Genomic DNA, 144,179 nt, shown 5'->3' with positions numbered 1-144,179 from the left:
AAATTTTTACCCCACCCGGTTACAATGGACCATACGTTGTTCCCTTCCACATTTTAGAGGTCTTTGCATCACATCAATACCTGGTGGTGTAGGTGGCACTTTTTTTTTTGTACACCTTTCCATTTGTTTGATTTAAAAAAAATTGGGTTGATATATTTTATCCTAAGCATATTATTATAAGCTAAGTTTTACGTAATGCAAATCCTCAATACTTGCTTGTGCACACTAACACTTTTACAAAAGAGACCGTTTTCTTCTGCCTACCTGTCTCAGCTACTATTCTGATCCTGCCACCTGCCTGATGCCACACATCTAATTCCAAGTTCTCCTTTTTTCACCCACCTTCGTCACCAGGTACTGGTATTGCCACCCACCGTACCACTCTGTCACCGAGTCACTTTCAGCACTCCTGATGCTGCTGCTGCCACCACCAGGCTGTCTCATTCTGCCACCATATCTTCTCTTCATGCTGATGCCACCTCCAGGCTGTCTTATTCTGCCACCATATTTTCTCCTCATGCTGCCGCCAACTCGAGGCTGTGTCATTCAGCCACTATGTCAAACTAACCTGATCAGCTTTTATGAGGAGGTGAGCTCCAAACTGTGCTGGGGGGACTCGTGGGATGTCGTATATCTGGATTTTTCCAAAGCATTTGATACGGTGCCACATAAAAGATTGGTGCACAAAATGAGAAGGATGTGGCTGGAGGAGAATGTGTGTAAGTGGGTAAGTAACTGGCTCAGTGATAGGAAACAGAGGGTGGTTATTAATGGTACTTATTCTGATTGGGTGACTGTTACTAGTGAGGTACCACAGGCGTCAATCTTGGGTCCTGTTCTATTTAATATATTCATTTCACCTTGTAGAGGGGTTGAATAGTAAAGAAGCAATCTTTGCAGATGATACTAAACTCTGTAAAGCGGTAAACACTATAGAGGACAGTGAACTGTTACAAATGGATCTGGATAGGTTGGAGGTTTGGGCTGAGAAGGGGCAGATGAGGTTCAACAAGGACAAATGTAAGGTAATGCACATGGGGAAGAAATATCCGGGCTGGGATTACGTATTAAATGGGAGAACACTTGGAACGACTGACATGGAAAATGACTTAGAAGTCTAAGTTAACAGTAAATTTGGCTGTAGTGACCAGTGTCAAGCAGCTGCTGCCAAGGCAAATAAAATCATGGGGTGCATCAATACGGGCTATAGATGCCCACAACAAGGAAATAATTCTACCGCTGTACAAATCACTAGTCAGAACACACATAGAATACTGTGTACAGTACTGGGCACAAGTGTCCAAAAAAGATATAGTTGATCTGGAGAGTGTTCAAAGACAGGCAACCAAGATAATACGGGGAATGGGAAGACTACAGTACCCAGAAAGATTATCAGAATTGGGGTTATTTAGTTTAGAAAAAAGAAGGCTTAGGGGCTACCTAATAACTATGTATAACTATATCAGGGGACCGTACAGAGATCTCTCCTATGATCTATTTATACCCAGGACTGTATCTATAACAAGGGGGCATCCTCTACGTCTTGAGGGACGAAGGTTTGTACACCAGCACAGACGGGGGTTCTTCACTGTAAGAGCAGTGAGACTATGGAACTCTCTGCCAGAGGAGGTGGTCATGGGGAACTCTGTAAAATAATTCAAAAGGGGTCTGGATGCATTTTTGGAGATTAATAACATTGCTGGTTGTGTCTACTAGATATATAGGGACAGAACGTTGATCCAGGGATTTATTCTGACTGCCATATTTGGAGGCGGGAAATAATTTTTACCTCAAGTATGAGGGTTTTTTGCCTTCCTCTGGATCAACTCAGTAGGGACTCATTAGGGATATAGGTTGAACTTGATGGACTCTGGTCTTTTTTCAACCTTATTAACTATGTTACTATATGGTCTTCTCATGCTGCTGGGACATTACCTAAAAAATTTTATGGTAGCACTAGCTACCATGAATTTTTTATTAAAATTTGAAAATGTATCTTTTAATCTTAGGGATTGAGAGGCCATATGGTCTCATCATGCTGATGGGACATTACCTAAAAAATGCTATGGTAGCACTAGCTACCAAAAATCTTCAATTAAAATTGAAAATGTATCTTTTAATCTTTGGAATTGTGAGGCACTATGGTCTCCCCATGCTGCTGCCACCTCCAGGCTGTGTCATTGTGCCACCATATGGTCTCCTTATCCTGTTGACACCTTAGAATAAACTTTAAAAATGTTCATGTATCTAAAATCTTCAATTAAAATTTTACAAAATATCTTTCATCTTTTATATTGTGAGGCCCCATGGTCTCGTCAGGCTGCTACCACCTCTAGGCTCTGTTATTGTGCCACCATGTGACTACTTGTTAAATTGGGGTTGGTGGTCATACAGTATTAGTTCAAAGTAAACACTGGGACATTAAACTTGGGAATCTAATATAAATCTTAAATTTAAATTAAAAAAAATTGATGTAATCTTTTCAAGACTTAGACCATATGGTCGTCGACGTCAAATATTACCTGTGGAATTACCACAAGAATCCAATTAAACAGCTTGGAGCAATAATAATGAACTATCACTGATTAAATTAAACATTCACATTTTCACAGTCAGGGGGGCACTGAGAGGCAGGGGCTGGAACAGGTGGTATCTCGCCTGGCGGAGGACCACCAGCTCGATGCTCACCAGAATGGGTACTCAAAACATTTAAATAAATTCAAATTAAATAAAATAAAAATTACATAAAAGATCCCTTTATTCTCTTCAATTTAGAGGCCATATGGTCTCCCTGCTGCCACATCCAGACGCTCTGTGGCAGTGATTCTAATAGTGATTCGTGCAATCTGCATGTCATACTTAATAACAGTATTATTTCACTAACACAGCACATTCCCTATGCGTGTTAGGACATGGCAAAATGTTCTACACCCCTATTGAAGTTACATGGTCTCCTCATGCTTCTGCCACCTTCAGGCTGTCATTCAGCCACTATATGGTCTCCTCATGCTCCTGCCATCTCCACGCTGTGTCATTCAGCCACTATATGTTCTCCTCATGTTGCCGCCACCACCATGCTGTGTCATTCAGCCACTATATTGTCTCCTCATACTGCCGCCACCTCCACGCAGTGTCATTCAGCCACTATATGTTCTCCTCATGCTGCCGCCGCCTCCATGCTGTGTGAATCTGCCACTATATGTTCTCCTCATGCTGCTGCAAACTCCAGGCTCTGTCATTCAGCCACTATATGCTGCTGCCAACTGCAAGTTGTGTCATTCAGCCACTATGTGGTCTCCCCATGCTGCCATCAACTTCAGGCTGTGAAATTCAGACACTATATTTTCTCCTCATGCTGCCGCCACCTCCACGCTGTGTCATTCAGCCACTATATAATCTCCTCATACTGATTCCACCTCCAGGCTCTGTCATTGTGCAGCTCTGCAACAGTGATTCTAATAGCGACGCCAATGATCTGCATGTCATACTGAATAACAGTATTATTTCACTAATCCAGCACACACCTTATGCGTTTTACAGCAAGGCAAAGTGTTCTACACCCCTATTGAAGCTCTCTGTAGGCCAGAAATAGCTGTTTTAATAGCGATTTGCTGCAAATGAATTCGGACCAAACCAGATTTTTGGGAAAATTTGGCGAATCGGCCAAATCAAATTTTTCTAAGATTCGCTAATCTTTAGATGTCATGCATCAGGTCAGTGCTGGAGATAAGCCAGGTGAGTGTATCTCTGTATGTCCCATGTGTGAGTCCCATGCGAGACTAGGGCGGACCGGCCAGTAGGCTCACTGATTTAAAGTGGCCGCAGCGCTATTGTGCCGCGGCCACTTTAAAGCGGTAAGCAGCGGCAGGGCCGGCCTAGATGGCCCAAGAAAAAAAAGAATCGGCCCATGAGAGACCCCAGGGTTTTAGCATTACACCCAGGTCTATAGTGCCATTAGCACACCCCCCCCCTCCCCTTTGGCGACACCCCTGAGACTAGGTGTATGTCTGTAATCAGGAGCAGAGCTAGGAGACATGTTGCTCTGGCTTTTTCCAGACTTCAATAGTTTTTTTGGGTGGTTTAGCCCTCTGAAGAGAGGGTATTGGACTGAGAACTCTTTCTACAGCCCTTCTGAAAACTTCTGACTAGAAGATTTGATGGGGAATGTGTCATGTGACCAATGAATCACCCATTTGATACAAGGATATGCAAATATTTAACCCTTACTCTCTCAGAATACCTCACTGTATGTTGTTATGGCAATGTCATTCATAGAATTGATATGCAGGTCAACACACAGTACACATACTGTACACAGATTTGAGCAAATAGGAGTAGGTTTGCCACATGGCAACTTTTTATATTTTGTAACCAGAACACTGCATTATAGCTCTTTATAGGGGGCTTTCCATTAAAATAAGTTTAAATGTAACTTGAGGTTAAACCAAATGATCATCTTGTTAGTTACATATAAGCATAATTGAAATCTAATCAGCACCCTGGTACATGTGGAAAGGCTTCTGCCCATGTTGCAAAATTTACAAATTTGTTATGCTTTGCTTCTCTAATAAAGCATACGAATGAAGAGATAGAGAGGTGGGACTTGGGGGTGGAGTGGAGGGACGGGTTAGAATAGTTAATAGACATAGGCTTCATAGGAAGAAAAAACATACACCTCTGAATTGCATGTTGACTAATGCCAGAAGTCTGACCAATAAAACAGACAAACTGGAGTGGTTGATGTCTGAGGAGGATTATTATATAGCGGGTATAACAGAGACTTGGTTGGACAATACCTGTGACTGGGCGATCAACATACAGGGTTATAGTCTATTCAGGAAGGATCGGACAAAACGGAGAGGGGGAGGAGTTTGTCTTTATGTGAAATCGAGTCTGAAGGCCGCACTGCGGGAGGATATATGGGAGGGAAACCATAATGTGGAGTCATTATGGGTAGAAATATTTGGAGATAAAAACTTAAAAAAAATTCTGATAGGGGTTTGTTATAATCCACTAAACATAATGGAAGAAGCAGAAGATCAATTACTGAGGCAAATAAACAAGGCAGAAAATCTGAATGAGGTGATAATAATGGGGGACTTTAACTATCCTGATATAAACTGGGACGTGTGAATCTAATAAAGGAAACAGTTTTCTGACTAAAGCTAAAGACAATTATCTGTCCCAAATGGTGCAGGGCCCAATCAGAGAAGGCGTCCTACTGGACTTAATATTAACCAACAGACCTGAGTAACTAATGTGCAAGTAGAAGGACACCTAGGAAATAGTGATTATAATATAATACATTATAACTCGTTCTTCAATAAGGGAATCTCTCGAGCGGTCACAAAAACAATGAACTTTAGGAAAGCAAAGTTTGATTAACTTAGAGAAGCCCTTAACAATATAAATTGGGATAATGTCCTCAAAAGCAAGAATACTGACAGTAAATGGGAGACTTTTAAAAATATCTTAAACGGGTACTCGGGTGGAAACGTATTTTTTTTTTTTTGTAAATCAACTGGTGCCAGAAAGTTAAACAGATTTGTAAATTACTTCTATTAAAAAAAAAAATCTTAATCCTTCCAGTACTTATTAGCATTTGTATACTACATTCTTTTCTTTTTGGATTTCTTTTCTGTCACAAACACAGTACTCTCTGCTGACACCTCTGACCATTTTAGCAACTGTCCAGAGCAGGATAGGTTTGCTATGGGGATTTTATCCTGCTCTGGACAGTTCCAGACATGGACAGAGGTGTCAGCAAAGAGCACTGTGTTCGTGACAGAAAAGAAATCCAAAAAGAAAATAATTTCCTCTGTAGTATACAGACACTAATTAGTAGGATTAAGATTTTTTTAATAGAAGTAACTTACAAATCTGTTTAACTTTCTGGCATCAGTTGATAAAAAAAAAATAAAAAAAAAAGTATATACCTTATGGGAATAAAATGGTCAGAAATAAAAGAAAATCAATATGGATGAATAACAATTTTAAGGGGGCAACAAACTACAAAAATAAAGCATTTAACACCTTAACGACCATGGATGTGTATACACGTCCAGGCAGGATGCTTGTTCCCGCACCAGGACGAGTATACATGTCCATGGTTCTCGTGGGTGCTGCCCAGTGCACCCACAAGATTGCAGCAGGACCCTGCCGCACTGTCAGGACCAGAGTAAACTTTTTAACTCTTACAGCTGCGGTCGGAAGTGACCTCGGGCTGTAAGTGTTTTGACAAAGGGAAGGAGCTCCCTCTGTCACCCCTGCAGCACCCTGAAGCGTGATCGTGGGGTGCTGTGTGTGATCCCCGGCGGGCAGGGGCCTACCGCACATCCGGAACCGAAGTAAACTTTGGTCCCGGCAGTTTAACCCTTACAGCCGCGGTCGAAACGACCGCGAGCTGTAAGGAGTTTTGACTGAGGGAGGGGGCTCCCTCTGTCTCTCTCCTGTAGCACCATGCAAAGATCGCGGGGCGCTGCTAGCTACCTGGGCAGTCGGGGGGGGGGTCTTTACAAGGACCCCCAAGTCTGCCCCGGTGCCAGAGGCATGTCCTGATATGCTGCCTGCTAGTGTAAAACTAGCAGGCAGCATAGATCTGCAATGCTTTGGAATACTAAGTATAGTACTCCGGTGAAAAACTTTGTTTTTAAATCAACTGGTGCCAGAAAGTTAAACAGATTTGTAAATTACTTCTATTAAAAAATCTTAATCCTTAATGTACATATTAGCTGCTGAATACTACAGTAGAAACTCTTTTCCGTTTGAAACACAGAGCTGTCTGCTGACATCTCTGTCCATTTTAGGAACTGTCCAGGGTAAAAGGAAATTACCATAGCAAACATATGCTGTTCACGACAGTTCATAAAATGGACAGAGATGTCAGCAGAGAGCACTGTGCTCGTGTTGTCAGCAGACAGTTCTGTGCTTCAAAAAGAAAAGAATTTCCGCTGTAGTATTTAGCAGCTAATAAGTACAGGAAGGATTAAGATTTTTTAATAGAAGTAATTTACAAATCTGTTTAACTTTCTGGCACCAGTTGATTTAAAAAAAAAAAAAAGTACCACTTTAAAAAAAAGTGTTAAGAAAAAATATAAAATAAGTAAAAAGTGTAAAAACAATAAGCTAAAAAGTGTAACAATTTTTTTAAAGGGTACAAAAAAATTAAATAAAAAAACATTTATTAAATAAATATAATGAAAAATCTAAATGCATAATGTGTAGGATCACCTGGCGCACATCCGCAGCATATTACATGCTGCAATGCCCGCCAGCAGTCACAATAATGACCTCCCTGCTGCGGCTTGGTAGCTTTGTGTGTTCTCTCATAGCGGCCGATTTCCTGCCAGCAGTCATGAGCGGACACATTGAGCTACCCAGCCGCAGCAGTGATCTCGCCGTTGTGACAGCCAGGGGCATCCGCGGTGTGAAATATGTTGCGAATGTGCTCTATGTGACCCTACACTGCATCCGGTTCATATTGCGTTTCAGCAGTATGTTAGAGGTATCCGTTAGCATCACGTCAAAAACAGTGATTCTGATGTGGCCATGCAACCAAATATGGCCTAAGCGGGAGTATTACAGAACAAGTGACAAACAACATAATAAAATATGGGGTGCATTTTCTACTTCTCAGATGCAATGTACAAAAAATATGTCCAACAAATGATGCATTTGTGGGGAAAAAAAGAAAATGTTAATTTTTCCACTGATTTTGTAACCATTCCAGCCTTACAAAAAGGACTCAAAGTACTCACTTGTGGTCTAGGTGAATACTTTAGGGGGAGTAGTTTCCAAAATGAGGTCACTTGTGGGGGTTCTATATGGTTCTGGCAGCTAAAACCCTTTGCAGGCATGAAGTGCGGCCAATAACCCATTCGGCCTAAAATGATGCCCTGAAAGCCAAATGGCGCTCCTCTCCTTCTGGGTCGTAAGAAATTATAAACGTCGATCAGAAAAAAGCAAATATATTAAACAAATTCTTCTCCACTGTATTCATAGAGGAAAATGAAAAGCCAGGTGAAATACAGCGAGATAAGGTAAACTCCCTAAAACAGGTCACCTGTCTAACCCAGGAAGACGTACAATGCGCCTACAAAAAATCAAAATACACAAATAGCCAGGTCCAGATGGCATTCACCCTTGTGTTCTAAAGGAATTAAGTAATGTAATAGACAGACCCCTTTTTTTAACGCAGGGCGTAACGGGTCGGTCCCTGGGCTAATAGCGCGCAGCACAGATTGTTGTGCCGCGCGCTATTAACCCATCAAAAACTAAAGTAAAGGCTTCCTGGCAGCTCAGTCGGGTTGATCGGGACTATCGCGATAAAATCGCGATGTCCCGATCAGCTAGGACGCAAGCGGAGGTCCCCTCACCTGTCTCCGTCACGTCCGATTGGTGTTTGATTGCTCCAAGCCTGAGCTACAGGCTTGAGCAATCGAGCCTCTATTACGCTGATCCATTCAAAGCTATATAGTCCCCTATGGGAGCTATAACACTGCAAAAAAAAAGGTAAAACTATTTTTAATAAAGGTCATTTAACCCCTTCCCTAATAAAAGTTTGAATCACCCCCCATTCATTTCCCATAAAAAACTGTGTAAATAAAAATAAACATATGTGGTATCCCCGCGTGCATAAATGTCCAAACTTTAAATATATATAATTAATTAAACCGCAAGGTCAGTGGCATACACGCAAAAAAAAAATCCAAAGTCCAAAATAGTGTATTTTTGGTCACTTTTTGTATCATAAAAAAATGAATAAAAAGCAATCAAAAAGTCTGATCAATGCAAATATAGTACCCATAAAAACCTCAGAACACGGTGCAAAAAAGGAGCCCTCATACCGGCCTGTACACAGAAAAATATAAAGGTTATAGGTTTCAGAAAATGACAATTTTAAACGTATACTATATTTTCCTGCATGTAGTTATGATTTTTTTCAGAAGTACAACAAAATCAAACCTATAGAAGTAGGGTATCATTTAAACGTATGGACCTACATAATAAAGATAAGGTGTCATTTTTACCAAAAAATTCACTGCGTAGAAACGGAAGCCCCCAAAAGATACAAATTTTTTCTTCAATTTTGTCGCACAATTTATTTTTTTTCCGTTTCGCCGTGGATTTTTTGGTAAAATGACTAATGTCACTGCAAAGTCTAATTGGTGGTGCAAAAAATAAGCCATCATATGGAATTTTATGTGCAAAATTGAAAGCGTTATGATTTTTTGAAGATGATAAGGACTCAGCTTTTTTCAGTTTTTGCATTTTCATTTTTTTCCTTAAGGGGTTAATATTCAGGGACTCTATAGTAACAGGGACTGTCCCCCAGGACTGGCACATGGCAAATGTGGTGCCAATATTTAAAAATGGGTCAAAAGGTGACCTCGGGAATCATAGGCCTGTAAGTTTAACCTACGTTGTATGTAAATTGTTTGAGGGTTTTCTAACCCCTTGGGGACGGAGCCCATTATAACCCTAAGGACGGGAGCATTTTTTGCAACTCTGACCACTGTCACTTTAAGCATTAATAAGCATTATTTTACTTATAAATTTGATTCCGAGATTGTTTTTTTGTGACATATTCTACTTTATGGTAGTGGTAAATTTTTGTCGATATTTGCATCATTTCTTGGTGAAAAATTCCAAATTTGAAGCTCTCTGCTTGTAAGGAAAATAGACATTCCAAATAAATGATATATTTATTCACAAATACAATATGTCTACTTTATATTTGATTCATAAAGTTGACATGTTTTTACTTTTGGAAGACATTCGAGGGCTTCAAAGTTCAGCAGCAATTTTCAAATTTTTCACAAAATTTTCAAAATCAGAATTTTTCAGGGACCAGTTCAGTTTTGAAGTGGATTTGAAGGGTCTTCAAATGAGAAATACCCCACAAATGACACAATTATAAAAACTGCACCCCTCAAAGTATCCAAAATGACATTTTTGTTAACCCTTTAGGTGTTTCACAGGAATTGCAGCAAAGTGAAGGAGAAAATTCCAAATCTTCATTTTTTACACTCGCATGCTCTTGTAGACCCAGTTTTTAAATTTTTACTTGTAGTAATAGGAGAAAAAGTCCCCCAAAATTTGTAACCCAATTTCTCTCGAGTAAGAAAATACCTCATATGTGTATGTCAAGTGTTCGGCGGGCGCAGTAGAGGGCTCAGAAGGGAAGGAGCAACAATAGGATTTTGGAGAGTGAATTTTGGAGAGTGAATTTTGCTGAAATGGTTTTTGGGGGGCATGTAACATTTAGAAAGCCCCCATGGTGCCAGAACAGCAGAAAACCCCACATGGCATACCATTTTGGAAACTAAACCCCTCAAGGCATGTAACAAGGGGTCCAGTGATCCTTAACACCCCGCAGGTGTTTGACGACTTTTTGTTAAAATCGTATGTGTAAATGAAAAAAAAAATTTCACTAAAATGGCGTTTTTTCACCAAATTTTCAATTTTTACAAAGGGTTATGGGAGAAAATGCCCCGCAAAATTTGTAACCCCATCTCTTCTGAATATGGAAATACCCCATGATAGGACGTAAAATGCTCTGCGGGCGAACTACAATGCTCAGAAGAGAAGGAGCGCCATTGAGTTTTTTGAAAGAGAATTCGTTTGGAATGGTAGTCAGGGGCCATGTGCGTTTACAAAGCCCCCTGTGGTGCCAGAACAGTGGACCCCCCACATGTGACCCCAGTTTGGAAACTACACCCCTCACAGAATTTAATAAGGGGTGCAGTGAGTATTTACACCCCACTGGCGTTTGACAGATCTTTGGAACAGTGGACTGTGCAAATGAAAAATAAAATTTTTCATTTTCACGGACCACTGTTCCAAAAATCTGTCAGACACTTGTGGGGCGTAAATGTTCACTGTACCCCTTAATACACTACATGAGGAGTGTTGTTTCCAAAATGGGGTCACATGTGGGGGGGTCCATTGTTCTAGCACTATGGGGGCTTTGTAAACACACGTGGCCTTCAATTGCGGACAAATTTTCTCTTCAAAATCCCAATGGCGCTCCTTCTCTTCTGAGCATTGTAGTGCACCCATAGAGCACTTTACATCCACATATGGGGTATGTTCTTACTCAGCGGAAATGGGGTTACAAATTTTGGGGGGCTTTTTTCCTATTTTCCCTTGTGAAAATGAAAAGGGTAACACCAGCATTTTAGTGAAAACATTTGTTTTTTTCATTTTCCCATCCAAATTTAATGAAAATTCGTCAAACACCTGTGGGGTGTTCAGGCTCACTATACCCCTTGTTACGTTCCGTGGGGGGTGAAGTTTCAAAAATGGGGTCATGTGGGTATTTATGTTTTTGCGTTTATGTCAGAACCACTGTAAAATCAGCCACCCCTGTGCAAATCACCAATTTAGGCCTCAAATGTACATGGTGCGCTCTCACTCCTTAGCCTTGTTGTGCGCCCGCAGAGAATTTTACGCCCACATATGGGGTATTTCCGTACTCAGGAGAAATTGCGTTACAAATTTTGGGGATCTTTTTTTCCTTTTACTGCTTGTGAAAATAAAAAGTATGGGGCAACACCAGCATGTTAGTGTAAACATTTTTATTTTTTTACACTAACAGGCTGGTGTAGCCCCGACTTTTCCTTTTCATAACGGGTGAAAGGAGAAAAAGCCCCCTAAAATTTGTAGTGCAATTTCTCCCTATTACAGAAATACCCCATATGTGGCCCTAAACTGTTTCCTTGAAATACGACAGGGCTCCCAAATGAGAGAGCGCCATGCGCATTTGAGGACTATATTAGGGATTGCATATGGGTGGACATAGGGGTATTCTACGCCAGTGATTCCCAAACAGGGTGCCTTCAGCTGTTGCTAAACTCCCAGCATGCCTGGACAGTCAGTGGCTGTCCAGAAATGCTGGGAGTTGTTGTTTTGCAACAGCTGGAGGCTCCGTTATGGAAACACTGCCGTACAATACGTTTTTCATTTTTATTGGAGGGACAGTGTAAGGGGGTGTATATGTAGTGTTTTACCCTTTATTTTGTGTTAGTGTAGTGTAGTGTTTTTAGGGTACATTCACACTGGTGTGTTACGGTGAGTTTCCCGCTAGGAGTTTGAGTTGCGGTGAAAAATTTGCTGCAGCCCAAACTTGAAGCAGGAAACTTACTGTAAACCTGCCTGTGTGAATGTACCCTGTACGTTCACATGGGGGGGAGGGCAAACCTCCAGCTGTTTCAAAACCACAACTCCCAGCATGTACTGACAGACCATGCATGCTGGGAGTTGTACATTTGCAAAAACTGGAGGCACAATGGTTGGAAAACCTTCAGTAAGGTTCTGTTACCTAACTCAGTATTTTCCAACCAGTGTGCCTCCAGCTGTTGCAAAACTACAACTCCCAGCATGTACTAATCGCCGAAGGGCATGCTGGGAGATGTAGTTATGCAACAGCTGGAGGTTACACAACTACAACTCCCAGCATGCCGAGACAGCTGTTTGCTGTTTGGGCATGCTGAGATTTGCAGTTTTGCAACATCTGGAGGGCTACAAGTTTAGAGACCACTGCACAGTGATCTCCAAACTGTGACCCTCCAGATGTTGCAAAACTACAAATCCCAGCATGCCCAGACAGCAAAGAGCTGTTTGGGCATGCTAGGAGTTGGAGTTTTGCAAGATCTGGAGGGATACAGTTTAGAGACCACTGTATAGTGGTCTCAAACTGCAGCCCTCCAGCTGTTGCACAACTACATATTCCAGCATGCACAAACAGCTGTCTGGACATGCTGGGAGTTGTAGTTTTGCAACATCTGGAAGGCTACAGTCTAAGACTGTCGCCCTCCAGATGTTGCTAGGCAACTTACCGGCTTCCGTAGGATCTCCGTCGCTCGCAGCCTCCAGACGGGTAAGTGGATCTTCGGCGCCCGGTCCCCTTCGGTTCCCTATTCTGCCTATTGTGGGTGGGCAGGACGGGGAAAACAAAAGTTAACCCCCCCCCCCCGTCCCCGATCTGCTATTGGTGGTCGCGTCTAGACCTCGCTCCTATCCCTTCATGGGGATCGTAGGTGTCAGACAATCGCGATCCCCCTTATATTCCGGGTCACCATAGACCCGTATGACTCAGAATCAGCGCAAATCGCAAGTGTGAATTCACTTGCGATTTGCGCAGATCGCCGACATGGGGGGGGGGGGGGGGTTTCTAATGATCCCCCTGGGCATTTGCACGGGGTGCCTGCTGATAGATATCAGCAGTCACCCCGGTCTGGTCCCCGCCCGGCACGCGGTGGGGAACGAAATTCCCGCGGGCGTATGGATACGCCCTTCGTCCTTAAGTACCAGGACGCAAGGGCGTATGCATACGCCCTTCGTCCCCAACAGGTTAAGAGATGCTTTTTTGAAATATCTTGATAAAAATAAATGTATGACCACACATCAGCATGGCTTTATGAGGGATCGGTCCTGTCAAACTAACCTGATCAGCTTTTATGAGGAGGCGAGCTCCAGACTGGACCAGGGGCAATCGCTGGATGTCGTATATCTGGATTTTTCCAAAGCATTTGATACGGTGCCACATAAAAGATTGGTACATAAAATGAGAAGGATGGGGCTGGGGGAGAATGTGTGCAAGTGGGTAAGTAACTGGCTCAGTGATAGGAAACGGAGGGTGGTTATTAATGGTACTTATTCTAATTGGGTGACTGTTACTAGTGGGGTACCACAGGGGTCAGTCTTGGGTCCTGTTCTATTTAATATATTCATTAATGACCTTGTAGAGGAGTTGAATGGTAAAGTAGCAATCTTTGCAGATGATACGGAACTCTGTAAAGCGGTAAACACTATAGAGGATAGTGAACTGTTACAAATGGATCTGGATAGGTTGGAGGTTTGGGCTGAGAAGTGGCATATGAGGTTCAACACTGATAAATGTAAGGTAATGCACATGGGGAAGAAAAATCCGGCCTGGGATTATGTATTAATTAGGAGAACACTTGGGACAACTGAAGTGGAAAAGGACTTAGGAGTCTTAGTTAATAGCAAATTTAGTGGTAGTGACCAGTGTCGGGCAGCTGTTGCCAAGGCAAATAAAATCATGGGGTGCATCAATAGGGGCATAGATGCCCATGACAAGGAAATAATTTACCGCTATACAAATCACTAGTCAGACCAAACATGGAATATTGCGCACAGTACTGGGCACCAGTGTACAAGAAAGATATAGTGGAGCTGGAGAGGGTTCAAAGACAGGCAACCAGAGTAATACGGGGAATGGGAGGACTACAGTACCCAGAAAGATTATCAGTAGAGATGAGCGAATCGAAGCTGACGAGACAGAATTGGTTACGAATTTAATGAAAAATACGATTTGCAGCGAATGCGAATATCACCGCGATTCTATCGCGTGAATCGCTTCATTAAACTCCGTTTACTGCAGTCCAGGCTCCAGGGCATCTAAAATGGAGGATTCACATGGGGCAAGGAATGTTGGGAAGGCTGGTAAGCGGGATGACTTTGATTCACATGCAGGATGCAGTCTATCAGTAGCCAGTAACCCCTGTGATGTCACAGCCCTATATATTCGGCAGCCATTTTCTGGCTTGTCTTTTCATCCAATACACTGCAGAGACATAGGACAGACATCCCTGTGTGTGTGTGTTACACAGGAAAGCTTGTTGCAGCACTGTTTCACCGTGTCACCTCACCTCTGTAGGACAGAGAGCACCGCGTTTTTGCACAGAAATTAATTCTTACTGCAGCGATTAACCCCTCAGTCACTGTGAACAGTATTGTATTACAGAGAGGGGCAGAGACCTGTGTGTTGCCTCAGCTGCAGAAATGTTTCCACAGGAGGGAAAAATTATTTTTTGGGGCAAATCTGTGTCTTTGTTCCACAACAACTGGTCTGCTGCTTATACTAGTCGGTAGACGGTATACTCAATACTCAGCAGTCCATTCCTAATAGTATTTGAGAGAGAGTCTTTTTTCTATTCTTTAGCATACAGCAGCGCATTTTTCTGCCCTCATAAGTGCATACCACATGCCTTCATCTAAGTGGTGTACTATTTTGTACCTATTAATCTGTCAAAGGCCTACATACTGTGAAAGGACAGTCAAAAGTAATCAACAGCTGGTGTTTTACTCCAATACATTTTTTTTTAAGCGTACTGTAGCGCATTTTTCTGCTCTGTTTGTTCCACCACAAATGGTCTGCTGGTTACACTAGTCTGTAGACGGTATAATACATACCCAAGAGTCCATTCCTAATAGTCTGTGAAAGAGTGCAATTTTGTGTTTAGTACACAGTGACTGTGTGCTGAAGCACTGTTGTGTACTGCTGGTGTTTTTTTTTTTTTTTAAGGTAGAACATTTACCTGCCCTCATAAGTGCATACTAAATACCTACATCTAAGTTGTGTATTATTTTGTACCTGTTAATCTGTTACGGGCCTAGATACTTTGAAAGGCCAGGCAAAAGTACTCACCGGCTGGTGTTTTTACTCAATACTTTTCTAAGTATACTGTAGTGGGTTTTTCTGCCCTCATAAGTGCATACCACATACGTACATCTAAGTAGTGTACTATTTTGTACCTGTTAATCTGTCAAGGGCCTAGATACTGTGAAAGGACAGTCAAAAGTACACACCTCCTGCTGTTCTAGACAAATACTGTTTTAAACGTAGTGAAGCGTATTGTACGTCCCTCATATAGGCACTAAGTATGTTAGGCAGAGAAGTGCAAGGACATGCACAGAGGAGTGGCAGAGGCCTAAATTCATCAGGCAGAGGTCGCAGCAGACTAGGGGCGAGTGGCAGCAGGAGTCGCAGAGAGAGGCCTGAGCTCCTGGTATCAGCTAGCGGTCATGTCTCGACCAGCAACCCATCATCGATGGGTTAACACTGTCATCCACTTCATTACAAGTGACATCTGATACCTCCAGTCAACAGTTGGTGGGTTCCTCAGACACAACCCTCAGTTGGCATGGCCCGGGAGCAGTCCCTATCCTCCCATTGCCTCTGTCCTATGCTGTTCCCACCCCTAAAGAAGTATCTTATGCTGTGGGTTCAGCTCAACTATTCAGTGAAGATGATCTACTAGAGGACAGTCAGCAGCTACTGCCAAGCCAAGAAGTGTAGGAGACATCTGCCGCTTCCCTCGCTAAGCGGGCAAGTAGTGATGAGGAGAGTGACGTGGGAGGCGGTGTTGCCAGGGTTCAGAGTCCTGAAGCAGACACTGTTGAGGAACCTAAGGAGGACATCAGTGACGTGCAGACACTTGTTGATGATGATGAAGCCGATCACAATTGGAAGCCGGATGCAGAAGTGGCTTCATCATCATCAGGAGAAGACATGTTACCCGTGAGGCAGCAGCAGAGCAAGCAAGTTGGTAGCATGGTTGGCAGTCAGCATGGTGGCAGAAGTAGAAATTCTGGAGCCAAAGGTGCCAAGGGGAGACCACATGCTTCGCGGCAGCCTACCTTTCCGGGAGGTAGTGGAACAGGAGTTCCTGAAGACGGCGGCAGTAGCATTCAATTAGTGCGGACTGTTGGTGGGAAAATCAGCTCCTCGGCGGTGTGACAGTTTTTCATCAAGCATCCGGAGGACATCCACATAGCCACATGCAAGATATGTCGGCAGAAGGTGAGGCATGGCCAGGGTCCCAATGTTGGCACCATGGCCCTGCGTCAACATATGCTTCGCCGCCATAAAGCGTCCTGGGAGAAACGTGGCTCCGATGTAGTGGTCCAGCCTGCTGCATCACCCAGTGGCCAGCCGCACCTTCTTTCAGCCAGCCACAGCTCCACCACATCAGCCGAAGGGAGCTGTGTGTCATACCCTCCTTCTGTCGCTCCAGATGCTCCTGCTCCTACTACTTTTAATCAGTCATTCTGCCAACAATCCATCGGCGAAGCCATGTCCAAGAGACTACAGTATGCGCCCACTCATCCAATGGCACAGAAGCTGAATGTGCTCCTGTCTAAGTTGCTGGTGCTGCAGTCCCTCCCTTTTCAAGTGGACTCTGAACCTATCAGAGAACTGATGGCTTGTGCCGAGCCGAGGTGTAGAGTGCCAAGCCGTCATTTCTTTGCGAAGAAGGCAGTACCAGCCCTGCACAATTTTGTTGAAGAGAAAGTGGGCCAGTCCTTGAGCCTGTCGGTGTGTACCAAAGTGCATGGCAGCGCCGACGTCTGGAGCTGTAACTATGGTCAGGGACAATACATGTCCTTTACGGCTCACTGGATGAATGTGGTTCCTGCACAGCCACAACACCAACTTGGACAGGTCACGCTGCTTCCTTTGCCATGCTTTCAGGCCGTTGGTCCTGTGACCGTGTGCAACTCCGCCTCCTCATCCTCCACCGTGTCCTCAGCTTTCACTGCCCAGACAAGTCTCAGTGCCCCTTCAGCATATCATGTGTGCAGGGCACGGCGGTGTCACGCTGTTCTTCACATGGTTTGCCTTGGCGAAAGGAGTCACCCAGGGGAGGAACTGCTAAAAGTAATTTGTAAAGAAATCGGAGCATGGCTTACTCCACGAAAACTAGAAATGAGAACCATGGTGACTGACAACGGGAAGAACATCTTGCGTGCGTTGTGACTGGGAAGGCTGAGCCATGCGCCCTGCATGGCACACGTGTTCAATCTGGTAGTGAAGCAGTTCCTGAAGTGTTCCCCCCATTTGCAAGACATACTAACAATGGAAAGGAAACTTTGCATGCACTTCAGCCACTCATACACCGCAAAGAACACCTTCCTTGAGCTGCAGCGTCAGAACAGTATCCCCCTACATAGTCTGATTTTTGACGTTGCCACAAGTTGGAATTCCACCCTCCATATGTTGGACCGACTGTACGAACAGAGAAAAGCCATCACCGATTTCTTGATGATTCAAGCGGATAGGTGTACTTCCCTGTGTAACTTCAATGTGAACCAGTGTTGGAAACAATGGCTGGTCAGGGCACTGGAGATGTGGCGTCTACATCTCACGCCCACATGAGTGGGGGCTGATCTGGAAGAGGAGGGAGAGGGGTACAGTGGAGCACAGATTAGGTTTCGCCAAATGGGCAGTTTTTCGAGTAATCTGACAGGAAAGGAGGAGCAGGGGCAGCCAGAGGAGCTAGAGGGTTATGAGGAAGGTGAGACAGAGGACCCATACACACTGTGTCAGTATGTAGTGTAGATGAAGGCAGGGAGTCCCTCCGAGTCCCTCGCACAAATGGCACAATGCATGCTCATGTGCTTACGTAGTGACAGCCGAATTGTCACCATTCGGCAGCGGGATGACTTCTTGATCTCTAGCTTATTGGACCCTCGCTACCGCCACAAAATAGGGGCCTTATTTACACCCACTGAGAGAGAGGCATCCTATGTAGTCAGTCGGCCGATGCCAAATGGCGCCATCGTCCATCCTCTTACAGGTCTGAATCGGGGGGCCCCCTGTGCTCACCTTCCACTGCCATGGCAGCTGGGGAAGGGAGGGGTGGCAGGAGCAGTACTAGCTCCATTAGCAGCAACCTGAGTCTACAGTCGCAGATGAGTAGCTTTCTTCACCCGCATAGTGAAGCAACTCATCAGAAGCAGATAGACCCGGAGCAGGACCTGAACCAGCAGGTGGTGGCATACCTTGACATGCCCATGCCAACACACCTTAAAGATCCACTGGACTTCTGGGTAGCAAAACTTGATTTGTGGCCTCAACTAGCAGAGCCCTGGAAAAGCTGTCCTGCTGGCCAAAAGTGTGCCATCAAAGTGGGTTTTTAGTGCAGAGAACTCGTCTGTCCACGAAAAATGTGGAGAGACTGACCTTTGCGAAGATGAATCAGGCATGGATCAGCTAGGATTTCCAACCACCAATGCCTGATGTATCAGAGTAGATTGACCATGGTGCCACACCAACACTTCACAAATATGGATAGTACCAAACAGATTTAAGGCGCTGCTCCCCAGTTAGAAACATTCCTCCGCATCAGACCTTCCTTCACCCACCTTCGTCACCGGGTACTGATATTGCCACCCACCACACCACTCTATCGCCGGGTCACTGAGGACTCCTGATGCTGCTGCTGCTGCCACCTCCAGGCTGTGCCATTCAGCCACTATATGGTCACCTCATGCTTTAGCAAACTCCAGGCTGTGCCATTCAGCCACTATATGGTCTCTGTATGCTTCAGCCACTTCCAGGCTGTGCCATTCAGACACTTTATGGTCTCCTCATGCTGCCACAAACTCAAGGCTGTGCCATTCAGCCACTATTTGGTCTCCTCATGCTTCAGCCTACTCCCAGCTGTGCCATTTAGCCACTATATGGCCACCTCATTCTTCAGCAAACTCCAGGCTGTACCATTCAGCCAGTATATGGTCTCCCCATACTGCCACAAACTCCAGGCAGTCATTAAGCCACTATATGGTCTCCGCATACTGATGCCACCTCCAGGCTCGGTCATTGTGCTCCCATGTGACTCCTTGTTATATTTGGTCCTTTGTACCCACACGCCCGGGCCCGGGCCACTAAAACTTGGGAGTTAAAACTTCAATTTCAAAATCCACAATTTCAATATCTTAAATTTCAATGGCCTCCTCATGCTTCTGCCAACTCCAGGCTGTGCCATTCAGACACTATACGGTCTCCTCATGCTTTAGCCAACTCCAGGCTGTGCCATTCAGACACTATATGGTCTCCTCATGCTTCAGCTACCTCCAGGCTGTGCCATTCAGACACTATATGGTCTCCTCATGCTTCAGCTACCTCCAGGCTGTGCCATTCAGACACTATATGTTCTCCCCATGCTGCCACAACCTCCAGGCAGTCATTAAGCCAATATATGGTTTACTGGTGCTGCTGGGCCTAGGCCTAAACATTTTTATGTTTTTTTTCTCATTATTGCTAAACATTTTTATGGTAGCACTAGCTCCCATAAATCTTCAATTTAAATTTCAAAATTCATCTTTTAATCTTAGTGATTGTGAAGCCCTAGTGTCTACTCTTGCTGCTGCCAGCTCCAGGCTGTGTAATTCAGCAACTATATGATCTCCTCATGCTGCCAACACCTCCACGATATGTCATTTAGCCATTATATGGTCCTCCTCATGCTGCCAACACCTCCATGCTGTGTCATTCAGCCACTATATGGTCTCTCATGCTGCCAACACCTCCACATTGTGTCATTCAGCCACTATATGGTCTCCTCATGTTGCCAAAACCTCCACACTGTGTCATTCAGCCACTATATGGTCTCCTCATGTTGCCAACACCTCCACACTGTCATTCAGCCACTATATGGTCTCCTCATACTAATGGACACCTCCGGGCTCTGTCATTGTGCCTTTCTGCAGCAGTGTTTCTAATAGCCCTGCCTGTAATCTGCATGTCATACTGAATAAAAGTATTATTTCATTACCCCAGCACACTCCATATGCATGTTAGAACAATGCAAAGTGTTCTACACCCCTATTGAGGCTCTCTGTAGGCCAGAAATAGCCGTTTTTTTATCCCCTTAAGGACCCATGACGTACCGGTATGTCATGACTCCGCTCCCGTTCTATAACTCGGGGCCCAGCCTCCAACAACGGCCGGGACCAGTTGCTAATAGAGTGCAGCACTGATCACGGTGCTGTGCGCTACTAACCCTTTTGAACTTTGAACGCCGCGTCTAAAGTGAAAGTAAACTAATGCCGGTTAGCTCAGGGAGCTGTTCGGCATCGCTGCAATGAAATTGCGGCATCCTGAACAGCTTACAGGACACCCGGAGGGTCCCTACCTTCCCCCATGCTGTTGGATTGCCTAACTGCTCAGTGCCAGAGATTAAAGGGGTATTCCAGGCAAAACCTTTTTTATATATATATCAACTGGCTCCGGAAAGTTAAACAGATTTGTAAATTACTTCTGTTAAAAATCTTAATCCTTCCAATAGTTATTAGCTTCTGAAGTTTTCCCTATGGGAGCTATAACACTGCAAAAAAAAGTGAATAAAGATCATTTAACAGCTTCCCTAATAAAAAATTGAATCACCCCCCTTTTCCCATTTAAAAAAAAAAAAAGTATAAATAAAAATAAACATATGTGGTATCGCCGCGTGCGGAAATGTCCGAATTATAGATTTACATATCTTACTGTATTTTGAGAACAAGAGCTCCATAGGGTAAAAACCAATCACACCTGGTGTGAAAGAATAATAAAATAACTGCTCACCCTGGGGGGTTGTGTAAGCTCATACCCAACAATGGTTCAAGCACAAAGCAATAGGTGGTCGTCTTCTGCCCTCCAGGTAGTGTGATGAGATTAACCCCTTAAGGACCAGGGGTTTTTCCGTTTTTGCATTTTCGTTTTTTGCTCCTTGCCTTTAAAAAATCATAACTCTTTCAAATTTGCACCTAAAAATCCTTATGATGGCTTATTTTTTGCGCCACCAATTCTACTTTGTAATGACGTCAGTCATTTTGGCCAAAAATCTACGGTGAAGCGGGAAAAAAAATCATTGTGCGACAAAATTGAAAAAAAAAAACGCTGTTTTGTAACTTTTGGGGGCTTCCGTTTCTACGTAGTACATTTTTCGGTAAAAATGACACCTGATATGTATTCTGTAGGTCCATACGATTAAAATGATACCCTAATTATATAGGTTTGATTTTGTCGGACTTCTGGAAAAAATCATAACTACATGCAGGAAAATTAATACGTTTAAAATTGTCATCTTCTGACCCCTATAACTTTTTTATTTTTCCGTGTATGGGGCGGTATGAGGGCTCATTTTTTTGCGCCGTGATCTGAAGTTTTTAACGGTACCATTTTTGCATTGATGGGACTTATTGATCGCTTTTTATTCATTTTTAAATAATATAAAAAGTGACCAAAAATGCACTATTTTGGACTTTGGAATTTTTTTGCGCGCACGCCATTGACCGAGCTTTTTAATTAATGATATATTTTGATAAGTCGGACATTTCCGCACGCGGTGATACCATATATGTTTATTTTTATTTACACTGTTTTTTTTTTTTATTGGAAAAGGGGGGTGATTCAAACTTTTAATAGGGGAGGAGTTAAATGATCTTTATTCACTTTTTTTTTATAGTGTTATAGGTCCCATAGGGACCTATAACACTGCACACACTGATCTTCTATGTTGATCACTGGTTTCTCATAAGAAACCAGTGATCAACGATTCTGCCGCATGACTGCTCAGGCCTGGATCTCAGGCACTGAGCAGTCATTCGGCGATCGGACAGCGAGGAGGCAGGAAGGGGCCCTCCCGCTGTCCTGTCAGCTGTTCGGGATGCCGCGATTAGCCGCGGCTATCCCGAACAGCCCGACTGAGCTAGCCGGGAACTTTCACTTTCACTTTTAGCCGCGCGGCTCAGCTCTGAGCGCGCGACTAAAGGGTTAATAGCGCGCGGCGCCGCGATCGGCGCTGCGCGCTATTAGAGGCGGGTCCCGGCTTCACTATGACGCCGGGCCCGCCGTGATATGACGCGGGGTTACTGTGTAACCCCGCGTTATATCAGAAGAGCAGGGCCAAGGACGTACCGGTACATCCTTGGTCCTTAAGGGGGTTAAAGGGGTACTCCGGTGGAAAACTTTTTATTTTATTTTATTTATTTTAATGAACTGGTGCCAGAAAGTTAAACAGATTTGTAAATTACTTCTATTAAAAAATATTAATCCTTTTAGTACTTTTTAGCAGCTGTTTGCTACAGAGGAAAAGCTTTATTTATTTATTTATTTATTTATTTTGTGTTGTCCAAAGTGCTCTCTGTATCAGGAACTGTCCAGAGCAGGAGAAAATCACCATAGCAAACCTATGCTACTCTGGACAGTTCCTGACACGGACAGAGGTGTCAGCACAGAGAACTGTGGACAATACAAAAAAGAAATTAAAAAAGTAAAGAATTTCCTCTGTAACATACAGCTGCTAAAAAGTAATTAAAAAATCTGTTTAACTTTCTGGCACCAGTTCATTAAAAAAAAAAAAAAAAAAATAATAATAATAATAATTTCCACCGGAGTACCCCTGTAACGATGAGCGCCGTAAATGTACGGCACTGCTAAGTGTCACTTTGCGCACAGCGCCGTACATTTACGGCGCTGCATTTCTTGATCACTACGTCTCCGGATGCGGTGATCGGAACGGGATGTCTGCTGATATCTATTAGCAGCCATCCAGGCATATCGCCCAGGACCCCCCCTTGTCGTCGATCGCCGTGATTTGCCGGTCAATTCTGACCAGCGAATCACGGCTTTTCCGGTCTGATCGGGTCTCTGGTTACCTGATACCACGGAAAATAGGGATTATCGGCGCTGTCAGAGACAGCGCCGATCATCCTAAAGGATAGGAGCAAGGTGGCAGGGGTGCCACCTCCTTCTATCCCCTGTGATTGGCCGATAGCGGCGAATCAATCGCAGGGCAGGGGTGTGGGGGTCAAAGTTGGGATCCCCGCTCTACCTACTCTGGAAGTCTGGGCAGAGTGGGGAAAAGATGGTGGGGGTGGTTACCGGGGGGACCGCGGCAGACAGCGGGGGACCAGCGGTGGGGAGGACCGGCAGCAGACAGAGGGAGACCAACGGCTGGGAGGACCGGCGGCAGCAGAATGCAGCAGTGAAAATCTGGTAAGTGATCTGCATTGCTGCATAGTTTCACAACTACAACTCCCAGCATGCCCAGATAGCCAAAGGCTGTCTGGGCATGCTGGGAGTTGTAGTTTTGCAACAACTGGAGACACACTGGTTGGGAAACACTGTCTGTTTCTTAACTCAGTATTTCCCAACCTGTGTGCCTCCAGCTGTTGCAAAACTACAACTCCCAGCTTGCATTGACAGACCATGCATGCTGGGAGTTATAGTTTTGCAACAGCTGGAGGTACACTGGTGCGGAAACACTGCAGTAGTCGGTTACCTAACAGTGTTTCCTAACCAGTGTGTTTCCAGCTGTTGCATAACTACAACTCTCAGCATGCATGGTCTGTCAGTGCATGCTTGGAGTTGTAGTTTTGCAACAGTTGAAGGTTAGCCCCCCACCCCATGTGAATGTACAGGGTACATTCTCACGGGCAGAGGTTTACAGCGAGTTTCCCTTTCATTTTGAGCTGGAGCAAATTTTCCGCTGCAGCTCAAACTCCCAGCGGGAAACTCGCTGTGAACCCTTGCCCGTGTAAATTTACCTTATAAACACTACACTATACTAACACAAAATAAAGGGTAAAACACTACATATACACCCCCTTACACTGCCCCCCCCCCCCAATAAAAATTAAAAATGTCAGTGTTTCCAAAACGGAGCCTCCAGCTGTTGCAAAATAACTCCCAGTATTGCAGGACAGCCATTGACTGTTAAGGCATGGTGAGTAGTTTTGCAACAGCTGGAGGCACCCTGTTTGGAGGAACACTGCCGTGTCCATCCCTATGCAAATCCCTAATTTAGGCTTCAAATGCGCATGGCACTCTCTCACTTCGGAGCCCTGTTGTATTTCAAGGCAACAGTTTAGGGCCACATATGGGGTATTTCCGTACTTTTGGAGGGCTTTTTCTCCTTTTACCCCTTATGAAAAGGTAAAGTTGGGGTCTACACCAGTATGTTAGTGTAAAAAAATTAATTACACTAACATGCTGGTGTTGCCCCATACTTTTCATTTTTACAAGAGGTAAAAGGGAAAAAAAGACCCCCAAAATTTGTAGCGTAATTTCTCCTGAATACGGAAATACCCCATATGTGGGTGTAAAGTGATCTACGGGTGCACAACATGGCTCAGGAGTACATTTGAGGCTATGGCTATGTACATTTGAGGTCTAAATTGGTGATTTGCATAGAGGTGGCCAATTTTACAGCGGTTCTGACATAAACGCAAAAAAAAAATCACACACGTGACCCCATTTTGGAAACTTCACCCCTCACGGAATGTAACAAGGGGTATAGTGAGCCTTAACACCCCTCAGGTGTTTGACAAATTTTAGTAAAATTTAGACATGAAAATGAAAAATCTGATTTTTTTCACTAAAATGCTTGTGTTGCCCCAAAGTTATTTTCACAAGGGGTAATAAGAGAAAAAGCCCCCCAAAATTTGTAACACCATTCTGAGTATATAAATACCTCATATGTGGATGTAAAGTGCTCTGCGGGCTAACTACAATGCTCAGAAGAGAAGGAGCACCATTGGGCTTTTTGATAGAGAATTAGGCTGGAATTGAAAGCCATGTGTGTTTAAAAAGCCTCCATAGTGCCAGCGGAATGTAATAAGGGGTACAGTGCGCATTTACACCCCACAGGTGTCTGATAGATTTTTGGAACAGTGGTCCGTGAAAATGAAAAATAAAATTTTTCATTTGCACAGCCCACTGTTCAAAAAATCTGTCAAATGCCAGTGGTGTGTAAATGCTAACTGCACCCCTTATTAAATTCTGTGAGGGGTGTAGTTTCCAAAATGGGGTCACATGTGGGGGATTCCGCTGTTCTGGTAGCACGGGGGCTTTGTAAACGCACATGGCCCCCGACTTCTATTCCAAACAAATTCTCTTTCCAAGAGCCCAATGGTGCTCCTTCTCTTCTGAGCATTGTAGTTCGCCCACAGAGCACTTTACATCCACATATGGGGTATTTCCATACTCAGAAGAAATTGTGTTAAAAACATTTTTTTTTTTTTTTTTTTTTTTTTGGGGGGGGGGGGGGGGCTTTTTCTCCTATTACCCATTGTAAAAATAAAAAATTTGGGTTAACACCAGCATTTTAGTGAAAAAAAAAATTATTTGCCATGATTTTAATTTTATTGTATTAACCATTGAACAACCATTTTGTGTTTCTGTTGATTCACAGTTCACAAGTATACTAACTTTATACATTATATACTGAAATAAACATACCTCATCCAAATATTCTGAGCCCCAATTTCTGTATTCTATTTCACATTTTTTGGTACCGTGAGTATAGGTGTTATTTGGGCAGCTTGAGTCTAAGGTTGCCAGGTCAATAGGAGCCTCTCTACCACTCTTTTTTCTTTTTATTTTCTATTATATCCATATAGCCATACAAAGGCTGTTGGGGAAGGGTGTTGTTGGCCTATTGTCCTCCACCTTGTTTCTATGCGTTTTTTTTATTGTTTTTGTGGCCTATAGTGGGAAATATTATTTGTGTATACTGATAAAAAATATTGGTTTTTAACTCCTTAAGGACACGACGTACCGGTACGTCATGAGTCCGCTCCCGATCTATAACGCGGGGCCACGGCGGGTCGGGCCCGGCCCGGCCTCTAACAACGCCTGGGACCCGTGGCTAATAGCGCGCTGCATTGATCACGACGACGCAAGCTATTAACCCTTTAGACGCGGCGTTCAAAGTTGAACGCCGCGTCTTAAGTGAAAGTGAAAGCATGCCGGTTAGCTCAGGGAGCTGTTCGGGATGGCCGTGGCGAAATCGCGGCATCCCGAACAGCTTACAGGACAGCTGGAGGATCCCTACCTGCCTCCTCGCTGTCCGATCGCCGAATGACTGCTCAGTGCCTGAGATCCAGGCATGAGCAGTTACATAGTTACATAGTTAGTATGGTTGAAAAAAGACATACGTCCATCAAGTCCAACCAGGGGATTGAAGGGAAGGGTGTAAGGGGATAAGGGATGTAGTTTTATAATTCTGCATAAGCATTAATGTTATTTTGTTCCAGGAATGTATCTAACCCTGTTTTAAAGCTGTTAATTGTTCCTGCTGTGACCAGTTCCTGAGGTAGACCGTTCCATAAATTCACAGTCCTCACGGTAAAGAAGGCGTGTCGCCCCTTTAGACTAAACCTTTTCTTCTCCAGACGGAGGGAGTGCCCCCTCGTCGCAGTCAAGCGGCAGAATCATCGATCACTGGTTTCCTATGAGAAACCAGTGATCTATGTAAAAGATCAGTGTGTGCAGTGTTATAGGTCCCTATGTGAGCTATAACACTGCAAAAAAAAGTTTAAAAAAAAGTGAATAAAGATCATTTAACCCTTTCCCTATTAAAAGTTTGAATCACTCCCCTTTTCCCATAAAAAAAAACACAGTGTAAATAAAAATAAGCATATATGGTATCGCCACATGCGGAAATGTCCGAATTATAAAAATATATTGTTAATTAAACCGCACGGTCAATGACGTACGTGCGAAAAAAATTCCAAAGTCCAAAATAGTGCATTTTTGGTCACTTTTTATATAATGAAAAAATGAATAAAAAACGATCAATAAGTCCTATCAATGCAAAAACTTCAGATCACGGCACAAAAAATGAGCCCTCATACCGACCCATACGCGGAAAAATAAAAAAGTTATAGGGGTCAGAAATTGACAATTTTAAACATATTCATTTTCCTGTATGTAGTTATGATTTTTTCCAGAAGTACGACAAAATCAAACCTATATAAGTAGGATTTCATTTTAATCGTATGGACCTTCAGAATAAAGATAAGGTGTCATTTTTACAGAAAAATGTACTACGTAGAAACGGAAGCCCCCCAACATTTACAAAACAGCGTTTTTTTTTTATTTTGTCTCACAATGATTTTATTTTCCGTTTCGCCGTAGATTTTTGGGCAAAATGACTGACGTCATTACAAAGTAGAATTGGTGGCACAAAAAATAAGCCATCATATGGATTTTTAGGTGCAAAATTGAAAGAGATATGATTTTTTAAAGGCAAGGAGGAAAAAACGAAAATGCAAAAACAGAAAAACCCTCGGTCCTTAAGGGGTTAATTTATTGTGTGTATATTTTTTATTTGCCTGTCTTTCAATTATTTTCTTGAATTATAATGTGACCATAGTTTAGCTACACTATGTACAGGTAGTCTGAGACACGCCTCCTGCCTCATCATTGGTCCAGCCTGCTGCCCCTCCCACTTCAAACTGGCTGTGATGTATAAAGTACAGGCTCCAGGAAGTCAGTACCAATAGAGCTGTTTTTTTTTTTAATTAAAGCATGCACAGGATTATTATAAAATATAGATCACTAAACCAGCAATGAGAGTAAGATGAATATGCCAAGGCTTAGTAAGAGTGAGCCCGGAGGGTTGCATTAAGATGATATGCATATTTTACATATTCTTTATTTAATAAGGCAATTTGGTTTTAGATTTATTGCTTCCATAACACCTTCAATAGTGAGTGCCATTTGTTTGCATCGGCTTAACATGCTGTGAATAGCCTCATACTTAAAGCCCAGCTGTCAATGTTTTTATATTCCGCCTCTGGACAAATACTTTCTATAGCTGACAGTGTATGTGTTGGCAGTCTGAAAACATCCATGAGTAATCCTTTGAGGTTCTGCGTGCTAGCTCCCTTTCTCCCTTTTTGTTTTTCCTGTAAACAAATATCTAAGAAGAAACAAATGTACTTAAAGGGAATCTGTCACAAAGAACAAGGTGTCTTATCTACAAGAAAAGATGTTTTAGAGCAGGAGCTGCTAAGAAGATTGATACATAGTTTATGGGAAAATAATATCAATATACAGTGCATTTAGGAAGTCAACCCTTTCACTTTTTTCATATATATTTTTTTTTATATTGCGAAAATCAAGTCCCATTTCCCCCCATCATTCTGCACTTAATACCCCATTATGACATAAGGGAAAGCAGAATTTAAAGGGGTTATCCCGAAATCGAAAAACAGAGCTTTTTTTTCTTTCAAAAACAGCTCCGTCTGTCTCCAGGATGGGTGTGGCATTACAACTTCACTCCATTCACTTCAATGAAATGGAGCTGCAGAACCACACCCAAACTGGAGACGGATAGGGAGTGGTTTTTGAACGGAAAAAAAAAATCTGTTTTTTGATTCCTGGATAACCCTTTTAAAAAAAATTAAAAATAGCAAATGTATCTAAATGTAAAAATTAAAATTTTGCATTGACTTACTTAGTCAGACCCTTGACAGAGATTACAGCCTCCAGTCCTCTGGGTATGATACTACAAGGTTTGCACACCTGGATTTTGGGTATTTTTGTCCTTCTTCTCAAGCTCTTAAAGGTTGGATAAGGACCATTGGCAGAATCCATTTTCAGGTCCCTCCAGAGATGTTTGATTGGTTTAGAGTCAGTGGCTGGGCCACTTAAGGACTTTCATAGAGTTATTCCTAAGCCACCCCTGTGTGGTCTTTGCTGTATTTAGGGTTACTGTCTACTTTGAAGGATAAGGTTTTTAATAAAAATTTGCTGTATATTTACCTTTTCGTCAACCCTGACCAGTCTGTCTGTGCCAGCCACTGAAAAACACCTCTATCAGCATGACACTGTCCTGCCACACTTCAGAACATTTGAGCAACAGAACTTCCGAGCAGAAATCCACTCTTAAATCCCATTCAGAAATTCTGATGCATCAACTTTCTATTGGATTCTGTTGCACCGTACACACTGCTGAATTTCTGCAGTATTTCCGAGAATTCCACGGCAGAAATAAAAATTATGGACTCGTTCATTCTTTTGGGGGATGCACTCAGAAATGCATTGCTTAGACAGAAATTTTCAGGCTAGAAATTCTGTTGTGTAAACTCAGCCATAGACTGTGAGAAACTAGATTCTCAGGTCTGATGAAAGCAAAATTGACCTTTCTGGCCTCAATTCTGAGTTGTTTCTGTGCAAACACAAGGTAGGCTTTTATTTGTTTTTTTGTTTACAGAGAAGAAGCTTTGTTCTGGCCACTCTGCTGCAGTGATGGCTGACCTTCTGGAGGTTTCTCCCATGTACACACAGGGTCTTTGGAGCTTATCCAGAGTGACCAATGTTTTTTGGTCACCTCTTATCGGTGCCCTTCCCTCTCAATTATTTAGGGTGGTTCGGCCAGGGACATGAAGAGTCTGTTTGTTTTAAACGTCTTTGAATTAAGAATTTTGGGAGTCACTATTTTCTAAAAAAAAATATATATATAAAATTCTGTCTTTGTATGGGATATTCAATGCAGAATTATGTGAAGAGTGCTTTTTTTTATTTTAGCAGAATGCTGTATCATAACAAAACCTGAAAAAGTTAAAGGGCCCCTAAACATCTTATCCTCTATCCTAAGGAAAGGGGATAAGATGTCTGATCTTGGGGGTCCGGTCGCTGGGACCCCCGACCCCCCAGCACAGCACCCCAATCATCTGATGCACGGAGCGAACATTGCTCCGTTCCGGATGACGGGCGACCACAGCTGCCACGCCCCCTTCCATTCATGTCGGTGGGAGGTGGTGAGACAGCTTTCCCCATAGTCCCAACAGCAGCACAGAAGGGATATTCTAGTTTGCCATCCCAAATCAGGACCATCCCCCTAGAACAGACAAATAATAAATAAACAAATAAAAAATAATTTTTAAGTCCTCCTCCAGATGTGGATCATTCTATCCTGAGGATTCAGCCTTGCAGGGTCCTGGCTGCTACATCTGGACGGTGCGGGGGTCTCGGGCCTTCTACTTCCTACCAGTGCCGGGTCCTAGTAAGGATTATTTCGGGACTAGCAAGTATGTGCTGGTGCGGGGTCCCGGCGGAATTCTGACTTGCCCATTCTTTAATATACAGGGGTTGTAAGTTGTCATTACTTATTGCTAGTACCGTCATTTTGTCAGTGCGGGGTCCCAGTTACCTCTGCTTTTCTTATCTTGCCAACAGGGTCTGTTATGTTGTGGGCTCCTTTTATCCCTATTGATGCTGCCCTTATCGGGCTGCAAAGAGATTCTGCTTGTGTGTTATGCAGAGTTAAAGTTTCTTACTTGTTCTCTGGTACCTAGCTGGAGTTTTCCCTCTTGTTCCGTCCCTGTTGTCTGACAGCAGCGCTGGCTTGAACAGCTTTTTTCTGTCTGGCTAAATTCCCTAGTCGGAGCTCTGTGCACATCCCTTCTCTGCTTGTCTGTGCGTGCCTGAGCACGGTCCCAGCTTTTTCCTCCTAGTCGGCTGGCGGGGCGCGCGCTGGTGACGTCAGAGTGGTCCAGCGCTGTGGGGAGTCGTCGAGAAAGCTTATCAGACCAGTTCCTGGCGGCTTCGGTCTCTCTGAGCTGGGCAGCCGGGTTCTTGGTTTGATAAGGTATTGTAAAGTGTATGTAAAGTGAAAGTAAAAAGCATACTTTCCTGTTAATATACTTGCGTAGGAAGGCTTTTATGTGCTCTCTCTCAGATATCTTCTGAGGCTGGGTCCAGGAAAAGGAGGTCTAAGACTAAACAGATGTTGCATATCTTGCGAGCAGCCCTTACCGGATGATTGTCCCTCTGATGACTGTGAAAATTGCGCATCTAAGAGTAAAGTGTCTTCCTGATTAAAGTCAAAAGATGCATCAGCTGTTTGCAGAAACTAAGAGGGTTAGCCATCTGAATTATGTGGTCACTGTTCTCCCCCGGAAAAGTCGCCAGATTTGGCTACGGAAGCCAAATCTTTTTTCAGCTGGTTCCGTGAACATTTTTCAAAAGGCAAAGCTATTTCCTCCAAGAGAAAGAAACATTCTAGGAAGAAGTCATCTTCCTCGGATTCTTCCTCTGCTTTGGCCCAAGCCCAAGCGCTCTGCCCATAAAGGGAAAAACAGGTAGAAAAATACTAAAAGTTTTGTCGGTGTCTTCATCTGATTCTTCTACCTCTGTTGCAGGTCCTTCTAGCAAAAGAATGAGAAAGAGGAGTTCTTCCTCTTTGGATTCGACCTCTGAATCTGAGTTGATTTCTGAACATATCTCTTCAGAACAGAAAATGTGGAAGGGCTGATAAAGAAGGTTAAGCATTGCATTGAATCAGGTAGACACGAGAGGTCTAGCCAGGATAAGGAAGCACTTTTTTACTTTCCTAAGAAGAAGTCGAGTGTCCTTCCTGGTCATCATGTCCTTAAATTATTATGGACAAGGAGTGGAGAAGGCCAGATAAACTGTAAGATCTCGGATCTAGATTTAAAAGTATGTACAGGCTGGATCCGGCTATGTCTTTAGATTGGGATCAACCTGGGGGAGTTGATCTAGCCATTGCTAAGGTCTCAAGAAGTCATTCTTTCCAGTGGAGTCCATACTGTTAAAGGACCCTATGGATAGAAAAGCTGATACGTTGCTGAAGAGATCTCACATTAACCTGGCTTCTCTTAGTAAGGCTGCTCGCTCTTCTGTGCCAGTGTCCAGAGTTCTGAGATTGTGGTTAAGTCAGTTATCCCACGATATTCAGGACGGTGCTTCCAGACAAGATATGGGTCAGCAGCTTACATCCTTGAAATCTGCAGTGGAGTATTTGTGAGACTTCTTGATGTCTTAAAAATTGCAGCCAAGACCCTGGCAGTGACTAACTCCACACATAGAGCTATCTGGCTGAAACCATGGACTGGTGACACGTCCTCCAAGTTTTACTTTTATGCCTTGATCTTTGAACCAGGAAGACTCATTGGCAGGCAATTGGATAAAGTGCTGCAGCAAAATAAGGACAAACTGTTTGCTCTACTGCAGTCCTGTCGGAAGCCCTTCAGAAAGTTTCAAGAACAAGGTTCTAGGCCTGGGTTCTGTAGAAGACAGTACCAGAGCAGGGGAAAAAAGTTCCAGTCCAGGTATCAGGAGAAAAATAAGAAGCAGCAGCTCCTCAGATCTAGTGGGAGCATGACTACTAAGATTTTCCAGAGAATGGGAAGCTGTAACATCAGACTCTTAGGGTTATTCAAATAATTCACCAAGGTTATGCTCTGGGATTTCTGCATTTACCAAGGAAAAGGTTTCTCATAAATCAAGATTTAGTCTTTTCTCTCCTGTCAGAGTTTATGCAAAAAGACACGCTTGAGCCTGTAACCAACCCCCCCCCCCCCCCCTCCAGAGAAGAATTCTTGGGAGTGTATTCTCATGTGTTCCCTGTTCCCAAACCAGATCACAAATGGTGGCTGATAATCGATCTTCGATTCCTCAACAAGCATTTGGTAAAAAACAAATTCAAGATGGACAATCTCAGGTCTCTTTACAAAATTGTCCAGAAAGGGGATGTGATGGTGTTTCTCGATTTACAGGACGCATATCTACATGTCCCAATTAAGAGGGAAGACAAAGTATCAGAGTGTCAAAACATATGTAGAAGTATCAGAGTGGCTCTCCGTGTACAGCAGCAAATTCTCCATTACCGATTCCAGGCACTCCCCTTTGGGTCGTCTTCAGCCCCGAGAATCTTCACAAAATTAGTGGTTGTTCTGGTGGCAGCACTCAGTCTTCAAAAATTAAGTAGTATACCTTACTTAGACGATTGGCTAATCATAGCCAACAGCCCGGAAACCTTGAAGCTTCATCTTCATATTTGTCTACAGTTACTACAAAATGTGGGGTTTCTGGTAAATTTGCAGAAATCAAAACTGACTCCTACCTCTCGCATTCAGTTTGTAGGTCTGACTGTGGATCTTCAAGAAATGAAGATTCATGCCAGAGGACAAGATTCATCAGATAAGATTTGAGGTCCTGAAGCTTTTCCGTTTTCCAAAGATTTTTTTATCAAGAAAGCCATGAATGTTCTGGGGATGCTGACTGCCATCATACTGTAGAGGCTGTACCATGGGCCAAAGCTCATTTTACAGAGTTTCAACTCGAGATTCTCAGAACTTGGAACAAGAAGGGGGCTTCTCTAGGATCCTTCATCAGGGTGTCTTCCAAGGTCCACCGAAACTTCCGGTGGTGGACTATCCGTTCCAACCTACTAAATGGAAAGAATTTTCTCTGCAATGACGAGGTGATCATTACTGTAGATGGCTCTGCCACCAGTTGGGGTGCCCACTTAGGAGGACAAGTGGACCCAAGGTTCCTGGGCAAAAATAATGAGGTTGAAAACTCCCAATTTCCGAGAATTGAAGGCCATTCAGCTAGAAAATCCGTGTTATTGCCAACCGACAACGCCACTGCGGCATTTTACATAAACAAACAAGTGGGCACCCATTGTCTAGCATTACAAAATCTGTGTGCACAGCTCATGGCCTGGGCAGAGCCAGTAGAGAGGGATCTCAGATATACACATATCAAAGGAATCCTGAATCATCAGGCAGAGTTGCTGAGCCAAGAGACGCTAATAACAACCGAATGGTCTCTGAATCCAGTTTATTTTAACAGTCTAACAGACAAGTGTGGTTATCCGGACCTCAACCTGATGGCTACTCAAGAGAATCGGAAGTTGGAGAAATTCAGATCCCTGAGGGTTTGGGATCATTCAGATGTCCTGGACGCCTTTTCAATACCTTGGAACAAGAAATATCTCTACATTTTTCCTCCACTTCCAGTTCTGCCCAAGGTTCTCAGCAAAATCATGAAGGAACATCCAACTGTGATCCTGGTGACATCATTCTGGCCATGCAGAGCCTGGCTTCCATTCGTCCTGCAGCTTGCGGAAGGGAAATACCGTATTTATCGGGGTATACCATGCGCCGGCCTATAACACGCACCGTCATTTTACCAAGGATATTTGGGTAAAAAAAGTTTTTTACCCAAATATCCATGGTAAAATGAGGGTGCATGTGTGCGCGTGTATACCCCGATACACCCCCAGGAAAGGAAGGGGGGGAGAGGCCGTCGCTGCCAGCTTCTCTCCCCCTGCCTTTCCTGGGGTCTAGAACCCTGCTGCCGGCCCTTCTCTCCCCCTGGCTATCGTCGCCGCTGCCCGTTCTGTCCCCTTGACTATCGGTGTCGGCGCCCCATTGCCGGCGCCGATAGCCAGGGGGAGAGAAGCAGCGCCGACAGCCAGGGGGAGAGAAGGGGCAGCGGCACCCATTGCCGGCACCACTGCCCCCCCCCCCATCCCCGGTTGCATAATTACCTGTTGCCAGGGTCGGGTCCGCGTTGCTTCAGGTCTCCGGTGTGCGTCTCCTGCGTCGTTGCTATGCACTGCACGGCACGGCGCACGGACGTCATGCGCCGTGCTGTGCAGCGCATAGCAACGACGCAGGGGACGCACACCGGAGGCCTGAAGCAGCGCGGACCCGACCCCGGCAACAGGTAATTATGCAACCGGGGATGGGGGAGGCAACGGGGCAGTGGGTGCAGCTGCCCCTTCTCTCCCCCTGGCTATCGGCAACGGCAATGGGGCGCCGGCACCGATAGTCAGGGGGACAGAATGGGCACGGCGCCGATAGCCAGGGGGAGAGAATGGCCGGCAGCAGGGCTCTAGACCCCAGGAAAGGCAGGGGGAGAGAAGCCGGCAGCAACGGCCTCTCTCCCCCTGCCTTTCCTGGGGGTGTATCGGTGTATAACACGCACATAGACTTTAGGCTAAAAATGTAAGCCTAAAAAGTGCGTGTTATACGCCGATAAATACGGTACTTCAAGTTTCCGGTTGTTCCAGATTTATTGCTTCAGAAGGGATTTCTCCATTCTCATCCAGAGAGTTTACACCTAACAGCTTAGTTCCTGAAAGGGAGAGATTAATTAAGCAAGGTTTTTCTAGTGAAGTCATGGAATCTCTAATGGCTTCTAGAAGGTCTTCCACATTAGCTCTGTTTAATCTCCATATTTCCATCAAGGAAGGTTACAATAAGGGATTGAAACCCAACACACATGACGGCTATCAATGCCATGATGGAAAATTTGCTAATGAGCCACTCATCACCAGATTTTTTTAAACCTTAAAGAAATTTAGGCCTGCCGTCCATCCTCCAGTAGCCTCATGGGACTTAGCATTGGTCCTGAATGCTCTGACCAAGTCTCCCTTCGAACCTATTGAAGATATTGATCTTAAATGGTGATCTATTAAGCTTTTGTTCCCGATTGCGGTCACTTTGGCTAAAACAGTTGGGGAACTTCAGGCTCTTTCCTCCAGAAAACCTTATTTTTAAATCCTGCCAGAAGGAGTTAAACTTAGGACTATGCCATCTTTACATCCTTAAGTGTCTTCCTCTACTAATAACAACAAAAACTTTCATACCAGTCTTTTTTTCCAGAACCTATTTCTGAACAACAGAAATTTCATCTGCTAGATGTAAAACGCCCATTAACCAGTTATCTTAGCCAAGTACAAGAGTTTCGTAAGGAAGAAAATTTCTGTCTTGCCAGCTGGTGTCAATAGAGGTAGCAAGGCATCAAAAGATACCCTTGCAAGATGGATTCTCACTACTATTGTGGAAGCCTACTCTCGTGAAGGGAAAGAACCATCTAATCCATTGAAGGTGCACTCTACTCGATCTACCTCTGCTTCCTGGGCGGAAAGAGAACATGTCTTGTTGATGGAGATCTGTAATGCAGCATCCTGGTCATCATCTTCCACCTTCGCCAGGCACGACAGGCTCGATAAATAATGATAACCCCTAAGTTAGATCCCCTCTGTGCTGCTGTAGGGATGATGAGGAAAGTGGGTATTTTACTTACCATAATTCTACTTGCCTCGAGTCCTGAAGGCAGCAAAACACCCACCCAATAAAAATTTTTATTTGCATCAATCTGTCTATTTTATTACACAATGTATATGCGCTGGGTACCTTTATGGAGTCTCTAGCCCATCCCAGCAATTAATCAATCAATTATTAGTTTGTTCTAGGGGATGGTCCTAATTTGGGATGGCGAACTAGAATATTCCTTCTGTGCTGCCTTCGGGACTCAAGGAAATTAAAATTACGGTAAGTAAAATACCCACTATATACTAGCCGTCACGCCCCCTTCCATAGATAGGAATGGAGGGAGCGTAGCTTGACGTCACAAACATGGAAGCTCCAAGCTTCTGTGTTCAAAACACCAGGGTGCTGGCCCGGTGTCAAGTGGCGGGGTACCCATTTAATGCATTGCATCATATAAGTATTATTAGTCTAGTGGTCAGACAGAATCTCACTGACAGCTATCTCAGCATGCATTCTTATATAAGTGAGTGTCTTTTTTTTGTTTGTTTTGTTTTTGTTTGCCTACTGGACTCATAAGCTCAAAACATCACATTCTGAGTTAATTACTATATACTGAAGATTTTTCTCTTTGTATTGTTATTAAGTTTGTCATACTGGAATGCCCCTTTAAGGCTTCATACATAGTAAATTATACAGTTGGCTCAAAAGATAGCAGAATGGGGGGCATTTATCAACGGTTTTAGTCAATTTATTTCTTCTAATTTTGTCGCTAAATTGTTGCAGTTGCGCCTGCACGATCTTCCATGCGACTTTTTGTTCTGACAGCTAGAAAAGCAAATTTTTTTTCCTGCATTTTTTTTTTTAGAAAAACAATTTTGACTTGCAGTGGTCAGAAATTTATGAAGTGCGACAGTCGCAAAAAAGTCACAGGGCATGAAAAAACCTACTAAATTTACTCCAGCTCAGACATGGAGCAGAAAAAGCCTCTACCAAAGTAAAAAAAATAAATAATAATTGCTTAAGTGAAAGAAATTTATCAACAGGGTGAAACCAGTTGATAAATACGTCACACATAAGCAAAACATTTTTAAGAAAAAAATTACTAAAAAAAGGAATACATAAGCAAACATTGATAAATGCCCCCCAATGAGAGGATGTAGTAAAGAAGATTTCGCTTCTTTTTAGGTAAGCCATCCTTCACACAAAGATGTTATAGGGGCTTTATGACATCCTCTCTAAAATGCCAAACATCAAAGATGCCAATTTTGTCCTTGGGGGCTGCACATAATCTAGTTGCCCTTGAACAACAGGTTGCACACCCAAGCATTACACAGACCGCCCATATATTTTAGTAGGAATCTTGTAATGTTCTACGTCCTCTTAGTGCTGCCATGTAATTAGAACTTTGTTCTCACCCACAGATACACGTTTGTCGATAAATTTTGTTCTTTAAGGGTGTGTTCACACATACAGGATCCTGCGCAGATTTGATGTGCTGGATTTTCTGCTGCAGATTTCAATGTAAACTAAATGACTGAGCACAGCTTCTAATCTTCAGTTACAAATCCTGCACATCAAATCTGCGCAGAATCCTGTGCGTGTGAACGTACCCTTGTATGACTAAATATGACAGCTTCCGTTTTGACAACGCTAGTAGTGATCTTGTTGTGTTACCTCATCTTTGGGCCTAAGAAATGAGTAAACTATGAAAAATAATAATGCAGCACACAATCACAATATATGGCATGCTGCCATGCATAATTATGAAAATAATAAATAACCTCTAGAATTACATGTTCGAAGTTACACCACATGTTGTTACAGAAATAAATAACGATAAGTAAAATGACAATGCTATTGCAGCCATGATTATAAAGTACAGCATATAATCACAGCAATTTAGCAAACTTCACAATACATGCTGTCCTACTTAAATAAAAGGAATATAAGAACAGCTCTTGAACACTGGCACTGCTCACTTAACCATAGGAAGATTAGTTAAGAATTAGTAGGACAATGGGGGATTTGAAAACAGGACGAACATATAAGGCAATTGTAAGGATGCATCTGTTTCTGTATTTCTCCAAGGGAAACAAAGATAATTCATCTCGCTCGCGCAAGCCTGTAATTTAAATATTTAAATACTACTGGGTAAACGAGAATATTAAATATTCAGTGTTCCAAACTATGGCCACCGTTTGTTTCAAAGCCGTTGCAGGAAAGCTTCATTATACAAGTGTTCATTTAATTCCAGGATAGCAAGTCAAGTTCACATAAAATGTCATTTTATTTCCTCTGGGTCAAAGTATCAGTAAGATTGGAGTAAAAAAATTAGGCATTTTTTGTTCATGTTTAAAAAAAATAAATAAAAAAAAAAGATGCGCTGTTGAATAATTCCAGTTAGCATTGCATTGTAAGGGAAAAAAGAGGACTCTGCAACAGGCTTAAAGTGCCCTTAACCCCTTCAGGACGGAGCCCATTTTGGCCTTAAGGACCGGAGCGTTTTTTGCACATTTGACCACTGTCACTTTAAACATTAATAACTCTGGAATGCTTTTAGTTATCATTCTGATTCCGAGATTGTTTTTTCGTGACATATTCTACTTTAACATAGTGGTAAATTTTTGTCGATACTTGCATCCTTTCTTGGTGAAAAATCCGTAAATTTGATGAAAAATTTGAAAATTTTGCATTTTTCTAACTTTGAAGCTCTCTGCTTGTAAGGAAAATGGATATTACGAATAAATTTTTTTTTGGTTCACATATACAATATGTCTACTTTATGTTTGCATCATAAAATTGACGTGTTTTTACTTTTGGAAGACACCGGAGGGCTTCAAAGTTCAGCAGCAATTTTCCGATTTTTCACAAAATTTTCAAACTCAGTATTTTTCAGGGACCAGTTCAGGTTTGAAGTGGATTTGAAGGGTCTTCATATTAGAAATACCCCATAAATGACCCCATTATAAAAACTACACCCCCCAAAGTATTCAAAATGACATTCAGTCAGCGTTTTAACCCTTTAGGTGTTTCACACGAATAGCAGCAAAGTGAAGGAGAAAATTCACAATCTTCATTTTTTTACACTCACATGTTCTTGTAGACCCAAGGGGTAAAAGGACAAAATTTTTACTTGTATTTGTAGCCCAATTTCTCTCGAGTAAGGACATACCTCATATGTCTATGTAAAGTGTTCGGCGGGCGCAGTAGAGGGCTCAGAAGGGAAGGAGCGACAAGGGGATTTTGGAGAGTACGTTTTTCTGAAATGGTTTTTGGGGGGCATGTTACCTTTAGGAAGCCCTTATGGTGCCAGAACAGCAAAAAAAAACCACATGGCATACCATTTTGGAAACTAGACCCCTCGGGGAATATAACATGGGATAAAGTGAACCTTAATACCCCACAGGTGTTTCACGACTTTTGCAAATGTAAAAAAATAAATAAAAATTTTACCTAAAATGCTTGTTTTCCCAAAATTTTTTTATTTTTAAAAAGCGTAATAGCAGAAAATACCCCTAAAAATTTGAAGCCCAATTTCTCCCGATTCAGAAAACACCCCATATGGGGGTGAAAAGTGCTCTGCTGGCGCACTACAGGTCTCGGAAGAGAAGGAGCCACATTTGGCTTTTTGAACGCAAATTTTTCTCTGGGGGCATGCCGCATTTAGGAAGCCCCTATGGTGCCAGGATAGCAAAAAAAAAAAACACATGGCATACCATTTTGGAAACTAGACCCCTGGGGGAACGTAACAAGGGGTTAAGTGAACCTTTATACCCCACACGTGTTTCACGACTTTTGCATATGTAAAAAAAAATTATTTTTTTTTTACCTAAAATGCTTGTTTTCCCAAAAATTTTACATTTTTAAAAAGGGTAAAAGCAGAAAATACCCCCCAAAATTTGTAACACAATTTCTCCCGAGTACAGCGATACCCCATATGTGGCCCTAAACTGTTGCCTTGAAATACGACAGGGCTCCAAAGTGAGAGCGCCATGCGCATTTGAGGCCTAAATTAGGGATTGCATAGGGGTGGACATTGGGGTATTCTACGCCAGTGATTCCCAAACAGGGTGCCTCCAGCTGTTGCAAAACTCCCAGCATGCCTGGACAGTCAACGGCTGTCAGACAATACTGGGAGTTGTTTTGCAACAGCTGGAGGCTCCGTTCTGGAAACAGTGGTGTACCAGACGTTTTTCATTTTTATTGGGGAGGGGAGGGGGGCTGTGTAGGGGTATGTGTATATGTAGTGTTTTTTACTTTTTATTTTATTTTTTGTGGTAGTGTAGTGTAGTGTTTTTAGGGTACAGTCGCACGGGCGGGGGTTCACAGTAGTTTCTCGCTGGCAATTTGAGCTGCAGCAGAAAGTTTGCGGCAGCTCAAATTTGCAGCCAGATACTTACTGTAATCCTCCGTCCATGTGAGTGTACCCTGTACGTTCACATTGGGGGGGGGGGGGGGGGGGACGACATCCAGCTGTTGCATAACTACAACTCCCAGCATGCCCGTTGGCTGTCGGTGACTGCTGAGAGTTGCAGTTTTGCAACAACTGTAGGCACACTGGTTATGTATCACTGAGTTTATGACCTAACTCAGTGTTTCACAACCAGTGTGCCACCAGCTGTTGCAAAACTACAACTCCCAGCATGTACTTACCATGGTGTACGGTGACTGCTGAGAGTTGTAGTTTGCAACAGCTGGAGGCACACCGGTCGTGAAACACTGAGTTAGGTAAAAAAAAACTCTGAGTTTCACAACCAGTGTGCCTTCAGCTGTTGCAAAACTACAACTCTCAGCAGTCACCGACAGCCAACGGGCATGCTGGGAGTTGTAGTTATGCAACCAGCAGATGCACCACTACAACTCCCAGCATGCACTTTAGCTGTTTGTGCAAGCTGGGAGTTGTAGTTAGACAACAGCTGAAGGTACACTTTTCCATAGAAAGAATGTGCCTCCAGCTGTTGCAAAACTACAAGTCCCAGCATGCCCATAAGGGCATGCTGGGAGTTGTGGTGGTCTGCCTCCTGCTGTTGCATAACTACAGCTCCCAGCATGCCCTTTTTGCATGCTGGGAGCTGTTGCTAAGCAACAGCAGGAGGCTGTCACTCACCTCCAACGATCCAGACGCTGCAGGTCAGTCCCGCCGCCGCAGCTGCTCCTGGGGCCCCGATCCCAACAGGGGCGCCGGGGATCGGGGTCCCCAGCACCCGGGGTGCACGTCCCGCACCCGCTCACGTCCTCCAGAAGAGGGGCGGAGCGGGTGCGGGAGTGACACCCGCAGCAGGCGCCCTGATTGGTCGGCCGGTAATCCGGCCGACGAATCAGGGCGATCGTGAGGTGGCACCAGTCTCTGACGGCCCCGAACAGCCAGAAATTCCGGGTCACTGGAGACCCGATTGACCCGGAATCGCCGCAGATCGCTGGACTGAATTGTCCAGCGATCTGCGGCGATCGCCGACATGGGGGGACATAATGACCCCCCTGGGCGATATGCCGGGATGCCTGCTGAACGATTTCAGCAGGCATCCGGCTCCGGTCCCCAACCGGCTAGCGGTGGGGGCCGTAATTCCCACGGGCGTATGGATACGCCCTCGGTCCTTAAGGACTCGGGATGCAGGGCGTATCCATACGCCCTATGTCCTGAAGAGGTTAAACATTCGGCCATTGGGAACTTTTTCTGTTACCGTGTAAACAATGGGTTAAAAAAGGAGTACGGCGGGATATGAAAAAGTAGTGTCAGATCATGGCCTCCTGAAGGGTGTGGCATGTTGACCAGTGCATGAAGAGAGATGAAGCGCTGTACTCTGGTACCTCAAGCTCTCCCATTGAGCTGCATTAAGAGGGCTTGTTGGCCACATCTTTATGCGGTGGTCGACATGGCCCCTTACATGCAGAGAGTTGGGGTGCCGTGTGAAAGATCAAGAGGGATCCTAGCGGTCAGACACCCTGTGATCTGACACTTATCACCTATCCTTAGCATAGGGAATATATTTCTATATCCCGGAGTACACCTTTAACCACCTATGGCTGCATGTATACTTCAAAAGGGTTTTTCAGGGATTTTCCATTAATGTTATTTTATAAAGATGGGCCATTAATATGAGATCAGTGGGGGTCTTGCCGGCAGGAAGCTTACCAAACACAGTAATGATCTATCTGAAGGATAGTTTCTACAGAAATTACCAAAAATGAGAATGGACACAGCACAAGGGAGAACAAAAACCTCCATTCATTTTTTAGAATAGGGTTTTTAATAGACATAAACCCCCCCCCCCCCCAAAAGTTAGAGGTGCTCAAATATAAACATTTTAGTAAATAATACAGACCTGATGTCATGCAGACAATAGCAACCAGATCACCACAAACTTTCTGAGCTAGGCTGGATACTGCATGCAGTAATGTGGCTGGTATGGTCTGTCCTACTTTGTATACTTGTGTGCATGAGAATTCATAGATTCCCTTTAAAAGATATTACACATCTGCCTGGCAAAGTAAAATGCCACAGAAAAATATAAAATAACTCCTGTAGACATGAAAAATTTGTTGCCCCATTAAACGTAACTCCCGCCACCTATCTTCCATACCTCTCTCCTACATAAAAGTACCATGGTGTGAATTCAAGATAATGTTTCTCCATTATTTTCTATCTTTCGTGAATTATTGCTACACGTCTGTGATACAATGTATTTGAAGCACTGCCGGGCCAGGAAATATTTTACAGCCTGCAAGGATAAAACAAAACCTGCCCTATTCCCCTTTTTTATCCTTGTTGAGCCTGGTGATGCTGCACTCTAGTACATAGATGGCCATGTGTTTATATGTCTGCTATGTAATACATTTCACTTGCAACAAATGCATTCTAAATTGCAATTTTATGGTGTGACAAACACTTTGTGACCATTTTTAATGCATGTGGAAACATTAAAAGGGTCTTCTCAACATGCAAAAGTATAACAAGCTGATCGATGGGGGACTGGACTCTGGTACCCCCATCATAAGAACAAAGGAAACCTATTCTAACAAATTAATGGAGCACACTGCGTGTGGATAGATCATTTTGAGAGCTGGGGAACACCTCTTTCAGATATTTTAGGAAAGGTGCAAAAGCATCTTTAAAATCAGGTCTTACCATTGGTACTATTTACATTAACAGCATATGTTCAGTTTGGGTTCAATTACCGATTAAAACTGTGCAATTGATACTTTGCTTCCATTAGGTCCCAAGAGCGGATGAAAATACCAGCATGGTATCTCTGCCAGATAAGCACAGAAACCGTCACATTTCCCAACAGTATACATGCAGGGGAGTTTTTCAAGAGATAATGAGCTACTTTCGCCAAGTACAATGTAAAATTTATGTGTTATTCTGTCTCCATGTACGTGTACACTGAATGCACTTGGCATTAAAAGAAACTTTGCAACCACCACCCAAAGGCTTCAGCATAGGGTCTTAAATTATTCAAAGAAAACCAGACACGCACAAGATGTTTTCGAACAGATTATATTGTGTGAATACATAACAGTACCAGAACATTAGCTTCCAATCATTGAGTTACAAGAATATAGCTTACTCCTGTTAACCCCATCACTGTTAAAAATGACATGCATTGATGATCTGTTTCTGCAAGCCTTTAGAGGCAGATTTAGGATCTAGCTAACCAGCAAACATGGGAATGTAAGAATGTATATCAAAAGGGACTCAGCCTTTGCAGATCATCCATTCTAACTAAATATCTTATGATATTCTCAAAGAAGGTTTCAAAACTTGGATATTTGAGTCTACAATTAAATGAACTGTATCTTTACAAAATCTGATTACCATGGTGAGGGCGGAGCACCCCAAGCAAGACTGGTTGCTCGAGATGGCCTGCTTAACCACCTCTTTTAGGCTGCATTCACATCTGTTTTACACTACAGGTGCCGGATCCGACTGGGGGAGGGGCAAACCGGGCGCTCCCATACCCCAGCCAGACCAGCGCAAAACTCCATTTACTTTAATGAGCCAACCGGAGTCAGACGGAAACTCCGGTCGGGTCATTTTTGACCCGTATCCAGTTTAGTGACCGGACCTAAAACCGTAGTATACTACGGCTTTAGGTCCAGTCACAAAACTGGATACGGGTCAAAAATGAGCCGACCGGAAGTCACCGTTTGACTCCGGTCGGCTCATTAAAGTAAACAGAGTTTAGCGCTGGTCCAGCTGGGGTATGGGAGATCCCGGTTTGCCCCTCCCCCAGCTGGATCCGGCACCCATAGTGTAAAACGGAGATGTGAATGCAGACTTAGAAAGGTGCATATCCATAGGAATCAGTCTCTCTGCGCTGTGTAAATGGATCTGTACTGTGGTGACAAAGCAAACTAGCAGCAGTCTGAATGCTATTACCCCATCCCTGCAATTTTATTTATTTATTTATTTATTTTTTAAATCAATGGAACAAAATCCAAACAATGGTTGACCCACGTATTTTTTCATTTTTATAGGGCAGGCTAGTAGTAAAATTTTGAGTCAAAATAAGAAGTTGGAAAATAAGTATAATCGGACCTAAAATATAAATCCGCATAGCCAATGGTCAAGTGTATCTTAACACCCAGGACAAAACATTACATTATACAACACAGTACAGTACACAAATGTATCTATTGTACAATTTATGGTAAGAATTTTGGGTTACAAAAAGAAAAAGATATTTACCGTTTCAATATTTATTACATACAAAACACTGGCAAAATAAAATACAGTTTAAAATCTTTCAGGTTAGGAGTGTATACAATGATATGAAGTAGTTAATAGTCACATTAAACGCAAGTTATCGGTGTCAGATGATTCATTAAAGAGGAAGGTCCTCAAATTATCTTCAGATGTCATGAAAAAGAAAATTGGAAATTACACTGTTGTGGGTGGGGGTGTCTATGGGTTAGAAACCTATATAGGAATAAGTGGGGTCTCATGCTCTGTCAGAAGATAACTAGAGGTGGAGCTCCATCTTTAAAACAGAAATTGGGTAAAATGTGAATATTTGGTCATACCCATGTAACATTACAGCATTAGCCAAATGGGGTAGCATTTCCTACACTGCCTTCTGGGTAAAAGCTCTTTAAAACGGACCGAATATTAGGTGAATGTTAGTCGGATAGTTAGCCCATGTAAAAGTGGCAGCTATCTACCAACGAAATGATCTTTTGTATAGCCAATAAAATCATAGCTATCGGCTGTAAGTTGCCCTGTGAAAACAGGTGATGTGCAGCTGATAAGGTTATCGAAAGAGCACACGACTAATTGGCCATTGTGAAGGCTAGGTAATGGAGTACAGATCAGTGGTCAATTTTTGTCTCCTGTCGGCCTGTACTTGTATCACTGCTACTTGGCTGTGCTGGCCAATGCAGGTTTTAAGTGTGGCCTAGAAATAACAAAATGAGGGATATTCAGAATGATGGAAAGTAACTTTATTTTTAGGAAATACTGCAATATATGGGTGTGGCCTTACTTTTTTTTTTTTTACTGATCCCAAACTCAGACATATATAACAAAATGTTTAATAATGCGTAGATTGTCACATTATAAATTGCAGTTATAGTCTTACCAGATTGTCACATAAGCTTTATCTTTTGAAAGGCCGAGTCCCCAATGTAAATGTTATAATACACTCAAGTGAGTATGCAGAATCCAGAGCAAAGAGAACATCAGTTGCATGGAGTGTAGAGTAATGTCACCTGATTCTAAAGTACTCAAAAGTTTGCAATTCACTGTATTTTTGGTAGACGTTACAGTCAAACAGGAAGTGTAGCACATTTTAAATTCCATTTCTAAAGCAGTCTACAGTTTTATGGTAGATGCCTAGAAAACTGCTCATTTTGAAGGTCATAGCTTACATTTGCAGATCTCACGCAACCCACTGAGCCAGTCATAAAACAGCTCCACTTCTGCCAGAAGCCATATAAATTCATTGTAGCAGCACATATTACCTTAGCCACCTCATCCAAAAAAAGGTGTAATATAAAAGGCATCAGGGCAAGTGGCTACATACTCATCTCGGCTATTTATCACCATTCCCAACATTCTGCTGAGGACATAAAAAAAGCCTTTGTCCTTTGCCATCTCTAAACAATTTATGTGTATTCATTTCATGGAAGATTAACCATTAAAGAGCTATTTCAAAGCTTAGTGTTGAGGCAGTAAGATTGAAATACATTTATATCTACAGTTCACCAACACAGATCTGCATTAAGGATGCTTTCATAAAATGTCATTTCATAGTAGGATAACCAATTAACATAATATAACAGTTTTGGCATATAAAAAAAAAAAAAAAACACAAACAGAAACAATGATCCAACAAACAGGTATGTGCAATGTGTACAAAAATATCTTATCGCAAGTATATTTACATATATAACAATAAGCCTTGAAGCCTATAATCTTTGGTTGCCATGTATGGAAAATTATTCAACGAGGAGTGGAATTTTAGTGCACGGATGAAAAAATCATTGTAGTGTTGAAATAAACCTAGAGATATGTGTTTGAAAATAAATAGTGATGTTATTTAATAGTCTTACATTTTCCGTGTATACAGCTTCTGAGCAGATCTGTGTCGCCATAGTTACTACAAACAAACCTTGAATGGAGTCAGCTTATCCTGCTGTGTTACTAAACCTCCTATTTGCCCGCTTTACTTTCTAACGTTCAAACAGGAGAAGTTTAGGCAGAAGAAAAATAAGGCTAGGTTCACATATCTGGCTCAAAGAACCCAGCCTAAGGGTATGTTCACATGAGCGGATAACCTGCAGAATTTCCGCAGCGGATTTTGCTACCATTGACTTCAATGGGCCAGAAGACAATTCTGCAAATCTACCTCTATAGTGGATTTTCTGCTGACCCATTGAAGTCAATGGTAGCAAGATCTGCTGTGGATTTTCCGCAGGTAATCCACCTGTGTGAACGTAACCTAAAACTGACCACAACTCAAGCACTTTGTCATTAGTTGTTTAGTATGTGGCGGTCAATAACTGTGCAGACTGGACATAGGAATGTAGCAAGATGGGTTTCTGTGTCCAAACATCCAGCATCCAAATTCAGGCGCTAGATAAATGCGAACAGTCCCATTCAAATGAATAGAATCATTTCTACAATCAGTTTTCCTCTGGTGCCGGTAGAAAAGCCAACAGATGTGTGTGAAGAGGGCCTAAAACTGCAAGATCAGACTACACAAGGCTTGTTTGTAGTCTGGAACCAAGGGAACAGAACATAAAAAGGGTCTAGCTGGTCAAATTCGACTATTATACTGCACAATGCCTTAGTTGGTAATGCTTTATTTCCACTTTAACTTAAAAAGTGCCCACATTTCTACTTCTATAGGCAAAGTAGTCTCAAAGGTGAATTTCAATGAACAGATGTCAAATGTGGATGTAAAAGTGTTAGGGTTAAAAAAAAAACCTTAACTAAGGATGTAAACCATGGATACTAAAATAATCATAAACAATGAGTCAACCTATATAGAATAATGGGTCTGTGCAAGAACAGAACATAAACATGCATAAAAATATTGTCATATGTGGGGTACAGTAAGCATATTTAAAATATATGCAAATATAGAGCAATTCATATCAGAGGATGCCAAAAGTCACATACAAAACATTCAATAGGTGCCTTTCATTAAGCCTAGCAGTACTGTTAAAAGTCATTGACTCACTTTAAATGGTGCAAGGATTGCATCTATATGTGCATCTGTATAAGGATTTATGGTAAAGCAGCAAAGAAAATATTGTTGTGCAATTATTCAGTGTGCAGAATACATGGATTATTATTAACTAGTAAGGAAACATCTACTCAAGGGCTGTCCAATACAATTGGTATAGAACTAAAAACAATATGACCACCATGATCACCATACACTTCTAGAAAGCATTTAGGAGGCTATTGCCTTTGAAAAACTTTCACTACACCAAAGCACCTTAAAAAGATAAAACAAACTTTTCAATCAGTCTTTACTAAAGATTCTGTAGCATTTTGTGTACACAGCTCCTTCGTAGACCTATGTGTATCCATGGTCACGGAACACAAATACTGCATTGTCTGATGTTGCAGTTACACCTTTACATGAAGCCAGTTTCTCTCGCAGGAAAGATAGATGGGAGTATAACTTCTTTTAGATTATACAAATATGTATCTAAGTAGAAACATACATCTGCAGAGCAGGAAACGCCAAGATATTTTTAATTAAGACTGTTTAAAAAAGTTGCATAATTTTTTTTCTTTTTAAGATGCACCGAAGCACAAAAAAAAAAAATGGGTTGCCGTGTACATACCCTTTAAAGAAGTTTCCAACTTGAGAAAAGACTTTATATTTTTCTATACTTAACCCAAAGGAGCACTGAATCTAGAAAGGAAAAAGCCACTAGTATCATTCCTATGAGTGTATATCAATTTTTAAAAAGTGGAAATATGTGACATACAATGGGACAACAGCGGTGAAGATTCTTTTCTTAACTTCTCAGTAATCTTACAGATCATCATTACAACCCGCCTCTCCAAAGCCATTGATTCCATTCAAATGGTGCATGTTATATTACGTAAGTGTGCATTAACTTTAGAGTACTGCCTTCTTAACACCTTTAGGCCAAGTTTCCACTTGTCTTTTTTCTGGCAGTTTCTGGAATACTGCCACTGCAGTTTTTGAGCCAAAGCCAGAAGTGTATTCAAAAGGAATGGGGAATATAAAGGAAGGACTTACACTTCTCCCATATGGATCCACTTCTGACTTTGGCTCAAAAACTGCAGTGGCAGTATTCCAAAAACTGCCAGAAAAAAAACCAAGTGGAAACTTAGCCTAAGGATGCAGCAATATTTACATTTTGCATCTTATTTCCTCGACACCTTTCAATTTTCCACCTAAAGGGCCATATGAGCTCTTGTTTTATGCAGGACCTGTTGTAACTTGTAAACAAATAAAAGCTAAAATTATTTGAAGAAAAAAAACTGAAAAACCCTGCTCTTTTGCTAGTTTTCTAGGGTTTCGTTTCTACGCAGTGTATGGTAAAAACTACCTGTTATGTTTATTATGTATGTAATTCCAATTGCAAAATCTAATTTACATAGATTGTTTTATTTTACTACTATAACATTTAGGAAAATTGGTATGCTTAAAATGACCCTATTCTGACCCCTATAACTTTGTTTCCCCCCCCCCCCCCTTTAATTTTAGTGCAGTGATCTGTAGTGTTTATTTCTGTACCATTTTTTATTTTGATGGGACTTTTCAATTGCTTATTTCTGATATATGAAGTGACCAAAAAGAAAATTCTAGCGTTTGGAATTTTTTAATTTTACGTTTAGACTGTTCGCCAAGCGGGATCACAAACATTTTTAAAAGACAATTTTACATGTTGCAATTCCAAAACATGTTTAATTTTTTTTTGTTTACATGACTTAATTATAAAAAGGGGAAAAAGAAGGGGATATATATTTTAAGTTCCTCAAGCACTTGAGTTCAAGTTCCTTTAAGGAAATATTCATAGAAATCAGATTGCTTATACTATTCAGTGTTATGCAACGGCATAGCACTGATCAGTATTATCGGCGATCCACTTTAAATAGTTTTTTTGGAATGTTAGTGTAGGGACACACAAGTGATTAAAGACTCGAAGTGGGTTGCAAGCTTGTGTATTATGGCCAAAATATCAACTAGTACCTCATGTTTATCATATAGAGAATATTTTTTATAATGTGGTCTGGCCTTGTGATGCTGGGGGAGCCCGGGGTGACAGTGCTTTGTGAGGTGCATATGTAAGAAGCTGGGCAGTCCTCCCAATTGAATAGTATGGGCGACACTAATAGATTGTAAGCCAGCATGGTGCACTACACTTTCATGTAACTGGCACTGTCTGTATGCCTTATCTGTGTACAGCTATACCAAGCATCTACCCCACTCATGAATAGTAGGCATGTGAGTGGTTGTTCAGTATTTTGCACCTGTACAACCTCCCCCATATAGCATTGTTGTTGAGCTGCATCATGGTTGGGATTTTTGCCCCTTCGTCTATTATTTTATCTTCTGTAAATAAAAATGATTTCAAGAGAGTGATACAGAGGTGAATAAGAAACCTCTGACCGTCATCTTTACTCACCAGACCCCCGTCATTGCTCAGATAAGTGCCCCCCGACCCCAGACTATCACGGATGTCTGGCATGAGTGGTGAGTCTTGACTGCTGATAGCAGCAGTAATTCACTGACCTTAAAGCAAGCTCAGCTCCTGAGCAAGCTTCAAAGTCCCTTAGCGCAAGCAGGGAGTAATTGTACTCCCCTGTACCAACTAAGGGAAAACTAAACCTGGTTCTGAATGATAAGATTCCATTAACATGCCATTCAAGATTGTGAGAAGGGCAGAGGGAACTGGATGGAAGAGTTCCCAAAAAGGGAAAAACAAATTATATATAAATAATGTTTTGAAGAATTAATGAAATGGTTGAGCATCCCTAAAGGGATATTATGGCACCAATGATTAACATCTTTCTATGGTTTAAAATGGTTCAGTGTATTGACTCAATGTACTGCATGTTATAGTCCGCTATGGGGGCTATAACATTGCAAAAAAAATTTGTATGATTTAACCCCTTCCCTAATAAAAGTTTGAATCCCCCCCACCCTTTTCCCATAAAAAAAAAATGTAAATAAAAATAAAAATCATGTGGTATATATAATTAATTAAATCGCATGGTCAATGGCGTACGTGCAAAAAATGAATAAAAAGCGATCAAAAAGTCCCATCAAAACAAAAATGGTACCGATAAAAACTTCAGATCACGGCAGCTAAAATTAGCCCTCATACCGGCCTGTACATGGAAAAATAAAAAAGTTATAGGGGTCAGAATTTTCCTGCATGTAGTTATGATTTTTTTCAGAAGTAATACAAAATCAACCTATATAAGTAGGGTATCATTTTAAAGGGGTTATCCACCATAAGGTGATTTTAGTACATACCTGGCAGACAGTAATGGGCATGCTTAGGAAGGATCTGCGCTTGTCTTGGGGCTAAATGGCTATGTTGTGAGATTACCATAACACTGTGGCTAGCTGTTTGTGAACTGGTATTTCCTGTTTCAGTTTTCTTTTTTTTTTTTTACTACAAATCCCCTAATTCCATTTTCCTGCCTTCCACACATCAGCCACCCCACCCTTTGAAACATAAATGAGCTGCATCCATTCAAAAGACCTGTGGTTTTGAATCAGGGTGCCTACAGCTGTTGCATTAGTTGCAGATTGATCTCTTTCCCACCAAGCGATTGCTCCACCCATTGAGGCAGACAGGCTCCCTGGCATCAGCTGACTAGTGAGTCAGGTCTCGGCCGCATTGCAAGCTGGGAAAAATCTGAGACAACAGTCATTTTGTATGCTGTTAAAAATAAATATTGGGGTGAAAATCACAGAATTGTGAGAAAACAGTCACAAACAGGTACAGACACTATTATTAACTACACTAACTTTACAGCCCCTGTAGCATAGTCAAATAAAAAATATTCCTGGAATACCCCTTTAATTGTATGAACCTACGGAATAAAGAGGTAATTTTTACCGAAAAATTTACTGCGTAGAAACAGAAGGCCCCAAAATTTACATAATGGTGCCTTTTCTTCCATTTTGTCGCACAATGATTTTTTTTCCCGTTTGTAGTAGATTTTTGGGTAAAATGACTGATGTCATTACAAATTAGAATAGGTGGTGCAAAAAAAAGCCATCATGTTTAGATGGATGTTTAGATGCAACATTGAAAAGGTTATTATTTTTAAAGAGTAAGGAAGAAGAAACGGAAAAATGCTTTGTCCTTAAGGGGTTAAAGGGATACTCCACTGTAAAACATTTTTTTAATGAACTGGTGCCAGAAAGGTAAACAGATTTGTAAATTACTTCTATTTAACCCCTTAAGGACGCAGGACGTAAATGTACGTCCTGGTGAGGTGGTACTTAACGCACCAGGACGTACATTTACGTCCTAAGCATAACCGCGGGCATCGGAGCGATGCCCGTGTCATGCGCGGCTGATCCCGGCCAGGGACCCGCCGGCAATGGCGGACGCCCGCGATCTCGCGGGCGTCCGCCATTAACCCCTCAGGTGCCGGGATCAATACAGATCCCGGCATCTGCGGGAGTTCGCGATTTAAATGAACGATCGGATCGCCCGCAGCGCTGCTGCGGGGATCCGATCATTCATAACGCCGCACGGAGGTCCCCTCTCCTTCCTCCGTGCGGCTCCTGCTCTGGTCTGTGATCGAGCAGACCAGAGCAGGAGATGACCGATAATACTGATCTGTTCTATGTCCTATACATAGAACAGATCAGTTTTAGCAATCATGGTATTGCTATGAATAGTCCCCTATGGGGACTATTCAAGTGTAAAAAAAAATGTAAAAAAATGTAAAAGTAAAAGTAAAAAAAAAGTGAAAAATCCCCTCCCCCAATAAAAAAGTAAAACGTCCGTTTTTTCCTATTTTACCCCCAAAAAGCGTAAAAAACATTTTTTATAGACATATTTGGTATCGCCGCGTGCGTAAATGTCCGAACTATTAAAATAAAATGTTAATGATCCCGTACGGTGAACGGCGTGAACGAAAAAAAATAAAAAATGTCCAAAATTCCTACTTTTTTAATACATTTTATTTAAAAAAAAATTATAAAAAGTGTATTAAAAGTTTTTTAAATGCAAATGTGGTATCAAAAAAAAGTACAGATCATGGCACAAAAAATGAGCCCCCATACCGCCACTTATACGGAAAAATAAAAAAGTTCATCAAATAAAAAAGAGGTCATCAAAATAAAGGGATTATAAACATACTAATTTGGTTAAAAAGTTTGTGATTTTTTTTAAGCGCAACAATAAAGTAAAAGTATATAATAATGGGTATCATTTTAATCGTATTGACCCTAAGAATAAAGAACACACGTCATTTTTACCATAAATTGTACGGCGTGAAAACAAAACCTTCCAAAATTAGCAAAATTGCGTTTTTCGTTTTAATTTCCCCACAAAAATAGTGTTTTCTGGTTGCGCCATACATTTTATGATATAATGAGTGATGTCATTACAAAGGACAACTGGTCACGCAAAAAACAAGCCCTCATACTAGTCTGTGGATGAAAATATAAAAGAGTTATGATTTTTAGAAGGCGAGGAGGAAAAAATGAAAACGTAAAAATTAAATTGTCTGAGTCCTTAAGGCCAAAATGGGCTGAGTCCTTAAGGGGTTAAAAATCTTAATCCTTCCAGTACTTCTCAGCTGCTGTATGTTCCAGGGGAAGTTATTTTCTTTTTGAATTTCCTTTCTGTCTGACCACAGTGCTCCCTGCTGTCTTCTCTGTCCATTTTAGGAACTGCCCAGAGTAGTAGCAAATCCCTATAGCAAACCTATCCTGCTCCGGACAGTTCCTAAAATGGACAGATGTGTCATCAGAGAGCATTGTGGTCAGACAGAAAGAAAACTCAAAAAGAAAAGAACTCCCTCTGTATACAGCAGCTGATAAGTACTGGGGAATTATCATTCACCTGTTGATTAAAAAAAATAATAATAATTATAATAATTTTCCAGGGGAGTACCCCTTGGAGGTTTGGTGTTCTAGGAGAAAATAACCAAATGTAAACCAATACAAGCATTATTTTAGTAGTTATGTGGAATCTGAATAATCTGCTTCTGGAATATATTACACATTGTTACATGTAATGGATGATTGCAATGCAGAAACTGAAAAAATCCCCTATTAGATTCATAATAAAAACAACAAAAATGACTATAAAGTATCAGGGAGACAATCTAAAAAGACGGCTAGACAAAATGACAGGCTGGGTGAGCATCACAGACATTACAGTTCAGCTGGAACAGAAGAAATTGTCTTAGAAAAAAAGATCGGGGACATTAACAAAATACATTCCGTCACAAAGGAATTATTTCTATTTCCCCTCAATTATGAATGCATACTTTCTTTGTAGTGGCACAAAAGGAAAGAATGTATGCTTGGATTGTTGCATAATAAAATCTGATCATGGTAATAAATGTCATGGACATTGTTAACATTACTGATTATAAATGCAATCCTTGGTCACGAAGCTACAGAATAATGCATCAATTTGATTCTCCACATGTAGGCGCTGCATGCAACTAATCTGTCAGGTTCATCATTCAGCTGATGCTAATAAAGCAATGGGTGAATGACTGCAATGGACTTTTTACCAAGTTTCCATAAAGGCCTAGAAAAATGTCTGATCTCTTGGGTGGTCTAAAAATATTAACCTATACAGTCTATAGGTTAGGCTTGGAATGTCTCTACTTACTTTCTGCTTCAACATTCACAGATGTAACTTTCTAGAGCCTTTATAATAAGCACAGTTATGTATTTCCAACTGTGCTACATGTATATGCGGATTTCTCAGTAATGGTGTGCAGGTACATGCTTGCATCTAAGCATAGTCACAAAATATTTGCAAACGTTATAAATGGATCCACCTGCAATAGTAACAATAGAACTTGGAAAAATGCTTATGCTCTTTAGTTTACTCAAATGTTAGGATGCCACATAACCATCCTGTTTCCATCAGTCTGTAGAAGTGCTCAAGTAAGGACCGGTCCAAGCTACATAGTGTTGCTCCTGCTGCAGTTTGATGCAGAGGATATTTGCATTGGTCCATTAATGTGTTTGTAAACAAACCCATTGTAGCACTTTTTGGCCACTGATTCAATTCTGAGGTAGTCAATACAAAGTCAGCTGACTTGCAGATTCCTTTGGTCTCATTAAGTTGTCTCCTTGTAATCATCAATATTAAGAGTCCTGCCCAGGTTGTAGTCCTGGTCATATGACCTTGTGCAAGGTCTCGGAAGGGGGCGCTCTTCTGCCTTGACTAAAGGAGCCCCTTCATTTAAGCTTTTCTCGTGGACTTGTATAGGATGGTGACAGAAGTGAGGTTGTGCTGTTGGAAGGTTGTCATCTTTCTTTAAACTCCAAGACTGACAGGGAAATGAATCTAAAAAGGTACAAACAAGTAAATTACAGGGTTTTATTAAACTGTATACAATTGTTCAGCTAAGTAGCAGCAATATTTTTTTTCTTAAGAACTCACTTCACAGCGAGTTAAAAAAAACTGCAGAGCAGTATTATATACACAAAACATTGACAATAGGTTCTTAGTGATCTTGGCTAACTCCTTTAACCCCTTAAGGACCAGGCCATTTTACACCTTAAGGACCAGAGCGTTTTTTGCAAATCTGACCACTGTCACTTTAAACATTAATAACTCTGGAATGCTTTTAGTTATCATTCTGATTCCGAGACTGTTTTTTCATGACATATTCTACTTTAACTTAGTGGTAAAATTTTGTGGTAACTTGCATCCTTTCTTGGTGAAAAATCCCCAAATTTGATGAAAAAAATGAAAATTTTGCATTTTTCTAACTTTGAAGCTCTCTGCTTGTAAGGAAAATGGATATTCAAAATATATTTTTATGGGGTTCACATATACAATATGTCTACATTATGTTTGCATCATAAAATTTATGAGTTTTTACTTTTGGAAGACACCAGAGGGCTTCAAAGTTCAGCAGCAATTTTGAAAATTTTCACAAAATTTTCAAACTCACTATTTTTCAGTGACCAGTTCAGTTTTGAAGTGGATTTGAAGGGTCTTCATATTAGAAATACCCCATAAATTACCCCATTATAAAAACTACATCCCCAAAGTATTCAAAATGACATTCAGTAAGTGTATTAACCCTTTAGGTGTTTCACAGGAATAGCAGCAAAGTGAAGAAGAAAATTCAAAATCTTCATTTTTTACACTCGCATGTTCTTGTAGACCCAACTTTTGAATTTTTGCAAGGGGTAAAAAGGAGAAAATTTTTACTTGTATTTGTAGCCCAATTTCTCTCAAGTAAGCACATACCTTTTAGGTCTATGTAAAGTGTTCGGTGGGCGCAGTAGAGGGCTCAGAAGGGAAGGAGTGACAAATTGTTTTTGGGGGGCATGTCACCTTTAGGAAGCCCCTATAGTGCCAGGACAGCAATAAAAAAAAAAAAAAATAAACACATGGCATACCATTTTGGAAACTAGGCCCCAGGGGGAACGTAACAAGGGGTAAGGTGAACCTTAATACCCCACAGGTGATTCACGACTTTTGCATTTGCTGTGGCGGTGATAGGACTCAGGACCCACGGACAGGCAGGGGGAGAGAAGCGGGTGGCAGCGGTGGTCTATGGCCCCGCAAAAGCCACTGCAGTGCATTGATTTTAAAGCGCCCGCTTTAAATCAATGATCTGAAGCGGTGTCGCGGTGGGATATATATCGGAATACCGGTATAAATTATCGGCTATCGGCCCTAACCTCCACAGATTATCGGCCCTAAAAAACGTTATCGGTCGATCCCTATGGAGTACCCCTTTAAAGAATCTTAATGCTACAATCTGCATCCAGTTAAAGTACATTTATAAAAAATTTAATTAATAAATAAATAAAAAAACAGGAATTGGGTGTGTACCCAGACCACAAAATATTTTCTTTTAGATCCATGCAATGTCAAATAATCTAACTGCATTTCAACACACCATAAAGACAAAGATATCAATTTTATTTACTGAACCCAAAAGGAGCTCATTTTCATCTACTTCATGAATGATGGACCTTTAGGGACACTGAGCAATTAAGGATACACAGCTGGAGCAGTCATATCAGTATAAAGAATATAGTGCCATTGTATTGAATGATAGCAAGAATGTGGAAAAATGATGTGTCTGCCCAAGTGATGATATTTACAAGCACAGATGTCACCAGAGTTATGTTGCTTACCACAGATGGGTTTTGCACAGTCCTTTCTGTCGTAGCTGGGTAGGAATGCAGACATGTCAGCAGCAGATGTGGTCATGTCATGTGAATGGTGTGGAAAAGTATCTTTCGGAATCGGGGCTATTATGCTGGACAATGTGTGGTCCATTGGGTCCTCCTCTGTAATGTATGTGTATGGACAGAACTCCCTGGTTCTTGAGTAGATGTTGGCATTGTCATAACAGTCAGAACAGATCATAAGCTGACCAGCACCTAAAAATGTAACAAAGCGGTGTCACTGCCTTATCAAGAAATCACATTTCCCGTTTATAGCACAAATAGATGAGACGGACAGCACAATGGGGGAAATGTATGAAAACCTGTCAGGAGGAAAAGTTTCTGAGTTGCCCATAACAACCAATCAGATAGCTTCTTTCATTTTTGAAAAGGCCTCTGAAAAATGAAAGAAGCAATCTGATTGGTTGCTATGGGCAACTCAAACTTTCTCTGGACAGGCTTTGATAAATCTCCCCCATAGTTATTACACAGTGGACAATGCCGTCAAGTCTAAAGTTTTGCATTGCAATGAAGGGATAATTTATTAAAATCTTTTTCTAACAAGAAAACGGAAAAATAATAATGTACATGAAATGTTGCTTGTCTCATTGTCTTAATTTCTCTACATTAAGTTTATAGTCTGGGGATAACCATGTATAATTACATCCCATGACTGTAGCAAGGTTTATTAAAAGACAATCATGTGGTAGCCATGATCATGTGACGACATTGTGAATGCTCTGTCACCGCATCCCAAGGTAAACACCAGAGACCAGAAGCAGGATGACCGTAAAAGATTTATAGGCAACAATGCACCTATCTTTAACAACAAACAGAATTAACATCAAATACTGCAGATACATATATATTTAATCTACACACAGAACATACAAGGAGTAGTAGTATACAATAAAGTTTCTTACCTGGAACAGGAAGGCTGTCCCTTCTGTCTACTGGATGTAAGCCATTACTGCGACCATATAATTGCTGTATTCTACCATTTTGGAGATTAGAAGCATACTGCGAATTTAGGATTTCTGCATCTGCCTCACTACCGGTATCAACGTACAATCCTTATGGAAAACAATATATATAAGAGCACAGGTTTAAAACATACAGCAATAATACTTGCCCTTCAACTTATGACTTTTTAGTAACTAGAATTGTATTTTCAACAATATGAACATCATCTGATCACTGTAAAAATGTACATTTCATATCCATGTCAAAGATATTCTGAACAAACTGCAAACTGCACATATTATAGATAAAGTCTAATACTCTCTATAGACACACCATTAACTGGACTGAAGAATTCAGTCATAATAGAATGTATTTAGTCTTCACCTAGGTAATACTGTCGGCATATATGTTCTCTGCCAACCCAGACCAAGCAGGAGACAAAATATGACATGGGGGTGAATTCAATCAGTCTGTGAAAACTCTTTTTACCCCCATACCACTGGGCTTGCAGTACATCCTACACATTTACCAAAGATTTTATAATAAACCAAAAATAAGGCCACAATGGTATACACTACTGATAAACAGTGTCTCTAGTGTCATACATAACCACTAGTAATAACACAAGAGATAACACTGAGACAGAAAGTTAGGAAAAAGTATATAAGCTTTATAAATGATAATAATTAAAATCAGAATAAAATGGAACACCAGCAGACAGACTACTCCGGCATATGAACAAGGGCCAAAGAAAAAATGGGACTACAATACATAGACAAAACCTGTTGTATACATTCATAAAGAAGCATAGCTGTATAAAATCATACTAGCAAAGATATACCTATATATGTAAACGTATACACCCAAAGGTAATTATACTATTGCACAATGCCCATATACACATAACCGCAAAGCAGATGATTAGGTTTGCAGTTATGGTAGTGAGAAAATGGGTATAAAAGAAAAGAGGCCCCAGGAAACGGGATTAAACTGTTACACTAGTACCCAGTAATCACCTCAGTCCTGTGATACAGCTCCCAATTCTAAGCACCCATCACAAATGCATACTGCGGACATCTTACCCTCGTTCAGAACGCCACCCCAACAACGTTGTTTGGCCACCCCAACAATGTTACCTTTGGGTGTATACGTTTACATATATAGGTATATCTTTGCTAGTATGATTTTATACAGCTATGCTTCTTTATGTATGTATACAACAGGTTTTGTCTATGTATTGTAGTCCCATTTTTTCTTTGGCCCTTGTTCATATGCCGGAGTAGTCTGTCTGCTGGTGTTCCATTTTATTCTGATTTTAATTATTGTTATCACTAATAAACCTTATATACTTTTTTGTAACTGTCTCAGTGTTATCTCTTGTGTTACATTTACCAAATAGTTGCATGTTCAACCGCAATAGCAAAGTAGCCTAAAGGGGACATTTATTTATAAATCAACTGGTGCCAGAAAGTTAAACAGATTTGCAAATTACTTCTATTTAAAAATCTTAATCCTTCCGGTACTTATCAGTACTTTTCTTTTTGAATTTTCTTTCTGCCTGACCTCAGTGCTCTCTGCTGACCCCTCTTTCCATTTTAGGAACTGTCCAGAGTAAGAGCAAATCCCCATAGTAAACCTCTCCTGCTCTGGACAGTTCCTAAAATGGACAGAGGTGTCAGCAGAGAGCACCGTGGCCGGACAGAAAAGAAATTCAAAAAGAAAAGAACTTCCTCTGGAACATACAGAAGCTGAAGGGTTAAGATTTTTAAATAGAAGTAATTTACAAATCTGTTTAACTTTCTGGCACCAGTTGATTAAAAAATAAATAAAATAAAATTCCAGGGGAGTACCCCTTTAAATGTAGGGAAGTTTCAAAGTGTGGTCCGGGCCGGTGTGAGGCTGCGGAAAAATCATAGTTAAAAAAAATAAATAAATTTATGAATTTTTTTTTACAAAGTCATAGTTAATAAATCCCTGCCCACTGCAAGAGCTAACCATGACATACTACATTAAGGTTGTTTTATTTAATGAGTCTCAATGTATTGCACAAAAAAAAGTGTAAAACTATTGAAAAATTACATCCCCCCCCCAATAGTGCTTATGCCCTATGGACAAAAATTAAAATACAGCACCAGTTCATATGATTGGGACTGAGTTGCAATATCAGACAACTCACTGTTCGCGGGGAATCTCTTTCAGTACATTCCAGTTATAACTAGAGTTCTAACAGGAGGGACAGTTGTCACTAAGCACCAGGATGTTTACAGAATCAGGGACCAAAATGTTTTTTTGCTCGTTTTTTTTTTTTTGCTGTAAACAGCAGCATTCCAATCTGAAATAAAACCAAATGCGTTTCACTGGAAATTGCGTTTACACATTTAACCTGACAAAACCAAAGCAAACATTTAGTTTTATTATGTGAAAATGAAGCAGTTTTCTGGATCCCATGTACTTACCATCTGTTCCCTTATGAACACAGCCACTGGCAGGAGGCATGAGTTGCTGATGGCTGCCAGCCTCAGAGTTACTATATCCTTCTGGTGGTTCAGACAGGGTTCCTTGTGAAGACAGGTAGCTGGGGATGTCAGCAGGTAGATTCAGGTCTTCTACATAGAGAAAATTTAAGAGAGTGCATAAAAGCAGAATGACAGTAACACTTTCACACTAGGAAAGGTTAAAAATAATTCCATTTGTATAAACCACTATGCAATATACCAGGCTATGAGGGAATAGATGGAAACCAATCAATCACAGTTCAGCTTTCACTTTATCAGAGCTCGTTAGCTGAGCTGTGATTGGTTGCTGAGGTAAAATCAATCTATTTTTTTTCTCACACAGTTTGATAAATCTGGGCCATAATTCTGACAGCTGTTGACTACCAGACTCCCCCACCCCTGAAAACACGGGCATAAACAATAAGAATAAGCTGCTGCCAGACTCCCTGTCTTGTTAAAAGTGAGCGTTCGGGCCAGACTGAGGTCCTGGGCACTCAGGATCCGGTTTTCATTAAGATCACTCGGTATGTTTCCCGCAGCAGCCTTTCCTCAACCCTGATCAATCTCCTTGTTCCAGATGCTCAAAAAACAACCCACAACATAATGCTGCCACCACCATGGTTCACTGTGTGAATGGTATTGAGCAAACTTATTTCACTTAAGAATTAGTGATGCCACTGTGCTCGTTTCGTAACTTTAAAAAAAAATGTTGTACCCTTCTCCAGTTCTAGGCTTCCACTCTGAGCTCTACAGGCGGTTCTTTCTCCTCATGGCTTAGTTTTTGCTCTGTTATGCATTGTCAGCTTTGAGACCTTATCTAGATAAGTCCAAGCAACTGAGTTTACTACGGATGACGTAACATTTTAAAGATAATCAAGACAAAAGGGAGGCCCCTCACAGATACATATCAAGTGTTATGACAAAGGGTCTGAATACTTATGTCTATGGAAATGTCATAGTTTTACCTTTTTAAAACAATTTGCAAAGATTTCTGAAATTATATTACTGTGTTATTATTGGGTATTGAGAACAGAATGGTGAAGATAAACTTAAATTCATTTCTATTCACTTTGATGGCCACAACACAGTAAGTCAGCACTTAAAGGACAACTCCCATGAGACTACAGAGATACAATAGAGGTGTGGTGAACTATAACCCCCATGAGACTACATTGGCAGCATGCTGGTGTTATACCACAGACTAAAGACTCCTGAATGACACATGCTGGGAGTTGTAGTCCCTTTTGCCTTTTGTGTGTGTATGCCAGTGTATCCCAACCAGGGCTGAGTTATATTAGTGTGCTGTGTGTGTATATGTGTGTATATGTGTGTATATATATATATATATATATATATATATATATATATATATATATATACATACACACACACAGCCTGTGCAGAGTTATACACAGCACATTAATATAACTCAGCCCTGGTTGGGATACACTGGCATACACAAAAAAGAGACTACAACTCCCAGCATGCGTCATTCAGGAGTCTTCAGTCTGTGGTATAAAACCAGCATGCTGCCTCTGTAGTCTCATGGGGGTTATAGTTCACCAACACCTCTATTGTATCTTAGTAGTCTCCTGGGAGTTGTAGTTCACCAAAACCTATATTGTATCTCAGTAGTCTCCTGGGAGTTGTAGTTCACCAACACCTATATTGTATCTCTGTAGTCTCCAGGGAGTTGTAGTTCATCAACACCTCTATGGTATCTCATTAGTCTCCTGAGAGTTGTAGTTCACCAACACCTATATTGTATCTCAGTAGTCTCCTGGGAGTTGTAGTTCACCAACATCTATATTGTATCTCAGTAGTCTCCTGGGAGTTGTAGTTCACCAACACCTCTATTGTATCTCAGTAGTCTCCTGGGAGTTGTAGTTCACCAAAACCTATATTGTATCTCAGTAGTCTCCTGGGAGTTGTAGTTCACCAACACCTCTATTGTATCTCTGTAGTCTCCTGGGAGTTGTAGTTCACCAACACCTCTATTGTATCTTAGTAGTCTCCTGGGAGTTGTAGTTCACCGACACCTATATTGTATCTTAGTAGTCTACTGGGAGTTGTAGTTCACCAATACCTATATTGTATCTTAGTAGTGTCCTGGGAGTTGTAGTACACCAACACCTCTATTGTATCTCAGTAGTCTCCTGGGAGTTGTAGTTCACCAACACCTCTATTGTATCTCAGTAGCCTCCTGGGAGTTGTAGTTCACCAACACCTATATTGTATCTCAGTCTCCTGGGGGTTGTAGTCCATACACCAGTGTTTCCCAACCAGGGTGCCACCAGATGTTGCAAAACTACTACTCCCAGCATTCCCTGGTTAGGTAACACTGGCATACACACACATAACAGGGACTACAACTCCCAGCATGTGTCATTCAGGAGTCTCCCCCCTCACACATAGAAATCATCCCCAGTATGATATTTATTCCCCTGCAGTCTGTGTCTCCTTCACACACAGAAATCCTCAGCCCCCTGCAGTGAAGTCCACATTTGGGCCCTAATTTGCTAGCGCTGCAGTTGTCCTTTAAACACAGAACTTTTACTTGACAGCTCTATAAACGGCCCTGTATAAAGTGGTTACCATAATTACTTTGTTAGAGTTTTCTTTTATACATAAAGCTCTGTTTATGGATAGAATAATTCAGTATTCTCTATTTTTAGCAAACAATAAAACCCGTATAATCATTCCCATCCCATGACCTAGAAGAAAGTCCTCAGAGGGAATCGCTCGTGCATTTGTGCTGCTATGAATTGAACATATTAGACTAAAAAGATCCCACAAGAGTTATGCGCAAAGAAGATGAAAGGGCAGAACTTTGAAAATCGTGAGTATCTGGATTCTGTTCTTCAAGATAATAATGTTTTTGAGTATTCCCAAGTCTTGTTTGGTACTGTGCTTTGTGGTTAGCTGTACAATTCAATTCATCACCATCAGCTTTTCAGTGTTCATAATTTATAGGGGTAAAGCAGCCAGACATGAAGGTCAAAGAAAGGTCAGAATAGTTTTTCTGTAAACTTGCATATTTCTTCTTTTTCTTTATAAGAAGGACAGATCTAAGCCTTAAAGAATTGCACTTACACAATGCAATATTTTGCCATTGTTCTATTTATGGTATTTGGGCCTAAAGGAGAACTCCGGGGGAAACAAGTAGAAAACAAATATTTTCAAATGAACTGGTGCCTGAAAGTTAAACAGATTTGTAAATTCCTTCTATTAAAAAAATCTTAATGCTTCCACTACTTATTAGCTGATGTATAAAACAGAGAAATTTGTGAATTTCTTTTCTGTCTGACAACAGTGAATTTCTTTTCTGTCTGACAACAGTGCTCTCTGCCGACACCTCTGTCAGTGTTAGGAACTGTCCAGATTAGAATTATATCCCCATAGAAAACCTCTCTTGCTTTGGACAGTTCCTGGCATGGTGTCAGTAGAGAGCACTGTGGTCAGACAGAAAGGAACTAGAAGGGTTAACTGTCATGTAAATCTGTTTAACTTTCATGCACCAGTTCATTTGAAAACATATTTTTTTTCAGCCTTAGCCTTAATGCAAAAATGCCATACATGTGCGAAAGTATGTGGTCCCTTAATGTACACCACTGTACATGTACGGCATTGTGATACTGTGAAAGAATCAGGAAGATATGTCTAACCTAAGAGTCATATCTGGAGGAAACCAGGCACTGTTGACCACATGCCCCATATAAATCCCTACAGTAAAGCATGGTGGTGACAGAAGTATTATTATGTGGGCGGTCTTTTTTTATGATCTGGAACAGTGAGACTGGTCAGGGTTGAGGGAAAGCTGAATGGTGCAAAGCACAAAGATATTCTGAATGAAAACCTGGACCAGAGTGTTCTAGACATCAGACTGGGCAGAAGGCACACTTTCTGACAAGACAACGGGGGTGATTTATGAAAACCTGTGTAATAAGAGAGTAAAAGACAGAATCACTTTCATCTTTAAAAAAAAAAAAAAAAAAAGGAAAGATGCAATCTGATTGGTTGCTATGGGCAACTGCACAAATGTTTCGCTACACAGGTTTCGTAAATATCCCCCAATGACCCTAAGCACACTGTCTGGACAATACAGGAGTGACTTAGGGACAACTCTGAATGGCCTTGAGTGTTTTAGCCAAAGCAAAGCCGTGACTAACTCAATTGACAAGAAAACTGCTTACACCTACAATCCCCATCCAACCTTAGAGAGCTTGAGAGGATCTGCAGAGAAGAATGGCAGAAAGCCCCTAAATTCAGGTGTGCAAACCTTGTGTCACCATGCCCAAGATGACTGGAGACTAATCTCTGCCAAGGGTTCTTCTACCAAGTACTGAATAAGAGCTCTGGATACTTATGGCACTGCAATTTTATTTTTTTTCCTTTCCAATAAATTAGCAAAGATTGAAAATATTGTTTACACTGTGTTATTATGGGATATTGAGTGCAGATTGATGGGGAAAAACTAGAATTTTATTTTAGCATAAAGCTGCAAAGTGAAAGGGTCTAAAAAAAAAAACTAAATGGGCTACATATGTGGCAACTGCAGGAAGCAGTTAGCCGTATGGCTCCTGTGAAGGGGGTAAAAAACATTACTGGTTTCTGTCATTCAATAAATTCAGGAAAAAAAACAATTCTGAATCCTCCTCCAATTATTCACCAATGTAAACATGCGCTGCTTCTAGTCAACAATCATAAAAATATAAGCAAATATGGAACCACAAAAAAGTGAATGTGAAGCCACCAAACACGTACCTGTATTGGTTATACTGTAATCCTCACTTTTTCTTCTCATATGGTATATAACAATCACCCAGACTAATGATGTCCCCACTACGCAGCAGACAACCACGATTATCACAATCCCAACAGTAGTCCACCCATCTTCTTCATAGCCAATGATTGTTTGGGATGAATCACAGTTAGGTGATGACAAGACATATAGATTGATGTGCCCTCGCTCAGTTCCCAAGGTATTAGACATGCTGCATGTGTACTTCCCAGCATCCTCTGGGCCTGCATCAACAATAATGAGAAGCTGATTTGCAGCAGCAAAGAAGTGCCGCTCTGTTACCATCAGTGGCCCATCATCTTTGGTCCAGTTCAGGCGAGGAGCTGGGCTTCCTCCTGCTATACACTGCAATACAGCCGTCTCCCCACGAGCAACTGTTCTGTCTTCCAGTGGTCTTATAAAAGAGGGAGTTTCTGAAAGGAAGAACACATTGCACACATCACATATTTATAAACCGCATCATTTCAGCTTTAGGGGGCATATACAATTAAACATATGGCTTCTGTTGTATTATTTATGTCATTTTGTTTAGTTAGTAGTGAACTTGTATTATAGAAAACTAACAAATGTAGGATGATCTGCCCTTCATCACATAATATAGATCTCTAGCTTGAGATCTGCACCAATTTATTATAGCATAGATTCCAATTTCTGCAATCATGAAAGGGCATGGGGTCTATATTAAGGAGGCAATTTGGTGTAAAACATGTACAAACCAATCAGCCCTATGAAAAATATTCATTTGTCACGAGTGCTCCTGTATGAAAAACCATAACTTAGCAAAGCGGTCAGAGGTGCGCCATGAACAGCGTATAAATGAATTGCGTCTGCGCCTGAATGGAGCAGGGGCGTTATATACTCACGAACCTCACCTGATACCTACAAGCCCCACCTAGAGGTGCCAGGGGGGCGTGAAATACTCATTGTACTAAATGATATCCTAAATCAATAGCAAAAGATTCACACAGTAAGCCCTACACAGTAATTGCAGACTAAAGAAATGGAGCAGATGTTTCATCATAAAGAGGAACTTTGGTAATGTGTCCCTGTTATCTATTAAAAAATAAACCACAAAAAAAAAAAACTAAAAACTTTTGACATGTCGCAGAGACGGTAAAACTCAAACATCTGTGAGTGACACTCGTCACCAAATGTGGGGTGCACAGCCAGGCCAAACAGACTTGTATCCAGCAGACTAGGCAATAAAATGAGCAAAAGTCCAGCATCTTTCCATTATATCTTGATTCATTTCAGCAGCCCATACAAGAAAACATTTTGACTCACAACTGTTTTATGCTGCTTGTATAAATCAATATACACTGTATGAATGCTTGACTTGTGTTCATTTTATATCCAAGTCTACAAGATATGACCAGAGGTTTGATCGGTTAGGGTCTCAGTGCAGAGACCTTCACTGATCAGGAAACAAGAGGGGAGAAACACATGGTAGCACGTGTAACTTCCTGGCTCGCAACAATCTTCGTCCTGTGGCTCAGTAGACTTACAATGGTGCTGGCATGTCTAATATAAGGGAATAAGCAAAAAGCACTGATGCACAGGTGTTGAATGATTTTATAGAAAACAGAAACTATTCTTGCCATGGGCTGTGTATAGTGTTACTGCACAGCCCAATTTGAAGGAGTACTCCACCGGAAAAAAAAAAAAATTCGAAATCAACTGGTGCCAGAAATTTAAACAGATTTGTAAATTACTTCTATAAAAAAAAAAATCTTAATCCTTCCAGTACTTAGCTGCTGTATGCTCCACAGGAAGTTATTTTCTTTTTGAATTTCCTTCAGTCTGACCACAGTGCTCTCTGCTGACACCTCTGTCCATTTTAGGAACTGTCCAGAGTAGGAGAAAATCCCCAGAGCAAACCCCTCCTGCTCTGGACAGTTCCTGATATGGTATAGAGGTGTCAGCAGAGAGGAAAACAAATTCAAAAAGAAAAGTACTGATAAGTACTGGAAGGATTAAGATTACAAAATCTGTTTAACTTTCTGGCACCAGTTGATTTAGAAAAGTGTTTTCCAGTGGAGTACCTCTTTAAGTAAAAGACTATGAACATTTCCTTGTGAACTACATGCAACAACAAATTTGAATTCCTTTACTGGTGTCTGATTATTTATTGGTAAATAAAGATCTGAAGATTAGTACCTAGACATAATACAATGAGATGCTCGCCATTATGACACATGTGAATTTTTCTGCTAGTTCTGAGATTTACTTTTTGACCAATTTTTTTTTTTACCTAATACTGTAAGTGTGACATTGGTAGATATGCTTCCTGCAGCATTTTGTGCTGTGCAGCTGTAAAGCCCCATATCTTCAATTTTGACGTTGACAATGAACAGGACCTCATCTTCTGGCATAACATGCATGCGGCGCTCTCGGGCTGCAGGAAAATCTGTCCCACCATCTTTCTGCCAAGCAATTTGTGGCGTTGGGTGACCGTCTGCTGCACACTCTAAACGTGCCATGGCACCAGTGCGGATTGTTAAGTCCATTGGAGTTTTAAGAAACGAGGGCATTTCTGTCAAAAAGAACATGAGAAAATAAATTGAAGGAAGTCTAAGAGTATAATTACTAATACAGTGGTCCCTCAAGTTACAATATTAATTGGTTCTAGGATGACCATTGTATGTTGAAATCATTGTACGTTGAGACCATAACTCTGGAAACCTGGTAATTGGGTTACCATCCAAAAAGAGTGAGGATTAAAGAAAATAAGTAGATAACTAATAGAGATAAAGAAAATCCTTACACATAAAAGTAAGAAAGATCTGCTGGGAACTGTAATCACTGTCTATGTGGAGGACAGAAGCTTCTTCAGGGTCATGTACAGAACACGCAATGTCCTAAAAAAAAGTAACATGGAGCCGCCCTCACCTGGTGTCCAAAGGAGCAGCTAACCCTGGTACAGGTAAAGAGTACAGAATATGTAATACCTCCCTGTACTGTAGGGGGCGTTACCAGACAGCCAGTCAGTCAGTGCAGACACTTCAGTAATACAAGTGCTTTACTAGTAAAATGCCCATTCTGATTAGTCGGTTCTTCCAGCCATTGATACGTTTCACAGATCTGGACTGTGTAGCATTGTATGTTAAGTCTGTTTTCAAGTTACAATGGCCCAGAAAAGACCATTGTATGTTGAAACTATTGTATGTTGAGGCCATTGTAAGTTGAGGGATCTCTGTACATTCAATTCAAAATCTTCTACTGAATTCTAGCATGAACCTCTTCCAGAATCCAGAGTTATGCTACAAGTACATTGCGTAACTTCTTAACATCGTAAAACATAGGACAGAATTTTTTTATTTTTTATAAATAGGATAAGAGTTTAGCATGGGGTTGAAAAGCTTGGTGCATTTACATCACGATTTTGACATACTGTTTAGTTCTCTCTTTTTTTGCAAAACGTATGCCTTAACAACTGACAAAACTGTATACAAAAGTGTGCTATAAATTTAAACTGCATACAGTTGTAAACCATATGCTTTTTGAATTTAAAGGTCTGGTTGCATCAGTTCCTGGAAAAAAAAAAAAAAAAAAAAACACCTGATTAACACTTTCTTGCAATTATTGAAATTCCAAGGAATTTAGGTGTGGTTTGTCACGTGCAAGAAAAAACGTATACCACTGTAGACCCATCCGTTTTTCATTGACCTCAATGTAAAACAAAATGTATATGGTCCATGTACAGTTTTAAAACAGGACACAAAACCATAGTAGACTGCAGTTTTGTGTACAGTAAAAAGAAAACGCACAAAACCGTACATGACCAAAAAAGCACACAACCAAATGCTTCTTGTTGCATATGCATGGGATGTCTATGTATACGGTTTTCCTATACAAAACCCTATACGGGAACTGTATAGCAAGATCTTGATGTGAATGCACCCTAACAGAAAAATTTTGATTGATTGATACAAAGCTTGCTGAAATTAACATATATTGGTAACAATTGGTTATTATAGGTTATTTAAAAAAATACCAAAGTTCAAAACTGTGCATTTTTGGTCACTTCATATAACAAAAAAATTTATAAAAAGCGATCAAAAAGTCCCATCAAAACAAAAATAGTACTGATAAAAACTACAGATTCCAGCGCAAAAAAAAAATGAGCCCTCATATAACTCCATATGTGGAAAAATAAAGTTATAGGGTTCAGAAGATGACAATTTTAAACGTTGAGGCTTTTTTTTCACCTCACAAATAAGTTTTTTTTTTTTTTTTTTTTTTGTTTCATTGCATTGTTTCATTATAAAATAAGTGATGTCATTACCAGGTACAATTGGTGACAAAAAACAAGCCCTTATATGAGTCTGTAGGTGCAAAATAAAAGAATTATGATTTTTTAGAAGGGGAGGAGGAAAAGAACTAAAATTGTCTGGGTTCTTAACCCCTTAAATGGTAACGTTCATTAAAACTAATGTTTGCTATTGCACTCCTTATGGTAAATAAAAAATATTTCTAATATACTTTGTTTAAAAAAAAAAAAAAAAAAAATTAGTTTTCTATGTTTTATTTGTGCTTAAAAAAGGTCAAGAGCACATTTTCCCCCATCTCATACACAGACTTTGAACCGAAGTCCAAACACAGGAAGTGCAGCCTGGAGTGCTGAGGGGGTGAGTCCAGCCTCATCCAATCACAGCTCCTCTCACACTTAACTGCCATATGCTGTTGGTTGGAAACACCCCCTCAGCACTCCAGGCTGCCCTTCCTGTGTGTGGGCTTTGGTCCAAAGTCTGTGTATAAGTTGGGGGAAAATGTGCTCAAGCTTTTTTAACCACAAATAAAACATAGAAAACTTCATTTTTTTAAACAAAGTATATTAGAAATATTTTTTATTTAACATGAGGAGTGCAATAGCAAAAATTAGTTTAGAGAGTGACCATTTATGGACTGAGCCCTTTTTCACCTTAAGGACAGAGCCCTTTTTTCGCAATTCGGACCACTGTCACTTTATGCATTAATAACGCTGAGATGCTTTTACCTTTCATTCTGATTTGGCGCAGCTCAAACTTGAAGCAGGGAACTCACTGTAAAACCGCCCGTGTAAATGTACCCTGTACATTCACTGGGGGAGGGGGCAAACTGCTGTCTGGGCATGCTGGGAGCTGTAGTTTTTAAAGATCTAAAGGGCTACAGTTTAGAGACCACTGTGTAGTGGTCTCCAAACTGCAGCCCTCCAGATGTTGCTAGGCAACTCACCGGCTTCCGTAGTCAGCACCAGGGAGCCAGCCGCATATCTTCGCTGCCCGCTGCCACCGCCAATGGTAAGTGACCTCCGGCGCCGGTCAAAGGACAGTTCCCCCCCCAGACTACTGTAGGTGGGCAGAACGGGGGAACCGAACGTTAACACCTTGTCTTGGACACCCCAATCCCCCTTATTTTATGGGTTGCTGGAGACCCGCATGATCCGGAATCGCCGCAGATCGCCGGTCTGAGTTTCAGGACTCCCCGGGCAATGTGCCGGGATGCCTGCTGAATGATTACAGCAGGCATTCTGGTCTGGTTCTCGACAGTCTAGCGGCGGGGACCGGAATTCCCACGGGCATACCCATACCCCCTCAGTCCTTAACTACTCTAAAACGGGGGCGTATGGGTACACCCTAAGTCCTAAAGGGGTTAAGGCCAAAATGGGTTATGATGCAAAATGGCTTATAATGCAAACTGACTGCTCTGTTGTCTTTATTGCCCTATGTTCTGTCTAATGTAAATCCTATGTAGTATAGTAAAATAGCAATTTACCAATATATGTTAATTTAATAGAAAAAAACTTGTCAGAAATCCCCTTTATGGTGTATTCACATGTACAGTATTCTGGGCAGATTTGACTTTCTGCTGCAAATTTCAATGTAAAATGAATGACTGAACACAGCTTGAAATCCTACGCATCAAATCTGCGCAGAATACTGTACATATGAATACACCCTTAGGTTACGTTCACACATACAGGATCCTGAGCAGATTTGATACGCAGGATTTGTAACTGCCGAATAGAAGCTGTGCTCAGTCATTTAGTTTATATTGAAATCTGCAGCAGAAAATCCTGTGCATCAAATCTGCGTACGTGTGAACGTGCCCTTAAAGTATTAGCCACCGAAAAATCACCCAGTGCTTTAACCACATTAACTCAGTGTACATCTCCACTACAAATCCTATAAAACACACACACACACATATATATATATATATATATATTACATTTCTGTAAAGAATAAAGCTTCAGAACACAACATTAGGGGGCACTCAATAGGTACATTAAGCATTGAGCTTGCTCAGTGACAATAACATTATGTTGCAGTAATTATTTTGTGTATTGTACAAAGTCAATACTTACCATTAACTGTGAGTTTAGCTTTACTGGAATAATTGGAGCCGAAGTGATTAGTAATAACACATTGGTATTTTCCTTCATCTGTAAAATTCACATTGAAGAGATGCAAAATGGTTGTGTACTCCACTACCTCGGACCCATGTTTTTGATACCTGGCAAAGGTTTCCACCTTTGCATCATACAAGATTTCACTGTCTTTCCTCCATGCCGTAGACATAGGTTTGTCACTGCTGCTGGCCGCAGCACATGTAAGAGTCACATTCATTCCCTTCAGTGCCACTGTAGTTTCTGGGTGAACTTTGATTTGTGGCTTTGGAAAATTATCTAGAAAATAAAGAATGAAAAAATTAAAATAAAATATAAGTAGGTACTTTAAACCCACACAGACTAAACATACAGATTATATTCTAAGAACTGTTCTCACTGGCTTAAAGGGAATCTGCCAGCTGCATTTCAAACTGCAAAGGCTAAATTCCCATTACCGCTTAGTTGCATCCTGTTCAGGGTCCGTTTGGCGCCAGAGGTGCCGAACGGACCCTTTGCACAATGGACACCGATGAGACCCAACGGATCCCATTGACTTTAATGGGGAGCATAAAGTACATTATTTTAGGGCAGTTGAGCGGAGATGCAGAAGGCTCCCTTTAGAGGAGCTCAGCAGTGACTTGAATAAATGTAAATTATGCAGAACAGGAATTTATTTTAGAATTGTCAAGGCTCGTGTATGACTTATGTATGCCTGTTTCAGTTAGTGTGCCATTTTTGACTTGCCTGCCATCTTGATTCTTTCTTCACCTCTGATATAGTTCACTATCCCAACCTACACTTCCCATGAGGCCTCTAGATTTGAAGAGAGGGAGTGGAGTCCCATCACTTAACTGCTCTTAGTTCAGCAGGTGATACACTAAAAACATAGAACTTGGGTCCCATTGCTCACACTGCAGAGGCTACTAAGAGTCTAAAGCTGTGTCATATAGGAACAATGCATTTCTAGCTTCTACCATTGCAAGCAGGGGAGCAGTGCCAGGATATATCTCTTATCTCTAGAAATAAGTTATTTGAGGGTAGGGTCACAAATAGCACCACCTGCAGCATTTTTGACACTGTGGATGTGCTACTGACCATCTGAGTCAGTCTCCGTCTGTGCCCGTGTCTCCTGCATTGTCTGCTTGTGCAGGATCTGCAAGTTGCATGTGCGGTGTACTCAGACAAGGCAGTGGCTCTCTGCCTAGCTCAGGAAGCAAGTAAAGCGTCTGGGATGTCAGAGTAAACAGCGCATGCGACTAACAGATCTCTGTAGGTCTGCTCGTGGAGGTGGATTGCTGCTCCAAGCAGACAAAGCAGGACACCACATGGGCACAGCAGGAGGCTCACTCTAGGGATGGTCAATAGCGCATCCGCAGATGCACTACACATGACCCTACCCTTTAGGTAGGTAGGCAGGATGGATCAAATATTTAACTTAAAATTTTTGGCTTGGTAGCAGACCTGAAGAATACCAGATTCCACTCCCTTTGATGTCACATGACTCCCAAGAATATTTATCTTAGGATAAGCAAGGAATTAAACTGCACACTTTGTTTAGTCAAGAAGGTAATGTCATGTGTAACTTTTAGTCACAAATCAGTTATAAATGGTAGGTGCAGGCAATAAAATTTCCTCAGTTCTTTCTGGCTTCTGAAAATTCAGAAATGAATAAGAACAGGAATAACATTAAAGCATCAAAGCTCATAAGACATTTCAGTGGCTTGTGCCTACATTTGCTTTTTTTCAAAAATTTTAGGAAATCAATGCCAAATCATATCAAGATTTTCCAAAACGTAATATATAGTAATCTAACTTTCTGTTACTATTCACCCAGCAAGAATGATCATGTAAGCTGGAAAATATATGTGAAAGGCTGTTTGTGACTGCAATGTTCTCATATTCTAATGACTAGAGTTTGGTTGCCTATTGTAATTCTAATTTGTTTTGTGAACACTGCACACAACCAATAAAAATTGCACAGCTTTCATGGAGAAAACTGAAAATTGACAAAAATACAACGTAAACAGAGAAAAAAAAAAAAAAGACACTTCATTAATTTCTTTCTTACGGAAGTGGAGTAGCGGCACTTAAGTTCTAATAATAAAAGAAGCGAAAACAGATACAAACCACAGATAAAAGCTCCAGAATCCACGCTGAACAGAGAACGCCCGGACAGCCAATCAGGATGGGCACAACTCACATTTACTGAATTCTGTAAACCACTGTCTATTAGCCACTGGGGAAACCACTTCAGCTGACAGTCACAAAGCAAATTGCTGGTGTTCAGGATTCTGTAGAAGATTCACAGTAGATTATCAGACAGGGCACAAATCGGCAGCTTATTTTCTCACAATCACATGCACAACAAGAACAAATGTCAGTAACAAAAAAAATACAGCACGCAACAGTGTTTTTGGTAAACTCAAGCTGTGTTTTCTGAACATTTTGTTCCAGACTTTACTACAGTAAAATGATTCCCCAGCAAACTAAGCACAGGTTCTGGTTATAACCAGAGATGTGTATATACAATAAGGGTCTTTAAAAAAAAAAAAAAAAAGAAAAGCTATGTCTAATATTTGTTTGTGAAATATAATTATAAAAGCTGAAAAAGGGTATCAAGCAATAGGACTTGTAATACTTACAACTCTTGGAGTTTAATATGTGCAAAAGCCTCATCTTGCAATGACATAACCCCATTATTGCTCAAGTCACTGTGAAGAGAAATGAACAAATGTCAAGTATAAAATCCATATCTGTGTATATTAAGTGAAGCCGATGGCATTAATTATGCATCAATGGGACAGAACAGCAGGCAAGAATATTAGTCTGCTACAGGATCACTTCACAAGTCAATAAAAAAGGTGACCCCTACTACCAAACTAAAGGCCCTCATACACATTAGATGTGTCAGCTGAACCTGATGGTTTTAGCAGGGCTGGCCAACTTTCCATGTATTGAGAACACCTATTAGAGCATCACCCAAAAAAATCATGCATAACACAGATTACTTAATAATAGAGTAATGACAAACTAATCTTCACATTAAAAAAACATCAAGACGTGGAGAAAGGAGGCCATTACATGAGACACAAAGAAAATTGACCAAAATACATTTGGACCACCATCATTAGCATTCCAGGGATATATAAAGAAATTGTACCATTGGAATGTGCAGTATACATTAGAATAACGTATGTTTTGCCCCTTTTACATCATCAGGGGCAATTTGTGAATAATTGACAAGCGATTGACTGGAAAAAAGTTAATTTAACTTGTGTAGAAGTTACATTAACTTTAAAATGACGTTCTTCGGTTAAAAACTCTCAATATGAATCAATTAAATATAATGAAAAAATGAAGAAATTATTTGAAGTAGCGAAGAAAGGGAAGGAGCAATAGATTTAAAATAATGAAGGGTTTTGTTCTCCCTCTCTTCTTCCTTTTGGAGAAATACTAATATTATAGACATATTCAATAAGAGTGGGTGGAACTTAAGTACTTTAGAGGGAAGGAGGTGGTTTAAAAGGTTAATTCATTTGTGGGCAGTGTGACCACCAAATCCTCTCTTTGATGAAGTCATTGTATTTAATGGTAAAAGGGTAGCCTCTGTGGTGACCGTGATCGAGGCAAACAGAAGGGGGAGGGAGAAAAACGTTAACACTTATCAAAATCCACATTCCAGAATAAACACGGAATTGTAGGTTATTTTTCTGTAATTGAACATGCCTCTGTATGTATATCTACCTTTATTCTTAAGTTTGTAATAAAGGAATAAGGAATAAGATATATATATTTTATATATATATATATATATATATATATATATATATATATATATATATATATATATATATATATATATATATATATATATATATCTACACACACACACGTATGTCTAGCAGCATCTTACCACCCCCCCACCCCCCCAACTTTTTAAACACATTAATGGTTGGCATTTGTGTGTATGGTGGTATCGGGAAACATTTCATATGTATTGCCAGCTTATAGATTCCAAAGAGAAATTTCAAGTTGTGTGTCTATGAGCAATGAACAGTTGTCCTGCAGTGGCCACTGTATTAGAAATTTCCAGCTTTCCGCAACTTCCCGTGGCAAAAACCAGACAGCTCCTACAATAATACTTCTGTCTATGATTAAATAATCCTCTAAAGCAGTGGCATTCAACCTGCGGACCTCCAGATGTTGCAAAACTACAACTCCCAGCATGCCCGGACAGCCGTTGGCTGTCCGGGCATGCTGGGAGTTGTAGTTTTGCAACATCTGGAGGTCCGCAGGTTGAATACCACTGCTCTAAAAGAAAATTTGTCATCACTTTCATGCTGCCACAAGTGAGTGTCGTGGCCCCAGTGGCTTCTCCATGCGCACCAGCCGTGATTAAAGAGGTATCCCGGTGAAAAACTATTTTTTCAGATCAATTGGTTCCAGACAGATTTGTAAATGATTTCTATTAAAAAATCTTAATCCTTCTAGTACTTATCAGCTGCTGTATACTAGAGGAAGTTGAGTTGTTCTTTTCTGATCACAGTGCTCTGCTGACCCCTCTGTCCATGTCTGGAACTGTCCAGAGCAGCAACAATTCCCCATAGCAAACCTCTCCAGCTCTGGACAGTTCCTGACATGGACAGAGGTGTCAGCAGAGAACAACGTAGTCAGACTGAAAAAAAACTACCTACATAACTTCCTCTGTAGTATACAGCAGCTGAAAAGTACTGGAAGAATTAAGATTTTTTTAATAGAAGTAAGTTGTAAGTTAAAAACCTGTTTAACTTTCTGCTACCAGTTGATTTGAAAAAAACATTTCCACCCCTTGCCTCTTTTCCTATACACAAACATGGAGAGATCTGGTGGGGCAAGGAGAAGTCACCAGTGACCACCCAATGATCTGTGGTTCAGGTAGCATTTAATTGATGACAAGTCATTACAAGAAATGTTTGTGGAAACATGGCCTTTGACCAAGCTGATACCTGCATGGAATTTATATACGAGCTCCCTCTTTGTGCGTTTTTTCATCCAAAAATTTGGACAATTCAAAGGCAAATGACTAAGTGAAAGATGTTTGATGAAGGTGACCCTGGTGCATTTCATAGTGATCTGACATGGTCAGACTTTATTACGTTACAGTAATCTTCCACTGATATAAACACTTCTTGATTTATTGCATTGTTAAACATGCTGGGGTCTAACACACAAAATAATAACACTTGTGTAATAAACCCGCTACAACTTTCTTCCAAAGCATGGTATGATAACGAAATACGCCGCACACATCATAGATCATCCTTTTATAAACCAGCTCATGGCTAAGATTACTAAAATCTGACTGAATTATTAGGATGACTGGAAATAGAATTGAACTGTGTTTCAGAAAGGTTCTGAACAATGGAGCAGACTTCCTTATGGGGAAATGTTCATAATGTAGTAACAGACAAGCGTAACATCTAGGACCACGTATAAAACAAATAATGTGCCTATGGCCATGAGATCATATGGCCTAGTAACTTCTTCAGGTCATAATAATCTATCAATGTAGAAATTGAAGAATGTAGATGAAATAGGTAAATTTTACATGAAAGCATGTGTTTGGTTCATCAGAGCACTGTACTTTGTATTCATCTCATTAAACTTGTTTAGTAAGACACTAGGAAAGAGAAAAATACTTACAGGTGCTGCAGCAAATCCAAACCAGTAAAAGCTTTTTTTGTGATGGATTTAATCTTGTTTCCTTGCAAAATACTGAACAGGGGGAGGAAAAAAAAAAAAAAAAAAATTGTTTTATTTCTAGATATACTTCTCTATAATACATTAGCCCAAAGAAACCTACAGTACTTAGAGGTATTCCAACTTGGGATTTGGGGTACATAAAAACCATATACTCACCTTTCTGGCTACTGCTGCCGGTCCTGTCACACAGCGCTTGCTGTCTTTGGGGTCAGCTTAGCGAGCAGTGCAGGAGCCAACCCCCCCAAAAAAAAAAAACAGACTGCTATGCAACAGGACCAGCTTTAGTAGAATGGCCGTGATGGAAGCAAAGAAGGCAAGTATATTTCTCTGTATGACCCCCCCCCCCCCCCATGCTGAACAAAAAAAGCAACTCCTTTAAAACAGTGAAATCCTCATTTAACATTACAATTCTGCACCCTGCTAGAGCAGTAATCTTCCTTATGGTGTGTTCAGCCACTTACAGGGTATGTAGCTTGGAAAGTCCAGCAAACGCTTCAGTGGAATCCTCAATAGCCCAGGAGATTTCATTGTTTCGCAGGTCCCTAAATTAAGCAGATATTTGTTTAACGTTAACATTTTTGCACAATACAGCCAAAGATCATTTGTAAATATATAAACCAAAACGAAAACTAAGAATCTCTTTACACTGGTCAGTGGCTCCGATTGCATGGGACATTGCCTCGTATGTCCTAAGGGGAGTAAACAGGAGTCACTGGTAGGGAAGCATTTGGGTGTACTTGTAGATCATAACCTACAGAACAGTGTGAAATTTCAAGCAGCTGCTTCAAAGGCCTCATGTGGAATATGCTGCTCCATTTTTGGCACCAGTTTATAAAAAGGATGCCCTGGAGCTTGCAAAGGTACAAAGGCATGCAACTATACTAGTCCAAAATTGGTGCTTTTTTGTCACATTTTATAAAAAAAAAAAAAAAATATATATATATATATATATATATATATATATATATATATATATATATATAATAATAAACTCCTTAAGGACGCAGGGTTTTTCAGTTTTTGCATTTTCCTTTTTTCCTCATCACCTTCTAAAAATCATAATGTTTTCAATGTTGCGCCACCAATTCAACTTTGTTGTAACATTAGTCATTTTACCAAAATATCCACGTCGAAGCGGGGAAAAAAAATTAATTGTACGACAAAATTGAAGAAACAAAATGCCATTTTGTAAATTTTGGGGGTTTCTGTTTCTACGCAGTGCATTTTTCGGTAAAAATGAAGCCTTCTCTTTATTCTGTATGTCCATATGGTTAAAATCATACCATAATTATATAGGTTTTGATTTTGTCGTACTTCAATAAAAAAAAATCATAACTACATGCACGAAAATTTATACATTTAAAATTGTCATATTCTAACCCCTATAAAACTTTATTATTTTTTCCCGTACGGGGCGGTATGAGGGCTCTGAAGTTTTTATCGTAACCATTTTTATACTGATTGGACTTTTTGGTCGCTTTTTATTCATTTTTTTCATGATATAGAAAGTGACCAAAAATACGCTATTTTGGACTTTGGAAATCTTTTTGCATGTATGCCATTGTTAGTGCTGTTTAGTTAATATATTTTTATAGTTCGGACATTTCCCACACGCAGCAATACCACATATTTATTTTAATTTACATTTTGTTTTTTATTGGGGAAAGGGGGGTGTTTCTTACTTTTTTTTAGGGAAGGCGTTAAATGATCTTTATTAGCTTTTTTCACACCTTTTTTTGCAGTGTAATAGCCCCCCCCCCCCCCCCCAGTGGCTATTACACTGAACATACCGATCCCTTACACAGATCATTGCCGTGCATTGACACGGCATAGATCAGCGTTATCGGTGGTTTATTGCACAAGCCTGGATTTCAGGCTTGGAGCAATCAATCGCCAATCGGATGCGACGGAGGCAGGTAAGGGGACCTCCTCTCGCGTTCTAGCTGATCGGGACATCGCGATTTCACCGTGATGGCCCCGATCAGCCCGACTGAGCTGCCAAGAGGCTTATACTTTCATTTTAGACGCGGCGATCAACTTTGAACACCGCGTCTAAAGGGTTAATAGTGCACGGCACAACGATAGTTTCCGCATGCTATTATCCCAGGATCCTGGCTATCATTCGCTGTCGGGACCGACCTGGTATGATACAGGGTCACGCCGTGACCCTGCGTTATATACCGGCATCCTTAAGAGGATGATAATATCAAAGTGATCAAACAGTTAAATATAAGCAAGTGGTACCAAAAAAAAAGTACAGATTAGAGCGCAAAAAAAAAAAAAAATGAGCCCTCATACCGCCATGTATACAGAAAAATTTGAGTTATAGGTGGTCAAAATAGGGCAATTTTAAACATACTAATTTTCCTAAAAAGTTTGAGATATTTTTAAAGTGGTAAAATAATAGAAAAGCATGTAAACATCGTTATCATTTTAATCATATTGACCAACAGAATAATGAAAACATGTTGTTTTTACCATTATGTGTACAGCCTGAAAACGAAACCTTCTAAAATTTGCTAAATTGTGGTTTTCTTTTCAAATTTCCCAACATAAATAATATTTTTTTGGCTGTGCCATACATATTTTTTTTAAATATATTTTTATTGGGTCTTCAATATAACAAAGCCAATACATAATCAGGACAGTCCCCCAATAACATAAGAAGACACAGAGGAATATCATAAGCATGGTATCTAAAAGGATAGCATGAAACATAAAACCAAATTCCCAAAACTCATCAAGTAATTTAACCCTCTATAAGAGGGAGGATGCATCAGGCCCAAAATCACAAGATAGCAAGGGGAAAAGGATTTAAAAAACGCAGCATGGTCAATTCAGCCCCAAATCTAGGTAAGGAAGGATTAGTCAGTTCCCTCCATATCCCAGAAACAGTCTTGGTTGGACCACACATTTTATGGTAAAATGAGTGATGTCCTTACAAAGTACAATTGATCAAGCAAAAAACAAGTCCTCATATGGGTCTGTGGATGGAAAGGAAAAAACAAAAATGCAAAAATAAAATTGGCTTGGTCCTTAAGGGGTTAAAGTGCCTAAACATGACCAATGACACCGGGTGAAAGATAAGCGTACATTCTCAGAACATTTGTTGGCATCCTGCTGTTGCTCAGTTGAAACAAATCATCCGTTAAGTTTGACCTGAAAAATTACTTTCAACATTTATTTTTTCCAACTAGTATGGCCATTTTAAGATTACATCTGAATAAATCGATGAAAGATTATTTCAACTGACACAATTTACTGTTCAGAGTTGGGTGATGAGGTATCTCAGGTATCTTTAATATGGAACGGATATGTTGAAACTAAGACTTGTCACTTAACTTAATACACTTACTAAATAATTGTGTATGGGAGAAGAAACTCCCCTTCCTTGTGTAAACGTCCCCTGGTTCATGCTTGGATAGGCATCAGTGACTGGAGCCCTGTTACTCAGAGGCCCCCCTGCTTGTGAACATCTGATGACCCTGAACTGCATAGTCTGTCTATGGTTTGTCTTGTGCCCTTCCTGAGACACAGAATAAGCTCCTAATTAATGTATTCTTGTTCCCTTTCATGAGGCTCGAACTCTTCCAAACTGGTTTTAATTATTGCATTAGAGAGGTTGCACAAAGGTTAACAGAATATGAAGGAATTCCGACAGTTTTCTCAGCTTAAGTGGAAATAGAAGGGGAGGTGACTGGTAAAACTGTGGATGAAGAATTAGGAAACAAAGAATTTTCTATGCAATCACTATATGTTGTGCACATGGACTGTGACCAAAATTGTAATACCAAAGCCTAACCAGTTTAAATGTCTTACACACACAAGGTGTCTGAAGACCCAGCAGTAGTTCACTGCATGATTCATAAACCTCCCTCATTGTACTAAAGGTGGACTACAAAAGGAGAAGAGAAGAACCTCCTGCATGGACTGTGGTCATGACACAAGTGAGAGATATGGCAGAAGATCTGTGTGTTGGTGTGTAGAAAGTGGAGGTACCAGCATACCCCAAAAGTTGAATATTTCAATTTATATCACACACTTTGATAGCCTGAAAAAGACAAAAAACAATGGAAGTGTTTCAAATATACAACTTCGTAGTGTAACGATGACCTAAGAGGAACCTTAGGCAACATAAGGGTTTGATATGTTCAGGGACGTCCATATGAAACAATGTATATGTTCTGTTTTGTTTTATGAATCAAATGTTTGCATGGTGACTTAAAATGGAATAAGTCCTTAAGGAAGCGGTGCCTACACTATTTTACATACAGTTGTTTTCTTTTGTTGTGACTAGTGCTACCAAGTCATTTTTTGTTTTTGTTTTGTATGGTCTACTGTTAAAATGAAATGTTGCATTGGATATATGAGGAGATATACCCTAATGGTGTATGTGGTCACAGCAAAGAATGCCATAGGTCCGGTATTCAACAAAAATCATATTTGCACCATAGAGTGAACATATGCATTGTTTCGGCAAAGTGCCTTTATTAAGCATGCTTGAGAAAAAGGCACTTTGCCAAAACAATGCATATGTTCACTCTATGGTGCAAATAAAAGTTTAAACCTACTTTTGTATACCGGACCAATGGCGTTCTTTGTGTGACCACATACACCTTTGTGGAATTGTCATTCCAGCTGTGGCATGCTGGTAGGTCACTGGCATGAGCGGGAGGTGGTTCTTGATATTAAAAAGGAACACTGTCACCCATTCACCCACACTAAACCCAATACATCGGGTTATAGTGCGGGTGAACAGGAAACCAATGCAGGGTCCCTAGCTCATTGCGCGCTGGAGGCAGGCGCGCTGGCTGGATTTGAATATTCACGGTCGCTGGTCATGTGAGCACTCAGAGGCACAGGCGCTGACATGACCAGTGCCCATTCACAGCCCGCAATTAACAGCAGAAAAAGCCGATCTCCAGAGGGGCCTGGCGCTGGACAGAAGATACGTATATGAGCTAGGGACCCAGCATCGGTCTCCTGTTCACCCGCACTATAACCCACTGTACTGGGTTTAATATGGGTGAACGGGTGACCATTTTTCTTTACGATATTTTTTTCTTTTCTCTGGAAACAAATTAACTAATGTAACAACGTGTTTAGCACCCATGTATTCTGTTGCTGTATACTGTTTACTATGCTGCGGATAGGGGATACTTTTTTTTCCACCAGCCATCTCCATTAAATAAAAACTCCCATGCTAGGCCTTGTTGACAACCTTACATTATATAAAATATTAAATAAAATGAATAATGCTCTGTAATCATAAATCCAATGCTGGGTGTCAAGCCTCAGTCTTCGTCTTCCAGGCAACTGGGAGTACAGGGCGTTAAAAGCACAAACTGCACTGAAGTCTATGAGAACATAGATAAACAAAACGACCTTGGCTAATCCACACACGAAAAAATAGCAGCTCTTAATCTAAACATAAAGTACTTAAAAGCAATTTCTTCAGTGGGTAAATGGCAGCAAAAAAATCCTCCTGTTCAGGATGCAGACAGTGCCGATGCTCATTAGTGGCAGGACTGTCACCTTCACAGTTGCCATGCTTCATAAGAGTCGACGTTCTGCTTTCATATACACAAACCACCACGATGCTAAAGAATTTGACAGCTTTACCTGATAAATTATTTTTTATTGCCTGCATCTCCCTAGCACAGTTCTGACTGCGGAATTTTTTAGCAGAGGCTTTGTGTACTGTGACATTGAAGATAGATCTTCATAAAACACAGGAAAGAGGATAATTTATTTTTATGCACAGAATAAGTAATTTGTGTAACTATGAAATGACAGTGTTTATCAAGGGCTTAGTGATACATTTCCTGCTGGCTAATGGCTGACACTATACCTCAACAGCTTTTTACTCAGAACTTCTCAGTTATGTAGCTACATAAAGTGCATTCCTGTTTTCATTCATTATTATCAAAAACCTCAAAAGATGATGCAAAAGCAGAGATGGAAAAACCAGGACAAAAAAAACAAAAATAAAATAGCTTCCCTGCTCTTTACTGCCAGGAACTGGAAGCTGTCACTGAGATTCTGCTGTAACTACTGGGGTAGCAGATGTAGCAGCTGCTTCTACTGGAGAGGAGTGAGAAGGAAGGACTGCGGTGCCTACTGAAATATTGGGTCCATTCTGATTAATGGAAAAGTGGACAGCATGGGACACAGAATTTCATAGAGAGGGATGTGGGGACCACTGCTGCAGCTATTAAGTCAAACTCTATTCTGACTCTTCAGGTGAGGGTGTTTTCATCCCATGGGAAAAATGCTGTTAAAAAGTACCAAATAAACTGTTCTCAACTACCTCAGGCTATGTTTCCTAACTACTAACATCCCTCCTGCCCTTAAAAACTACTTCAGAGCTTTAAAAAGCTCTGTATCTTACCTTTCTTTTTGATCGCATAATGCAATTTCCCAGAAGAATTGGGCATTTCCCAGCAGGAATGACATCACTGAAGCCTGCTGGGGGGACACTTCAGCCCCCACATTGTTGCAGCATTGTGATGAATAGAAAACCTCAAGCTCTGTGCATATTTCAGTGAGGCTCTCCTTCAGCTGTCAGTCTGTGTGGCTTTCTGTGAGAATCTGTGGAGCTTTCACTTTCCGTGCAGCTATCAAGCTTAGTGCAGCCAGAAGCACTTCCTGAGTTTGGTCTCCTGCCAGGCCAGGAGCAGACCCAACTCACTGTATTAATTGTGGCAGGGAACAGAACCGAGCTAACTAGTGGACGTTTTTTTATATCACATTTTAAACTTATGTTGATAATTTTAAAAGAAAGGGAATGGGAAAGTGTCTGCTAATTACACAAGGAACACTATATTAAAAGTTTTATTTGGTGACAGGTACTCCGTCTAGTACAGAACTACATATGAATAATGGTGAATATATATTTCACATATCTTTACAGTTCTTGCTAGGTTTTAACAGTTTACTGCTCTGGAAAACCTCAAATCATAAGAGTAATTCATTTTTAACTCTAGCACTGAAAACAGGCAGAAAATATACACACTTACAATGTCACAAGATTTGCAAGTCCTCTGAATACTCCTTCTGCAATATGATTTATTCTGTTATCCCCCAGGTTCAGTTTTTCTAGTGAGTCAAGTCCAGTAAATGCAAACTCATCCAATCGGATTAACTGGTTGTACGACAGGTCTCTGGAGAAAGGGTTAAAAAAAAAAAAAAGACAAAATTTGAGAAATGGAACAAAATGACAACACTAATAATTTTGAGATGCTGGTTTACCCTATTAAGGGTATCACACAGCCAGAATGCCTGTGCGGAATTCCACCAGAATATTCCGCACAGAAGTTCCACTGCAGCAGTGTCCTATTGATTTCATTGGGATTCTGCTGCATTGTTCACAAAGTGGAATTTCCGCAGAAGATGTTTCCCGATTCCAGCGTTTGCAAGAAGAATAGCCTTGTCTTTTTGTGGTCTTCACTCAAATGTATTGCTGTCTATGCAACAAGCGCATTTCCGAGTGGTCCCAGCACTCAGATTTTTCGGATGTGCGGAGATTGCATACATTTTACACAGTGTGAACAGTGATCCATCACTTCTATATTAAGCATATATATTTAGGGTTGATTTACTCAAAACTCAAAATCTTTTAACAATGAAGACAAAAAAAAGATTATAAAGCAGGGCAATGAAAATAAATTTAAGCAAAATAGCGCTCACAAACGCAGCTAATAAACTCATATCACAGCATCTTATATAGAAATGATTGATAAAAAAAAGAAAAAAGTGCAAGCACTACAGAAAGAAAAAGTTGGGTTTTTAAAATAAGTACTAGAATGCAATCTGGCTACCACTGTGATATGATCTGGGATGGTTAAATCCCCAATAACCCAGCAGAATTATGAAACATATGCTTTTATTATGAATAGGTATTGATGGTCTCAGGTTTAGTAAAAGAAAAATACCAGAGCTAGAAAGAATCTTGCATAATGTCCCACAAAAAAAATATGTATAAAGAGGAATGAACTTGAACACTTACAGATCCAAGAGATTCTGGCAGAACTCCCAAGCATCTGGGCTAATCCGATTGACTGCATTTTGACTCATATAAAGTTGTTGTAGCGATCGCAATCCATATAGCCAGCCTTTGTTAATGTCTGTGACATTATTATATTCTAACTCTCTGCAGGAGATAAAATCAGAACAATTACTCTTAATAGGGCAAGATAAAATGCAAATGATGGCCATATTTAATGCATATGTAAGTGCTAATATAACAAAAAGTCGACTAAAATATGATAATCATACTCATAACACTAAAAAGTCTTAAGCTAGGTTAAGCAAAGACTTAAAGGGGTACTCCACTGGAAAAAAATTAAATCAACTGGTCCAGAAAGTTAAACAGATTTGTAAATCTTAATCCTTTCAGTACTTAGCTGCTCTATGATCCCCAGGAAGTTTTATTTCCTTTCTGTCTGACCATAGTGCTCTCTGCTGACACCTCTGTCCATGTCAGGAACTGTCCAGAGCAGGAGAGGTTTTCTATGGGGATTTGCTCCTACTCTGGACAGAGGTGTCAGCAGAGAATACTGTGGTAAGGCAGAAAGGAAATTCAAAGAGAAAAGAACTTCCTGTGGATCATACAGCAGCTAATAAGTACTGGAAGGATTAAGATTTTTTAAAAGCAGTAATTTACAAATCTGTTTAACTTTCTGGCAGCAGTTACTTAAAAAAAAAATGTAAAGTTTTCCAGTGGAGTACCCCTTTAAAGAGAAGATTGTATCCTTTGGGTCTGCATACAGAGTGACATTACAAGAGTCAATATGTAAACCTAATCTACCTGAAGGGGAAATGCCAACCTGAACCAGGAGTTGAATGCTAAATTTGCCCCCCAGATTATTTTTTATAAAATAATAAAATAAGACAAAAAAAAATAATATTTCCCAATATGCCAATCAATGAGTGAGACTGACCAATGACACTTAACAGCCAACTACCTACACTTGCTACAAAATACCGTATTTATCGGGGTATACCACGCACCGGCCTATAACACGCACCCTCATTTTACCAAGGATATTTGGGTAAAAAAACTTTTTTTTACCCAAATATCCATGGTAAAATGAGGGTGCGTGTGTGCGCGTGTATACCCCGATACACCCCCAGGAAAGGCAGGGGGAGAGAGGCAGTCGCTGCCCGCATCTCTCCCCCTGCCTTTCCTGGGGTCTAGAGCCCTGCTGCCGGCCCTTCTCTCCCCCTGGCTATCGGCGCCGCTGTCCGTTCTGTCCCCCTGACTATCGGTGCCGGCGCCCCATTGCCGGCGCCGATAGCCAGGGGGAGAGAAGCGGCGCCGACAGCCAGGGGGAGAGAAGGGGCAGCGGCACCCATTGCCGGCGCTGCTGCCCCGTTGCCACCCCCCATCCCCGGTGGCATAATTACCTGTTGCCAGGGTCGGGTCCGCGCTGCAGCAGGCTTCCGGCGTGTGTCCCCTGCGTCGTTGCTATGCGCTGCACGGCGCATGACGTCAGTGTGCCGCGCCGTGCATAGCAACGACGCAGGGGACGCACGCCGGAGGCCTGCAGCAGCGCGGACCCGACCCCGGCAAGAGGTAATTATGCCACCGGGGATGGGGGGAGGCAACGGAGCAGCGTCGCCGGCAATGGGTGCCGCTGCCCCTTCTCTCCCCCTGGCTGTCGGCGCCGCTTCTCTCCCCCTGGCTGTCGGGGCCGCTTCTCTCCCCCTGGCTAACGGTGCCGGCACAGATAGTCAGGGGGACAGAACGGGCAGCGGCGCCGATAGCCAGGGGGAGAGAAGGGCCGGCAGCAGGGCTCTAGACCCCAGGAAAGGCAGGGGGAGAGAAGCGAGCAGCAACGGCCTCTCTTCCCCTGCCTTTCCTGGGGGTGTATCGGCGTATAACACGCATATAGACTTTAGGCTAAAAATTTTTGCCTAAAAAGTGCGTGTTATACGCCGATAAATACGGTATATGAAAGTTGCATCCTATAAATATATAAAGTAAAATAATCAATGGTTACAGGGTAGTGTGGTTACAAATCAAGACTGGAACATCCACAGTGAAAATGCTAGTCAGAGCAGGGCTGATCTTTGCTGGCATTTCTCTATAACCATAACCAGAAGTCAGAGTGCAAGGAAATACTGAGGAACAGCACCGACCTAATTAATGGAGAGTGCATGGCTGTCTGAAATGCTATTGCAATTTTCTCACCATAGTAGAGTCAGGCCCAGGGGTCAAGTCCTGGGGAAAAAAGTGTGGGAACTCACCCAAGATTTCCACTTAAAGGGCTACTCCTATTGCAGTGTTCTCCCTGCTGCACCCGGCATTCGTTTAGAGCGTTGGGTGCAGAGCCGGAGGCTCGTAAGGTTACAGCCCCTCAATACAAGGCTATAGGAGGGGGCATGATGGCCGTCACACCCACTCCCATAGACTTGCATTGAGGGGGCATGGCCGTGACCTCACAAACTTCTGCAACCCCCCCCCCCCCCCTCCCCTTCGCCAGTCATTCGGCACAGAGCGAAGTTCACTCCGTGCATCGGATGTCTGAGCAGGATAAGATGACTAGGGGCAGAGTACCCCTTTAAGGGCTGGTCCTGCAGGACTCCTGCTAATGGGAACTGCGTCCCTGCTGTGGAAAAAGTGCAAGAACTCCGTTCCCATGAGTTCCTGCAGGACTTGAGCTCTGGTCAGAACCCTTTACATATATCAGTTTTCTACCACGGTTTCCCTCTGGCGTGCACTGGAGGGAAACTGGTGCTAGAACTGATCCTATTCATTTGAATGGGACAGTTCACAATCATCCAGCATCTCAATTTGGACGCTGGATGACGGGATTCGCCGGATGGCACCAGACAATGGATGTCGGATGCCAAATAACTGATGCATGTTGTCATTAATTATGGCATAAGTTGCGTCATGATTTAGGCTGAGTTTACCTATGCCGTATTCAGGACGTATGTAAACTCAGCCTTTTTGTCACTTAAAAGGGAATGTCAGTTCTATTTGCCTCAGATACCATCTTATAGCTGGTCGGGTGTAAAAGCAGCTGATTGTGGATCAGGAAGCATTAAAACTCCATAAATTTTAGTGAAAAGCATAACCTGTTTTTCTATCCTGTGACACTCTTGGGTAGTGGTGTATTTTACCTTTTTTGCTACATGTAGACCAAGTTTACTGCCCCTTAAAATAAAATACTCACAGTTGTTCCATGTTGTCCAGTCCAAAAAAAGCACCATCCATTAGCTTGTTAATTCCATTTCTCTGCATTTTTAAATATTTCAGCGAATCCAGGCCTTGAAAAGTCAGACTCTCCACAATCTGAATCCGATTCCGCCTCAATTCACTGCCAAAGATCAGAGGAAAATTGACATGAGCATTATACACTGCTCAAAAAAATTAAGGGAACACAAACACCACAATGTAACTCCAAGTCAATCACACTTCTGTGAATCAGTGTTGCTTCCTGAGTGGACAGTGTGATTTGACAATCAATTTCACATGCTGTTGTGCAAATGGAACAGACAACAGGTGGAAACAATAGGCAATTAGCAAGACACCCCCCAATAAAGGAGTGGTTCTGCAGGTGGTGACCACAGACCACTTCTCAGTTCCTATGCTTCCTGTCTGATGTTTTGGTCACTTTTGAATGCTGGCAGTGCTTTCACTCTAGTGGTAGCATGAGACCGAGTCTGCAACCCACACAAGTGGCTCAGGTAGTGCAGCTCATCCAGGATGGCACATCAATGCGAGCTGTGGCAAGAAGTTTTGCTGCGTCTGTTAGCGTAGTGTCCAGAGCATGGAGGCGCTACCAGGAGACAGGCCAGTACATCAGGAGACGTGGAGGAGGGCGTAGGAGGGCAACAACCCAGCAGCAGGACCGCTATCTCTGCCTTTGTGCAAGGAGGAGCAGGAGGAGAACTGCCAGAGCCCTGCAAAATGACCTCCAGCAGGCAACAAATCTGCATGTGTCCACTCAAACGATCAGAAACAGACTCCATGAGGGGGGTATGAGGGCCCGACGTCCACAGGTGGGGGTTGTGCTTACAGCCCAACACCGTGCAGGACGTTTGGCATTTGCCAGAAAACACCAAGATTAGCAAATTCGCCACTGGCGCCCTGTGCTCGTCACAGTTGAAAGCAGGTTCACTCCGAGAACATGTGACAGACGTAACAGTCTGGTGACACTGTGGAGAACGTACTGCTGCCTGAAACATCCTCCAGCATGACCGGTTTAGCGGTGGGTCAGTAGTAGTGTGGGGTGGCATTTCTTTGGGGGCCGCACAGCCCTCCATGTGCATGCCAGAGGTAGCTTGACTGCCATTAGGTACCGAGATGAGATCCTCAGACCCCTTGTGAGACCATATGCTGGTGCAGTTGGCCCTGGGTTCCTCCTAATTAGAGCTGAGCGAAGTTACAGTGATTCGATCCGTCACAAACTTCTCGGCTCGACAGTTGCTGACTTTAGCCCGCATAAAATTAGTTCAGCTTTCAGGTGCTCCGGTGGGCTGGAAAAGGTGGATACAGTCCTAGGAGAGAATCTCCTAGTACTGTATCCACCTTTTTCCAGCCCACCGGAGCACCTGAAAGCTGAACTAATTTATGCAGGCTAAAGTCAGAAACTGCTGAGCTGCGAGGTTCGTGACGAATCGAATCACTGTAACTTTGCTCATCTCTACTCCTAATGCAAGTCAATGCTAGACCTCATGTGGCTGGAGTGTGTCAGCAGTTCCTGCAAGAGGAAGGCATTGATGCTATGTACTGTCCCGTTCGTTCCCCAGACCTGAATCCGATTGAGCACATCTGGGACATCATGTCTCGCTCCATCCACCAACGCCACGTTGTACCACAGACTGTCCAGGAGTTGGCGGATGCTTTAGTCCAGGTCTGGGAGGACATGCCTCATGAGACCATCCACCAACTCATCAGGAGCATGCCCAGGCATTGTAGGGAGGTCATACGGGCATGTGGAGACCACACACACTACTGAGCCTCATTTTGACTTGTTTTAAGGACATTACATCAAAGTTGGATCAGCCTGTAGTTTTGAGTGTGACTCCATATCCAGACCTCCATGGGTTAATAAATTTGATTTCCATTGATAATTTGTGTGTGATTTTGTTCGCACATTCAACTATGTAAAGACGAACGTATTTCATACAATTAGTTGATTCATATCTAGGATGTGTTATCTTAGCGTTACCTTTATTTTTATGAGCAGTGTAGAAATTGATTATAAAATAAGGCTAATTTCAAACTGCATTATTTTAAACATTGGAGGTAAATGTCACACGTGTTCTCCAACATATACCCCTACCATATGTCTTGTATAGCCATACAGTGGCATAATGTCCCTTTTTGGCCATCAAGCAAACAAAACAGAATACTTTTTTCCAGGGACCCACTGTGTAGGGAAGTGCAACCTTTTACACTTACCTAAGCAGTAAAAGAGAAAGTATGTTCATGCATACCACTCTGACAGAGGCCAAAGATACACTCTTTAAAAGGGGTACTCGGGTAGAAAAATGAATTTCAAATCAACTGGTGCCAGAAAGTTAAACAGATTTGTAAAGGACTTCTATTTAAAAGTCTTAAACCTTCCAGTACTCATCAGCTGCTGTATACTACAGAGGATTTTGTATGTTTCTATCTGACCACAGTGCTCTCTGCTGACACCACTGTCCATGTCAGGAACTGTCCAGAGCAGGAGAGGTTTGCTATGGGGATTTGCGTGTACTCTGAACAGTTCCTGACATGGACAGAGGTGTTAGCAGAGAGCACTGTGGTCAGACTGAAAAGAAATATACAACTTCCTCTGTAGTAAAAAGAAGCTGATGATTCCTGGAAGGATTAAGATTTTTAAATAGAAGTAATTTACAAATCTGTTTAACTTTCTGGCATCATTTGAATTTTTTTTTTTTTCCACTTGAGTACTCCTTTAAGTTAGCATTGGGTCAATAGGAGCCTAAGGCTATGTCCTGTATATGAGCCTAGAACTTCAACTTTCTCAATACAAAAAATAATAAATATAGAGGACCTTTTACTTCATGTATTTCTTTTACAGCTTTCCAATGATCATTAAATTTGATGTGATGGTCAAGACATACACAGTAAAAAAAAAATCATCCTAGCTTACTGAATTGTATACACGCATCATATGGAAATAAAGCAAAGACCTACAGATGCCTGTCCCTTCTCAGTGGTTGTCTGACAGTCGGCTCTCCCTTGATGCAGCTGCACACTTTGAAGAGACATTTATTAAAGCGCAACTGTCACCATCGTACAGGTAGGGAGGTACAGTTACCAATGCATAGAGAAGAATGTGCAGTGAATGCGGGTGCTTTTACTCACATTCACCGTGGTCTGTAAAGGAAAATTCTTACTTTATTCTAATGCCCGGCCACAGTTGGATGGGCCGGCTGACTCCTGCAGCGGCACGCCCTCTCTCCATCTCCTCTCTGCTCTTAGCATGGAGCAATGTCAATCTTGCTGATCCTGCATGATTGACGTGCAGCGCTCCATGCTAGGAGCAGAAAGGGGGTGGAGAGGGGGCGTGCTGCTGCGGGAGTCAGCCGGCCCATCCAACTGTGGCCGGGCATTAGAATAAAGAATTTTCCTTTACAGACCGCGGCAAATGTGAGTAAAAGCACCCGCATTCACTGCACATTCTTCTCTATGCAATGGTAACTGCACCTCCCTACCTGTACAGTGGTGACAGTTGCGCTTTAAACCAGAGCCATATCTTCGGCCCAACATTTAAATATGGTGGGTTGTAGACATTTGATAAAATAAATGTAAAACATGTATTAAAAAGAGATCCTGTATTGCGGCATGCAGAATGGTCTTCCATTCTATGCAATGTGGATGAAAACCTGTGCAGAGAAGCAGCACAGTTGCCCAATGCAACCAATTAGATTGCTTCTTCTATTTGTAAAGAGGCCTCTTAAAAATAAAAGCAGCAAACTGGTTGCCATGGGCAACTGCACCATTACACAGGTTTTGATAAATCTCCCGATTTGCTCAGCATACAGTGCAGCAAGAAAAGTATTTATTAGGAGGTATGAAAGTCTTCCAGATGATCCAGGAGTAATGCCAACATCATCAAAACAAGAGAAGCTGAAGACTCTGCACTTACAGGTGCTGCAGATTTGGAAGTTTCAAACTTTTAGGTTGAATCACACTGATTTTGTTACGGTTTAGCTTCAGAACTAGTAAGGATCCAGATAAGTTGTCAAAAGCACCAACTTCCAAAGTTGTAATTCTGTTGTTGCTCAAGTTCCTAGAGAGGAGGGGGGAGAAAAAAATTAAAATAAAAAGATTGTTTGGGTCAATGACACTATATACAGTTATGATATATGTACAGTTTAAAACCAGGCATAACACATTTTATTTCTTATTCAACTGTAGGTTATAACAAAATGACACGATTCTTAAACAAGGAAACAAAATGAAATAATCTGGTACAAAAGTCTGCATACCCATAGTTCTTAACAGAGTGTACTGCCTTCTTTAGCATGAATGACAGGGTGCAATCTTTTGCTCGATTATATCCAGGTCAGAAGAATGAGCCTCTCATCATTCTCCGCTATAACCATTGGAAGGGGACCCCCCGTGATCTCCCGTACGAAGCGGCGGCCGAAACACCCCCCCCCCCTCAATACAACTCTATGGCAGAGCCGGAGCGCTGCCTTCAGCAACCTGCCATAGCACTGTATTGAGGGGGCATGTCGGTCGCCGCTTCGTGCGGTGGTCGACGCATGCTCTCTGGTGGAAGATCTGGTTGAACCCCCGCGATCTGAAACTTATCCCCTATCTTTAGGATGTGGGATAAGTTTTTTAATCCTGGATATCTCCTTTAAGGATAGATAACAGTGGGTGTCACTCCTGACACCCGCTGCAGTCATCCTTCATCCCTGAGATGCGGAGCAACTTTTTCCTGCGCTCCGCATCTCTGCACTATACTCCAGGCCGGCCAGTGATCTCAATAGAAATTCAGTCAATCACCACTCTGGGCGGCAAATATGAATCAGTGATGTGAATTTCTATTCACATCACTGGCCCGCCCGGAGTTCAGAGCAAAGATGCGAGCACTGTAGAAAGCCGCGTCACATCACCGCAATATAAAGGACAATCGCATCGGGCGTCAGGAGTGACACCCGGGAAGATCTGTCTATTAGTGCAGGTACTACTACTCCCAGCATGGAACAGTCTACCTAAAAAATTAAAGGAAAAAAAAAAAAAACTTTATTAAACACAATTAAAATACATTACTAATAAAACGTTTCATTATTTTTACAATTAAATGGCCCTTTTATACATTTTTAATATTGTCAGCTACATTTTTAGGTCCCTGCCCACCCACATAAATTGGTCCCATTTTAAAAAATAGAAATGTTGTTCTAAAAAAATAGAAATTTTGTTAAATACAATTTTTTACATCCCTACTGCATCCTTTTTTCTGGTGTTTTATTCTTGTATTTGTTTGGGACAGAAAGAAAACCGAAACTTAGCCTAGGGGTATGTAAGCTTTTGATAAGGACCATTGGGGGTGATTTCACAATTTCTATCAGGGTATGCAAACTTTTAAAAACAACTGTACAACATATCTAGAGAACAACACACACTTTCTGGTTGAGTAGAGGTTTCTGAATACCTAAAAGCTATGATGTTTTCCAAAAACCGTTTAACTAGAGACCCCAGTCACCTGTGATTTTATTAGAAGTTTTTATTGTAAGATTTGACAAGCAATATCAAGCTTTCCAACAAAACACTGATAACCTAGTTTTTCTCCTCGCTAGTTGACAGATGAGGTCAATCTTACACTATCAAGAACCAACCCCCCCCCCCCCCCTCCTCCCTTGCCTCACTGACACCGAAAAGCCTGTCTAGAAGAAAAGAGGGATTAGGAGGTAAAAAGTCTGCCTTGAAGGTCCTCACAGAAACTTAAAGCAGGCCCATATTTTCCAAGGGTGTGACAACCTTGTTGTGTCTTCCAGGGGGAATTATGTCAATCATCTTTAGGACCAAAGCCCAGAAACATTTGTTTCTTCAATGTTTACATGTAGTCTGGTGATGCAAAAGGAAAAGAACAAGCACCTATTTTGACTGATTAGAGTGGAATGACTACAATACACACAGGGAAAGGAGAAACCAACTGTGCATAACACATTCCTTTTAAAGGCCACATACAACATATTGAAAACTTTACAGGAACTAACCGTGCACTGAATAAAATTGAGAGTCATACAAACTTAATTCAGTAATTTCCAATGGATCTGTTGATCTTTCATCAAGTAACTTAAACAGTGGTGTTAATCTGAGACTCACAACAGCAAAATCAGAAGTGTAAAGAAATTACATGAGTGTAATGTCTGTTTTTTTTTTTGCATTTTTCCATTTTAGGCCATGTTCAGACTTTGTTTTTATGTATTATTTCTGTTTGGTATCCCGACCTGTATTCCTCCATGTTTGGAGTTTGGTTTTGTTATATTCCTGTTTGCTCAGTCCAGTGTTTCCAGTGTGAACTGTGTTCTAGGTTTCCTGACCTGTTTAGGGTTTTACATTCAGTTTATCCCCTGCATCTCCTAGTTTCTGCTGTATACTTATTCCATATTTAGTCTTGTTCATTCATTCATATCTGCCGTTTATCCTGATTCTGGTTTCTGAACTTTATGTTAGTACGCTATATCCTGCCCTGTTTGTATATCTACACCCTTTCTGGTTTATCTGGTTGTTTTCCCCATTATGTTTCTGACCTGTTCCCGACTATGTTCAGTAATTGTGTATGCACTTTAGCGCAGGAAAGGACCGGCACCGTGGTTGGCGATCTGCCATTTAGGGCAGATGGGCAAGAAGAAAGGGAGAGTGTTTCTAGGGTCAGCTAAGGGCTCACTCTCCCTGTCCACCCCGTCGGTCATGATAATGAGCTTTAGTTTACAGGATTTTTTTTATAGAAACCTATTTTTGGATTTGCCTTATTAGTATTGCCCACAGGAGTTGCTACTAACTAAAAACCACCATCTGAATGAAGCCTAACCATTGCAGATTCATGTGCTAACAGTTTGTGGCTGGATGATCCCATATAGCCAGGCACTAAGGCTTTTTGCTGCCCATGTTTGCTGCATTTAGCAGCATGGCCTATGATGTTTAACTGTTAAAAGCATATTGAGTTATAGATAATAGACTTATTGCTTGATATATAACACATTAAAAAGTAGTTCTATGGTGTACTTTAAAATTTCTGATAAAGATTATTCATGAATTCAAAACTCCAATTGTGTACCAGCAGACACTGGAAGCGTGTAGTAAACTACAAAATCTTTAAAGCTGACCTCTTGTTACAAATAAAAACTTTACAGTGCTCATAGATCCTCATGTACTCTAGCTGTGTGGAGCCTTAACCTTTTAAAGCTCTGCTCTTTGTCCCACAAATCTTTCCTCCTTCCTAATTCACCAACATACTGATCGAGAGTAGGAAGACTGAGCTTCTACGTGCTGGTCCAAAAAGTTAGAAATGGTGAGGACACACGATTTTTGTTTAAAAATCAGGTTTATTTGCACTACAGCAAAGCGTTTCTGCATTGCATACACAGACAGCAAGACAAACAATAAATATCCTCATGGTGTCATTGTAAAGGGCACGTCAATTAGGTAATTCACGACCCATTTTATGCATAGAGCTGCATTTAAAAATAGACAAAATTTGTATAAAATTACAAACATGTTAAAAGACTATGGCACTAGTGCTGTGTCACATATTAAATACTGCAGAAAACATTGGTTAGGTGCTTTGTTGTAGTGTTACAGTAATTTAACTGTTATGTGCGTTTTGTCCGTAGAGATAATGCCGTAGTCAGCAGGAGTATCGCAGCTGGAAGATGCCGGGTGAAGATAATGTAGAAGCGATATGGAGTAGGGATCGACCGATATCCATTTTTTAGGGCCAATACCGATAATCTGTGGAGGTTAGGGCTGATAGCCGATAACTTATAAGTTATCGGCTATTTATTCCCCCCCCCCCCCCGCAGATCATTGATTTAAAGTGGGCGCTTTAAATCAATGAACTGCAGCGGCTTTAGCGGTGCCATGGGCAGTCGCCGCCACCCGCTTCTCTCCCCCTGCCTGTCCGGGGGTCCTCCTGAGTCCTATCACCGCCACCGCAACCCCCAACCCCCCCCCAAAACCGCCCCATTGCCTCCTCATCCCCGGTTCTATAATTACCTGTTCCCGGGGTCCACGCTACATCTGGCTCTGGTGGTGTCCTCCTGAGCTGTCACTGTGCACACTGACTGTGAAGTGGCGTTGAGGACGTCACTCGTCATTGCGCAGTGCACAGCGTAACACAGGACGCAGCAGGAGCCAGAAGTAGCGTGGACCCCGGCCGCCGGGAACAGGTAATTAGAAAACCGGGGATGGGGGAGGCAATAGGGCCGGGGCGGTGCAGTGGGGGGTGCAGTGCGGTGGGTCGTGGGGGAGCCGGGCATTATCAGATTATCGGCAAGGTAATTGCCGATACCGATGACGCCCAAAATCGCGATAATCGGTCGATCCCTATCTGTCACGTTGTTCTAAAGGGGTGGGCCTCATTGATATAAAAGATACCAAGAATAATTTTCTCAATGGTTATTGTCAGGATGTGAAGGGATAACGAAACAGCTCCCCGTATTAAGTTTTTATCCGTTTGCACATGGCAGCGATATGTAGCAGTGGCGATGTTGAGAAGGGGCGGAGCTAACCCCCGTTGATTAGCCGTGCCCAGGTAATCTTTGAGTAAGCTGGCTCCGTTTCTCCAAACCACCACAGTCTAAGGAGTGAGACCTGTATGATATGCATCAGAAGCGATAGATAGGAGATCTGACCAAAAAAGATCTAAAGCTATAGTATTATTGGGTTCAATCACTAAAAGTGTATATTGAGATGCCATGTACAACACAAAGTATAATGTACAGCGTTGAACATGACATCTCAATATACAATTTTCGGCAATCTTCATTTATTTACAAACATGGTCGCTTCATGCTACTCCGAAGGCTTAGGTCTCCACTAAACGCTCAGAGTAGTGTGAAACGGCCCATTGGCCATGTTGTATCCTTAACTGGACTGTTTGTAAATAAATGAAGATTGCTGAATTGAGCCAGTGCCATCATTATTTCTACATAGAGAGTGAAATTAATGTATGCAGCTTTAAGACACCCAAGCTGATTAAAAACATCTTGGTGGTTTAGTGTCTCAAAACATAATGACAAAAAAATAAATAATTATAATAAATAATTTACTTACAAATGCTTTAAAGGAATTCGTGGGAAGGACATGCTTTTTATTTCAGTGAGGAGATTGGAGCTGAGGTCCAAGGTTTCCAAAGATAGATACTGCTGAAGCAAATCTCCATTCAGTTCAGAAATTTTATTATGTACCCTATTTGGGAAGAAAAACATATTAGAAACAATAGCCACTTAACGCAAGTCAGTGAAAGATGCATATCTGCATGAGATCATACAAAGCTAATATTTAACTAACCTACTAAGAGAAAGACTGGCAGCATGTTTCAACAAGCATTCTGTATACTGTTCAGGAAACCTCTTCCAGCAGTTAAAATAAGCCTCTAGAACAGGTCAATGGTTCATAAGGTCATGTTCAAAAGCTTCAGATTTCATAGGGATTTTTTGTGAGATTTCACATAGAAACTCAACAATCCCCAAACACATGAGTTTTTATAATAAGTCTATGGGGTTTGTCTAGTGCGGCAAGATGGAGAAGACAGAGAGCCAGGGAATGAATCTCTCAGCTACACACTTTCCCGGACTATATCTAAAGATCTTTGGGGGTCTGGACACACAGACCCTGACCAATCAACTCTTAACATGTCTCTGTGACATGTGGAAAATATTATTTTGATATACAGTGGTCCCTCAACATACGATGGTAATCCGTTCCAAACGGACCATCGTTTGTTGAAACCATCGTATGTTGAGGGATCCGTGCAATGTAAAGTATAGGACAGTGGTCTACAGCCTGTGGACCTCGAGATGCTGCAAAACTACAACACCCAGCAAGCCCGGACAGCCAACGGCTGTCCGGGCATTCTGGGAGTTGTAGTTTTGCAACATCTGGAGGTCCGCAGGTTGAAGACCACTGGTAGAGGAAGTTGTACTCACCTGTCCCTGCCGCTCCGGACCGTCACCGCTGCCCGGGATGTCGCCTTCCATCGCTTTCGTCGCGTCCCCGGGGTGCCCCCGATGCTCCGGCAAGGCCTCTGCTTCCCCTGGATCCTCTCTCTCCGTCGCCGCCATCACGTCGCTATGCACGCCGCTCCTATTGGATGACGTGACGACGACGGAGAGCGCCGACGATGCAGGGGATCTCGAAGAGGACACGCCAGAGCCCCGAGGACAGGTAAGTGATAGTCAGCGGACCAGATGGAGCACCGTAAACGGCTATCTGGTGGCAGCTGAAACTGTCTGCACTGCCGGGCAGCCGTTTATGCGATGGCCCCGACATACAAAAGCATTGTATGTTTATGCTGCTTTAGGCCATAGTATGTTGAAATGATCGTAGGTCGGGAAGGGGGGGGTGTCACTGTATATTAACATCAGCAGCTTTCATATATTCATGCATAAAATATAATGTGTAAAGTATACTCACAATGAGAGGAGTGTGATGTTTGCGGTTGGTTCTCCAAGATGGGGAATTGCAGTTAATTCATTATAATTCATTTTCCTACAAGATGAAACAAACAATTTAAAGCAAATAACATTCAGAACGAAGAAAAAGGCGGCTTGAATATTAAGCAAGAAGATTTAAGATAGAACAAAGCTAAGGCTAAATGCACATTGCCATTCTCGTCCGTCCCATTCAGGGTCCGTTTGTTTTTTTTTTTCTTGCGCAGAACAGACCCTGAAATGGGTCAGAGCACAACGGACACTGCCTGGTTACAATCTACACCATTCACTTGGATGGGGTCCGTCAGGGATCCATTAGTTTACCGGAGAATAAAAAAAAAAAAAAAAGTGCATGCACTTTATTTTCTCCATAAACTCCCATCGCTGTGACAGAATTGCCAACGAAACTCCGAATAGCGGAGTCTGACGGCAATGTAAACTTAGCCTAATAGGTATACAATATGAACATCCCCAAACTATGCATAAAATAATGCATGGTTAATTGGTTTCATATGAAACTGGTCTGTATCAGTGAATGTGAGCGAATATAAAAGGAGTTATCCAAGATTAAAGGGGTTCTCCGATGGAAAACAATATTTTTCAAATCAACTCGTGCCAGAAAGTTATACAGATTTGTAAATTACTTCTATTTAAAAATCTCAATCCTTCCTGTACTTATCAGCTGCTGTATGCTCCACAGGAAGTTGTATAGTTCTTTTTAGTCTGACAACAGTGCTCTCTGCTGACACCTCTGTCCATGTCAGGACTGTGCAGAGCAGGAAAGGTTTGCTATAGGGATTGTCTTGTAATCTGGACAGTTCCTGACACGGACAGAGATGTCAGCAGAGAGCACTGTGTTCAGACATAAAAGAACTATACAACTTGTGGAGCATACAGCAGCTGATAATACTGGAAGGGTTAAGATTTTTAAATAGAAGTAATTTACATATCTGTTTAACTTTGACACCAGTTGATTTGCAAAAGTTTGTTTTCCACCGGAGTACTCCTTTAAAAAACGAAACATGGCTGCTTTTTCACACAAACTGTTCATACGAGTTATGGACATGTGTAGTGTTGAGTGGTAAAGTCAAGTGGGACAAAGGCAGATCCATGATGTGCAAACTCCCAAGTCAGTAAACAGAAATTCAGCCTCTGATTCTATTTGCAGAAATACCTGACAGACTTTAAAAACATCTGGAGCCCTACTGGGTAAACAAACATGAAATTGTAAGACTATACAGTGGTCCCTCAAGTTACAATATTCATTGGTTCCAGGGCGACCATTGTATGTTGAAACCATTGTATGTTGAAACCATAACTCTATGGAAACCTGGTAATTGGTTCTGAAGCCACCAAAATGTCATCCAAAATAGGAAAAAGTCAGGATTAAACAAAAATAAGTAGATAACTAATATAGATAAAGCAAATCCTTACATATAAAAGACAGATCTGCTGGGAGCTGTAAATCACTGTATTTCAGTGTTTTCCAATCAGGGTGCCTCCAGCTGTTGCAAAACTACAACTCCAAGCATGCCCAGACAGCCTTTGGCTGTCCGGGCATGCTGGAAGTTGTAGTTCTGCAACAGCTGGAGGCACCCTCGTTGGGAAACACTGGTCTATGTAGAGGACAGGAGCTTCTTCACGGTCATGTACAGTACACGTAATGCCCTAAAAAAGTAAAATGGAGCCGCCCTCACCTGGTGTCCAAAGGAGCAGCTAACCCTGGCACAGGTTAAAATTAGTACAGAACATGTAATACCTGCCTATACAGTAGGGGGCGCTACCAGACACCAGTCAGTGCATACACTTCAGTAATACAGGGGTTTTACCAGTCAAATGTCCATTCTGATTGGTCAGCTCTTTTAGCCATTGACATGTTTCACAGATCTGGACTGTCTGTACATTGTATGTTGAGTCTGGTTTCAACTTACAATGTTCCAGAAAAGACCATTGTATGTTGAAACTATTGTATGTTGAGGCCATTGTAAGTTGAGGGATCACTGTATATTTGTTTTCTTACAAAACATTATGCTTTGTGGCTGTCCATGAATGTCAACATTAGGGTTGCATTTTCGGTGTGCCAGCTATCTACTTTTAGAAAATACATATCTGTGTGCGGTTTAATAGGATTTTTGTTTGTATTTCTACTTTTATTTATGTACTTCACAACTGTGAAAAAGTGTTTAGAAACTTTGCAGTAAAAGGTGATCCATTCTGATTTGCCATTTTCGTCACCAAAAATGGATTCCGCAGGTTCCAAACAGAAGCCATGATGCTAGTGTGAACATGACCGTTTTCACACAACCAAAACATGTTCCTCAGACAGCTATATTACTATCACCCAGGCCGGCTAGAAATAATAAACTGATAATACACTTACACTTCCTGCAGAGAATATAATTCGGGCACCAGGCTGCTGTTGGATAAAGTCAACCAGTTGTGGCTGATCTCCCTGAAGGTAAGAAAGAAAGCTGAAATCAGTCATTTGTTCTAGATACAGAACAATCTATTTAAAGGGATTCTGTCTCTTTGCAAATGCCGTCCAACCTGCAGTTTCAGATTACAGGGTAGAAGGACTGATATATTGTTTTGTGGGAAAAAGGATAACTCATTTATGTAAACCTCTGCTCATTCTAGGCTAAATAGTAAGTGGGTGGTTCTACTCAATGATTGACAGCTCTCTTTATATGCACAGTTAGGGTGCGTTCACATGTGCATATTTTCTGCTGCAGATTTGCTTCAAAAGATCTTGCTGCCCATTGAAGTCAATGGGCAGAAAAATCTGCAGCAGCAAATCTGCTGCAGATCTGCAGCAAAAATACGCATGTGTGAACGCACCCTTATACACAAATAGCTATCAATCACTGAGTATGAGCAGAGGCTTACATGAAGTAGTGACAAGTCTTAGACCTTTTCCCATAAAACCACTGCTCAGCTCAGCTTGCTCCTTACCCTGTTTTCCCGAAAATAAGACAGTGTCTTATATTATTTTTTGCTCACACATCCACACCCATTGCCCGACACCAGCATGCAGCTTGTCCTGGTAAAGTAACATAGGCCTTACTTTCGGGGGATGTCCTACTTTCGGGGAAACAGGGTAACAATCTGCCTACAGATTGCAATGTATTTTCAAAGTGAAGGATTCCCTTTCAACAGTTTAATGCTATGGTCATGCAATTACCGTATTTTTCACCGCATAAGACACACTTTTTCTTCCCCAAAACTGGGGGGGAAAGTTGGTGCGTCTTATACGGCAAATACACATTAAAACCCTGTGCTATCGCGGCGGTCCCTGCGGCCATCAACGGCCGGGACCCGCGGCTAATACAAGACATCACCGATCGCGGTGATGCCCTGTATTAACCCTTCAGACGCAGCGATCAAAGCTGACCGCCGCATCTGAAGCGAAAGTGACACTAACCCGGCTGCTTCGGGAGGGACCTTACCTGCCTCCTCGGTGTCTGCTCCGTGCCGGGATCCCCTGCATGGCCGGTGCTCTCCGTCGTCATCACGCCGTCGCGCACGCCGTTCCGTCATCCAATAGGAGCGGCGTGCGTAGCGACATGATGGCGGCGACGGAGAGCGAGGATACCGGGCAGCCGAGACGCTCGGGAGCAGCGGGGACGCGGCGACAGTGATGGAGGGCGACATCCAGCGCAGCGGTGACTAGCGTTGACGTGTCCGGAGCGGCGGGGACACGTGATTATTACCTCCTATACCAGTGGTCTTCAACCTGTGGACCTCTAGATGTTGCAAAACTACAACTCCTGGCATGGCCGTTGGCTGTCCGGGCATGCTGGGAGTTGTAGTTTTGCAACATCTGGAGGTCCGCTAGTTGAAGATCACTGTCCTATACTTTACACTGTATTCTAGATTTTCCTCCTTTAAAATTGGGTGCGTCTTATATGCCGGAGCGTCCTATATGGCGAAAAATACAGTACTCACTCCACCATTTATCCCTTTAAGTATGATCTACGCAATCCTTAGCCCCTTAAGGACCAAGCCCATTAAGACCTTAAGGACCAGAGCATTTTTTGCACATCTGACCACTGTCACTTTAAGCATTAATAACTCTGGAATGCTTTTACTTATGAATTTGATTCCAAAATTGTCTTTTCGTGACATATTCTACTTTAACATAGTGGTAAACTTTCGTCGATACTTGCAGCATTTCTTGGTGAAAAATGCTAAAATGTCATGAAAAATTTAGCATGCACCATTTCTTCCGTTCATTCGCCCGTCACAAAATAACGGCCGTTATTAATAACAGGCGATAACGTGTTAAAACGGCTATTAGAAAAATCCCATAGACTATAATGGGATTTTCGAACAGCCGTTAGGGATTTTCTAACGAACAATTTTCAAGGTTTTTATGACGGACGTTCATTACGGATGAATTTTTATAGTGTGAAAGGGGCCTAACTTTGAAACTCTCTGCTTGTAAGGAAAATGGACATTCCATCCAAATAAATTATAAACGGATTCACATATAAAATATGTCTACTTTATGTTTGGATCATAAAGTTGACATGTTTTTACTTTTGGAAGACAGAGCAGCAATTTTCCAAAACATTTGTAAAATCTGAGTTTTTCAGGGACCAGTTCAGTTTTGACGTGGATTTGAAGGGCCTTCCCCATAAATGACCCCATTATAAAAACTGCACCCCTTTAAGTATACAAGAAGACATTCAGAAAATTTGTTAGGTGTTTCACAGGAATAGCAGCAAAGTGAAGGAGAAAATTCAAAATCTAAATTTTTTACATTAACATGTTCTTGTAGACCCAGTTTTTGAATATTTACAAATAGTAAAATGAGGAAAAGCAGCCCCCCAAAATGTGTAACCCAATTTCTCTCGAGTAAGGAAATATTTTGCTAAAGTTTGACAAATTTCCACTAAAGTTGGATGTGAAAATGAAAAATTTGATTTTTTTCACTAAAATGCTGGTGTTACCCCAAATTTTTCATTTTCACAAGGGGTAATAGGAGAAAAAGCCTCCCAAAATGTTAACTCCGTTTCTTCTTACAAATTATGGGGGGCTTTTTTCCTATTACCACCTGTGAAAATGAAAAATTTGCTGAATGTCTTATGTCCTTAAGTGGTTAAAGGGATATTCCGGCCATAGACAACATCTTATCCCCTATCCCAAGGATATGGTATAAGATGTCTGATCGTGGGGAACCCTGCCTCTGGGACCCCCCGCGATCTCAGAGCAGCATTCTGTGCCAGGCTGCAGCTTCAATCTCGGAAACCTTTGAGTTTCCAAGATTGGGGACATGACGACACACCTGCTCTCAGACATGAATTGAGGGGGCGTGGCGTCTACGATCCCAGAAACTCAGAGGTTTCCGAGATTAGAGCAGTAGCTCAGCACAGAATGCCGGGTGCTGCATGGAAAACGAAAGGGGGTCTCAGCGGCGGGCCCCCGCGATCAGACAGCTTATCCCCTATCTTTTAAATAGGGGATAAGATGTCTATGACTGGAATACCCTTTTTTAAGGCAAAACCAGGTATTTCAATGCTAATGAACAGCTTCCCATATACTTATATGTGCCATTGTAAGGTGATCCAAGAACACTAAGTGACAAGTACCCTGTAAAAAATTGATAAAGGGTAAAACGATGCTCCTTTCGAAGGAGTTTCCGGTATGTCATGTTTCAAGGTTAAGAAATCAAGCATTGATTTGCAGGGAAGCTACCTCCAATAAAACGCACTAGAGAGCAAGCCATTTTAAAGGGGTTCTCTGGTGCTTAGACATCTTATCCCCTATCCAAAGGATAGGGGATAAGATGCCTGATCGCGGGAGTCCCGCCGCTGGGGACCCCCATGATCTTGCACGCGGCACCCCGTTTGTAATCAGTCCCTGGAGCGTGTTCGCTCCGGGTCTGATTACTGTCAATCAAGGGGTCGGCAGTGTGTGACGTCACGCCTCCGCCCCCGTGTGACATCACGCTCCGCCCCTCAATGCAAGCCTATGGGAGGGGGCGTGACAGCTATCACGCCCCCTCCCGTCACACACCGCCGGCCCTGTGGTCACTGCTATTCAGACCCGGAGCGAACGCGCTCCGGGGACTGATTACAAATGGGGTGCCACGTGCAAGATAACGGGGATCCCCAGTGGCGCGACTCCCGCGATCAGGCATCTTATCCCCTATCCTGTGGATAGGGGATAAGATGTCTAAGCACCGGAGAACCCCTTTAAAGCTATTTTGCATAGAGTGATGCTGAATCATTTGCTTGTTTCACAAGGAAAAAAATATATGTAAAAAGGATAAGGTAGGTCTTTTCATGCCCCTAAAGCAGATTACGGGTGCGTTATAACAGTTCTATACAACTTAGTGAAGTGCAATACATCAATTCTTTCCGGGATTGGTCTTTATTGAGAGTGAAAGCAATACTCTATGCAAGGCTGGTATAGCAATGTGCATTGGGCTCTTACCCGAAGGGTGACATTTAAAAGACATTCTTTACTGAAAATTAAGATTAGATGTAAAAATGTACTTCATTTTTCAATCATATTTTGATAATTTTTTATTATTTTTTTTCTGTTTGTGGTTTGAAAAAACTATACAGCATCAGTAAATAATGAAATCTTATACTAAAACGAACGGAAAAAATGGTATAGGGATATATGGATAATTATTTTGCAGGTCTTACAGATATGGACAGTGGGCACATTTGTCCCCCTGTATTTTTGTGTCTCATATTGAATACAGGCTCCTGCTGTATAATGTACATTTACCTATGATGACATCTTTGGCGTACATTTCTATCCTGTAAGTCTGTCTGTAGCTCAGTTAGGCCAGGATAGACACATGTGGCTGTAATACTCCTGTGTTAATTTGGCCCTTATGGGATTTTTACTTTGTTAATGATTTAAGAAATGAAGACTGGAAATATTTTGTTTGTTTTCGTGGTAGGTTATAAATTCACATGGGTAAGATTTTCTGCTCAAATTCCTTACCCAACACCACGCACTAACATCCAAACCCTGCAAGTATTCAGCTTTCATAAGCGCAATGTTTTGCTGCTGTCATTTTTATGCTGTTATTGTCTTCGGTAAAGCAGTAAGGAGAATGTGTCACATCTGCGACCCGGGATTTCGCTCTTCCTCTCCGTCACCTAATGAAACAGTCATCATGCCATTTCCTGCTTTCACACACTGCTAATGCAAATGTGGTTTGTTTATATGGCGAGGAGAGAGGGGGCAGCAGAATTAAATGCCACTGCTAAATGTGTGCAAAAGGAGCAAATGGATCCTTGTCTGCACCACTGTCTATTGACATGCTGTAATTGAAGGGACTTCATTAATATTTCACCACCCAGGTCGGCAGGAATGATGTCATAAAATAAACGCTGGATCTATGCGATATCCCCCGAATCCCAGCAGAGATGGTCTCCTAATGAAATATTAAACCCATTATAACATAATTGTGGCAAAATATCTATGAGGAACCCATTCGGACATGTTGCAATGTAGCACATAGTGTCAATTTTACTCCCTTATACATCATCTGCACCACATCAATGTTTACAGTATTTGCAAAACCCTTTCCGTGCTGTCTATGGGAAGCATTTATTATTAAAGCTTACACCCACACAAGTGAATGGAAGAAACTGATTTCAGAAGTAGCTTATGGAGTTGTTTCTGTGCCAGACGACCCCTTCAGACATGGTCATTTTCTAGAATACCCAAAATGTGGTTAAAGGGGTACTCTGGTGGACAGACAAAGGAAATCCAAAAAGAAAATAATTTCCTCTGTAGTATACAGCCGCTAATAAGTACTGGAAGGATTAAGATTTTTTTAATAGAAGTTAAAATCATCAGTTGATTGAAAAAAAAAATTAATAAATAAAGGTTTTCCACCGGAGTACCCCTTTAAATATCTCTGGAAATGCATGTAAATGTTATACAAAAATGTTATACCTAACTTACATGTTTCTGGGGGAGAAAAAAAAAAAAAAGTATGTATTTTGGGTTTTAAAATCCACAGCATTTAAATAGTGGCAGATTATTATTTTGGGTTTTAAAATCCACAGCATTTAAATTGTGGCAGATTATGTCCACTGAATGACGAGGGTGCAGATCTCTCACACAGGGACTGAAAAATCTGTATCCACATGTAACATTTGTTGGAAGCCTGCCACATAAAAAATAAACAAATAAGAACTATATACAATTGAGCTGTGTGGAACAGACATTGAATTGCACAATTTTGTACATCCAACAGGCCAGGTGTGAATATACCCTAAAGCACTGTTTCCCAACCAGGGTGCCTCCAGCTGTTGCAAAACTACAACTCCCAGCATGCCCAGACAGCCGAAGGCTGTCTGGGCATGCTGGGAGTTGTAGTTTTGCAACAGCTGGAGGCACCCTGGTTGGGAAACACTGCCCAAAAGGTTGTCAATTTAGATCACTATGCTGAAGCATTAAAACAGTAAAAATCGACCCCTGCCATGTGATCTAGCTTTACTTGTATGCATTATGCCAAAATCAATTTTAGCATGAACCATGTTGCACAATGGTGTACTGTCATGAATGGCTTTCCAAATCTTGCCAATGGCAGTTCTCGCAGGCAATAAATAAAACTGCAATGTTTTCCTTCTCCTTGAAACGTGAAAAGATATCATCAGGGTCATACCTAGTCCCCTGCTCGTCTCTTTTCCAGGTCACTGATTGGCTAAGGATAAGGTCCCTGTGTGTGCGGTGAGGCTTAGAGGCGGGCCTGCGTCTCACAGTCACGTTGAGGTGCTGGTCCCGCTTTCAAACCTCACTGCACACACAGGGCTGCTGCCAAATAGCCCGGTGTGTCTGTTCAAAAGGAAACTGTGCAGCGTATTCCCTGCTGTTCAGAAGATTTTGTGCAGTGTGAAATATGCTGCGTTTACACTACATGGGACCGTACCCTCAGAGGACAAGAACTGCTCCTACTTACAGGACTTTATTTTTTTTGTTTTCTACCTTGATATTGCTCTGTATTTTCTGCTCAGTCAGATTCAGACACTGGGAAGGAGTGACATCATCTGAAGCCACAGGGGAGAACTTCCTCCCTCACTCTGCTACACAGCCCAGAGCAGTGAACTGTGTGAGATGAGCTATGATTGGCTAAGGCTGCACCCCCCCCCCCTTCAGCACTCGAGTGCATTTCCTGATTTTGGACTTCTGCCAAGCCAGCAGGAGTCCAAAGTCTGTAAAAGAGATGGAGAAAATGTGCTCTGGGCAAGTAGGGAGACACCTAGTGGCAACTTTTTTTAAACCCAAACATAGAACACTAATTTTTGCTATTGCACTCCTTATAAATCTTTACCATAAAGGAGTGCAATAGCAAAAATTTGTTTTAATGATAGTGCCCATTTAAATTAATTTTGTAGGCTAAAACTTAGTGCAACTCTCTTTTTCTATGTCATTTTCTATGTCAAAAGCCTTTACTAATGTAGCTCAAAAACTAATGAAATAGCAGAAATGTTTTCCTAAATAGATATAAATTTCTGCTTGAAACAAAGAAGTTCCCATTATGTCAAGCCATAGTGGAAAATCAGTTAGTTTTCCTATGCCGGCTACTTGATATGAAACACTTGCGACACCTCATAAGGCTATTAGAAAAAGTCTTTTCGATCAAAAAGAGGATAGATGATATATCAGTAGCCGGAGGCAATGTACCTCATGATATTTTCAATTGACAGCTACTTTTCAAATGGAACAAATGAAGCATTTGTTGCAGGACCTCAAGCCCTAATAAGGTACAGGGATGTGGAATTTCTATCGCCCGACGCCCCGGACTAGCAGTTTTGAGCGCCGGGCAGGTGAATTTGTCCGGCCCTTAGCCCAGCTTCGGGCAAGCAGGGCCGGACCTGACGAGTGCGGCGGATCTGCAGTCTGTATGGAGCGGGCAGGAGTCGGGAGCCCGCTCCATACAGACTGCAGATCCGAAGCAGAGTAGGGGAGATGAGAAGCTGTGTATGTCTCTCTCTCCCCTGCTCTGCAGACGTGCGGGGGGGAGATGAGGGGGCGTGGCTTCTTGCTCTCCGTGCAGACCTGCGTCCTCTGGCTTCACTCCCCCCAGCTGTAGCTTCGGAGGGCTGAGGGGAGGAGACGTGTCTGCACGGGGAGATGCTTGCGGCGCTCTGCAGTATGTATGGAGCGGGCTCCGGACTCCTGCCCGCTCCATACTCTGCAGCCCCCGGCTGTTCTCAGTAGCTGGGGGCCGCCGCTAATAGCCAGCATGCGGCGATCGCTGCGGCTGGCTATTAACCCTTTAGATCGCTGCTGTCAAAGCTGACAGCGGCGTCTAAAGCCTGGGTTCTCAACCTGGGGTACGCGAAAACGCTGACAAATACCGGCCATGCATTGGCCAGTATTTGTCAGCGCATAGCCGCGGCAGCTCACTGTACAGTAGCGCGGCCAGAGATGCGGCCGGGGCTACTGTAAGTGAGCTGCGTGGTTGCCAGGGAGACGTGTGGCCTTCCCCCAACGTTGCGCAGAGTTGCCGCACAGCGCAGGGGGACGTCCCACGTCAGTGCGGCCCTGTGGAACATCCCGTGAAGCAGCAGGCAACGGGACCACAGGACGCCAGGTAAACAACTGTATGGCACAGAGGGGGGGGGGGGGGTACTGTATGGGACGGAGCACAAGGCATTAAGATGGAGGGGGAGAGGGATAATGGCGGAGGGGGGGGGGGGGGAGTAATAAAGCACAAGGCATTGAAATTTTATGTCTTGTGCTTTATTACTCCCCTCTCCCCTTCCATCTTAATCCTCTTGCACCATTCCCCCCTTCCTCTGATCCCCCTTTTGCCATATCCGATAATAATGGCACAAGGGGATTAATATGGAGGGGGGAAAATGACAAAAGGGGATCAGAGGGAGGGGGGAATAATGACACATCTTAATCCCCTTGTGCTATTATTATCCGATATGGCAAAAGGGGATCAGAGGGAGGGGGGAATTATCAAACCCCCCCCCCTCCATATTAATCCCCCTGTATCATTATTCCCCCTCCTCCATCTTAATCCCCTTGTTCCATATTGGATAATAATAGCACAAGGGGATAAAGATGGAGGGGGAATAATGGTAAAAGGGAATCAGAGGGAGGTGGGAATTGTGGGACAGGGGGAGTAAGACGGAGGGGAAATAATAGCACAAGGGGATTAAGATGGAGATGGGATGCATTAGTATAAAGGTAGGAACAAGCCTTTTGTCTGCGGGTACCCCTCGCTTGCAAGTTCTGCGTGAGGGGGTACCCGTGGACATACTTTCAGGCCTTGGGGGTACGGTCGCCGAAAAGGTTGAGAACCACTGGTCTAAAGGGACATGTGAATGCTCCCTGGTGGGCTAGGGGGGTGGATCACCCCCCCCCCCCCCACAGCGCGATCGCAGGGGGGCGATCCACTATGGAGGTAGCCGGAGGACTTACCTCTGCTTCCTCCTGTCCCGGCTCTGTCATTGATAGACCTGGCTGGACCAGGCTCTAGCAATGGATCATAGAGCACACAGATTAATAGAGTTCAATAGAATCTATTCATCTGTCTGAGGAATCTAATGATTCCTCATAAGTCTAATAAAGTGTAAAAGAAAAAAAAAAAAGAAGTTTTAATAAAAGTTTGAAAGACACCCAGTGGTCTTCAAACGGTGCCCCTCCAGATGTTACAAAACTACAATTCCCAGCATGCCAGGACAGCCGTTGGCTGTCCGGGCATGCTGGGAGTTGTAGTTTTGCAACATCTGGAGGGCCACAGTTTAAAGACCGCTGCATTAACCCCTTCCATGTTAAAAGTTCAAATCACCCCCTTTTCCTATATAAAAACATGCAAACATAATAAAAATAAACATATTTGGTATCGCTTCGTGTGTAATTGTGCAACCTATTAAAAGATAACATTATGTATCCCGTACGGTAAATGTAAAAAAAATACCAAACCACAGATTTGCAATTTTTATAATATCCCAGAAAAAAAAGTTAAAAAGCGATTAAAAAGTCAGATCAATGCCAAAATGGTACCGATACAAAAAACAAATTATGGCGCAAAACATGAGCCCTCATACAGCCTGGTATGCGGAAAAAAATAAAGCTACAGGGGTTAAAAAAATGGCAATTAAAAAAATTTAGAAAAAGTTCAGAATTCGTAAAACATGACGTAAACTATACAAATCTGGTATCGCTGTAATCAGGCGCCTAAAGTAAAAAACTAACATGTTACCTCAACCACAAGGTAAATGGCGCAGAAAAGAAAACCACCAAATATGCAAAATTATCTTTTACTATTTCAATTTCACTTCCCTAAATATATATATATATATATATATATATATATATATATACATATATATTTTTTTTTTTTGGTTCAGAGAATATGTTATTGAAAAATTAAAAGGTATCATTATAGTAGGTAGTTATGGCTATTATAGGGCGAGGAGGAAAAAATCTGAGCGTAAAAGCGAAAATTGGCAGGACAAGTGGATAGTCATGAGTGACAAGTAGATTTTGCTCCATTTTAGTCCCGTGGACAAGTAGTTTTTTATAAAATTTCCACACCCCTGAGGTATAGGTCTTAATAATGCAAACCGAAGCAAAAGCCTCTATATATACATACTAGCTGAGTACCTGGCGTTGCCCGGTTTTTCCTTCCTAATCCTTGTTGGGGAGGAAAATAAACAAAGGAGGAAGCTTTTGACCACCTATCCCGGTCCCCCTATTCCCGGCCGCCCTATCCCCGGTCCCCCTATCCCCGGTCCCCCTATCCCCGGTCCCCCTATCCCCGGTCCCCCTATCCCCGGTCCCCCTATCCCCGGTCCCCCTATCCCCGGTCCCCCTATCCCCGGTCCCCCTATCCCCGGTCCCCCGTCCCCCTATCCCCCGTCCCCCTATCCCCCGTCCCCCTATCCCCGGTCCGTAATGTGTGTACCAGTTATTGAAATATCTCCAGCCGTACAGAAGTTATATGGGAACATACATTTACCATTGATTTGCATGGGACTTTAAACAAAAAACCCGACCCTCACAAATGGGGGTAGTTAAGGGTTAAATTAACTATCCTATATTTTAAGTGGATATATAAGTAACATGTGACCAAGTATTATTGAAATATCTCCAGCTGTTTGGAAGTTATGCAGTAACATATTTCCCATAGACTTGTATGGGACTTTAAACATAAACCACGCCCCTGGCAAATGGGGGTGAGTAAGGGTTAAATCTCTCTCTCATATATATATATATATATATATATATATATATATATATATATATATATATATATATCTATATCTATCTATCTATCTATACATTGAGAAGCGCGTCCTGTGACTAGCTAACTGACAATGACACAGTGAATTTATCCTGGGCAGAAAGCTCTGCTTACAGTCTCTTTAGAACAATGTAAAGCAGTGGTCTTCAACCTGCGGACCTCCAGATGTTGCAAAACTAGAACTCCCAGCATGCCCGGACAGCCGTTTGCTCTACGGGCATGCTGGGAGTTGTAGTTTTGCAACCTCTGGAGGTCCGCAGGTTGAAGACCACTGATGTAAAGCTTCTGGCAGACACTGGCCCCTCATAACCTTCTGCAGACTGAGAAACCTGAAAGCACTCTTATGAATTAACTAAAACCAGATGTCTGAACGGTGGATGTGTCCATAATTAAAATCCTGTGCAGTCTCTGCAGTGCTCCAAGCAGGAAGCAGACAGGCCGTTCCAGCACAAATCTGTTTGCCTTTGAACCCTATAGTAACACAAGGCTGATTGGTGAAGAGACAACGTATTACGTAGAACCTGGCTCATCTGTGTGCTTGGGGGAAGGGAGGATAAATACTTCAAAAACTGAATATAATGCCAAACAATCTGCTGCAAGGAACTGAACAATCCGTTACAACATGATGGAACAATTCAGACATTAAAGAATTGTCACCGCAAGTAACTGCAGGATGAGAAGTAACCTGGGGTGCTAGGTAGATATATACAACCGCTCCGTGACAAAGCCCTTAGCGAAACGCGTTGGAGGTACGGATTGGAGCTGTGGAGTCCTGCCTTGTATGTATCATCTATCACTAGTCTCCCTGCTGCCATTCCTTTGCACTAGCACTTTGCTCGTCACATATGTTGCACTGTTTGCAGCTTTTTGCACACAGCACCTTATTGATTAGTCTTTAATGTGATTTTCGCCCATATGCTAGGCAATTGTTAGGCTTAGTTTATTTTTTCCTTATATTACTCTATTGCACTTTATTTCACTCCCCCTTATGCAGCAGTGATCTTATTCAGCATATATAGACTTCTTTGGTTATATATTTACTTGGCAATTTCTTGGACTCCCCTCCTGCTCCTTGTAGATTTTATCCATTTATACACACACACTATATACATATATATATACATATATATATATATATATATATATATATATATATATATATATATATATATATATATATATATATATATATATTTTTTTTTTTTTTATATTATTATTTTTTATTTACTATTTTTTATCATTTTTATTCTGTCCTTGTGTGTAATACATTGATGTAATGATGATTTAATAAAAGTATATATTTTTTTCACATTAATTTTACTCATTTATTCCATTTCTGATTTTATTTGAGGTTATTTGCGTGCACATACAGTGCGTATATAAGTGTAAGGAGAATACAATGCATTAGTACCATAAATCTCACATACAATGTATTTCATCAAATTAGTTAAAATCTAATAGTGAGCCGCATTTAACCCTACACCACTTACTCCCTGTGTCATATACAAAACAAAGATCTATGGCACAGTTTGGGCACCAGAGATGAGCTTTGGTTTGCACTATGCCAGTTTGAAAAAACGACAAACTGTCCGGGTGACTTAAAATCTTGTTCTGGCCCAAGGTACCACATCTTTCCCTCAGTCTTACGGCTATCTCACATTGTCAGGAGCGTGAACTGCAGCTGACCGATTCCCTTTTAGGGCTCATTTACACCTGCATATTTTCTGCTGCAGATTTGCTGTAGCTGATTTCGCTATCCACTGAAGTCAATGGGCAGCAAATCTGCAGCAGGAAATACACATGTGTGAACTGACCCTAAGGGTACGTTCACATGTATAGGATCCTGCGCAGATTTGATGCGCAGGATTTGTAAACAGGGCTGTGGAGTCGGAGTCTAACAAAATTTGCACCGACTCCGACTCCTACTAAATTTAGATTGGAATAAAAAAAAAAGCTAGTTTAAATGTCCCAATTCACAAAAAGTTATAATTAATGACTTCTCTACTTTAAGAATAAAGACTAATGCATGCAGTGCCTCACGTAACCGCAAAACGAACACGTCAAGTGACCGTTAAGAAGCATGCTTTTCATGTGCTTCACTATATGGCACGCAACGCACAATTAGGAGCGGCAATACTTATACTTTCCATAGTGTTGTGTTCTGCTGTTACAGGGAACCCATGGGTAACCTAGCCTCTCACTGATAAGGGGTTAAGGAAATATGTTTTTTGCAGGACTAGAGACACTTGTATAAGTGAAGGGAATGGTGGGTCAATAGTTCAAGACTGAAGCTGTAAACCATTGGAAAAACTGCTGCCATTCAGCTAAGGCTATAAAAACTTGTAAACTCGATTGTTAGCTTAAAGGGGTACTCCGCACCTAGACATCTTATCCCCTATCCAAAGGATAGGGGATAAGATTTCAGATTGCTGGGGTCCCGCTGCTGGGGACCCCCGGGATTGCCGCTGCGGCACCGCGCTATCATTACTGCACAGAGCGAGTTCGCTCTGTGCGTAATGACGGGCGATACAGGGGCTGGAGCATCGTTACGTCATGGCTCCGCCCCTCGTGATGTCACGGCCAGGCGCCTCAATACAAGTCTATGGGAGGGGGCATGGCGGTCATCACGCCCCCTGCCATAGACTTGCATTAAGGGGGCGGGTCATGATGTCACGAGGGGCGGAGCCATGACGTCACGCTGCTCAGTCCCCTGTATCGCTCTGTATCCGTCCCCCGAACTCGCTCTGTGTAGTAATGAAAGCGCAGTGCCGCAGCGGCGATCCCGGGGGTCCCCTTTGGATAGGGGATAACATGTCTAGGGGCGGAGTACCCCTTTAAACATGACTATGGGATTCTACTAGGGAAATCATGTTTTATAAGAAATGCCCCTTCCTTGATCCTCCCACTGCCCTATCTTCAGCAGCAGATCAGCACACAAACTGTTCAATACAGTAGACTGTTTGCTTCCCAGCCAGTAGTCCTGTGGTTATGACAGGTATGTTGCCTTTCTTTGCCTCAAGGAATGTATAAAATACATTTGCATATTAATACAGAGGAGTCTGGGAGTCTGAGTCGGAAGTACAGAAAACTCCGGAGTCGGAACATTTATCTACCGACTCCACAGCCCTGCTTGAGCACAGCTTCTAATGTGCAATTACAGTCATTTTGTTTACATTAAAATCTGCAGCAGAAAATCCTGTGCATCAAATGTGCACAGGATCCTGTACGTGTGAAGGTACCCTAAAGGTGAATTCACATGTACAGTATCCCCCGCATATTTGATGCGCAGGTTTTGGAAACTAATTGGCTGAACAACGCATCAAATCTGCGGCTTAAAATCCTGTGCACGATACTATTCATCTGACAGCAGTATTTCAGAGTAAATCCTAGTTCTTTAACCCCTTAAGGACACAGCCCATTTTGACCTTAAGGACGCAGCCGTTTTTTTTGCAAATCTGACCTCTGTCACTTTAAGCATTAATAACTAACTCTGGGATGCTTTAACTTATGAATTTTATTTCAAGACAGTTTTTTCGTGACATATGCTACTTTATGTTAGTGGTAAATTTTCGCTGATACTTGCATTTCTTGGTGAAAAATCCCCAAATTTCATGAAAAATTTGAAAATGTAGAATTTTTTTTTTACTTTGAAACTCTCTGCTTGTAAGGAAAATGGACATTCCAAATAAATTATATATTGATTCACATATACAATATGTCTACTTTATGTTGGAATCATAAAGTTGAATTTTTTTAAAAACTTTTTTAGCAGCAATTTTCCACGAAAATTTCTAAATCTGAATTTTTCAGCGACCAGTTCAGTTTGAAGTGGATTTGAGAGACCTTTCAGTGAGAAATATGACCCCATTATATAAACTACACCCCTCAAAGTATTCAAAATGAAAATACCCCATATGTGAATGTAAACTGCTCTGCTGGTGCACTACAATGCTCAGAAGAGAAGGAGCGCCATTGGGCTTTTAGAGAGAGAATTTGCTTGGAAATGAAGTCGGGGGCCATGTGCGTTTACAAAGCCCCCTGTGGTGCCAGAAAGTGGAACCCATTCTGGAAACTACACCCTCACTTAACGTAATAAGGGGTGCAGTTAGCATTAACAACCCACTGGCATTTGACAGATCATGTTTTCATTTTCACAGTCCACAATTCCAAAAATCTGTCAGACACCTGTAGGGTGTAAATGCTCACTGCACCCCTTATTACGTTCTGTGAGGGGTGAAGTTTCTAAAATGGGGTCACATGTGGGGGGAGTCTACTGTTCTGGCACCATTGGGGGGGGGGGAGGATGGGGCTTTGTAAACTAACATGCCCTTCAATTCCAGCCAATTTCTCTCTCCAATGGCGTTCATTCTCCTATGAGCCCTGTAGTTCGCCCACACAGCACTTTAAATCCATATATAGCGGGTATTTCCTTACTCAGAGGAAATGGGGTTACAAATTTTGGGGTTCAAAAAATCATAACTTTAATATTTTCATCCACAGACTAGTATGAGGGCTTATTTTTTGCCTGACCAGTTGTCCGTTGTAATGCCATCACTCACTTTACCATAAAATGTATGGCGCAACCAAAAAAATACTATTTGTGTGGGGAAATTAAAAAGTAAACCTCAATTTTGCTAATTTTGGAAGGTTTCATTTTCACGCCGTACAATTTACAGTAAAAGGGACGTGTTCTTTATTCTTTGAGTCAATATGATTTAAATGACACTCATGACAACATACTTTTCTATTACTGTTGCGCAAAAAAATTTGCTAACTTTTTAACCAAATTAGTACGTTTAACCCCTTAAGGACCGAGCCATTTTATACCTTAAGGACCGGAGCGTTTTTTGCAATTCTGACCACTGTCACTTTAAACATTAATAACTCTGGGATGGTTTTAGTTATCATTCTGATTCCGAGATTGTTTTTTCGTGACATATTCTACTTTAACTTAGTGGTAAAAATTTATGGTAACTTGCATCCTTTCTTGGTGAAAAATCCCAAAATTTGATGAAAAAAATGAAAATTTTGCATTTTTCTAACTTTGAAGCTCTCTGCTTGTAAGGAAAATGGATATTCAAAATATATTTTTTTTGGGTTCACATATACAATATGTCTACTTTATGTTTGCATCATAAAATTCATGAGTTTTTACTTTTGGAAGACACCATAGGGCTTCAAAGTTCAGCAGCAATTTTGAAATTTTTCACAAAATTTTCAAACTCACTATTTTTCAGGGACCAGTTCAGTTTTGAAGTGGATTTGAAGGGTCTTCATATTAGAAATACCCCATAAATGACCCCATTATAAAAACTACACCCCCTAAAGTATTCAAAAAAACATTCAGTAAGTGTATTAACCCTTTAGGTGTTTCACAGGAATAGTAGCAAAGTGAAGGAGAAAATTCAAAATCTTCATTTTTTACACTCGCATGTTCTTGTAGACCCAATTTTTGAATTTTTGCAAGGGATAAAAAGGAGAAAATTTTTACTTGTATTTGAAACCCAATTTCTCTCGAGTAAGCACATACCTCATATGTCTATGTTAATTGTTCGGCGGGCGCAGTAGAGGGCTCAGAAGGGAAGGAGCGACAAATGGTTTTTGGGGGGCATGCCGCATTTAGGAAGCCCCTATGGTGCCAGGACAGCAAAAAAAAACACATGGCATACCATTTTGGAAACTAGACCCCTCAGGGAACGTAACAAGGGGTAAAGTGAACCTTAATACCCTACAGGTGATTCACGACTTTTGCATATGTAAAAAAAATATATATTTTTTTTACCTAAAATGCTTGGTTTCCCAAAAATTTTACATTTTTAAAAAGGGTAATAGCAGAAAATACCCCCCAAAATTTGAAGCCCAATTTCTCCCGATACAGAAAACACCTTGCATGGGGGTGAAAAGTTCTCTGCTGGCGCACTACAGGTCTCAGAAGAGAAGGAGTCACATTTGGCTTTTTGAAAGCAAATTTTGCTCTGGGGGCATGCCGCATTTAGGAAGCCCCTATGGTGCCAGAACAGCAAAAAAAAAACACATGGCATACCATTTTGGAAACTAGACCCCTCGGGGAACGTAACAAGGGGTAACATGAACCTTAATGCCCTACAGGTGTTTCACGACTTTTGCATATGTAAAAAAAATATATTTTTTTTACCTAAAATGCTTGTTTTCCCAAAAATTTTACATTTTTTAAAAGGGTAATAGCAGAAAATACCCCCCAAAATTTGAAGCCCAATTTCTCCCGAGTACGGCGATACCCCATATGTGGCCCTAAACTGTTGCCTTGAAATACGACAGGGCTCCAAAGTGAGAGCGCCATGCGCATTTGAGGCCTAAATTAGGGACTTGCATAGGGGTGGACATAGGGGTATTCTACGCCAGTGATTCCCAAACAGGGTGCCTCCAGCTGTTGTAAAACTCCCAGCATGCCTGGACAGTCAACGGCTATCTGGCAATACTGGGAGTAGTTGTTTTGCAACAGCTGGAGGCTCCGTTTTGGAAACAGTGGCGTACCAGACGTTTTTCATTTTTATTGGGGAGGGGGGTTGTATAGGGGTATGTGTATATGTAGTGTTTTTTACTTTTTATTTTATTTTGTGGTAGTGTAGTGTAGTGTTTTTAGGGTACAGTCACACGGGCGGGGGGTTCACAGTAGTTTCTCGCTGGCAGTTTGAGCTACGGCAGAAAATTTGACGCAGCTCAAACTTGCAGACGGATACTTACTGTAATCCTCCGCCCATGTGAGTGTACCCTGTACGTTCACATTGGGGGGGGGGGGACATCCAGCTGTTGCAAAACTACAACTCCCAGCATGTACGGTCTATCAGTGCATGCTGGGAGTTGTAGTTTTGCAACCGCTGGAGGCTCCGTTTTGGAAACAGTGGCGTACCAGACGTTTTTCATTTTTATTGGGGAGGGGGGCTGTGTAGGGGTATGTGTATATGTAGTGTTTTTTACTTTTTATTTTATTGTGTGTTAGTGTAGTGTAGTGTTTTTAGGGTACAGTCGCACGTGCGGGGGTTCACAGTAGTTTCTCGCTGGCAGTTTGAGCTGCGGCAGAAATTTTGCCGCACCTCAAACTTGCAGCCGGATACTTACTGTAATCCTCCGCCCATGTGTGTGTACCCTGTACATTCACATTGGGGGGGGGGGGGGACATCCAGCTGTTGCAAAACTACAACTCCCAGCATGTACGGTCTATCAGTGCATGCTGGGAGTTGTAGTTTTGCAACAGCTGGAGGCACACTGGTTGTGAAACACCGAGTTTGGTAACAAACTCAGTGTTTTGCAACCAGTGTGCCTTCAGCTGTTGCAAAAGCTACAACCCCCAGCATGTACGGACAGCGGAAGGGCATGCTGGGTGTTGTAGTTATGCAACAGCTGGAGGCATACTACTTTGGCTGGGGATTGTAGTTATGCAACAGCTGGAGACACACTGGTTTGCTACTTAACTCAGTGTGCCTTCAGCTGTTGCAAAACTACAACTCTCAGCAGTCACCGACAGCCAACGGGCATGCTGGGAGTTGTAGTTATGCAACCACCAGATGCACCACTACAACTCCCAGCATGCACTTTAGCTGATTGTGCAAGCTGGGAGTTGTAGTTACACAACAGCTGAAGGTACACTTTTCCATAGAAAGAATGTGCCTCCAGCTGTTGCAAAACTACAAGTCCCAGCATGCCCATAAGGGCATGCTGGGAGTTGTGGTGGTCTGCCTCCTGCTGTTGCATAACTACAGCTCCCAGCATGCCCTTTTTGCATGCTGGGAGCTGTTGCTAAGCAACAGCAGGAGGCTGTCACTCACCTCCAACGTTCCAGCCGCATCAGGTCAGTCCCTCGTCGTCTCCGCCGCCGCCGCTGCTCCTGGGGCCCCGATCCCAACAGGGGCGCCGGGGATCGGGGTCCCCAGCACCCGGGGTGCACGTCCCGCACCCGCTCACGTCCTCCGGAAGAGGGGCGGAGCGGGTTGCGGGAGTGACACCCGCAGCAGGCGCCCCGATTGGTCGGCCGGTAATCCGGCCGACGAATCAGGGCGATCGTGAGGTGGCACCAGTGCCACCTCACCCCTGCTGGCTCTGGCTGATCGGGGCCGTCTCTGACGGCCCCGATCAGCCAATAATTCCGGGTCACCGGGTCACTGGAGACCCGATTGACCCGGAATCCGCCGCAGATCGCTGGACTGAATTGTCCAGCGATCTGCGGCCATCGCCGACATGGGGGGTCATAATGACCCCCCTGGGCGATATGCCCCGATGCCTGCTGAACGATTTCAGCAGGCATCGGGCACCGGCTCCGCTCCAGATGGTTGCGGGGGGCCGGTAAAACACATGACGTTCTCATACGTCATGTGTCCTTAAGGACTCGGAAATGGAGACGTATGAGAACGTCATGTGTCCTTAAGGGGTTAAAATCCCCCTATTTTGAAGACCTGTAACTTTTTAATCTTTCCGTATAAGCGGCTGTATGAGGGCTTATATTTAGCGCCGTGATCTGTACTTTTAATTGATACCATATTTGCTTATATAAAACTTTTAAGCCACTTTTTATAAATAATTTTTTTTAAATAAAATGTTATTAAAAAAAAGCAGCTATTTTAGAATTTTTTACGTTCATGCCGTTCCCAGTACGGTATCATTAACAATTTATTTTAATAGTTCAGATATTTACGCACGCAACGATACCAAATATGTATATAAAAATTTTTACACTTTTTTGGGGTTAAAATAGGGAAAATGGGACAATTTATGTTTTTATTGGTGGAGGTTTTTTTTCACTTTAACCTTTCTTTTTTTTAAAACTTTTTTTACTTTTATTTTTACACTTTTTATGTCCCCATAGGGGACTATTTATAGCAATCACTCGATTGCTAATACTGTTCAGTGCTATGTATAGGACATAGCACTGATCAGGGTTATCGGTCATCTTCTACTCTGGTCTGCGGGAAGGCAGATCAGAGCAGAAGACGTAGGGAAAGCAGCGGAGGCAGGTGAGGGAACCTCGCCACGGCAGCGCAGCAGGCGATCCGATCATCCATTTTAGTGACCGCGATGCTGCAGATGCCGTGATCTGTATTGATCACGGCATCTGAGGGGTTATTGGCGGACATCCGCGGGATCGCAGATGTCCGCCATTACTGGTGGGTCCCTGGCTGCGATCAACATCCGGGACCAGCCGCACATGATCCGGGCATTGCTCTGATGCTCGCGGTTATGCTTAGGACGTAAATGTACGTCCTGGTGTGTTAAGTACCAGCTCACCAGGACGTACATTTATGTCCTGCGTCGTTAAGGGATTAAGGCTCTCAATACTCACCTTGTTCCGTTCAGTGAGGTGTGTAGTTTTCAAAATGGGGTCACATGTGGGTGTTTTTTTATTTTTGCGTTCACCCCTGTGCAAATCACCAATTTAGGTCTCATGTACTTGGTGCTCTCACTCCTGAGCCTTGTTGTGCGCCTGCAGAGCATTTTACGTCCACATACATATGGGGTATTTTCGTACCCCATATTGCATTACAAATTTTGTGGGTCTTGTTTTCCTTTTTCCCCTCTTGTGAAAATGAAAAGTATGGGGCAACACCAGCATATTAGTGTAAAAAATAAATACAAATTTACACTAATATGCTGGTGTAGACCCCAATATTTCATTAGGGATAAAAGGAGGAAAAGCCCCATAAAATTTGTAACAATTTCTCCCGAGTAGGGAAATACCCCATATGTGGCCCTAAACTGTTGCCGTGAAATACGACAGGGTTCCGAGGTGAGAGCGTCAAGTGCATTTGAGGCCTAAATTACGGATTACACTAGTCTCCGACGCCAAAAACACCCTATGCCAGTGTTTCCCAAACAAGATGCCTCCAGCTGTTGCAAAACTCCCAGCATGCCTCGACAGTCAATAACCGTCCGGCAATGCCAGGAATTGTTTTGCAACAGCTGGAGGCTCTGTTTTGGAAACGCATTTTTATTGGGGGGGGGGGGGGGGGGGGAATTGTGTAAGGGTGTATATCTAGTGTTGTACTTTTTATTTTGTGGTTTTGTTTTTAGAGTGCATTCACAGGGGCAGGGGTTTACAGGGAGTTTCCCGCTGGGAGTTTGAGTTGCGTTGGAAAATTGCATTGGGAAACACACTGTAAAGCCCCGCCCGTGTGATTGTACCCTGTACATTCACATTGTGGGGGGGAGGGGGTGTTTACGAAATCTAAATATGAACTGACAGACTGTGCATGCTGGGAGTTGTAGTTTTGCTACAGCTGGAGGCACACTGGTGGGAAAACAGTGAATTAGGTAACAGACTAACTCAGTGTTTACCCACCAGTGTGCCTCCAGCTGTTGCAAAACTACAACTCCCAGCATGTACTGACAGCCGCTTGTTGCCGGGCATGCTGGTAGTTTTAAAAAGTCTGGAGGGCCCAGATCTTGCTGGGAGCTGTAGTTTTGCAACATCTGGAGGAACACAGTTTGGAGACCACTACACAGTGGTCTCCAAACTGTGGTCCTCCAGATGTTGCCAAACTACAACTCCCAGCATGCCCAGACTGTCTGGACATGCTGGAAGTTGTAGTTTTGCAACTTGTAAGGGGGAGGGCACTTACCCCCTGTCATCGCAGACGCCGGCCCCAGAACTCCGGACTCCAGGTTGATCCTGCTGCGCACCCACCGATCCCACTGCACACCCACCACACACCCGCAGCCCCTGCACATCCGATCACTGATCAGGTTAATCAAATGGGGTCCCAGGGTGTCGGGCGGGAGATGTCTCCAGCCTGACACCCCGGGACTCTAGCTAATTAACCCGATCAGTGCCGCAGGAGCGAACGTTTAACACCGCCTATATACGGCAGAATGCGCAAAGGTATAGCGTCATCCGCCGTAAAAAGATGGCCTTCTGCGTGAAGAGTTTAAAATAGGGGTCTACATTATAAACAGTCCAGTCACTAGCAGACTTTGTTAGGAATATTATAGTCTACAGTTCAGCTATGGGTACACTGCGGCATATGAGAGCAGACTTTTTTCACTACAATTTATTTGATGTGATCATAGTTTACCTTTCACCTTCATCTCAAATATATTTTATATAGCTTTGGTAAGAAGGCAGGCATGCCACATAGTGTTACATACTGCATTACCATCAGTCTATGGAACATCTGCTCGTGATTTTAGACAGCTCCACATTATTTGTCCTGATTTAGCAGGTCTTAGCAATATCAAGCCCTCATTTTTCAGACATTACTCCGATCTAGTTTTGGCAGCACCACTCATCTAACTACAACCAAATGTACATGGACTGTTCTGCAAAGGATTTACAGTCCTTGTAGCAGAAGAGTTTTCTCTTCTGCCCGAGACAACCTGTGTTTTTTTAGCCGGGTTAATTGTATGGACCAGGAAAAGCTCTCAACATAAATATTACACATAGAGGATGTGACTGACATCTGCTTAAGTGATACACAGTAAATTTTCTCATGCGGAATCATTACAGCCTATGGGTGACAACACAGCTTTATTATCTGCCTTAGGGTACATTCACACCATGAATCTTTCATATGGTGACCGGATCCGGCTGGGAGATGTGAAAACCGGGCGCTCCTGAATCTCAGCCGGACCAGGTCGCATCTCATCGATTTGAATGAGTTGGAGTCAGAAAGTGACTCCGGTCGGCTCAGTTTTGTCCCGTATCCGGTTTTGTGACTGGACTTCAGTCCAATCACAAAACCGGATACGGGGCAAAAATGAGCCAACTAGAGTCACTTTCTTCACAGTTTAAAAAAAAAAAAAAAAAGCCTTTATAAAACAAGCTTCATATAAAAGCTACATGGTGTAAGCTTTCTTATAAGATTTTTATCCCTTACAAAGTAGAAATGACAATTAAATGATCATATAATGAAATTATTACATCCTATGAGCTACTGTAAAGTTAGGAATAGTAAAAGTGACTGGCTCAATGCCATCAGCCCTACTACAAAAGCAAAAATAAAATAAAAAACGCAAGAGATGGGAAAGATTTTCTGATGGATAAAAAATCCTGGCCAAAAAGAAACACTCTCTCTCTGCTCCAAACAAAGCAAGTATTGAAGCAATAACAGGCTGGTTTAAATAAAACAATCCCTCAGGAATAAAAATGATGGTTTATACAGAAAAACCTAAAGGCTTTCTAGGCACAAAGTATAGAGATGCAGGCTCTATAGTCACACACATCAAGTAGAGCTCCGGCTGATCTCCAAGCCGAGAACACTGGTAGACTAAACACATTCTGGAAGACAATACATTCTTTGCTCCTTTCAGAAAAATGGGACACCAGAGCTGTGTCAAACCCTTCAATGTTTGTAATATCTCAGAGAAAATATTTCTAGACTGTCTTTAAAACGAGCCATTACAGATCGCTATGATGCTGTCAGTTTGGGTCATTAGACCTGCAGTCAGGTGACCACAATACTGGGGTATCACTGGTATCATGCTAATGTGATGACAAAGCCTGGAGAAAAAATTTACTTTGGAAAAAAAATGTTTTTTCATAAATAAATCCATTTATAACATGATATTTAGTAGGGATGTACCAAAAATTCGTCCGCTGAAAATTATCGACCGAAAATGCCCCTTTCGGCATTTTCAGCTGAGTTCATTTTCTGCCGATAATTTTGGTGGGTGTGTTCGGTGGGTGGGTGTTAACCCTTTCCCGACCCATGATATACATGTACGTCATGGATCAGGTGAGGACACGACGCGGGTCGGGTCCGCGTCATAACCTGGAGATGCCTGCTGCAATCAGCAGCTGACATCTGCCTGTCATGACGGACATCGGAGATTGCTCTGATGTCCACCATTTAACTGGTTTCCACAGTGTATGGAGCAGGCTCCGGACTCGAGCCCGTGCCATACCCGACAGCCCCCTGCTGATTCTTGTATCAGGGGGCCGCCGCTAATAAACGACACGTGGCTATCGCCGTGGCCGGCTATTAACCCTTTTGATTCGCTTCCCATTTCCGCCGCTGAAAGTGTTCCGCGCAAAGAACATGTTCATTCTTTGCGCGGATTTCGCGAGCGGACCATAGCCGTCAATGGTGACGGCTCAGTGCCCCGCGGCCCTAGCACCGAAGCAACGCCGGCGGCGGCCGCCAGGCGGAATCCCCGCTCGCGGAATTCAGCCACGAGAATGCCGTAGTGTGAACGGGCCTTTGGAGGAATCATTAGACAGACAGATGAATAAAGTTCTACTGTACTCCATTGCTCCCTCCGGCTACCCCTACAGTGGATCACCTGCCCACGATCGCGCTGCAGGGGGGGGGGGGGGGGCGGGATTGTGCGATCCACCCCACTAGCCCATCAAGGAGCATTCACAGATCCCTTTAGACTCCGCTGTCATCTTTGAGAGCGGCGATCCAAAGGGTTAATAGCCAGCCACTGGCTATTAGCAGCGGCTCCGGCTACTGAAAACAGCCGGGGGCTGCAGAGTATGGAGCGGGCAGGAGTCGGGAGCCTGCTCCATACAGACTGCTGAGCGCCGCATGCTGGATATTAGCCGCGGTAATGCATCAGCGGCCCCCGGCTACCGAAATCAGCCGGGGGCCGCAGAGTATGGAGCAGGCAGGAGTCTGGAGTCCGCTCCATACACCCAGAGCGCCGCCTCATCAGATCCGGCCATGCTTGCACGAGACGGAAAAATTCACCTGCCCGGCGCCCAGAACAGCATGTCCCGGCATCAGGAGATACAAATTCCACACACATCCCTAAAAGGATCGATGCAAAAATATTTTGAATCGATTCAGTATCGCCAAATGAAAAATTGCGAGAATCGATTTTTTCTTACATCCCTATTTGGACTAATAAAGTGTATAAAAAAAAATTTTTACAAAAATTTTATAAAAAGTTTTAAGACATCCATTAACCCCTTCCATAAAAGTAAAATAAAAATAAATACTTGGTGTCTCCAAGTGCGTTATTGTCCCAACTATTAAATTATTTTGTTTCTGATCTTGCCGTGTGAACATCGTAAACGCCATAAGATTTTAAAAGCAAAAATTGCTGATTTTGGTTACATCCCATAAAAAGAGTAATACAATGTAACAAAAACTATATTAAAAAAAAAAAAGGGGGGGGGGCGGGGAAATGCATTTTCGGTTTCGGGCCAAGCACAGCCTAAATTTTCTGTTTCGGGCCAAAATTTCCCTTTTGTGCATCCCTAATATTTAGACCTTCGTAAAAGACGTATGAGAATCTTTGAAAGTTCCTCTGTCTCACCTACAGACAAGCAAATCCTGAAATGCAATTTTTAAAGAAGCACAATATGCATTTCTGTCCCTAGGGGCGCTGAAGGAAAAAGGTTTCAGTTTAGTTTGGTTGAGGCTGGGCTCCATTTTGTTGGTGTTACAGGAGATGATTGAAGAAACAGACTTCCTGCTTACCTGCCCTAAACCCAATGGGTTATAGTGCAGGTAAAAAGCATTAAAAGGGGTACTCCGGTGAAAACCTTTTTTCTTTTAAAACAACTGGTGGCAGAAAGTTAAACATATTTGTAAATTACTGCTATAAAAAAATCTTAATCCTTCCAGTACTTATTAGCAGCTGAATGCTACAGAGGAAATTCCTTTCTTTTTGGAACACTGATGACATCACGAGCACAGTGCTCTCTGCTGACATCTCTGTCCATTTTAGCAACCATGCATAGCAGATGTATGCTAAGCGCAGCATGGTGGCTCAGTGGTTAGCACTGCTGCCTTTCAGTGCTGGGGACTTGGGTTCAAATCCCACTAAGGACAACAATAAATAAGGCATTATTATAATAATGTCAGCAGAGAGAACTGTGGTCGTGATGTCATCAGAAAAGAAAATAATTTCCTCTGTAGTATTCAGCAGCTAATAAGTACAGGAAGGATTAAGATTTTTTAATAGAAGTAATTTACAAATATGTTTAACTTTTTGTCACCAGTTGATTTAAAAGAAGTACCCCTTTAATAAAAAAAGGTATCACTTACAGAATTCTGTCCAGCAGACGTTATCCCTCCCGGGAGCAGAATTGCTATGGCACTGCTGCGCAAAATGGAGGTGGGGAGACTGCTTGGTAAGCTCCCCTGCCTCCTTAGCTTATTTGTGCCTTAAAGGGGTACTCGGACCCTAGGCATCTTATCACCTATCCAAAGGATAGGGGATAAGATATCTGATTGCAGGGGTCCCGCCACTAAGGACCCCCGCAATCTTCCTGCTGCACCCGGCATTCGTTTAGAGTGTCAAGTGCAGCGCCGGATGCTCGTGACCTCACGGTCACGCCCCCCTCGTGATGTCACAGCCACGCCCCTCTATGCAATGCTATGGGAGGGGACTTGACAACCGTCACGCCCCTCCCATAGGCTTGCATTGAGGGGGCATGGCCGTGACGTCACAAGCAGGGCGGGACCATGACATCACGAGCCTCCGCATCACCAGACAACGAAGTTCGCTCCATGCACCGGATGTCTGAAATGCCGCAGCCTAGATCACGGGGGTCCCGCCGCTTGGGATCAGACATCTTATCCCCTATCCTGTATCACTTATTTTTCCATCCCCAGACTCATATGGGGGCTTGTTTTTAGCTTGACCAATTGTACTTTGTAATGACACCATTTATTTTACCATAAAATGTACAGTGTAACCGAATACATATTTTTGTGGGGAATTGAAAAGAGACGCTTAAAAAAAAAACGTGAAATTTGTAATTTTTTTATTTCACCTCACAAATATTTTTATTGGTTTCAGAGCATAAGTTATGGAAAAATGAAAGGTGTTATTACAAAGTATACTTGGCCCCGCAAAAAACAAGCCTCATATGGGTCTGTAGATGGAAAAATCTGAGTTATGGCTTATAGGATGAGGAGGAAAAAACGAAAGTGCAGAGACTAAGACAGACCTTATTTATGTACTATTTTGGTTGAAATTATTTATCTACCAGGACAAGTGGATATTCTTGAGGGACAAGTAGATTGTGTTCTGCTTTAGTCCCTTGGACACTTTTTTCTTCTAATTTCCACACCTCTGTAAACTATATTACAGTGCAATCCATAGGATAGGGAATAAGTGTCAGATCACATGGTTGTCCTATCTCCAGAACTGGTCCTGACTACTTTGCTTGAAAAGAGTGGCATATAATGTTTGTGCACTGCCACTACAAGCATTGTCTATGGAGCTGCCAAAGAAAGAGCTGTACTCTTCAGCAGGTCTATAGATAGAGGCACAAATGTGCAAGTTGAAACTCATTAAAAAAAGCGGGCGAAGCACCCAAATGTCTCAAACATATCTCCTATCCTATGGATAAAGAATATTTTCATTTTACTCGGAATACCCCTTAAATGCATTTTAGCACAGAAAAGTAAGGTAGCTAATGATACATCATATATGCCTTATAAACCTAATGTGTATGTAGAAATTTCACGCACATGTCTACACATCACACGTGTAAGATAAGCCAAACATAACTGCAAATACAAGAAAAAAAAAGTCCTATAAAAAACTTAATACAGGCAAACATCCCGTAGAATTCTCATACAGGCTCTGGCTTTCTTTCACCCCTGTGGTGTACTTATGTAGGTGTGAATTACTCACAGGCTGACTATTTACTCTGAGAAACTAATACCAGGCAGTTTATTCAATGTCGTGTTTCTAAACCTGCAGACTCACATGACCATAAGCAAAGTGAATCACTGTACTAACACCACACACAATGCATTTCAGAAGACAACACACATGAATGGGTGGAGAAAAGAACACTTCATATTATGGAATTACAGTGGTCCCTCAAGTTACAATATTAATTGGTTCTGAGACGACCATTGTATGTTGAGACCAGAACTCTATGGAAATCTGGTAATTGGTTCTGAAGCCCCAAAATGTCATCCAAAAATAAGAAAAAAAGTGAGGATTAAAGAAAAATAAGTAGATAACTAATATAGATAAAGCAAGTCTTTACATATAAAAGAAAGAAAGATCTACTGGGAACTGTAATCACTGTCTATGTCAGTGTTTCCCAAGCAGGGAGCCTCCAGCTGTTGCAAAACTACAACTCCCAGCATGCCCGGACAGCCAAAGGCTGTTCGGGCATGCTGGGAGTTGTAGTTTTGCAACAGCTGGGGCCACCCTGCTTGGGAAACACTGGTCTATGTAGAGGACAGGAGCTTCTAAAAAAAAAAAAAAAAAAAAAAAAAAAAAAAAAGGAATGGAGTCACCCTCACCTGGTGTCCAAAGGAGCAGCTAACCCTGGTACAGGTAAAGTGTACAGAACATGTAATACCACTCTGTACTGTAGGTGGCGCTACCAGACACCAGTCAGTGCATACGCTTCAGTAATACAGGGGTTTTACCAGTGAATGCCCATTTTGATTGGTCGGTTCTTCCGGCCATTGACACGTTTCACAGATCTGGACTGTCCTTGGCATTGTATGTTGAGTCTGGTTTCAACTTACGATGGTCCAGAAAAGACCATTGTATGTTGAAACTATTGTATGTTGAGGCCATTGTAAGTTGAGGGATCACTGTATATTGTATGCCTAGAATTGGTTCCAGTGCAGACAACTGAGCTATTCAGTCTGGACTCCAGGCTACATAGTTTGTGCTCATCTGTGCTACCAAGATACACTGTGGAAAACTCATCTCAGGAGAGCTAGTAGTGATGCCCATGTTACGTTTATTACAAGGACTGACTAGACACAATTGTCTTGATATTTCAGATACAAACATTTAAAAAAAAAACTGTTCTTGCCCAAATTTACTATGTTGTCTAATACTTAGTGCAAACAGACATTCTTCAAATGAACCAGATTTATCAAATTGAGTCAAAGCAGTCTGATCAAACTGGTGCATACGGTATGTTTTTTTTATATCTGTTGTAAGTTTAAACCAATTTAATTTTGGCCAAAACAGCGTGCCAACATTTGTGCACAGCATCACAATTTTGGCCATGCTTCCCTTCCAGCCATGTCACATCCTTTTTCTAATAAGCCCCCCCCCCCCCCTTTGTGGAATAAGGTGCGTTTTTTTCGGGCAGCTTGAGGACAAACTTACAGCACAGAAGCCTTAGTACATTTGTGCCAATGTATATTAAAAAGCGCCACCACTTTGTTTAGCTTCAGTTATTGCCTATCCTCCTGCTTATGAAGCAGATCATATTTGGAAGGTCTACCTGCATAAAGAGCTATTCAATCTAAGGCTGGGGTCACATTACATTTTAAGCAATACAGGACCTTATAAGGCTACGGAGAGCGAAAACCGGGCAATCCCGTATCCGGCCGTATGTAATGCATTTCAATGAGCCGACTGGAGTGAAATGTTGACTCCAGTCGGCTCATTTTTGCTCCATATGCGGTTTTCCCACCGGACCTAAAACCATGGTGTTCCACAGTTTTAGGTCCGGTGGGAAAACCACATACAGGGCAAAATTGAGCCGACCGGGGTCAATATTTCACTCCAATCGGCTCATTGAAATGTATTACATACAATCATGGTCGTAAATGTTGGCACCCCTGAAATTTTTCTAGAAAATGAAGTATTTCTCACAGAAAAGGATTGCAGTAACAGGTTTTGCTCTACACATGTTTATTCCCTTTCTGTGTATTGGAACTAAACCAAAAAAAGGGAGGAAAAAAAGCTAATTGGACATAATGTCACACTAAACTCCAAAAATGGTCTGGACAAAATTGTTGGCACCCTTTCAAAATTGTGAAAAAATAAGATTGTTTCAAGCATGTGATGCACCTTTAAACTCACATGGGGCAAATAACAGGTGTGGGCAATAAAAAAAACATACCTGAAAGCAGATAAAAAGGAGAGAAGTTCACTTAGTCTTTGCATTGTGTGTCTGTGTGTGCCACACTAAGCATGGACAACAGAAAGAGGAGGAGAGAACTGTCTGGGAACCAAAATTGTGGAAAAAATTAAACAATCTTAAGGTTACAAGTCCATCTCCAAAGATCTAGATTTGCTTTTGTCCACAGTGCGCAACATTATCAAGAAGTTAGCAACCCATTGCACTGTAGCTAATCTCCTTGGGCATGGACGGAATAGAAAAATTGATGAAAGGTGTCAATGCAGGATAGTCTGGATGGTGGATAAGCAGCCCCAAACAAGTTCCAAAGATATTCAAGCTGTCCTGCAGGCTCAGGGAGCATCAGTGTCAGCGTGAACTATCTGTTGACATTTAAATGAAACAAAACGCTATGGCAGGAGACCCAGGAGGACCCCACCGCTGACAGACATAAAAAAGCAAGACTACATTTTGCCAAAATTAACTTGAGTAAGCCAAAATCCTTCTGGGAAAACGTCTTGTGGACAGATGAGACCAAGATAGAACTTTTTGGTAAAGCACGTCATTCTTCTGTTTACCGAAAACGGAATGAGGCCTACAAAGAAAAGAGCACAGTACCTACAGTGAAATATGGTGGAGGTTCAATGATGTTTTGGGGATGTTTTGCTGCCTCTGGCACTGGGTGCCTTGAATGTGTGCAAAGCATCATGAAATCTGAGGATTATCAAGGGATTTTGGTAAGGATCGTCCGATTATCGGTTTGGCCGATATTATCGGCCGATAATCACGATTTTGGACATTATCGGTATCGGCAATTACCTTGCCGATAAGCCGTTAATGCCCCACCCCCCCGCACCGCAACTGCCCGACCTGCCGCACCGCACTGCCCAAGCCCCATTGCCGGATTTATAATTACCTGTTCCCAGGGCCCGGGGTCCACGCTACTTCTGGCTCATGCTGCGTCCTGCGTTACGCTGTGCGCAATGACGAGTGACGTGACGTCTACGTCAGTGCGCACAGTGAAAGCTCAGGAGGACGCCACCGGTGGAGAGATCTTAAAATTCTTGATGGGAAAAGGCGCCCTTCCAATAAGAGAGACCTGGAGCAGTTTGCAATGGAAGAGTGGTCCAACATTTCGGCTGATAGGTGTAAGAAGCTTAATGGTTGTTATAGGAAGCAACTGATTTCAGTTATTTTTTCCAAAGGGTTAAGTATTAAGTTAAGGGTGCCAATAATTTTGTCCAGCCCATTTTTGGAGTTTGGTGTGACATTATGTCCAATTTGCTTTTTTTTTCTCCTTTTTGGTTTAGTTCCAATACACACAAAGGGAATAAACATGTGTAGAGCAAAATATGTGTTACTGCAATCCTTTTCTGTGAGGAAATACTTCATTTTCTAGAAAAATTTCAGGGGTGCCAACATTTACGGACATGACTGTATGGGCCGGATAAGAGAGCACCCAGTTTTCGTTCCCCACAGCCGTATTATGGCCCGTATTGCTTAAAACATAATGTGAACCCAGCCAAATAGGGTTTCCAGTTCTTTTTTCCTGCTTAATCTGATACTGGTATAGGAAGACAACTGCACGGTGAAGCTGCCAAGGCAACCCTTTAAGGGTTCACTTTTGGGAAATGGCGGCTAGTCTTAGAATTTAAAAACCGGCTGCTGCCATTTGCCCATTGGTCCTGCACCACACGGAATCAGATAGTTACTACAGTCAGCTGGGATGGTGCGGGTCCAGCTGCAATATGGCAACCGCCGGTTTCTAAATTCCCCTGTTGGATCTGGCTGCCATACCTCAAAATTATAGTTTGCATGCAGCCTAATATGTCCCAGATATACTTTTCCCATCACAACAGTTTAAAGGGGTACTCCGCCCTAGACCTCTTATCCCCTATCCAAAGGATGTCTTAACGTGGGGGTCCCGCTGCTGGGGACCCCTGCAATCTCTCTTGCAGCCCCCCGAGCCATCACTGAACATAGCTAAGTTTGCTCTGTGCGTGATACTCATGATACAGGGGCTGGAGTATCGTGTCGGCTTCGCTCTGCCCCCTCAATGCAAATCTATGGGAGGAGGCGTGACGTCACGATACGGCCCCTGTACGCACAGAGCAAACTTAGCACCGTGCAGTGATGACTCGGGGGGGCTGCAAGAGAGCTCGCGTGGGAACCCCCGCGATCAGACATCTTATCCCCTAGGGGATAAGATGTCTAGGACGGAGTACCCATTTAATGTCAGTCTTTGAAACAATTTTGGCACACATTAGAGCCCCATATACAGATAAATATTAATCATACAGCCCCATATACAGAAAAATATAAGTCTTATAGGGGTCAGAGGAGGACAATTTTAAGCATACTAATTTTCATACAAAAAGTAGTAGAAATAAAGAAAACTACATAAGATGAGGATCAATGTAATCGTAAGGGACTACAGAACAAAAACATGCAATTTTTACCAAAAAGTGCAGATACGGAAGACCCTAAAAGTTGTTCCCCCAATTTTCTTTTGTTTCACTGTAGATTTGTTCGTAAAATAAATTATCAGTTTTATCATGACAGGAATAATACACTAGAATACAGAAGGATTTCAGGCTGTTATATGGGTGATCATAATCACGTTCAAAATTTCTACTGGGCCAAAAAAGTTTATTGTTCAAAAAAGGTTTAAGAATAATAGAAAAAATATATTTTAAGAACCGGATACAAAATAACAAAAATCATTTTTTCCTTCAGAGGGGTTTTCTTAACTTAAAAAGTCAACCCCTATACAGCAGACAGGATAATAATGTTCAGAAGCCCCAAACAGAATGCAGTGCTGACTACACATGCACCAAACTTTTCACTGCTGTTCTTGTAAACAGAGGTTGGATCGATAATTTTTTGAGTTGAGAACGCCCCTTTAAAATGTAATTCATCGGCAAACTATAAAGACCACTATCAGAGTTCAATAAAATGATTACGTATATCTATCCTGTATGGATAACACGGTTTAACCTCCCAAACACAAAACAAGCTAAATATCAGAAATAGGGTGCGTTCACACGGAGTAATTCAAGAGGAATTTACTCGAGTAATTCCTCTTGAATTCTCCGCTACAAATGAATGCACATCTCCTCTGCCCACTGACTTTAATGTTATTTCTGCTGGCCTGTTCACACTGTGGAAATTCTGCTAGCAGAATTCCGACACTGAATTCCGTTCCGCTTTAAGAAAGAACATGTTCATTCTTCAAGTTGAATCCGCTAGCAGAAATCAATTGAAGCCAATGGTAAAAAAAAAAAATTCCGCCCGACATCGTTTTCGCGCGGAAATGGCTGAAAAAAAAAAAAAACCTTCACTTCTTTCTCCCCCATGTCCGGACGAATTTCGTGCGAAAAAAAAAAACATTTCCGCCCAGAAATTTTTCAGCGTGAATTACTTTCCATTTACTCCGTGTGAACGCACCCATAAATAGATAAATTTGCTATTGCCATAATCATGACAATCTGCAAAAAAAAAAAAAGAAATCACATCACTCAAACTACATAGTAAATGTCAAACAAAAAAACCAAAACAAATGGTGGATCTGCTATTGGTCCCTCCTAATAAAAAAAAAAAACAACACTTTATAGGTAGCCCAAAATGCCTTCTTTGTATTGCAGGAAAACAAGCCCCCATAAGGCTACGGAGAAAAGAAAAAAAAAATTACTGCATCATTAAGTGCCAAACTAGGGCGCGTCCTCGAGGAGTTAACTAAACTCTCTCTAAAACAGCATTTGGGAGAGCTGTCAAAATCAAGACAACTCACTCAAAACAGACCCGACAGCTGACACATGGTCACTGAGCTGAAATATTTAATGTTTTATATCAACGTTCTTCAGGGAGTTCAGTTCCCTCAATTATGTACATAGTATAAGAAAAAAGCAGTCAAGGAATGGTGGGCGGAGACATAAGCAGCGGATCCAGTGGACATGATGGCGTTTGGTTGCGTTCAGCCTACAATTATCCCAGTGGCTGTAGAACCCCGACTGAATCTCTAACTTTGGCGGCTAGGTTGACAATTGCATTGGAGCTTCGTTTGACAGAAAACTGAGCCACATGGTCCGTTACATAATGGAAACCATATTAGTGGTAAATTTGTCGATACATGCAGCATTTTTTGTGAAAAACTGCAAAATATTGTGAAAAATTGGAATGTTTCTAGATTTTTTCATAATATTTTTATGGCATTCAAAGTGCGGTAAAAAGATGATCTTTGTTCTGTGTGTCGGTACGATTACGACGATACTACAGTTGATCTGTACTGCAGCACAGCATAACTATTACACCGACCCCCAGCCTGACCGATCCAGCCTATGGCTGGACATCACAGGCTGTCGTACTAGGCAGACAGGAGGTCATCAGCTGGCCCCCTGCTGCAACAGTAATTATCAGGACCCCCCAATCGCATTGTAGGGTTGCCATTGGGGGGACAGGGGGAGCCCCCTCCCTCTGTCAATCCCATAGAAGCCATAATCAGTACTGATCACGACATCTATGGGGTTAATGCTGCCAAGGCTAGCGCGATCTTGGTCTTGGCAGCTGTGGCACTCTTCCTCTGCACAGGTTTTAATAAATCTCCCCATATTATTTATATATATATATATATATATATATATATATATATATATATATATATGTGGCTGGGCGGTATGACCAAATCTGCATATCACGGTATTTTTGTAACTTTCGGTGGTTCCACAGTATATAACGGTATTTCCCCCCCCCCCCCCAAATTAATTATCAGCCCAGCGCTGCACTATTCCAACAAGAATCAATCAGCCAAGCGCTGCCCCCATCGGGGTAAATACTCACATGTCACCCGCTGCCCTCCTCGTGCTGTTTGTTGCCGCCGATGGCGAAACACAAGGTAAACAAAATAAAATCACGCATGTTCCTACATCGGCCTTACGCTAGGGTAGAGAACGTCGGACAGCCGTCAGTCTATCACCGACTGCAGCGATGTTCCGCCTCGGCCGCTGATAGGCTGAACCCACTGTCATGTACGAAGCTCTGGGCGGCTTCTTACATGACAGTGGGCTCAGCCTATCAGCGGCCGAGGCAGAACATCGCTGCGGCCGGTGACAGACTGACGGCTGTCCGACATTCTCTACCCTAGCGTAAGGCCAAAGTTGGAACATGCGTGAGTTTATTTTGTGATAGACTGACGGCTGTCCGACGTTCCATTCACTAGGAAGCAGATGAGGCAGGTACCGGACCAACGGGAGGAGAGTTAAAGTTTATTTTGTCTATTTTTTGCAGCCCGGGCATAGGGATACCACACAATATAGAGCAGTGGTCTTCAACCTGCCGACCTCCAGATGTTGCAAAACTACAACTCCCAGCATGCCCGGACAGCCAACGGCTGTCCGGGCATGCTGAGAGTTGTAGTTTTGCAACATCTGGAGATTGGCAGGTTGAAGACCACTGATTAAGAGTGTCAGCGCCGGCGCCACAACAAACATGAGGATGAGGAGGGCAGCGCATGCGAGCGACATATCAGTATTTACCCCGATGGGGACATCGCTGGGCTGATAATTGGGGGGCAGAACAGTGCTCGCGGGTGACTTGTGATTAGTTCCCCGATGTGGGGACAACGCAGCGCTGGGCTGATAATTCATTCATTCCCGAGGGGGAGGGGCCCAACCGGTATTGCGGTATGGGTTAAAATTCATATCGTGCAGCACCAAAATGTCGGTATTTGGTATGAACCGGTAAACCGTGTTGTACATTTTGAATTCCCCACTGAAGCCTGTGGGGAAAATCCACAGAGTGTCTGTCAACACAAATGGTTGTGCTATGAATATGGAATCTGTACTGCAGGTTCATTTCAGCGTGGATTTTTCCCCACAGAATGTTCTTAAAATAGAATTCAGTTTGCAAATGCTGCAGATTTTCCACGTACATAACCCCAACACATTCATTCCGTTTGGGCACACACCTAAAAGGTTTTGTCTCATACAGCAATATTAGACTACATTAACCCAGTAGAGCCAATCTGAAAATAAGGATGCATTCACGCCAAGTTTTCTGCCTCTGTAGTACAGATCCGGCGGGAGAAACTCAAAATCTAATGCCAGATGTCATTCAATTCAATGACCTGAGCGGAGTCTAAGTACATACTGAGGGGTCTAAGTACATTTCCCAATGTATCCAACTTTTGGCCTGACTGAAAAAAGGCAGAAGACCAGAACTTTCAGCCTGGGCCAAAAGTTGAGCACTAGGAGACTCAGTTTGGGTGACTAGATTGAATGGGGTTCAGCGCTCTCCCAACAGATATATTAGCAGGCAGTTTTGGGTTGAAATGAAGGACAGCCACAAATGACCTTCCAACATCCTACGTCACCGAGGGAGAGGAGTATAAAGAACAATTTTTGCCCAAAAATAATCAAAGAAGCCAGAAAACCAATCAGAACCTGAGTACACACCCACCAGAACAGTAACGCCAGAATACACACACATACGCCAGCCCAGTACACACACATACACCAGCCCAGTACGCACACTAGTACACACACACGCAAACGTAAATGTTGGCACCCCTGAAATTTTTCAAGAAAATGAAGTATTTCTCACAGAAAAGGATTGCAGTGACACATGTTTTGCTATACACGTTTTTTCCCTTTGTGTGTATTGGAACTAAACCAAAAAAGGAAGGAAAAAAGCAAATTAGACATAATGTCACACCAAACTCCAGAAATGGGCTGGACAAAATTATTGGCGCCCTTTTAGATTTGCCTTTGTCCACAGTGCCCAACATTATCAAGAAGTTTGCATCCATGGCACTGTAGCTAATCTCCCTGGGCATGGATGGAAGAGAAAAATTGATGAAAGGTGTCAATGCAGGATAGTCTGGATGGTGGATAAGCAGCCCCAAACAAGTTCCAAAGATATTCAAGCTGTCCTGCAGGCTCAGGGAGCATCAGTGTCAGTGTGAACTATCCGTCAACATTTAAATGAAATGCTATGGCAGAAGACCCAGGAGGACCCCACTGCTGACACAGAGACATTAAAAAGCAAGACTACATTTTGCCAAAATGAACTTGAATAAGCCAAAATCCTTCTGGGAAAACATTTTGTGGACAGATGAGACCAAGATAGAGCTTTTTGGTAAAGCACATCATTCTTCCGTTTACCGAAAACAGAATGAGGCCTACAAAGAAGAGAACACAGTACCTACAGTGAATGGTGGAGGTTCAATAATGTTTTGGGGTTGTTTTGCTGCCACTGGGTGCCTTGAATGTGTACAAGGCATCATGAAATCTGGGGATAACCAACAGATTTTGGGTCGGACTGTACAGCCCGGTGTCAGAAAGCTGGGTTTGCATCCGAGATCTTGGGTCTTCCAGCAGGACAATGACCCCAAACATATGTCCAAAAAGCACCCAGAAATGGATGGCAACAAAGCGCTGGAGAGTTCTGAAGTGGTCAGCAATGAGTCCAGATCTAAATCCCATTGAACACCTGTGGAGAGATCTTAAAATTGCTGTTGGGAAAAGGCGCCTCCCAATAAGAGAGACCTGGAGCAGTTTGCAAATGAAGAGTGTGAAGAGTGGTCCAACATTCCGGCTGAGAGGTGTAAGGAGCTTATTGATGGTTGAAGGAAGCGACTGATTTCAGTTATTTCTTTCAAAGGGTGTGCAACCAAATATTAAGTTAAGGGTGCCAATCATTTTGTCCAGCCCATTTTTGGAGTTTGGTGTGACATTATGTCCAATATGCTTTTTTTCCCCTCCTTTTTAGGTTTAGTTCCAATATGCACAAAGGGAATAAACGTGTGTATAGCAAAACATGTGTTACTGCAATCCTTTTCTGTGAGAAATATTTCATTTTCTAGAAAAAATTCAGAGGTTCCAACATTTACGGCCATGACTGTACATACACCAGGCCAGTATGCCCACACCAGCACCTACACACGCCAGTATGCCCACACCAGCACCTACACACGCCAGTATGCCCACACCAGCACCTACACACGCCAGTATGCCCACACCAGCACCTACACACGCCAGTATGCCCACACCAGCACCTACACACGCCAGTATGCCCACACCAGCACCTACACACGCCAGTATGCCCACACCAGCACCTACACACGCCAGTATGCCCACACCAGCACCTACACACGCCAGTATGCCCACACCAGCACCTACACACGCCAGTATGCCCACACCAGCACCTACACACGCCAGTATGCCCACACCAGCACCTACATACACCAGACCAGTATACCCACACCAGCACCTACATACACCAGACCAGTATACACACTAGCGCATACATACGCCAGACCAGTATACACACTAGTACATACATACACCAGACCAGTATACACACTAGTACATACATACACCAGACCAGTATACACACTAGTACATACATACACCAGTATCCACACTAGTACATACATACACCAGTATCCACACTAGTACATACATACACCAGACCAGTATACACACTAGTACATACATACACCAGACCAGTATCCACACTAGTACATACATACACCAGACCAGTATACACACTAGTACATACATACACCAGACCAGTATACACACTAGTACATACATACACCAGACCAGTATCCACACTAGTACATACATACACCAGACCAGTATACACACTAGTACATACATACACCAGACCAGTATACACACTAGTACATACACCAGACCAGTATACACACTAGTACATACACCAGACCAGTATCCACACTAGTACATACACCAGACCAGTATCCACACTAGTACATACACCAGACCAGTATCCACACTAGTGCATACACCAGACCAGTATCCACACTAGTGCATACACCAGACCAGTATCCACACTAGTGCATACACCAGACCAGTATCCACACTAGTGCATACACCAGACCAGTATACACACTAGTGCATACACCAGACCAGTATCCACACTAGTGCATACACCAGACCAGTATCCACACTAGTGCATACACCAGACCAGTATCCACACTAGTGCATACACCAGACCAGTATCCACACTAGTGCATACACCAGACCAGTATACACACTAGTGCATACACCAGACCAGTATCCACACTAGTGCATACACCAGACCAGTATCCACACTAGTGCATACAGCAGACCAGTAACACACTAGTACATATATACACCAGTATCCACACTAGTGCATACAGCAGACCAGTAACACACTAGTACATATATACACCAGTATCCACACTAGTGCATACATATACCAGGCCACTACACAGCTCCCAGCAGGCCCCCGTGCTCACACTCCCCGTATATACGGACAATACTCACAGGCTGGTGATGCCCTCGGGTAGCGGCGCTGCAGGGAGCCGGCCCAGTCTCCTCCGGCTGCAGTCCAGCATTCTGCCCTCACACACGCAGGGAGCCGGGCAAGAAGGGTCCGAGGCCGCGGAAGCCACAGTCGCTAGCAGGAGAATGGCCGAGCCCAGCCACACAAGAAGCGCCATCTTCTCTCCCTCCGGCTCCTCAGCCGGGGCCCTCACAGCGGCGGAGTCAGTCCCGATAACAAGCGGGAAACGTAGACGGGATCCTGCGGCCCAGTAATCGCCAGTTCGCCCAAGCTACCCGTAGTACCGCCTGCAGCAACACAGACGAGCTCCCTCCGTCATGCCGTACTGTGCGCAATTACGTCACCGACGTGGGTTAAAATTCGGTCGCCATTTTGGTTGAGGGCAAGTAATACAAGCTCTATGAATAGCGAGGGGGGTCGATTTATTGCACTCATAGTAAGATTTATATAAAATGTATTGTCTTTTAGTAAGATTCAATTTGTTGCCCACAGCAACCAATTTCAATTCAACTTTTATTTCTCATATTGCCCTGGTTAAATCAAAGCTGAGTTCTGATTAATTGCAATGGGTTAAAAGGCGAATCTAACTGCTAGGTTGCATTTACACTGTGTTATTGCTGTCTTTTTAACCCCTTAAGGACCCAGGGTTTTTCCGTTTCTGCATTTTCGTTTTTTTCCTCCTTATATTTAAAAAATCATAACTCTTTCACTTTTGCACCTAAAAATCCATATGATGGGTTATTTTTTGCGCCACCAATTCTACTTTGTAATGACATCAGTAATTTTACCCAAAAATCTATGGCGAAACGGAAAAAAAAATCATTGTGAGACAATTTTTTTTTTTTAAATGCCATTTTGTAACTTTTGGGGGCTTCCGTTTCTACACAGTACATTTTTCAGTAAAAATGACACCGCATCTTTATTCTGTAGGTCCATACAATTAAAATGATACCCTACTTATATAGGTTGGATATTGTCATACTTCCGGAAAAAATCCTAACTACATACAGGAAAATTTATACGTTCAAGATTGTCATCTTCTGACCCCTATAACTTTTTTATTTTTCCGTGTATGGGGAGGTATTAGGGCTCATTTTTTTTGCGCCATGATCTGAAGTTTTTAGCGGTACCATTTTTGTATTCATAGGACTTATTGATTATTAATTTTTTCATTATATAAAAAGTGACAAAAAAGACACTATTTTGGACTTTGGAATTTTTTTGCGCGTACGCCATTGACCGTGCGGTTTAATTAACGATATATTTTTATAATTCGGATATTTCCGCACGCGGCGATACCACATATGTTTATTTTTATTTACTGTTTTTTTTTCTTTTTATGGGAAAGGGGGGGATTCAAACTTTTATTAGGGAAGGGGTTAAATGATCTATTTATTCACTTTATTTTTTTCACTTTTTTTTGCAGTGTTATAGCTCCCATATGGGGCTATAACACTGCACACACTGATCTTTTACATTGATCAGTGGTTCCTAATAGGAAACCACTGATCGATGATTCTGCCGCTTGACTGCTCATGCCTGGATCTCAGGCACTGAGCAGTCATTCTGCGATCGGACACCAGGAGACAAGGTAAGGGACCCTCCTGCTGTGTCACAGCTGTTCGGGATGCCGCGATTTCACCGCGGACATCCCGAACAGCCCCCTGAGCTAACCGGCAACGATTTACTTTCACTTTAGACGTGGCGTTCAACTTTGAACTTGTCGTCTAAAGGGTTAATAGTGTGCGGCACCGTGATCAGTGCCGCGCGCTATTAGCCACGGGGCCTGGCCGTTGTTAGAGGCCGGGCCCGACCCGCTATGATGTGGGGCCACGCCATGGCCCCACGTTATAGAACGGGAGCGGACTCATGACGTTCCGGTACGTCATTGGTCCTGTAGGGGTTAATATATACATTTCATAGGATAAAAGTCTATATTAACGGATGCTAACACGGTTTCTGCTGTACACCATCCAGCATAATCCATTACCCTTGACTTTACTTTATTTAAAAAAAATAGATCCTAATGTATACTTTTTTCTTTTTTTTTTGGCACAAACAAGGATTTATCAAAACGTGTAGAGTAAAAATTTAGTAGTTGCCCATGGCAACCAAGAAGATTGAAATACCCCATTATAGAAACTGCACCCTTCAAAATATTCAAAATGACATTCATTAAGTGTGTTAACCCTTTAGGTGTTTCACAGGAATAGCAGCAAAGTGAAGGAGAAAATTCAAAATCTTAATTTTTTACACTCGCATGTTCTTGTAGACCCAGTTTTTGAATTTTTACAAAGGGTAATAAGAGAAAAAGCCCCCTAAAAATTGTAACCCAATTTCTCTTGAGTAAGGAGATACCTCATATGTGAATGTGAAGGGTTCGGCAGGCGCAGTAGAGGGCAACAATGGGATTTTGGAGAGTGAATTTTGCTGAAATGGTTTTTGGGGGGCATGTCGCATTTAGGAAGTACCTATGGTGCCAGAACAGCAGAAAAACCCCACATGGCATACCATTTTGGAAACTACACCCCTCAAGGCATGTAACAAGGGGTCCAGTGAGCCTTAACACCCCACAGTTGTTTGACGACTTTTCGTTAAAGTTGGATGTGTAAATAAAATAAAAAAAATTTCACTAAAGGGAATTTTTTTCCCCCCAAATTTACCATTTTTACAAAGGGTAATGGGAGAAAATGGCCCCCAAAATTTGTAACCCCATCTCTTCTGAGTATGGAAGTACCCCATGTGTGGACCTAAAATGCTCTGCAGGTGAACTACAATGCTCAGAAGAGAAGGAGTCACATTTGGCTTTTAGAAAGCAAATTTTGCTGAAATGGTTTTTGGGGGCATGTCACATTTAGTAAGCCCCTATGGTGCCAGAACAGCAAAAAAAAAAAAATACACATGGCATACTATTTTAGAAACTACTACCCTCAAGGAACGTAACAAGGGGTACAGTGAGCCTTAACACCCCACAGGTGTTTGACAACCTTTTGTTAAAGTTGGATGTGTGAATGAAGAAAAAAAAATGTCACTAAAATGCTGGTTTTCCCCAAATTTTACATTTTTACAAGGGTAATAGGAGAAAATAAACCCCATTTCTTCTGAGTATGAAATACCCCATGTGTGGATGTCAAGTGCTCTGCGGGCAAACTACAATGTTCAGAAGAGGAGGAGCGCAATTGAGCTTTTGGAGAGATCATTTGTTTGGAATGGAAGTCAGGAGCCATGTGCGTTTACACAGCCCCCCGTGATGCCAGAACAGTGGATTCCCCCACATGTGACCCCATTTTGGAAACTACACCCCTTACAGAATTTAATAAGGGGTGCAGTGAGTATGTACACCCCACTGTCGTTTGACAGATCTTTGGAACAGTGGGCTGTGCAAATGAAAAATTACATTTTTCATTTTCACGGACCACTGTTCCAAAAATCTGTCAGACACCGGTGGGACGTAAATGGTCACTGTACCCCTTATTACATTACATGAGGGGTGTAGTGTCTAAAATGGCCCAAGTACGGAAATACCCCATATGTGGCCCTAAACTGTTTCCTTGAAATACGACAGGGCTCCTTAGTGAGAGAGCGCCATGCGCATTTGAGGACTAAATTAGGGATTGCATAGGGGTGGACATAGGGGTATTATACGCCAGTGATTCCCAAACAGGGTGCCTCCAGCTTTTGCTAAACTCCCAGCATGCCTGGACAGTCAGTGGCTGTCCGAAAATCCTGGGAGTTGTTGTTTTGCAACAGCTGTAGGCTCCATTTTGGAAACACTGCCGTACAATACATTTTTCATTTACATATAAGTGATTACATACAGTT

General features: G+C 42.1%; 1 protein-coding gene and 1 long non-coding RNA gene across 4 annotated transcripts; one reads left to right on the top strand and one right to left on the bottom strand.

Annotated features, from left to right (window-relative positions):
- The first annotated feature begins 43,665 nt into the window (after positions 1 to 43,665).
- On the top strand, positions 43,666 to 49,147 carry LOC130356588 (uncharacterized). The gene is made up of 2 exons (XR_008888927.1): positions 43,666 to 44,091; positions 44,465 to 49,147. It is a non-coding gene; the product is annotated as an uncharacterized LOC130356588 (long non-coding RNA).
- Positions 49,148 to 52,414: 3,267 nt separating this feature from the next.
- Positions 52,415 to 140,664, bottom strand: LRIG2 (leucine rich repeats and immunoglobulin like domains 2). 3 transcript variants are annotated; one of them, XM_056558309.1, is made up of 19 exons: positions 140,339 to 140,664; positions 101,414 to 101,485; positions 99,017 to 99,091; positions 97,655 to 97,789; positions 92,511 to 92,654; positions 88,578 to 88,721; positions 85,403 to 85,546; positions 84,414 to 84,557; positions 77,856 to 77,936; positions 77,335 to 77,406; positions 74,295 to 74,363; positions 73,780 to 73,943; positions 71,629 to 71,949; positions 67,534 to 67,815; positions 65,246 to 65,695; positions 60,443 to 60,592; positions 57,947 to 58,096; positions 56,991 to 57,239; positions 52,417 to 55,176 (listed from the first exon to the last, which is right to left on the bottom strand). In XM_056558309.1, the coding sequence occupies exons 1-19, from the start codon at positions 140,512 to 140,514 to the stop codon at positions 54,947 to 54,949; spliced, it is 3,252 nt and encodes a 1,083-aa protein (XP_056414284.1). In that variant the 5' UTR covers positions 140,515 to 140,664; the 3' UTR covers positions 52,417 to 54,946. The 3 variants fall into 3 exon arrangements, with proteins under 3 accessions (XP_056414286.1, XP_056414285.1, XP_056414284.1); XM_056558311.1 differs by lacking the exon at positions 56,991 to 57,239 and having other exon boundaries at positions 52,415 to 55,176; XM_056558310.1 differs by lacking the exon at positions 101,414 to 101,485 and having other exon boundaries at positions 52,416 to 55,176.
- Between the last annotated feature and the right edge of the window lie 3,515 nt (positions 140,665 to 144,179).

The sequence above is a fragment of the Hyla sarda genome, chromosome 2, assembly GCF_029499605.1.
Source record: "Hyla sarda isolate aHylSar1 chromosome 2, aHylSar1.hap1, whole genome shotgun sequence".
NCBI classification, from domain to species: domain Eukaryota; kingdom Metazoa; phylum Chordata; class Amphibia; order Anura; family Hylidae; genus Hyla; species Hyla sarda.
The sequence above is the reverse complement of the archived record's forward strand: the minus strand, read 5'-3'. Positions and strand labels throughout refer to the sequence as shown.

Coding starts and splice junctions, on each gene's coding strand:
- LRIG2 (XM_056558309.1), bottom strand. CDS start 140,514: ATGGCGCTTCTTGTGTGGCTGGGCTCGGCCATTCTCCTGCTAGCGACT. Junction 92,655..97,654: donor CGAATTCCTTTAAAGCATTT/GTAAGTAAATTA, acceptor CCTCCTCTCTAG/GAACTTGAGCAACAACAGAA. Junction 55,177..56,990: donor CTGTGCAAAACCCATCTGTG/GTAAGCAACATA, acceptor GTACCTTTTTAG/ATTCATTTCCCTGTCAGTCT.